The sequence below is a fragment of the Rana temporaria genome, chromosome 5, assembly GCF_905171775.1.
Source record: "Rana temporaria chromosome 5, aRanTem1.1, whole genome shotgun sequence".
In the NCBI taxonomy this organism is placed as follows: Eukaryota; Metazoa; Chordata; class Amphibia; order Anura; family Ranidae; genus Rana; species Rana temporaria.
This window is the reverse complement of record NC_053493.1, coordinates 26,271,671-26,415,849: the sequence shown is the minus strand read 5'-3', so window position 1 is coordinate 26,415,849 and position 144,179 is coordinate 26,271,671. Positions and strand designations below refer to the sequence as shown.

General features: G+C 45.7%; 2 protein-coding genes and 1 non-coding gene across 5 annotated transcripts in view; 1 reads left to right on the top strand and 2 right to left on the bottom strand.

Annotated features, from left to right (window-relative positions):
- The window catches only part of GLCCI1 (glucocorticoid induced 1), a 123,145-nt gene extending 118,379 nt beyond the window's left edge, over positions 1–4,766 (top strand). Inside the window, exons 7-8 of the mRNA XM_040352277.1 lie at positions 93–213; positions 3,856–4,766. Coding sequence (XP_040208211.1) covers positions 93–213; positions 3,856–4,210 — 476 coding nt within the window. The 3' untranslated portion in view covers positions 4,211–4,766. The remainder of the gene's footprint in view (positions 1–92; positions 214–3,855) is intronic.
- Positions 4,767–27,440: 22,674 nt separating this feature from the next.
- ICA1 (islet cell autoantigen 1) lies at positions 27,441–142,577 on the bottom strand. 3 transcript variants are annotated; one of them, XM_040352275.1, is made up of 15 exons: positions 142,463–142,577; positions 108,704–108,742; positions 108,378–108,549; positions 104,904–104,976; positions 93,492–93,615; positions 88,950–89,148; positions 65,386–65,511; positions 55,957–56,055; positions 49,013–49,104; positions 46,635–46,699; positions 43,858–43,899; positions 43,703–43,762; positions 40,591–40,863; positions 29,893–29,997; positions 27,441–28,317 (listed from the first exon to the last, which is right to left on the bottom strand). In XM_040352275.1, the coding sequence occupies exons 2-15, from the start codon at positions 108,718–108,720 to the stop codon at positions 28,196–28,198; spliced, it is 1,569 nt and encodes a 522-aa protein (XP_040208209.1). In that variant the 5' UTR covers positions 108,721–108,742; positions 142,463–142,577; the 3' UTR covers positions 27,441–28,195. The 3 variants fall into 3 exon arrangements, with proteins under 3 accessions (XP_040208209.1, XP_040208208.1, XP_040208210.1); XM_040352274.1 differs by lacking the exon at positions 142,463–142,577 and adding an exon at positions 138,423–138,652; XM_040352276.1 differs by lacking the exons at positions 43,858–43,899; positions 142,463–142,577 and adding an exon at positions 138,423–138,652.
- Positions 68,459–68,589, bottom strand: LOC120942120. Its single transcript, XR_005749914.1, has one exon. It is a non-coding gene; the product is annotated as a small nucleolar RNA SNORA54 (small nucleolar RNA).
- Positions 142,578–144,179: the final 1,602 nt, after the last annotated feature.

Sequence of the window (144,179 nt, the reverse complement as noted above, 5' to 3'; positions counted from 1 at the left end):
CAAAACCAAATGCCTAACACTGAATCTCTAAGCGTTAGATGACGAGGAAGCGTGCTCTCAATCACTAGTAATATCACTGTTTAAATTTTCAGACAGTGGGAGTAGCTCACCGCTGCCCAAGTACGCCTCCTCTCCCAAACCAAACAACAGCTACATGTTCAAACGGGAGCCCCCAGAGGGATGCGAGCGCGTGAAGGTCTTTGAGGAGATGTCGTAAGTAGTAACCTCTTTGTCTGCTGGTGGCTTCTGAGTGGTAAGGCAGGCTTTGGCCACACCGTACGCCCTCTGTCTGCGACGGAACTGCTGCTCTGTAGTTCTGCTGCAGACAAAGCGCCTGCGGGGTGACGTTTATTTTGTTTTTTGCTGCAAACTTGTCTTCTGTGCTTACAGGTATACTCCAGTCATAGAGGGGGAAAAAAATGCATTGATGCTAAGCAGACACAACTGCCATCTGAGTTGCTATAACTTTTTCATTGGCGTTCATCATCTGCGTCAATTTAAACTTTTTGCGAAATATGTTTGCCATTGTTTTTATTGTCTGAGCCTGCACAAGTGCAGGTCGTTGGGATCCCTGGCTCCAGCTTCTCTTTTTCTGAGTAAATTATAATATCAATCACATAGCAGCATTACACAAACATTTGACAGGGGGCTGCAATCGCACACCCACAAGTCTCTCTGAAATCTGATAGTTGGCTGCGTAGTATTTTTATAAAGCTTAGGCTACTTTCACACTGGGGAGTTGCGCCGCCTGCGGCAAAGTGCTGCTATTTTTAGTGGAGCTTTACCGTCATTTTTGCGGCGCTATTCAGCCCCTGGCAGGCGCTTTTAACCCCTGGTAGCGGCCGAAAAAGGGATAAAACCGCCGGCAAAGCGCCACTTTGCCAGTGGTTCACGGCGGCGATGCCCATTGATTTCAACGGGCAGGGGCGCTTTCGGAGCAGTGTATACACCGCTCCTACAGCGCTTCAAAGATGCGGCTGGCAGGACTTTTTTTTTCGTTTTTCAACAAGCTAGGCGGATACATGTTAGAACCAGTCACAATAATAACATCTTATTCTGTTAACACATACATCAGTCCCCTAGATCAGTGTTCCAACTCCAGTCCTCAAGGCACACCAACAGGTCATGTTTTCAGGCTTTCTATTATTTTGCACAGGTGATTTGATCAGTTTCACTGTCCTAGTAATTACCACAGCCGTTTCATCTGAGGGAAATCCTGAAAACATGACCTGTTGGTGTGCCTCGAGGACCGGAGTTGGGAAACACTGCCCTAGATTAACCCAAAAAAATAACCACGAAGAGACCCATAATATTTTCTTATTACTTTAACTTATCAAGGGTTTTCTCCCCCTCTTATTATCTTACAATCCGGGGTTACCTTATACTGGCTACCCCTCAACACGAAACGCCTGCCTAATGTCTTAACCCCCTTATCCCCTCCTCCAAAAAAAAAAATAACACCCCACCCCTCCTCCCCCAATCCAAAAAAATAAAAATACATTTTAAATAAGAAAAAAATAAAAAAATTTGAGCATCCTGCCAGCGCATCGCTCCAGTGTGAAAGCCCTCTGGCTTTTTCACTGGAGTGAAAGGTGCGGCTCTTTCAGGGAGCTTTGCAGGCGCCTTTTTTTTAGGGCTACAATGCCTGCAAAGCTCCTCAGTGTGAAAGTAGCCTTAGGAACTGGGCAGCAGTCCACTGATTTTAAAGGACAAGTTCACTTTTTCTAACATGTTACATCTGTATTCAGGATGTAACATGCTACTGATGCAGCACCCCCATGAGTCCCCATTATGACAGTGGGCCAGGGATCTTCTCTCTGCACCTGCTGTCACAATTTTTTTCTGAAATGTGGCCATGCATGGCTCCGCCCACCCAGCCACATCATTCATTCAAAGTTTGGTGAATGAGAAACTACAACTACCAACAGCCATTGTCTGGCGGCTTGTAGTCCTCCAGGTGGCTGTTCCTTCAGTGATGTCACCGGCTGCACGTACAGTAACTAAACGGTGCACGTTTAGGAGATATTTGGATTACGTATAGGCAAGACTCATTATAGGCTTACCTAGAGGTAAAAGTCAGAGATGGGAGTTTACTTCCACCTTAAACCATATTTAAAGGGATACTAAAGCTTTTTTTTTTTTTTAAACAAACATGTCATACTTGCCTCCACTGTGCAGTTCATTTGCACAGAGTGGCCCCGAACGTCCTCTTCTGGGGTCCCAAGGCGACTCTAGTGGCTCCTCCCCACAAGAGCTAACCCCCTCTGGGAAGCTCTCTCCCGAGCAGGTTACCTTGCAGGCACGCTCCCTTGTGATACACTTGGCAGCCATAGCCGCCAAGTGTATGACTCGGCCCCGGCGTGCCGCGTCATTGATTTGATTGATAGCAGCGGGAGCCAATGGCTGTGCTGCTTTCAATCTAATGAAGCGCTGACTAGAGCTCAGGGAAAGCATCGCAGGATCGCGCCCAAGGAGATTCAGGGCACAGGTAAGTGAAATGGGGGGGGGGGGGGGGTGACTGCAAAGTGTTTTTTCACCTTCATGCATAGGATGCATCTTAAGGTGAAAATAACACAAAGCTTTGCAACCCCTTTAAATTGATTTGTAAATAAAAAATAAACATTTCCTATACTGACCTGAACCAAACCTCATTTTCTTTGCTCCCCTGCCGGAACTCCTGGCTCTTCTGTTTAGTACCCCTGCGGGAAGCCGCTTCCCATGAGGACACTTGTGCACGCTTGCTCGCACTCGAGCCCTGTTGCTGCATCCATTGAAACAGACAGCTGGACTCTGACACTGTCACTGGAGTTGATTGACAGGAGTGGTAGCCAATGGCTCCCATTGCTTTCAGTCTGCCTGATGAGTACGTCGCTGGATCTGCCGCTGCTCTTGTGCATGTTGCTGGATTGGGCTCATGTAAGTATAAGGGGGGGGGTTTATCGGCTCACACAATTCCTGGCAGGATCAGTAGTGGTTTTTATTTTATTTTTTTGTTTTTTACCTCTCAAACAGAACACATTTTCAATATATATTTTTTTTAAATGGCACATGACCAAATAAAATAATATACTTTTAAAGGATAAGTTCACCTTTTGGAACACATTCCACCCATTTTTAGGGTGTAACATGTTCCAACATCTGCAGCCTCTCCCCCACTTCCCTCCTTGTTACAGCGAGCAGGGGATCCTCTCCCCGCACCCGCTGTCAAAATTTGAAACCAGTGTGGGCGTGCAGGGCTCTGCCCACACAGCCATGTCATTCATTCAGCTTCCTGTGAATGAATAGACTACAAGTACTGTCAGCCATTGCAGCTGATGGCTTGTAGTCCTCAGTGAACTACAAGGGCGATGGTGAGCGCTCTCATAGTCCTTTGAGCTCTCGGTAAACTACCTGACCATACGAGGTCTGGGCAGAAAGCTACCCCGAGACTGCAGGAGCCTGACATTGCACCCACGATCTGCTGATCGCAGGGGTGATGCTCTGCAGGCTCCATAGAAAAATAAATGCACAATTTTTTTACCTACAAAAAATGTGCTTTTATTTTTTTCAAAAGATGAATTTATCCTCAACTTTTACAGTTGACTCCAATTGGGCCGATTGTGCAGGGAGGCTCTGGAGCAGTGGGACTGTTGACTGTGTTCCACACATTGTCTTGTGGGGATATCGTTACATTTGGAGTCTACATTTAATAAATACAGAATATATGGAAGATGTTTTAACATCAGAATTGACTTCACCATCGACATTACAGCAACATTTATAAAGATTCTCCTTCATCTCAGTGTGCTTGTGACTTTTCTCATGGCGATATCCCATCCAGATTGATGCAATGGTTTTGTCTATTCCTCTCTTCAGGTCTCGTCAGCCAGTCCCTACCGCTCTCTTTTCATGTCCTGACAAAAACAAGGTTAACTTCAACCCCACGGGATCGGCGTTCTGTCCTGTAAAGCTCCTGACCTCCTTGCTCATTACTTCGGACCTGACCATCAAGAACCTTCAGACCCCTGTCCCGAGCTCTCCTGTGACCATTGAGCACCTAACATCTCAGGTCTCCAATTCCTCCTTGACCGATAATGCCACCAGCACCGTAGACAACACTGAAGCCAATGGCCAAGACTCCTCTCAAGAACAGCAACATGGTGGGGAGAGACCGGCCGATGATCAGTTATCACGGTCTCCTCCTTCTCCCCACAACCATGTTGTCATGTAAGCTGGGCAGAGCTGGCCTCTGCCGTTCCTGAGCTGTCTAGAAGCCAGACCAACAACTTCTGCATGCGGATTGGTTAACGCTGTCTGATCCTTATTGTAACAGAAAAGTACTGCTTAGCGTCAATTAATCACATCTGCCAATGTCTGTCTGGGGCTGGGACCAAATCCCCCCCCCCCCAATCAAAAAAAAAAAAAAAAAATTCTGGTTTCCTCTTTCTAGATGAAGGTAAATTTGTGCAGAAATTTTCACCAGTATCTCTGAATGATTTCATTGTGGACTATGCATTTTGCAGTTTGTCTGAACAGGTACATTTTTGCATTCTGTTATCAAAGCATAAAATAACCTCTTTATAACCACAATCCAAAAACATCTAAAGCTAGTGTCACACAGGTGCTTTGCATGTGGCAGAGGGGACCAAGTCCTGGTTTCCAGTGGTGAACCCAATAGTAAAATGCAGACAAATCTCTGGGATTGACGAAAAGAACCCTTTCCACTTTTCTCAATGGCATCTTGTTCCAGACTTGCATCCCTCGGCTCATTAAAGCGGAGGTCCACAAAAAAACAAAAACAAAAAAAAAAAAATTCTCCTTAAATTATATGTAGTAAACTTAAAAAAAAAAAAAAAATACTTACCAGAAAACCCTGTTGCTAGGCAGTCTTTCTAATCTGCCACTTCCTTCTCCACGGAGCTCCTCGTTTTCTTCCTCCCTCACGTTGCCTCCTGGGAAATGGGGCGCGCTGACTTCTGCGACCTGTGTCCCAGAAGACAGCCAGCCATTCACAAAGCGCAGTAGGAAACGGGCAGTGAAGCCGCAAGGCTCCACTGCCTGTTTCCCTTAGTTAGGATGGCGGTGCCGCCACACGATCTGAAGGACAGATCGGCCTTGGGGGGGGGGGCAGACATTGCGGGCTCCCTTGACAGGTAATTGTGTGGTTACAAGTCAGCAGCTACAGTGTTTGTAGCTGCTGACTTAAAAAAATAAAAAATTGCCGCTGGAACATCGCTTTAACTTTAATTGAAGAGCTTTGATCTAGGTAAAGCCTGGACCTTTATATGAAATGGTCTTAAGGCAGTCTAGGTAAGAGAGGCACTGTTATCAATACTGATGTGTTTAGGTATCTGTAGCAGCATGTCCTTTCTGTCTTCTGTGCATCGGATATCAGGTAAGCACTTGGGTTTAATGCAGCCCTTACTCTCCTGCAAATGTTAATGAGCGAAGAGGCATTTGACTAAGGAGAGAGAGAGAGAATATCTCCACTTATGTCTTAGATTTTTTGGCTTCAGCTCTTTAATTCTATAGGAGTCCATTGCTGGCCTGTGTGAAGCCTGTAATATCTGATTCCGTGTGTTGAGACAGACTGGTTGTCGGAGGGAGGTGCTGCAACATATAGCAGTTTAGTTCTGCAAGATATCTGTGGCAATAATTCATTTAACAGCCAGTGCCTGTAAGCTTTCCCATAAGGCTAGGTTCACACCTGTCCGGCTGCGGTTTGCAGTCCGGAGTTCGGTGCGGTTTTGTTCACCAGTTCAGGTGCAAATCTTTACTTGAATTTGCACCTAAACCTTTTTAAAAACAGACCGCGGATGCCACAGATGTGTGAACTGGCTCCACTGAAAGCTGGTGTTCTGACGAGAAACGACCCCCGTCGAATAATGCCCGCATTGCGCAGACGCAGCGCTTGCGCACTATGGAGCTGTCGAAAGTCTCCGAACATGATCAAGCTGTACACAGCGCCTGCGCACAGCAGACGAGTTTGTGCCGCACGCTCCCGATGCTCGTGCAACTCTGCAAGGGGCGGAAATATTATTTATTGAAGTGTGTGAGGGGCGGATGCCTACAGAAGAGGCCGTATTTTATAATGATGGGCAGAGCTGATAAGATGGGGGTGTATTTCTCAATAAACTACACGTGTTTGCGGGGCGTGTTTACACAACTGAAGGGCGGGTTTGCAGGGCCTATTTAACTAACTACATAACACAAACAATTTCAATGCTTTCCGGAGTACATTTTTATTATGCTTAAATCTTAACCCCGCCCATCAACATTGAGAAACCCGCCCTTCAGTTGTGTAAACACGGCATCGTCTGTAGGCATCCGCCCCTCAGGCGCTTCAATCAGATGTCCGCTCCTTGTAGAGTTGCACGAGCATAGGGATCGTGTGGCACAGATACTTTTGGCGGCTCTGTATTGTGCAAGTGCTGCATCTGCGCAGTACAGGGCGGGCATTATTTGACGGGGGTCTTTTCTCGTCGCAACACCGGACCTGTTATGGATGTGGTAAAAACGCATCCGATTTGCATTAATGTAAACCAAGACTTGATGGGTTATAAACCTTAAGGGTTTTTTTTTTTTTTGTTTTTTAAACATTCCTATACTTGCCTGCTGTGTGCTATAGTTTTGCATAGAACAGCAAGCGGCACCGATCCTCCTCTTTTGCGGTTCCCCGCCAGAACTCCAGGCCCCTCCTTTTCTACAGGTTCCCCCACGAAAGCCACCTTCTCGGTGGGCTCCTAAGTCCCACTGCTGTGTCCATTGACACAGAAAGCAGGACTCTGCCCTACTTCCTGCGTCACAGGATTTGATTTATAAGCAGCGGAAGCCAATTGCTCTTTCTGCTAGCAATCTGTCCAATGAGGCGAGATAGCGCGACTGTGCTCATGCACATCACTGGATTGGCTCGGGTAAGAAAAAGGGAGGGGGGGGGGGTAGCTGCAGCACAGGTTTTTCACCTTAATGCATAAAGGTGAAAAACCTTAAGGCTTTAGAACCACTTTAATGAGTTGAGGGTTGAAAATCACTGAAAGTTGTCGTCTCCCTTCAGTAAGTGTAAAGATAAAAGGTCTCTTTGGTAGTTCTGTACTTGGCCGCCTGAGCTATCCTGCACTTTGCAGTCCTGAATGTAGAATGTGAGCTCATCCTACAGTCGTATAGTGTATGGATAAGGGATGTTGAGCAGTAAAAGCCGGTTCACACTGGGGCGACTCGTCAGCCGCCTGACGAGTCGCGTCCCATTCTATGCAATGGAACCGTTCTAATAGGAGCGACGCAAGTACAACTTTGGGGGCGGATCGGAGCGATTTGCATTGACTTCTATACAAAAGTCATTTTGCTAATCGCCTCTGAAGTCGTCTTCAGGACGATTTGCAGAGTCGTGCCGCCGCAGTGTGAACTGGCTCTTACAGTTTTGATTGTCATGCATCTATCTGCGTGACACAGGGTCAGTCATTCTAGCAAGAATGCATCTGGGAAAGGAGGTTCAGCTTGGAAAGTTTCAAATATTCATGGAAAAGGGTCTTTGGCACTATTGGCATTGCTGATTAGTTAAAGGTAAGATTATTCTTTTTGTTCTTGTGTATTTAAATGTAGAAATTAATGAATTGGTATGCTGTTTCTTCAAATTGGCTACATTGAGGCAATCTGAGTGAATATGACCTTGATTAGGAAATAAGTGCAATTTGCAGTTTGTAAGTCAATTGTGCAAGTTTGGTTAAATGGTGAAATTTGGAACCTCCCCGGCTAGTGGTGAACCGTTGATTGGTTCACTTATTCCAAATGGATAAGTGATTATGAATGAGTTATGAGAGCTAGAGGGGGTATCTGTTAATACTCACAAGTACAAGCTCTTTTTACTGCATTATTGGGCATGGAAAAAACAATGGCGACCAGCATAAAGGGGAATGCATTGGGAAATATTTTTCCAAATAGTCACTGAACACGTTGCAAAACGTGACATTTTCTAGAACTTCAGGATCTGGCCAAGGTTTGGGTTCTTTTCTGTATTTCCCCGAAATTACCACTTTTTTTTTCTGTGGGCAATTTAATTTAAAAAGCATGAAGGAAAGGACTCGGGATGTACAAGTCCTTTCTCTGCTACATGCAGGAATACACAGGGTAATGTTAGGCCTAGGCCAAGCAAGCTGGAGCACAAGCAGTCTGTGTGACACTAGCTTAAAGAAGGGCCCCTCCTGTATGGAAGCATATGATAAAAACAACTGTACCCATGGTCCTCATTCTCCCTTTCATTTTCTAACCCATATTGGAAATGGGGAAAGGAAGAATCTGATTGGCTGCTATGAGGAACACACGATACTCTGGCCCTTTTATTTTTCGTGTTGTCCCATGGAGACTACTGTACTACAGGATTGGCTTTTCACTTTAAATAAGTCCAGGTGTATGACAGATCGGCATGGTAATGAAAAATACGGGGGGGTCATTGTGCGACAGAACCGTTATGTGGTGGCAGTTCAGACGTACGAATGCAGAACTAAATCCATGGGCCAAGGCTAATTGCACAGTGCCCTCCCACGGCCTAACCTTCAGGTACTTCAGCCGAAGTCTAAATCTCAGGTAACTTGGAATGTAAACTACATTGGAAATTCCGACTTGCAAGCAGCTCAGAAAAAAAAATGGGCACAAGTTTTATTTTTATATATTTTTTTTTTGTTTCCTTCTCTTGCAACATTCCACTTTTTGGGAACCAAGCTAGGTGGAATGTCCTGGACACGGGTCACCACTCAAAACCAGCAAACCTTGACAGATTTGTTTTGGCAGTCTAATCATTCCTCCCCTTCTCCAGGTTTCTGTAAAGGTCCTTAAAGTTGACCTGTCATCGATGAATGCAGCTATTTTGTGGGCTGGAACAATTCTCAGCTGGTTAGCGCCACTGCGTTCCTCATGAATGGATCATCTTGGCAAGTTACAAGCCATGCCCTCGAAGTAGCTGACTCAGTTTAACCTAGGTCAGTGATGGTGACCCTTGGCACCCCAGATGTTTTGGACCTACATTTCCCATGATGCTCCTACACTCTGCAGTGTAGATGAGCATCATGAGAAATGTAGTTCAAAACGGCTTTGGTGCCAAGTGTCACCATCACCAACCTAGGTGATCAGAACACTTTAAAGACTGTTCAAGGTTGTGCCCCTCAACCAGCAGTTTTTTTTTACCAGTCATGTCAAAGGTTTGTCTATCAAAATTATCTTTGCTGGTCCATGTTTACCTAAATCCTGTTGCCCTTCTGACTTTCTGAAGGAAATGGACTTGCCTCTGAAGAGGGACGGCCATCTTTGCGGGACGAATATTTACTAAGAGCAACTTAAAGGGGTTGTAAAGGTTCGTTTTTTATTTTCTAAACGGGTTCCTTTAAGCTAGTGCATTGTTGGTTCACTTACCTTTTCCTTCGATTTCCCTTCTAAAATTTTTTTTCTTTGTCTGAATTTCTCACTTTCTGTTCCTCCTCGGGAAGCTTGCCCTCATCATCTGAGCCGTTCTGGCTGGGGGTTAGTCAGCATGCTCGCCCCCTCCCTTGGGACTACATCCCTGCGGGGAGACGCTGTGAATGTTCCCAGGCACAGAGGCAGGGATGTAGTCCCAAGGGAGGGGGCGAGCATGCTGACTCACCCCCAGCCAGAACGGCTCAGATGATGGGGGAAAGCTTCCCGAGGAGGAACAGGAAGTGAGAAATTCAGACAAAGAAAAAAAAACATTTAGAAGGTAAATGGAAGGGAAAGGTAAGGGAACCAACAATGCACTAGCTTAAAGCGGGGGTTCACCCGAACATACAACTTTTTACCCTTAGATTCCTGCTCATTTTGTCTAGGGGAATCGGCAATTTTTTTTTTAAATCAAAGCTGTACTTCCCTTTTTAGAGAGCGATCTTCTCCACCGGTTCCGGGTATGGGCTGCAGGACTGGGCGTTCCTATTTTGATTGACAGTCTTCCGACGGTCGCATCCATCGCGTCACGATTTTCCGAAAGTAGCCGAACGTCGGTGCGCAGGCGCAGTATAGCGCCGCACCGTCCGGCTACTCGTGAGGCGATGGATGCGACCGTCGGAAACCTGTCGATCAAAATAGGAACGCCCAGTCCCGAAGACCCATACCCGGAAGCGGCGGAGAAGATCGCTCTCTAAAACGGTAAGTGCGGCTTCGATTTTAAAAATCCTACCCGATTCCCCTAGACAAAATGAGCCTCAATCTAATGTTAAAAGTTATTTTTAGGGTGAACTCCCTCTTTAAAGGAACCTATTTAGAAAATAAACAAATATTTTTAAGAGGCACAGTCCCGCAAAATGTCTGTCACCCGCTGCATGATGGAAGCCTGTTTTATTTCAATCAATAATGCTTTTTTTTTTTCCTTTTGAACCCTTGAAAGCCATTTTTATTTAGTTAATGAAATATAACGCTTAGTTTGAGTTGTAAAACTTTAGTTTGCTGTCTTTCTCAAAAAGAAAAAAAAAATTAAAATGGGAAAAAAAGCTTTAAAAAAAAAATTTAGGCATTTTAAAGGGTAGCACAAGCAATACTTTGAACTCTTGTTTATCAAAGCCCACTAGGAAGGTGGGGTCTATTTTTGTAGTTGGAGCGCTCACCTGTGAACTTTCCTACAATTTGATAAAAACCGTCTGTACTTTTCCCTATTCTGTACATTGCCAACATGTGGCTCTGCGCCATGGCCCATACCAAATTCCTTTGTTTTTTCTTTCACAACTCAATATACACCGAATTTATTCCTTTCACACAACTCTTGACATTCTCCAATATTCTTGTGTTGGAAAAAAAAGAAGTTGCCTTGTCTATTCCCCTCTTGCCGTTGTTTGAATGATTGTAAAAACAAAATGACCTTAGGTGGAGAATAAAGATATTTAATTTTTTTTTTTTTTTCTATTTATATTTTTGTACTTGTTTAAGCCTAAGTAGCATTTTTTTTTTGTCTTTTCTCTTTACTGAAGCCAGTTCCTACAGTACACTGCAGAAAAAATGGCACTTATTGTAACAAATCTCAGGTCTTGAATGAGAAGAAAATAAAAATGTAAAAACACATGAACCTGATTGTGGATAGATGAATTTATAGATCGACGTACAACTCTTTTTTTTTTCTTCCTGTTAATGTTCATTACAGTATTTTCAATGTTCAAGTCAAAAAGACATTAAAATGTTGTCTGTCATTCAGTCACATTGATCAGTTGTCTTCTGCGCACCTTTTGAAATATCAATTTTTTTCCCCCCATAAGCTTTTGTTTGATCTTCTTGACATACTCCAGGTGTTTAATCAAGTTTGTTGAGCCGATTGTTGAGAAATCCTTTCATCTTTCAGCGATGGAAGTACTACAAATCCCATCATTACCAGGAAGGCGTGTTGGGACATGCTGTTTTTTCCTGTTGCTGAAGGATGGGGGTTTGCTCTTGCCTGTTATAGAGAAGTCTATTCCAATTCCCTGTACTAGCAATTCTCATATTCTCGGACGCTGTAGACCTTTTTCGTTTGAAATAACGATGAAAGATTTGTACATAGTTGTCCTGTTTATTTTTAGCCGACGTGCTTTACAGTATTCCAGTTACCACACGATATTGCTTTGGAGAGAAAAAAAATAAAGATGTGTGGCTTTTGTTTTGTATTTTTTCAGTATAGAAATTCTTGTGTCTTTATTTAAATAAAGTTATTAATAAAAAAAAACGTTTTCTCGTTTTTACTTGTGTTGTGCAGAAACTGAAAAATCTGTGGTGAGGGTTTGTTTTTTTAACAATACAGGTTATACATTTGTACATACATTTTATCCAGATACATATAGCCAGATTCAGGTAGGGCAGCGTAACTTTGTGCGGGCGTAGCGTATGGTATTTACGATGCGCCGCTGCAACTTAGAGAGGCAAGTGCTGTATTCACAAAGCACTTGTGTCCTAAGTTACGGCGGCGTAGCGTAAATGGGCCGGCGTAAGCGCGCCTAATTCAAATGAGGAAGAGGTGGGCGTGTTTTAGGGAAATTAAGCATGACCCCACGTAAATGACGTTATCAACGAACGGCGCATGCGTATCCCAGTGCGCATGCGTCGGATAGAATGCCTAAGGCCTCGTACACACGACCGGACATGTCCGCTGAAACTGGTCCGCCGACAGATCCGATCGTGTGTACAGGCTAGCGGACAGATTTCTAGCGGACAAATGTTTCTTAGCTGTCCGGCGGACATGTCCGCTGGTTAGTACGTCTAACCAGCGGACACAAATCCTGCGCATGCGTCGAATTGATTCGTCGCATGCGTGGAAGCATTGAACTCGCGCGATAGAGAACGTCGGTGTCGTCTACGTCACCGCGTTCTCTGTCCGCGTGGATTTTGGTTTGATGGTGTGTACAGCCATCAGACCGAAATCTCCCAGCGGACATGTCCGATGAAAACGGTCCGGCGGACCGTTTTCATCGGACTGTCCCCTCGTGTGTACAAGGCCTAAGATACGTCGAACACTGCCTACGACGTGAACGTAACTTACGCACAGCCCTATTCGCGTACGACTTGCGCAAATGACGTAAAAAGATACGCTTGTTCCGACGTCCATACCTTGCATGGGCTGCGCCACCTAGGGAGCAGCTTTATCTTTACGCCGGCGTACCTCTTACGTAAATCGCCGTATCTTGCTCATTTCCATATTCGACACGGAAAACGGAAGCGCCAAATAGCGGCCAGCGAAATATGCACCCTAAGATACGATGGCTTAGGAGACTTACGCCGCTCGTATATTAGCCTAATTTAAGCGTATCTGGTTTCCAGAATACGCTTAAAGTTACGACGGCGTATCTACTGACACACCGCCGTAACTCTCTCTGAATCTAGCTAATAATCTTCTAGCATTCAACCACCCAAAAAAAAAAAAGGGTTAATGCCGCCCGCGTTGCGGCCGCGGTATTACCGCTCTTTCCCATTGATTTCAATGGGAAGGCGCGGTATAGGAGCGGTGAACACACCGCTCCTATACCGCGGTAAAGATGCGGCTAGCAGGACTTTTGGAGCGCTCCTGCTAGCGCACCGCTTCAATGTGAAAGCCTTCGGGCTTTCACATTGAACACTACAGGGCATGATTTCTCTTTCGTTCATAGACGGACACAGCCTTCATTGACCTTAGGGTTATGCTTCTTCCTACCAGGAGATTTAGGCAGAATTCTACAGCACTTAAGGTGTTAAAAACTTTCCTTCATGCCGCTCCTCCCAGGGGGCGTGGCTCCCCCAGGCATAACCCACACCCTGCTTTAGCAGCCTCAGTTTGTTTTCTGCCTAACGACAGGAGGTCAAGGCTCTCTCTGGAGTTCCTGGACTCTGGAGTTTTTTTCTGGCGATTTTTCTCGCTTTTTTATTGTTTTGTTCCTGCATTTTGAATCCTGCGATTCTTCTATCAACAGCCGACTGGGTGACAGGCTGGGTCCTCGACCCTTGTAGTCCCCCCATGTTCGGCCTTCGAGCGTGTGCCGGCCCTCAGCTCAGCTTTGGGACGTCCACGACAGGCCCCATTGCTCCAGGGGCGGCCGGGGAACTTCGGTTCTAGGGCACACATATGACCGGTCTCTATGGCTTTGTCACAGTGTGTCTGGCCGACAGCCATGCCGTTTACGGACGTTGGTTCTGTCTGGGATACCTCCAGCCGGGTAGTCGCAGGACAGGTAAGTAGTGGCCCCTTACTCAGGTAAGTGGTCTGGCTGGTGGTTTCCCTGGGGAGGTCGACTGAGGGTCCGCCCTGCTTTCCTCTCTCCCCTTCCTCTCCCTCCTTCCCCTGACTGGGTAGTGGCTGTGAAGGGGGGCCTCCTGGGTTTTCTTTGTTACCACCGGAGCCCGTGTGTTGTTAGGGGGACTGTGTTGTTACTCTGGGGGGTGCTGCTGTGTGCTGCTGTGTTCTATGAGGTAATTTTTACCTCAGACAGCGGCCATCTTGGAAATCTCCTTGGTAATGCTGTGATTCTTTTCTGAGGTGACAAAGCACAGCCAGTGCTGCTGTGTTCTATGAGGTAATTTTTACCAGACAAAGCACAGCCAGTGCTGCTGTGTTCTATGAGGTAATTTTTACCTCAGACAGCGGCCGTCTTGGAAATCTCCTTGGCAGAGCTTTTTTTCTCAGAAAATAGGTGCAGGAACTCAACCACGACCCGTTCAGATTTCACAAACTGTAGAAGGGTCTTAAAGGGTCATTAAATACCAGAGTTGCTTTACATACAGAGTGCAGAGTTCAGGGGAGTTACAAAGCTGTCACTTGTAAACACAGAAACCAGACTTCTGTGTTTACAAGTGATTGTGGTGAGCCGGCACCAAAGGGTCTGAGCCAGAGGTGGTGGAACTGAGTTCCCCCAAGTTCCCCCTGAAAAAAAGCCCTGCTCCTTGGTAACGCTGTGATACTTTTCTAAATGTGACAGACAAAGCACAGCCAGTGCTGCTGTGTTCTATGAGGTAATTTTTACCTCAGATGGTGGCCATCTTGGAAATCTCCTTGGTAACGATGTGATTCTTCCCTGAGATGACTCATCACAGCCTCTGGTCTCTTTTACCAGTTTTTAGTGCTGTGAAACGCTGTGAATCTTCCATGAGGTGAAGACACATTATAACAAGCACATCAGAGCACACCTGAGGGTTTTTTCAGCTCCCTCTGCAGCTGGGTGGGGTGGTGAATACCGGGGGCCCCCATGCTCTGCAATAGCAGCAAGGAGGTGACCAGTGGGGTTTTTTCTGGCGATTTTTCTCGCTTTTTTATTGTTTTGTTCCTGCATTTTGAATCCTGCGATTCTTCTATCAACAGCCGACTGGGTGACAGGCTGGGTCCTCGACCCTTGTAGTCCCCCCATGTTCGGCCTTCGAGCGTGTGCCGGCCCTCAGCTCAGCTTTGGGACGTCCACGACAGGCCCCATTGCTCCAGGGGCGGCCGGGGAACTTCGGTTCTAGGGCACACATATGACCGGTCTCTATGGCTTTGTCGCAGTGTGTCTGGCCGACAGCCATGCCGTTTACGGACGTTGGTTCTGTCTGGGATACCTCCAGCCGGGTAGTCGCAGGACAGGTAAGTAGTGGCCCCTTACTCAGGTAAGTGGTCTGGCTGGTGGTTTCCCTGGGGAGGTCGACTGAGGGTCCGCCCTGCTTTCCTCTCTCCCCTTCCTCTCCCTCCTTCCCCTGACTGGGTAGTGGCTGTGAAGGGGGGCCTCCTGGGTTTTCTTTGTTACCACCGGAGCCCGTGTGTTGTTAGGGGGACTGTGTTGTTACTCTGGGGGGTGCTGCTGTGTGCTGCTGTGTTCTATGAGGTAATTTTTACCTCAGACAGCGGCCATCTTGGAAATCTCCTTGGTAATGCTGTGATTCTTTTCTGAGGTGACAAAGCACAGCCAGTGCTGCTGTGTTCTATGAGGTAATTTTTACCAGACAAAGCACAGCCAGTGCTGCTGTGTTCTATGAGGTAATTTTTACCTCAGACAGCGGCCGTCTTGGAAATCTCCTTGGCAGAGCTTTTTTTCTCAGAAAATAGGTGCAGGAACTCAACCACGACCCGTTCAGATTTCACAAACTGTAGAAGGGTCTTAAAGGGTCATTAAATACCAGAGTTGCTTTACATACAGAGTGCAGAGTTCAGGGGAGTTACAAAGCTGTCACTTGTAAACACAGAAACCAGACTTCTGTGTTTACAAGTGATTGTGGTGAGCCGGCACCAAAGGGTCTGAGCCAGAGGTGGTGGAACTGAGTTCCCCCAAGTTCCCCCTGAAAAAAAGCCCTGCTCCTTGGTAACGCTGTGATACTTTTCTAAATGTGACAGACAAAGCACAGCCAGTGCTGCTGTGTTCTATGAGGTAATTTTTACCTCAGATGGTGGCCATCTTGGAAATCTCCTTGGTAACGATGTGATTCTTCCCTGAGATGACTCATCACAGCCTCTGGTCTCTTTTACCAGTTTTTAGTGCTGTGAAACGCTGTGAATCTTCCATGAGGTGAAGACACATTATAACAAGCACATCAGAGCACACCTGAGGGTTTTTTCAGCTCCCTCTGCAGCTGGGTGGGGTGGTGAATACCGGGGGCCCCCATGCTCTGCAATAGCAGCAAGGAGGTGACCAGTGGGGTTTTTTTTTGTCCTGCCTTGCAGGGTGGGTGACTCAGCGCTGACACTATGGAACTCAAGCTATGCCTGAGTTAACCCTTAATGCCCCATTCCCCTGCCACATCTGTTATGTTGGCTGTACTGGGTTTCTTGCCAGTTTTGAAGCAGCTGGTGCCCGGATGGGGGGTAAAAAAGCGCCCCCTCCCTGAGCCTGCTTCTGGGGATGACACAGAATCGCTGTTTTTTTCTGGTTCTGTTATGTCAGAGGCTGCGGGTTTAACCCTTATGGATAGTGAGGATGACTCTGCTGCAGTCAGTTGCTGGCAAGAATTTGTTGGAGCTCTTGTTTCTGCGGTGCGGGAGACTCTAAAAATTGAGGATGTGGCGGAGACACCTCCGTGTCAGTACCAGCACACTACCACGCACCGCTGAAGTGTTTCCTTGTGTTCCTTATTTGGACAATATGTTATACAAGGAATGGGATGCACCGCAAAAAGTTTGTCAAAAAACTTTGCAACCTGTTACCCCCTTGAGGGGGGCTTTAAAAAAAAAAAAAAAAAAGTAGGTCTCTCCTCCGCCAGTGGACCCAGACTGCGCATGGCCACCACGTTGCCTGTGGAAGGGGCTCCTGCATTTCAGGATCCCGCTGATAGGAGAGTGGAGGCCGTGGCCCGCTCCCTATTCACGGTGGTGGGTTCGGCGGTGAGGCCGGCTCTGGCCGGGGCCCTGGTCAGGCCCCGACTTAAAGGGCGAAGCTCTTGCTGCAGGAGCTGGAAGAAGGACCTCTAAGGTGGCCTTGGTGATGGCCGTTAAGGGTGAACGGTCCTTTTGGGTCTTCCCTGACTGGCATCATTGAGGATGCCACGGGTGGTAAGCGCATGCTGTTCCCACAGTCTGGGAAGGGCTAGGGACCTCGCCCTGTACAAGGACCCTCCTTGCCTACCTCCGAGCGTTTTTTCGCTCGCCCTGTGCGGTGGGGGTAGGTCTACATGGTGCTTGAATCCCCGCTGCGGGGTAGCAGCGCACCTGATACCGCATACCTAACAAGTCTGCGGACATACCTGCTTCCGCCTGAAGGTCTGCTCCCGCCCGTGTCTCGGGTGGGAGACTGGCTTCGCATTGCGAAGTGTTTTCCTTGGGGTACAAGATTGAGTTTCTCTCTTGTCTGCCAAACAGGTTTTTTCCCCTCCGGCTTCTGGCCTCCTCCGGTTCGCCGGTTGACTCCGTCGGGGGCTGTCCAGGATCTTCTGGTCAGGGGAGTGATTGTGCCAGTTCCCTCGTTGGAACGGTCTCGGGGTTTTACTCCATTCTGTTTGTGTCCCCACGGAGGATGGGGCCCGGTCGATCCTGGGCCTCAAGTCCCTCGTTTTGTTTTGTCAAGGTGGTGTCGATTCGCTTGGTAATAGCGGCACTTCATCAGGGGGATTTTCTGGCATCCTTGGATGTAATGAACGTGTACCTGCATATCCTCAAACTACCGGAGATTCTGTGCTTTGCGGTCGGGGGGGGGGCCATTTTCAATGGTGTCCTTCCCATTCGGCGGGTTTTCGCCAAGGTGCTTGTCCCGATACTGGCCCGGCTGTGACAGCGGGGGTTTGTTATCATGGGATGTCTGGACGACATTCTCCTACGAGCTTCTTCGAGCTCTGCATTGGTAGAGCCGTGCCGATCACGTGTCAGGCTCTCCGAGTGTTCGGCTGGTTTCTGGATTGTCCTGAAATCAGGGTTGATTCCGTCTCAGGGATACCTGGGACTGGTCCTGGATTCCTCCGGGGCGGGAGTGTTTTTCTCCTAGCGGAAAAACTTCAGACTCTGCTATCTGCTGTGCAGCAGTTGCCGACCCAGAAGCGGTCATCTCTGCGATTCTGCAGGAAGGTTCTGGGTCAGTTGGTAGCCTCTTTCGAGGCGGTTCCGTATGCCCAATTCCACGCCAGGGTACTACGGAGGGAACTGCTGTCATGATGGGACTAGCTTCCGTCATCTCTGGATTACCAGATTCAGTTTAGTCATCTGATCATGTCTCCCCTGGTGTGGTGGCTGGCGTTTCCGGTGCTTCGGGCCGGAAAGTCTTTTTTCTGCAGGCCACTGGACAGTGGTCACGACGGATGCCAGCCTCTCCGGTTGGGGAGGGGCGCCCAGTCAGCCCAGGGGCACTGGACTCAGGTGGAGTCCTGCTTACTGATCAACGTTCTGGAGCTCTGAGCAAGGTGGTCCCTGGATCTACAGGCCTGACCGGTCAGGATCCTGTCCGATAACACCACGTCCGTGGCGTAGGTTGATCATCAGGGAGGCACACGGAGTTCTGTTGCAGCGACGGGGGTCGCGCGCATCCTTTCGGTGGGCCAAAGGGTCCGTTCCGGCTCTATCGGCTGGGTACATTCCGGGAATACGGAATTGGCTAGCCGACTACCTAAGTCGCACTGCACTGGGCCAAGGAGAGTGGTCTCTCCACCTGCAGGTGTTTCGGGGTCTGTGCCGAAAGTGGGGCACTCTGGACGTGGACCTTCTAGCGTCCCGTCTCGATCGGTAGGTGCCACGGTTCGTGGCCAGGTTTAAGGACCCGTGGGCGGACGCGTCAGGCTGCTCCTTGGGGTCGCTGTCGCCTACTTTACACCTTCCCTCCTCGGAAGCTTCTTCCTCGCCTGCTGCGCAGAGTAGAAGCTGTAGGGATTCTATCGGTCCTGATTGCCCCAGATTGGCAGCGTCGCTTCTGGTACGCGGACCAGGTGCGTCTGCTGGCAGACGCCCCCTAGCGTCTTCCCCTGGGAATTGATTTTCTGTTACAGGGTCCGATCTTCCACCCTGTTTCACAGCCACCGGCCTTAGGGGCGTGGCTGTTGAGAGCCAGGGGCTTAAGGACCGAGGCCTATTGGGCTTGGTGGTCTCTACCGTGCTGCCTGCACGGAAGTCTACCTCACGTAGGTTTTTTCCCTCATACATGGAAGGCCTACTTCTCTGTGTGTGGGGAGATGAACTGGCACTCTAGTACATGCGTTGTGTTCAGGATTCTGCTGTCTTTGCAGCAGGGAGTGGTTCAGGCTCTCGCCTTACGTACGGTTAGGAGCCAGATTTCTGCTCTGGCTGTTTTTACTTGCAGCGACCCTTGGCATCGCACTCCTCGGTGCGTGCGTTGGGTCAGGGGGTCTGGCAGGTGGCCCCTCCGGTGCGCCCTCCATTACCCCCATGGGACTTGAATTTAGTCCTTTCAGTGCTTCAGGATGCTCCCTTTGAGGACATTCGGGAGGTTTTTTGTTTATTGTCACAAAAGGTGATTTTATTTCTGGTAGCAATTACCTCGATTAGACGGGTGTCTGTCTGTTCTGGCGGCCTTGTCTTGCAAGGCTCCCTGCTTGGTCATCCGTAAGGATGAGGTGGTGCTGCGGCCGCAGCTGTTTTTTCTCCCTAAGGTCGTTTCGGCTTTTCACTTGGATGTGGACATTGTTCTTCCATCCTTATGTCCTCAGCCGAAGAACCCGAAGGAGGCCTCTTTACATTCTCTGGATGTGGTTCGGGCCCTTCGAGTTTACTTGTCGGCGACAGCTCTGTTCCGGAAGTCGGACTCGCTGTTCGTGTCTGTGTCCGGTCCCAGTAAGGGCTTGGCAGTCTCGTCGGCCACCATTTCCAGGTGGATCCGACAGGTTGTGCTTCAGGCCTATGCCCTGAAGGGCGGGCGCCCCCCTTTCGGGTCATGGCGCATTCGACCAGGGCCTCTTGGGCTTTCCGACACAAAGCCTCTGTGTTACAGGTGTGTAAGGCTGCGACCTGGTCGTCGGTCCACGCTTTTTCAAAGTTTTATATGGTGGATGTGAGTGCATCTTCTGATGCCTCCTTCGGCCGCAGGGTGTTACAGGCGGCAGTTTAAGGTTGGAGTTCCTCCGTTGAGTAACTCTGGTTTTTGTTTGGTGTGTAACCTGTTTTTGCTGTGTTATTTTCCCACCCCTCTAATTTTTTGACACTGCTTGGGGACGTCCCTAAGGTCAATGAAGGCTGTGTCTGTCTATGAACAAAAGAGAAAAAAGGATTTTTGTACTCACCGTAAAATCCATTTCTCTGAGTTCATAGACGGATACAGCACCCACCCCTCCTTTGTTTGTACTGCTTGTTACGAACTGAGGCTGCTAAAGCAGGGTGTGGGTTATGCCTGGGGGAGCCACGCCCCCTGGGAGGAGCCGCATGAAGGAAAGTTTTTAACACCTTAAGTGCTGTAGAATTCTGCCTAAATCTCCTGGTAGGAAGAAGCATAACCCTAAGGTCAATGAAGGCTGTGTCCGTCTATGAACTCAGAGAAATGGATTTTACGGTGAGTACAAAAATCCTTTTTTTTTTCATGCGGTATAGCAGCGCTATTTTTAGCGCTGTACCGCATGAAAAACGCCTCAATGTGAAAGGGGCCTTACCCTTGACTGCTTTACAAGATAAAAGAACAGACGCGCTATATTGGCACAGGGGAATTTGGTATACAGACTCTTGAGCCTTGGCCTCTTCCAAACAGGCCAGACCTGCTATCACAGGGCCCTCAGTTCCACCCTGCTTCTCAGTCACTGGCTTTAATAGCCAAGCTGTTGAAACCTAGGTCCTAAAAGATGGGGGCATTGCTGACTGTCGTTCCCACCCTGCTCAAGGAGAGAAAATCCACCATCGCACCTGGAGGGCTTCTGTGGCTGGTTGGAGAGCAGGCATCTGAATCCCTGGGAATATTCTATTCCTGACCACATGGCCTTCCTCCAGTTTTAGTCTGGACCAGAATGTGGCTTAATACTTTAAAGCAGGGATATGCAATTAGCGGACCACCAGCTGTTGCAAAACGAAGTCCCATCATGCCTCTGCCTCTGGGTATCATGCTTGTGGCTGTCAAGGTCTTGGTATGCCTCATGGAACCTGTAGTTGTGCAACAGCTGGAGGTCCGCTAATTGCATATCCCTCCTAAAGTGACGAGCTTCTGCATTAGCCATTCTGTTTAAGAACCTGTTGGCTTTGCACTCTTGTCGACCTTTATACAAGGAATTACTCATGTTGCGCTCCATTTAGGTCATTTAGAGCATCCGCGGGTTTCCACGGCGACCCGGTAAGTATACACACTCGGGTTTCTCGGCAGGAAAACTGCAGAGAATCTCACGACGAGAAAATAGAAAGGATTTAGAAAGGCACACACCTGGCAAGGTTTGTATGGGCTGGAAAACCTTCTAGAATTCGTAGAGACATTATGATCCTACCAAAAGAAAAGGGTGGTGTAGGGCTGCCGGACCCGGAGGGGTATTATGAGGCAATACATTTAGCAAGAGTGCTGTATTGGTGTGCACATGGAACAAGTAATAGTGGAGGTACCCCTGGAAGGGATAATTTGGCTAAAAAACACGACTATACCGCAAGCAGTAAAGCAACATCCGACAGTGGGCGCGACACTTAGTGTAGTTAAAAGGATACTCAAAAAAGTTAAGTTATCGACCCTGCTGAACCCGATGACTCCTACCCTGGGCAATCCAGAGTTTGAAATTGATCTAAGGTCTGGTTCACATTGGGTACGATTTGACATGACAAATCGCATCTCAAATTGTCGGCAATGACACCGTCCTAATTGGTGCGACGCCGCACCGATTTCAAAAAGTAGTTCCTGTACTACTTTTTGTGATTGTGGGCCGTGATTTACATTGACATCTGTGCAGAAACCTGCACAGATGTCTCTGAAATCGGGACTGCCAGCGGGAGTGAAATCGTGTGAGTTCAGCTGAACTCGCACAGCTTCACTCCCGCACCCCAGTGTGAACCTGGGCTAAAGGACAAAAAAATGTTGATGCTAAAATGACAGAAAACAAAGGAGTGGCTACAGGACAACTCTGTGGATGTCCTTGAGTGGCCCAGCTAGAGCCCAGACTTGAACACAATTGAAGAGATCTGAAAATGGCTGTGCGCCGACACTCCCCATCCAACCTGATGGAGCTTGTGGGGGGTGGGGGGGGGGGGTCCTGCAAAGAAGAATGGGAGAAAACTGAACAAAAAATAGGTGTGCCAAGCTTGTAGCATCATACTCAAAAAGACTTGAGACTGTAATTGGTGCCAAAGGGGCTTCACCAAAGTATTCAGCAAAGGCTGTGAATACTTATGTACATGGGATTGTTTTTATTTTTATTACATTTGCAAAAGATTTCAAACAAACTTCTTTCATGCTGTCATTATAGGGCAGTGATGGCGAACCTGTGGCACGCGTGCCGCTGCTGGCACTCCGAGCCCTTTCTGTGGGCACGCCATCAAATGAGGAAATCACACAGTGAAGCACCGAATCGTCCACACCGCACCGCAAACTACATCTCCCATAGTTCTGTGGGCTAGCGGTGACGTGCCCGAGTGGGAGTCACAAACAATAAGCGCCCGGGGTGACGAGCGCAATCATAGAATAGTTTCGTCCACACTTCTAATAACTGCTCTGCCCACCACCGCCTCTCAGCCAATCAGTATCGCTGTAACCCGCCCTCCTCCTGCAGCCCGCCACATTTGACAAGAAGATGCAGGCAGAGATGAATGCGTGGCTGAACTGTATTGAGGCGGGCGGGAGTGTGCTCTGCTCGGCTGTTCCCTGCACTTACCATGTTCCAACTTCCAGAGCCTTCTTCTCTGTCAGGACCGGAGCTGCTGTGAGGCAGAGCAGGCTTTCTGTGATGTCCCCCCCCAGGCCCCCCTTCCCTTCTCCGGTCAGCAGCACGAGCAGGGAGATCAAAGACACAGACATGGCTGTGTGCATTCTTCCTCACCCTTCTGCCAGCAGCGGGGGTGGTGATTTATAAAGCAACGGCAGGACTGAGCAGTTTGCAGAAGGGGACTGAATTGCAGGTAATCATTGACAGTAACCTCTAGCAACTGAATGATGGGCAGTAATGTATGGTAACCGATAGCAACTGAATGGTGGGCAGTAATGTATAGCAACCGAATAATGGGCAGTAATGCATGGTAACCGATAGCAACTGAATGGTGGGCAGTAATGTATAGCAACTGAATGGTGGGCAGTAATGTATAGCAACCGAATGGTGAGCAGTAATGTATAGCAACCGAATGGTGGGCAGTAATGTATGGTAACCGATAGCAACTGAATGGTGGACAGTAATGTATAGTAACCAAAAGCATAATTTACAGTTTTAATTCTGTGTTGGCACTTTGAAAGAAATACAGTAAGTTGGTTTTGCGTCGCGGTTTGGGCACTCGGGCTCAAAAAGGTTCGCCATCACTGTTATAGGGTATTGTTTGTAGAATTTTGAAGAAAATAATGAATTTAATCCATTTTGGAATAAGGTTGCAACAAAATGCAGAAAAAGAAGTGCTGTGAATACTTTCCGGTTGCACTGTACCTGCAGTGTTTGTTCTGCACTGTAGTGTGTTGCCATGTGCTGTAACACAGGTGTTGGAGTACCATTCAAAATTAATTACACTGCAGCACATCTTCACATAGAATGTACTCCTGCATAGTGTTGAGCGGAATACGCCATATTCGATTTCGCGATATATCACGAATATATAGACGAATATTCGTGAAATATTCGCTAAAATCGAATATTCGTGATATTTTATAAAAAAAAAAAATTGCGAAATTTCGCTAATGCGAAATTGATTGCGAAATTTTGACAACTGTGGTAGGAGAACTCTGATTGGCTCTGATGCAAAAGAAGGGCGGAGAAAGTATTCGCGAATATTCGGAAATCGAATATTCGCGATTGCGAATATTCGGCAACATAAAAGGATCGCCTCAGCTTAGCTACTCGGCCCAGGGTCTCTAATCATACCAGCAATGCTTTTAGACGTCGATAGGATGTGATCTGTTTTAAAAATACATTTGAAAAAATACGAATATTCGGAATAGCGAATTTTGGCCGCGAAATTCGAGTTATTCGCGAATATTCGAATATGCCATATTCGTAACGAATATTCGAAATGCGAATATTCGTGAGCAACACTACTCCTGCAATGTAAAAAAGTGTGAATGGGCTCTTATGCCCCATACACACCATTAGATTTTCTTCAGATTTACCAACACCATGTAGTACAAGGGCCTGCCTGATTGCATACAAATTGAAACTCTTCAGATTTACCAAAACCATATAATATGAGGTGAAGAAACAAGAAGAAAAGCGCCTCGGAGTATTCTGTTTTAATATTTAAAGTATAAAAAGTATCCAGGACTTGCATCATGATAAAGATGGTGAAGTCCGGGAAGCTGGTGTAGACTTTGCTGAGAGTCAGTGGAGCCAGGATTGAGAGATGTTAACATCTGGACCAGACATCTGCAGCCGCTCGGAGCCGGGGGGAGCTGACTATACGTGATAATGAAAAGCTGCTGGGCTGGAGTCTCGTGTGCTGGCGTGTGACGTCAGCTGGACGGGAGCCGAGGGGGACCACAACGCGTTTCAGAGCATGCGCGAGTCAGGGAACAGACAAGCGCGCTCTTTTCTCAAATTTGTATGCAATCAGGCAGGCCCTTGTACTACATGGTTTCGGTAAATCTAAAGCCGCATTCAAACGATCGGACTTCCAGCGGACTTTTCCGTGGATTTTGGTCCAAAGGGCGTTGGCCGTGAACTTGTTCTGCATACGGCACAACATTTTCAACCAAACGTTCACCAAACCACTTGGTTTTTCAGCTTTTTACCGTCACCCTTTGGGCAACTTCTGGTCCGGGATGTGGTTGTGAAATCCTGACTGGACGTCTATTGACGTCCTGAAGGATTTTGTGGGGGCGATTGGTGATGCGGGGTGTCAGTCTGACACCCTGTATCTCCGATTACGGTAAAGAGCCTCCAGCGGAGGCTCTTTACATCGTGATCAGCCGTGGTTGGACACGGCTGATCACGATGTAAACAGGAAGAGCCGTTGATTGTCTCTTCCTCACTCGTCAGACGTGAGGAGAGCCGATCGGCGGCTTTCCTGACAGGGAGGGGGGGGGTTCGCGCTGATTATTTATCAGCGCAACCCCCCTCGGATGCCAACACTGGACCACCAGGGAAGTGCTCCCCAGTGCTAAAAAAAAAAGTGCCCCCCAGTGAAAAAAAAAAAACACCAATTAAAAAAAAAAAAAAACACAATCGATGCCAATTAGTGCCCACAATTGGGCACTGACTGGCAACATGGGCTATGGCTAAAATGATGCCCAGCAATGCCATCTGTGCCACCTATGAGTGCCCATCAGTGCCGCCTATGAGTGCCCATCAGTGCAGCATACCAACGTGCCTATCGGTGCCCATCAGTGCCGCCTCATCGGTGCCCATCAGTGCCCATAATTGAAGAAAACTTACTTATTTACAAAAAAAATTTACAGAAAAAAATAAAAACTTAATTTTTTTCAAAAATGTCGGTATTTTTTTTAGTTGTTGCGCAAGAAATAAAAATCGCAGAGGTGATCAAATACCACCAAAAGAAAGCTCTATTTGTGAGAACAAAATGATAACATTTTTATTTGGGTACAGTGTAGCATGACCGCGCAATTGTCATTTCAATTGCGACAGCGCTGAAAGCTGAAAAATGGCTTGGGCAGGAACGTGCGTAAGTGCCCAGGATGGAAGTGGTTAAGAAAAGTCAGTGGGGAAGGATTTGAGCTCAGTTCTATCTCTGGCCTCATTGTACTTTACTAGATTCAGCCAACATACAGCGAAACCCATCCAATCACCAGCAAGAAACGTGAACAGAACGATCAGCACTCTGGCTAAAAAGAATATTTACTTGGTGCATTTTAAAAGCGCACACAAAAAACGGCTTAATCAGCTCAGGTTAAATATTTAATGTTCATGTTCCACTGATCACCACGCCAATAAACTTTCATAGGATATAGATTATCTGCCTGCTGGCATCATTCTTTTATGGCACATTAATGGAAAATGTTTTTCCACGCTTCCTAAAATTAACTCTTTCCAGTAGGACACACCTGGCAAGATATAAAAGACGCCAAGAACAAATTCACCCCCCCCCCCCCCCCCCACCGCTACCTCTTCCTTAGACCAGTGTTTCTCAATTCCAGTCCTCAAGGCAAACCAACAGGTCATGTTTTCAAGCTTTCCATTATTTTGCACAGGTGATTTGATCAGTTTTACTGCCTTAGTAATCACCACAGCCTTTTAATCTGCAGGAAAGCCTGAAAACACGACCTGTTAACCACTTAAGGACCGCCTCTTGCACATTTACGTCGGCAGAATGGCACGGCTGGGCACATGCACGTACAGGTACGTCCTGTGCTAGTACCCAGCCATGGGTCGCGGGCGAGACCCGGTCCGAAGCTGTGGGACCCAATCGCCGCTGGAGTCCCGCGATCGGTCCCCGGAGCCGAAGAACGGGGAGAGCTGTGTGTAAACACAGCTTCCCCGTTCTTCACTGTGGCGCCGTCATCAATCGTGTGTTCCCTTTTATAGGGAAACACAATAGATGACGTCACACCTACAGCCACACCCCCCTACAGTTAGAAACATATTAGGTCATACATAACCCCTTCAGCGCCCCCTTGTGGTTAACTCCCAAACTGCAATTGTCATTTTCACAATAAACAATGCATTTTAAATGCATTTTTTTGCTGTGAAAATGACAATGGTCCCAAAAATGTGTCAAAATTGTCCGAAGTGTCCGCCATAATGTCGCAGTCACGAAAAAAAATCGCTGATCGCCGCCATTAGTAGTAAAAAAAAAAATAATAATAAAAATGCAATAAAACTATCCCCTATTTTGTAAACGCTATAAATTTTGCGCAAACCAACCAATAAACGCTTATTGCGATTTTTTTTACCAAAAACATGTAGACGAATACGTATCGACCTAAACTGAGGAAAAAACATTTTTTTTATATATATATATTTTTGGGGGATATTTATTATAGCAAAAAGTAAAAAATATTGAATTTTTTTCAAAATTGTCGCTCTATTTTTGTTTATAGCGCAAAAACTAAAAACCGCAGAGGTGATCAAATACCACCAAAAGAAAGCTCTATTTGTGGGGAAAAAAGGACGCCAATTTTGTTTCAGCCACTAGGGGCTCGTTCCTGGTGCCGACGCGCGTGCCTGGCGGGCGCGACCACCGCCGGGCACCCGCGATCGCTCGTTACAGAGCGAGAACCGGGAGCTAGAACCGTTTGCTATTTCTCTGTTTGTGCAGTGTTTTTTTTACTGGATTAAAGGCTTTTATTGTTTTTTACATTTATCGGAGTGCGGCTGTCCATACCTTTTTGCTTCCATTTATGCCTAGTGCATTGCCTGCACCCATTGGATCTCTCCGAGTTCAGACTCACCACCGAAGTGCACTCATCTGGAGCAGCGGTCTCTTTCCCCTACTAGATCAAAGGTGTGTGCGACAGCAAAATCTGCATGGTAATGGCCATGTAAAATAAAGCCCTGTAAAAATATGGCGACGTGAATAAGATCCCAGTAGAACTGGATTGCACTTTATGAGTCAAAGTATTTTTTTTTATTGATTCCTTTAATGACATTGCAAGCATGCTCTTTGTGAGAACTGCTGGGATTAATACTTCATCTTGTGGGCGAGTGCCGAGTATTTTAGTGCAGTAGTAAGTACATAGGATGTCCGAAATAAAAGCCAATCTATTAGAGGCACTTTGTCATATTGGTAAAATGTCAAATGGTTTCTTCAAAAAAAAAAAAATTAGCAATGTTATATCTTCTTTTTTTTTTATAATTTTATTTCCGGGGAAGAAATTTGCCTTTGTACTCTGCACTTGCTATTCGGCTGTGAAACAAGAAAGTGAATCATCGCAGTTCATGCCGAGTATCTTAGCAACAATAAAGAATTTTGCTCCCACCCAAATAAATTATTCTTAACAGAAAGACCTCTATAGAGCTTACACAAAAATAAAGAAGAAACAAAAAAAAAAAAAAAAAAGATATTTGACATCTACATCCTCTGACCGTTACATTGGCATATATAAAAATAGGTTCCTAGCATTTCCCTTAAAATAGTTCTTTAGCGAGTCCAGTGTAGATTTTGGCGTAGCCGAGGAATTTCTCACATCTCCCGTTGTACGAAGAAATAATTCATCTTTATTTCTGCAGGAAAACAAAAAAAGAAGAAGAAAAGTGGCACGAGTGTCAGGGCGGGGTCTGTCCCCTGTGAGGCGATCGCTGGGGACGGGGGTGCTTGTTGCGGAAGGGTTGTCTGCAGCAACGTAGGAAATTGTTATGCATTCATTAGTTCGTGTTCTTTGTCCGTTTTTCCAACGGCATCGGGATTCGATAGGGGATCGAGATCTGCAAAGAGGTTGTACCAAGTGGACAAGTCTTTTGTGCTTTTAGATGTATCTGCAAAACAAATGGATATGTTGGTTAAAGTGGAACTACGGGCACTTTGGGCTTGTGTCTTTTTTCATCCAGAATAACCAGGGTTTTTTTTCCCTCAGAGTATAGGTGCAGGAACTCCCTACTTCCAAGTCACCTGTTGTGTCCACCCTCTACCCACCTCCGAGCACCATTCCTTGGTTCCACTCCCTACCCACTTCTGAGCACCATTCATTGGTTCAACCTCCTACCCACCTCCGAGCACCAGTCCTTGGTTCCACTCCCTACCCACCTCCAAGCACCATTCCTTGATTCCACTCCCTACCCACCTCCAAGCACCATTCCTTGGTTCCACTCCCTATCCACCTCCAAGCACTATTCCTTGGTTCCACTCCCTACCCACCTCTAAGCACCATTCCTTGGTTCCACTCCCTACCAACCTCCGATCACCATTTCTTGGTTCCACTCCCTACCCACCTCCAAGCACCATTCCTTGGTTCCACTCCCTACCCACCTCCGAGCACCATTCCTTGGTTCTACCCCTACCCACTTCTGAGCACCATTCGTTGGTTCAACCTCCTACCCACCTCTGAGCACCATTCCTTGGTTCCACTCCCTACCAACCTCCGAGCACCATTTCTTGGTTCCACTCCCTACCCACCTCCAAGCACCATTCCTTGGTTCCACTCCCTACCCACCTTCGAGCACCATTCCTTGGTTCTACTCCCTACCCACCTCCGAGCACCATTCCTTGGTTCCACTCCCTACCCACCTCCAAGAACCATTCCTTGGTTCCACTCCCTACCCACCGCCAAGCACGCTTTCTTGGTTCCACTCCCTACCCACCTCCAAGCACCATTCCTTGGTTCCACTCCTACCCACCTCTCAGTAATGGATACAAAACCAAGTATCAATTTGTGGTGCTAAGTAATTTCTATATAATAGGAAGTAAAATAGATCCCCTGTAACAATAGACTCTGAACAGCTAACAACAATAGACCCCTCCCTCAACAGTTCATGTCTCCCAGCAACGATTATCTCCCAGTAGCATAAGATCCCGCCTCCCCCAGCAACAATAGATCCCCTACCAGCAACAACTGACCTCCCCAGCAACAATAGACCCCGCCCCTGTAAAAATAGATCCCCTCCAACAACAATAGACCCTCCAGTACACCCCAACACCCCTTGCCATTACATACATTCAGAGCTGGAGGTGCCGGAACTGCTTTTCCCTGCGTTCCTGCTGAAAAAAAGCCCTGAGACTAACTATGTAACTATGTGAAGACCAATGGGTCAGTTTATGTCTATAAGGGTGGGGGCCTAGTATCTCCCTTAAATAGAGAGTGCTGCAGAACGAACATGGGTTACTGGGCTGAAGGTGCCTTCTAAAATACCATTGTGGTCTCCTGAGATACAAGGATTCCCTGCTCACTTCAGATACGGCCCATTGGTCCTGACACAGTGGAGTGCCCCCCAACGCTAAGGAGGCCTAATATGCTCATTGCTTTTGAAAATACTCCATTGAAAGACAACCGTACGGCGGACTGCTGGAATTGCAGCCTATAGAACAATACAGACCAGATGCTTCTCAGTTCTCACCTTTCTGTGGGGTTGCGCTGCTATTTTGATTGAGGTTTGTGGATGTAGAGGTTGAGGATAATGATAATGGTGCTGAAGATGAGGCCCCACCGAAAGCTGTCCAGTCTGAAATAAAGAAATATAGAAAGTGACTGTGCTGCCCCTTAAAGTGGATGTAAACCCACTCTCTTCCTTTCTAAACCACTGCCATAGTGCTGATCTATAAGGATATAGACGCCTCCTGCATGTATCCTTACCTGTCAAATGTCTCCCCTCTGTCTGTTATAAGAACTGAAAAACTGCAGATTCTGTGGGTGGATCTGTTGTCTGGAGCTCTGTGGGTGGAGTCGTGATGTCAGTAGACTCCCCGCCCTCCTTTACACTCCCCTTGTCAACATGCATTTTTTCCTGTGTATTCCTTACACTAAATTCTGCTATGATCACTAACATCCAGTCAAAATCCAGAAAAGTAACCACATGACTTCAGAAAAGGAGTGGGGGTGGGAATTAAAAAATAATGCCCATATCTAGGCTAGTGCATGAGATATGTAAATAACCTGTCACTCACAGCAAGGGGGCGGAATGGACTAAGGTTTTTCTCTGTAAGTCTGTTTTATTTCACTGAACAATTAAAGAGGATTGCTCAGAGATGGATTAACGCTGTGTGGCAAGACTGGGCACAGATGATAGGAAATCTTATACTGTACATTGTGACATCCAAAAAAATAAATAAAACAATTTGGGTTTACATCAACTTTAAAGTAAACTTGCCCTGCCCACAGAAAGTACCAAGAAAAGGATTTAATAGATGGGAGCATAATGTGCCTTGACATCTTACCTCTGCTACCACCACCCAAAACTACAAAATACTGGTATTAGGAGAATGCTTGTGGGCGGAAGGGATGTGCACATTTATTCCAAAGCAACCTCTTTCTTGTTCCCTCCTCTCTTCTTCTCCACCTTTCCACTCTTCTCTCTTGCCAACCCCTCCATTTCTTAAAGTAGAGATTTCCTAACAGTTCACCTTACTTGAGGTGTATAGTAAAGAATGAATTTGTTGGCTTTGATAAATACATTTGTACAACGCTTACAATAAAAGCTATTTTTTGTTTCGCTTTTGTGTGCTGAAATTTCTGGTGGCGTAAACCAAAAAACATCCCTCCCGAGAAACAAAAAAATATCCCTCCCGAGAACCAAAAAAAATCCCTCCCGAGAACCAAAAAACATCCCTTTCCGAGAACCAAAAAAACATCTCACCCGAGAACCAAAAAAACATCTCACCCGAGAACCAAAAAAACATTCCTCCCGAGAACCATAAAACATCCCTCCTGATACCCAAAAAAACATCCCTCCTGAGACCTAAAAAAACATCCCTTCTAATAACTAAAAACATCCCTCCCGAGAACCAAAAAAACATCCCACCCGAGAACCAAAAAAAAATCCCTCCTGAGACCTAAAAAAACATCCCTCCTGAGAACCAAAAAAACATCCCACCCGAGAACCAAAAAAACATCCCACCCGAGAACCAAAAAACATCCCTCCTGAGAACCAAAAAACATCCTTCCTGAGAACCAAAACACATCCCTCCTGAGAACCAAAACACATCCCTCCTGAGAACCAAAAAACATCCCTCCAGAGAACCAAAACACATCCCTCCTGAGAACCAAAACACATCCCTCCTGAGAACCAAAACACATCCCTCCAGAGACCCAAAAAACATCCCTCCAGAGACCCAAAAAACATCCCTCCAGAGAACCAAAACACATCCCTCCAGAGACCCAAAACACATCCCTCCAGAGACCCAAAAAACATCCCTCCAGAGACCCAAAAAACATCCCTCCAGAGACCCAAAACACATCCCTCCAGAGAACCAAAACACATCCCTCCAGAGAACCAAAACACATCCCTCCAGAGAACCAAAACACATCCCTCCAGAGAACCAAAACACATCCCTCCAGAGAACCAAAACACATCCCTCCTGAGAACCAAAAAACATCCCTCCAGAGAACCAAAAAACATCCCTCCAGAGAACCAAAAAACATCCCTCCCGAGAACCAAAAAGCATCCCTTCAGATAACCAAAAAGCGTCCCTCCAGAGAACCAAAAAACATCCCTCCAGGGAACCAAAAAACATCCCTCCAGGGAACCAAAAAACATCCCTCCAGAGAACCAAAAACATCCCTCCAGGGAACCAAAAAACATCCCTCCAGGGAACCAAAAAACATCCCTCCTGAGAACCAAAAAAACATCCCTCCTGAGAACCAAAAAACATCCCTCCTGAGAACCAAAAAACATCCCTCCTGAGAACCAAAAAAACATCCCTCCTGATACCCAAAAAAACATCCCTCCTGATACCCAAAAAACATCCCTCCTGAGACCTAAAAAAACATCCCTCCTGAGAACCAAAAAACATCCCTCCTGAGACCCAAAAAACATCCCTCCTGAGACCCAAAAAACATCCCTCCAGAGAACCAAAAAACATCCCTCCAGAGAACCAAAAAACATCCCTCCAGAGAACCAAAAAACATCCCTCCTGAGAACCAAAAAACATCCCTCCTGAGAACCAAAAAACATCCCTCCAGAGACCCAAAAAACATCCCTCCAGAGAACCAAAACACATCCCTCCAGAGAACCAAAACACATCCCTCCAGAGAACCAAAACACATCCCTCCAGAGAACCAAAACACATCCCCCTGAGAACCAAAAAACATCCCTCCAGAGACCTAAAAAAACATCCCTCCAGAGAACCAAAAAACATCCCTCCTGAGACCTAAAAAAACATCCCTCCTGAGACCCAAAAAACATCCCTCCTGAGACCCAAAAAACATCCCTCCTGAGACCCAAAAAACATCCCTCCAGAGAACCAAAAAACATCCCTCCAGAGAACCAAAAAACATCCCTCCAGAGAACCAAAAAACATCCCTCCAGAGAACCAAAAAACATCCCTCCAGAGAACCAAAAAACATCCCTCCAGAGACCCAAAACACATCCCTCCTGAGAACCAAAAAACATCCCTCCAGAGACCCAAAAAACATCCCTCCAGAGAACCAAAACACATCCCTCCAGAGAACCAAAACACATCCCTCCAGAGAACCAAAACACATCCCTCCAGAGAACCAAAACACATCCCTCCAGAGAACCAAAACACATCCCTCCTGAGAACCAAAAAACATCCCTCCAGAGAACCAAAAAACATCCCTCCAGAGAACCAAAAAACATCCCTCCAGAGAACCAAAAAACATCCCTCCCGAGAACCAAAAAGCATCCCTCCAGATAACCAAAAAGCGTCCCTCCAGAGAACCAAAAAACATCCCTCCTGAGAACCAAAACACATCCCTCCAGGGAACCAAAAAACATCCCTCCAGAGAACCAAAAACATCCCTCCTGAGAACCAAAAAACATCCCTCCAGGGAACCAAAAAACATCCCTCCTGAGAACCAAAAAACATCCCTCCTGAGAACCAAAAAACATCCCTCCTGAGAACCAAAAAACATCCCTCCTGAGAACCAAAAAAACATCCCTCCTGAGACCTAAAAAAACATCCCTCCTGAGAACCAAAAAACATCCCTCCTGAGAACCAAAAAAACATCCCTCCTGATACCCCAAAAAAACATCCCTCCTGATACCCAAAAAAACATCCCTCCTGATACCCAAAAAACATCCCTCCTGAGACCTAAAAAAACATCCCTCCTGAGAACCAAAAAACATCCCTCCTGAGACCTAAAAAAACATCCCTCCTGAGACCCAAAAAACATCCCTCCTGAGACCCAAAAAACATCCCTCCAGAGACCCAAAAAACATCCCTCCAGAGACCCAAAAAACATCCCTCCAGAGAACCAAAAAACATCCCTCCAGAGAACCAAAAAACATCCCTCCAGAGAACCAAAAAACATCCCTCCAGAGAACCAAAAAACATCCCTCCTGAGAACCAAAAAACATCCCTCCTGAGAACCAAAAAACATCCCTCCTGAGAACCAAAAAACATCCCTCCCAATAACCAAAAAACACCCCTCCCAATAACCAAAAAAGATCTCTTGCACTATCCACACCTCACTTCAGGATGACTACCTGGACACTCCCCTGAATACTGACCCACACCCACAGTATAGCTAGCTGCCAGCCTACCAGGAATACCACATAACACCTCACCCAGAAAACACTCTAACCAAGCACGAACAAGCAAGTCGAACCCAATAGAATAATCAATCATCCATATCAGCGTCCTCCATTTTAAGATTATGACCTCTTCCCTAGACTGAGGGCCCCTCTGCCCACTGATAGTTCACAAACCCCAATCCTTCCAAGGACAGACTAATCTTGTAGGTGTAGCAGTGGGCTCTAAAGGTAGTATGCCATGCTGCGTGTTCTTACACTGTGATATTCTGAAACGGACAGACGAGGGTACGTACATGATGGTGTTCCAACAATGCCATGCTGCTTTCTCATGTAGGCACTCAATGATCTCCTGTATCCTTACATTTTCTCCACTTCAACTCTTTAATGGATGGACACAATTTTACTAGTTTATGTTACATGATTAAAAATATAGTAGATGTATTAAGATCCTCTCTGTAGCTCTATATTGGCTGTCAGCGGGCAAAACAGGGCATTGTGCCGAGAGGAAGATCTTGCCAATAAAGCATTTGAAAAATATATTAAACTAGGGCTGTACTTTTATTTAATTAACCACTTCCTTACTGGGCACATATACCCCTTCCTGACCAGGTGAAATTTCAGCTTGTGGCACTGCGTCACTTTAACTGACAATTGCGCGGTCGTGCGACGTGGCTCCCAAACAAAATTGGCGTCCTTTTTTCCCCACAAATAGAGCTTTCTTTTGGTGGTATTTCATCGCCTCTGTGGTTTTTATTTTTTGCGCTATAAACAAAAATAGAGCGACAATTTTGAAAAAAAAAATATTTTTTACTTGTTGCTATAATAAATAGCCCAATTTTTTTTAAAAAACATTTTTTTTCTCAGTCTAGGCGATACGTATTCTTCTACATATTTTTGGGGAAAAAAAAAAAATCGCAATAAGCGGCTGGTTTGCGCAAAAGTTATTGCGCTTACAAAATAGGGGACAGAATTATTATTTTTTATTTTTTACTACTAATGGCGGCGATCAGCATTTTTTACGTGATTGCGACATTATGGCGGACACATCGGACACTTTTGACACATTTTTGGCGCCATTCACATTTATACAGCGATCAGTGCTATAAATATGCACTAATTACTGTATAAATGTGACTGGCGTTGAAGGGGTTAACACTAGGGGGTGAGGAAGGGGTTAAATGTGTACCCTAAATTGTGTTCTAACTGTAGGTGGAGGGGGGGTGACTGGGGGAGGTGACCGATCTATGTCCCTACAAGGGACACAGATTGGTCTCCTCTCTCCCTGACAGGACATGGATCTCTGTGTTTACACATAGAGCTCCACGTCTTGTCCCTGTAGCCGCCGATCGCGAGTCCCTGGCGGACATCACGGCCGCCAGGCACTCACATCGGCATCTCAGTGATGCGGGGGGGGGGGGGGCACGCGCGCGCCGATGCGCGCGCAGGCTGTAAAAACACGGACTGTTAGAGATTCAGAACCACCCCGCGGCCGTATAAAGTCGTACGGCCGTCGGGTAGTGGTTAACTTACGTAGATTGCTTAAATTTCACGTTGGTAGAGTAACGTACCTCTTTCTCTACAGTAACTCTTTTTCATCGCAGGTAAATAATGGATTCCAAGAAGAAGCAATGTGCCGCCATTGAAGGAGGGGTACAGGCTGTGCCACATCCACTGAAGGCTACAGAGCGTTTATGGAGATGACATCATTGACGAGAAATGTCTTGTGATAGGCAACTCTTGTCAAAGGTGTCATCTCCGTAAACATTCTGTGACCTTCTGTGGATGAAAAAGCAAGGCAAGATTTCTCAACAAGGGTTCCATAGAACTCTGAGGTTCCTCCAGAGGATGCTAGGGGTTCCTTGAGCAATGAGCACTTTCTTCCTCTCAGATAAAGTCCCACTGACACCATTGATCTTTTTAGATGGGTTATTCTTCAAAATGACCACAAGTGTAAGGAACATTCATCTCACTGACCATCACACTAATAATGTATTATGAGTTGTAGATAAAGTACTTTTTAGCAGGATTCCATGAGACCAGAATGTTATTTTAAGGGTTTCTCTGTGCTGAAAAGGTTGAGAAAGGCTGGTATAGAGGAAGAGTTACTCTATTAACCACATAGCGACCGCCGCACACACATATACGTCTACACAATGGCACGGGCAGGCAAATGGGCGTACCTGTATGTCCCTTTAAATTTCCCGCTCAGCGGGTGCGCACACGCCCACCACGCGCCTCGTGAGTACGCTCACGGGTCCCCGGGAACACGATGTTCCCAGGCGCCCCGTGATTGCGCTCGGCAAAGGCAGAATAGGGGGAAGCCTTTGTAAACAAGGCATTCCCCTGTTCTGCCTAGTGACATGTCACTGATCTACTGTTATCGGTTAACAGTGATCAGTGACGTGTCACTGGAAGCCCCTCCCCCTAACAGTTAGACTCACTCTCTAGGACACACTTAACTCCTTCAGCGCCATCTAGTGGTTAACCCCATTCACTGCCAGTGTCATTTTTCACAGTAATCAGTGCATTTTTATAGCACTGATCGCTGTGAAAATGACAATGGCCCCAAAAATGTGTCAGAAGTGTCCAATGTGTCCGCCATAAGGTCGCAGTCACGATAAAAAAAAAAAAACGCAGATCGCCGCCATTATTAGTATAATAAATAAATAATAAAAATGCAATAAAACTATCCCCTATTTTGTAGACGCTATAACTTTTGCGCAAACCAATCAATATGCGCTTATTGTACCAAAAATATGTAGAAGAATACGTATCAGTCAAAACTGAGAAAAGATTTGCTTTTTTTTAAAAAAATTGGGGATATTTATTATAGCAAAATGTACAAAATATTGCTTTTTTTCCCCCAAATTGTCGCTCTATTTTTGCTTATAGCACAAAAAAATAAAAATTGCAGAGGTGATCAAATACCACCAAAAGAAAGCTCTATTTGTGTGGGGGAAAAAAGGACGTAAATTTTGTTTGGGAGCCACGTCGCACGTCTGCGCAATTGTCAGTTAAAGGGACGCAGTGCCGAATCGCAAAAAGTGGCCTGGTCTTTGGCCAGCCAAATGGTCCGGGGCTAAAGTGGTTAAAATGACATTTGAATGACTTATGCAAGTTAAAAAAGTTATGCCCACTTTTGCATAACTATTGGTATAGCAATTGTGTATGTATATATTATATATCTCAATAATTCATATTGAAATATTGGCTATGTGGACTGACTACTTAAAGTGCGCCTATAGTCTTAAAAATACAATACGCTGAACAGCGTAAGGAAGATGACCATTTTTTTTTACGTTTTGTATAGAGTGTAGAAGGGTTGGTTGGAAACACTTGTCAGGTTTTTATTGCTGTCTGCTTCATCGCTTTCCCCACACTTCCTGTTCCCACAGTAATTAAAGCGTTCACTCAAGTGGGGACAGCTATAAAAATAAGTGTCCCACCCTTCCTCATTGCTAAAAATGATTGCAACAAAAACACCTTCTCATTTTGGAATGATTAGATTCCCTGTCCTATATTCATAGCTAATCACTATAGCGCACTGCCTTCCCCTACAAAAGGAGTGGCTGTGAATATAGTATTATTTGGACTTTGCTAAAGCATTTGATACAACGCACTGTTATTGGGAAACGGATGTGGCAAATGAGGTTTAATATTGATAAATGTAGAGTTATACACTTGGGGCCAGATCCACAGCCAGGCGGCGCAACTTAACTTTTCCCATTTAAGTTACACCGCCGCAAATTTCCCAAGTTAGTGCCCGATCCACAAAGCACTTACCTGGAAATTTGCAGCGGTGTAACTTAAATCCGTCCGGCGCAAGGCGGGCCCAATCGAATGGGGCGAGTCCCATTTAAATTAGGCGCGCTTCCGCACCGGACGTACTGCGCATGCTCCGTCAGGTAAATTACCCGACGTGCATTGCGCTAACTGACGTCGCACCAACGTCATTTGCTTAGACGTTAACGTAAATGGCGTCCAGCACCATTCACGGACGTCTTACGCAAACGACGTGGAGGTTTAAATTTCGACGCGGGAACGACGGCCATACTTACCATGGCTTAGTCAAATAGGACTCAGCCCTAGTTTTACGCGACGTAACTCGACGGAAACGACGTAGATTTAGATCGACGGGCCGTTCGGGGATCGCCGTAAGTCTTCATTTGCATATTCTACGCCGGCCGCAATGGCCTCGCCACCTAGCGGGCCGGCCTAGAATTGCATCCTTAAGATCTGACAGTGTAATTCAATTACACCTGTCGGATCTTAGGGCTAGCTATGCGTAACTGATTCTATGAATCAGCCGCATAGTTAGAAACAGAGATACGACGGCGTATCAGTAGATACGCCGTCGTATCTCGTTTGAGGATCTGGCCCTTGGGGTCTAAAACATGCACGCATCATACTGTACATTCTAGGAAGAGAACAGCTGGGGGAGTCAATGGCTGAGAAGGATCTGGATCATCTGGGTGCTCTATTAGATCACAGAATTAAAAAAAAAAGTTTGTGACTCATAAAAAAAAAAAAGTACCTAAGTGGATGCAGCATCAATCTGATGCTACATCTGTCTCCCACCAGCTTCAGAGAGCTGTTGACTATCAGTCTCTGGCTCTCTGCTCCACCCCTCCAGTGCTCACTGGAGCACTGGGCTGTAGAGGGGGCAGGAGGGGCTGGGTCAGGCTCTCAGCAGCTTGATGAGAGGCTGTGCTAGCTTCTGGTCTAGGCCTGGACCGGCTCTGCCACGTCAGCAGACCGATGTTAGGTGAAAATGGGTGACAGCCGTGCAGAACAAACTGCACTCCTGTAAACCATAAGAGAAGTATGGCCAAAATAGCGTTGGCTATACTTCTACTTTAAAGTGGTTGTAAAGGTAGAATGGTTTTTATGTTAATGCTTTCTCTGCATTAGGGGTAAAAAACCTTCTGTGTGCAGCCCAACCTACCCCTCCCCCCTTTTCCTTCGTCATATGACGTCATATTCTGAGCCCATTCTCGATCCAGCACTGTGCCGGAGAGCAGCGGCTCTCTCCCTCCTCACTGGACTCAGTGAGAACAGGATCTATTGGCTCCTGCTGTGGTTAATCAAATCCTGTAATGAGGGAGTGGGTCGGGGGTCGAGCCGAACTGTCTGTGTCAGTGGATGCAAACAGCGCAGTTCGGAATCGAGCTTGTTGCAGTGCCGCAATAGGAAGTGTAGCCAATTTGTCATTCCAAAGGTGACAGTCCTGAAAACATAAAAGTGGCTTGGGCAGGAAGGAGGTGAAAGCGTCAGGTATTGAGGTCGTGAAAACCTGAAAAAGTCTGTAACCCTTTCAACTCTCTTCTTTACCAATCAGGAACATTTTTGCAGAGCTTAGGCTATTTTAAGCTGTACCCAACTACTAAAAAAGCCCATGTGGTTTGTATACCAGTGGTCATAAGAGCATTGGATTGGGAGGGCAGCTGAACCGGTCACATCTGATGCCCAACATGGCCAAAGGCAAACAATATTGAGGAGCACATAGACAACGTAGGTAACAAAACATAGGGCCAGATTCACATAGAGATACAACGGTGTATCTCCTGATACACCGTCGGATCTCAGAGTTGCGTCGGTCGTATCTATGCGACTGATTCATAGAATCAGTTACGCATAGATATGCCTAAGATTCGACAGGTGTAACTGTGTTACACCGTCGGATCTTAACTGCATTTTTAAAATGGCCGCTGGGGGCGTTCGATGATTTACGGCGAGAATATGTAAATCAGCGAGATACGCCAATTCACAAACGTATGCGGGCCCGACGCAGTCACTTTACGCCGTTTACGTAAGGGCTTTCCCGGCGTATAGTTACCCCTGCTTCTATGAGGCGCAGCCAATGTTAAGTATGACCGTCGTTCCCGCGACGAAATTTGAATTTTTTACGTCGTTTGCGTAAGTCGATGGCCAATACGGATGGACGTAATTTACGTAAACGTCGAAACCAATGACGTCCTTGCGAGCGCTATTGGATCGGCGCGGGGACGCGCCTGATTTGAATAGTACACTCCCCCTAGCCGCGGAATTTGAATTCCGCCGGGGGATTTACGATACGCCGCCGCAAGTTGAGGTAAGTGTTTTGTGAATTACCCACTTGCCTCAAAAACTTGCGCCGGCGGATCTTAAATCACATAGGTTACGCGGATCTAAAGATCCGCTAACCTATGTGAATCTGGTCCATAATGTCCAAAGCATATATAGCCGGCCACTCGGGAGTACTCTTCACAATAAATCTTTATTGGCTACATGCAAAATTACAGTGTACAACATGCTAACTTGTTTCGGCTAATGCAGCCTTCCTCATAGCAATTAGACGAAACTTGTTAGCACCTTGAACACTGTCATTTTACATGTAACCAAGATTTATTGTGAAGAATACACCAAGTGGCTCATCAGTTTGGAGATAGCAGCTGAGCCAGCGTAAAATTGATTTACAACAGATCATCACACTTTAAAAAAAAAAAAAAAAAACTTTTCATCAGTAGAGCAGCTCTCAGATCCTCCACCACACTGCATTTTGTTAACAATCTTCCATTAAGCACCAACATAAAAAATAAGATGGATCCCATGTAAAAAACCAACCGTATAATGAAGACTGGAGACCACTCAAGTTCTGGTCTAATAGTTGAGAAGGTAGGAATCCGGATGGTGGTTCAGCTCCAGGCTCCAATTCCTGGCTGGTCGGACTCAAGGGCTGACTGGGATACAGCGGCTCCCCAAATACTGCTGTCCACTCTTTGGAGAGGTCTCCACCATCCAGAGATGAGGCGCTCATGATCTCATTCAGCAACTGCATCTCGTCCTTCTCCAGGGAGTCCACATCTGCCGGGTCCGATAGAGGGACATTGGACATGGCTATAAGAGGACAAAGGAACAATTTCGACTTATGTCAGATACAATGCATAGATTGGAGAGGGAAGAAACTATTTTATATAGAAGGAAATGTGAAAATTTCAACAGGTGAAAAGGCAAATGTGAAAATCTGCAAAAGTTTATTAGGGAAAGAAAAAATGTGAAGCAAATAAAACCTAATTGGAAAGTGTAACAGAATGGCCCGTGACACCCAGAGACTTTTGAAGGATGGGGGGTACTCCTGTGCCAACGTCACTAATGACTCTTGGGTCTAGGGTCATCCTGTGCCCCTTTTGGGCATAGGATGGCTGAGAAATGATAATTCATGTTTTGCAGGATATCTTGGAATATTACAAGTTGTTAAAGTCTGACTCCAAATGGAGTGTTTTCATTCAATGGGGGGGGGGGGGACACATGCTTTTGAGGTGTTAATTGCGCCTGCTCCTAGACATTCCATTGTGTGATGCGAATACGGTTTTGTGTCCATTGTGCTAATTAGGTCTGCTCCTTTCAATATGTATGCTAATAACACTGTTTTGTGTGAAAAGTATAAGATGTGGAATGTGACTTTTCAAGCTGTATGCGGAGACAGGCTGTCTGGATAATGACTAATAATTAACTCAACTGAATGTCATTGTCTAAGAGAAGGTGTATTGAAGCCCCCCATTGTGTGATGTGTGGGTGGAGTGTGTCTTTGTCCCTGTGATTAACTGTAACATGCTTGTACTGTATATAAGAAAGCTAAAATACCATTAAAAGCATTCATACATTTTGGAACCAGTAACAGAACTGTGTGGAAGTCTCGTTATTCTGGGAAATGGGATGGATCGTGTCTGATGTCTGTTGGATTGTTGGATAAGCTGTCGTGGGGCGATGGAATGGAAGATCGTAAACGCTGGTGACCGTTACAGAAAGTACGGTGTATGTAGGAAGTGCATAATAAGTTATTATTGCAATTAGGTTCTGCGAAACTCGAGTTATTTGAAGATAGCAAGTCAACAAATGAGGATCTTGGATGTAATGTCAGCAGCCCTGACAGACTCAGGTGTCACTCAAGTGGCACCATGTAGTATTCACCTTTGATCCTCCCCCAGCAGCTACATAATGATTTTATAGATTAAAAAAACTCTGCAAGTAAGCATTAAAAATACTTGAGTTTTTTTGAATTTTTTTTTTAAGGTGGTAATAGGGTCTCTTTAATCTTCCCCTACTTAAACCCCCTCAGCATAACCCTTAATGTGTCCTGCACCATTTAGCCTAACACCTAAAGGGGACCTGCAACACCCATCCCAGCACCAGATGAAACTACTAGGACCTGGAGTGCCTGCATGTACCTATACTCACAATTACAACCAGTGGCAGCCCGCGGGTGGTCCAGCTGGTGGTCAGTGCCGCGTGTGGTCCGGCATGTTTGCCGCCCCCTCAAAAGGAAAACCCACCAGCTGCCACCGATTACAACCCCCATTCCCAAAAGAATTGAGACGCTGTGTAAAATCTATATAAGCATCCAAAAATGCAATGTAAAGCTCTATCATGCAAAGAAAGAAGCCATATCTGAACATGATCCAGAAACGCTGCCGTCTTCTCTGGGCCAAAGATCATTTAAAATGGTCTGCTGCAAAGTGGAAAACTGTTCTGTGGTCAGAGGAATCAAAATTTCAGCAACTATGGGCACCGTGTCCTCCAGATAAAAGAGAAGGACCTTAAGGCCGTGTACACACGATCAGTCCATCCGATGAGAACGGTCCGAAGGACCGTTGTCATAGGTTAAGCGATGAAGCTGACTGATGGTCTGATAGGTTAATAACCGATCGGGTCAGAACGCGGTGACGTAAAACACAACGACGTGCTGAAAAAAACGAAGTTCAATGCTTCCAAGCATGCGTCGACTTGATTCTGAGCATGCGTGGATTTTTAACTGATGCTTTTGCATACTAACCGGTTAGGCGTCCATCGATTCAATTTTAAAGCAAGTTCTAAATTTTTGGACCGAAGGTTAACTGACCGATGGGGCCCACACACGATCGGTTTGGACCGATGAAAAGGTCCTACAGTCCATTTTCATCGGTTTTGACCGACCGTGTGTACGCGGCCTTAGGCTTGTTATCAGTGATCAGTTCAAAAGAATGCATCTCTGATGGTATTGGGGTGCATTAGTGTGTAGGGAACGGGCAGCTTTACATCTGGAAAGGCACATCAATGATGAAACATATACACTATATACACTATTATTATCAAAAGTATTGTGACACCTGCCTTTACATGCACATGAACTTTAATGGCATCCCAGTCTTAGTCCGTAGGGTTCAATATTGAGTTGGCCCGCCCTTTGCAGCTATAACAGCTTCAACTCTTCTGGGAAGGCCGTCCACAAGGTTTAAGTGTGTATCTATGGGAATGTTTGACTGTTCTTTGACTTCACAAATGTGCTTCTGAGTCACTGAAGTTGGACGAGAAGGCCTGGCTCACAGTCTCCACTCTAATTAATCTCAAAGGTGTTCTATGAGGTTGAGGTCAGGACTCTGTGCAGGCCAATCAAGTACAGAGAGTTGGTAAAAGAGGGGGTACTAAACATGGCCCTGTCCCCAAATTTTTTTTGAAAGTGTTGCTGACATCAATTTCAAAATGACCTTATTTTTTACTTAAAATAGTATATTTTCTCAGTTTAAACATTAGATATAAGCATAACTTATGTCCCTGGTTCTTGGGGCGTGTAATTGTAAGCTCCTCCGGTTGCCTGCTCTCGAGTCCGGCCATCAGTTTACTAACTGTAACCCATACTTGCTGTGTGCAGTCTGTACCCAGATCCAACACATGATCCTCCTCGGGGTATAGAACTCACCACTGTCTTCAAATAGGAACCTTTCATCCGCTTTCAGGTCTAACAAGTCATCCAAGCTGCCTAAAAGAATGGAATACCACATTAACAATACAAATACAATGGTACATAAAAGAACCCTAGAATATAAAAATACCCATCAAACGCCTCTGTATTACCATCAAATGTAGGCATGCTCCCTTTGTTGAAATCAGTCTTCTCTGTGATATATATATAAAAAAATAAAAAAAAACATGCAAAAGTAAAAAAAAAAATGAAAATGGTAATGAATAATGATATAAAACCAAAGAAAAACATTGATGGAGACTGAAGTGGAGTAAGTTAAATGAATTCAAAGGCTGAAGGTTTAGAATGCAGGAAGGTAAAAAACTATGTGCAGCCCCCCCCCCCTCAAATACTTACCTCTGCCTGATCTCCATCCAGCGTCTTGCACGAGAGCACCAGCTCTCCAGGCTCTCTCGTTCCTCATTGGCTCAGAGACAGCAGCGGGAGCCTTTGACTCCCACTGTTGTCAATCAAAGCCAGTAACGAGGGAGCGACAGGCTCCTCCCACTACAGGCTGCTTGCAGAAAACTACAGGAGGGGGCGGAGACAAGACAAGTCACCCTGCACAAGGGGAGAGAGCAGCAGGGAGCGGTCTTTATTACAGTAAAATTCCTGCACAGTTTAAAACGTATCCCTGGATTACTGCACAGATCTGGAAGAAATACACAAAACACACCAAGAATTCAAGTACTCGCATGCCTCACGATATTTCTGTAGCGCCCTGCTCCTGTTGAGTAAGCGCTATTCGTAAATTTAGTTATCCGAGCTGTAGTTTAGCTCAGAATTTTATGGCAAATTATGGGTTTCTGTTCCAGTTCAGCTGCGTTGCACATCCTCCACCTGACTGTGGGTGTCGCTGTCACCGGGAGTCAAGGTTGGAAGTGCAATGGGTACCTCTTGCCCAGAAACCTCTTGCCTTTTTTCTGAAGAAAGAAAGGGGAGAATTTTGCAAATCACTTCGTAGCCGTGTAGGCTGTGGGCGAAGCCAAGAAAGTAAGAAAAATCCTGCGAGCTACGTGTCTGAAGGAACAAGGGGGAGCAGTTCCCACCTACTTGCCGCGTGAGACGCCGCGTGTGTCCAACACTCAGAGAGAATCGGAACACCACCATGTCTTCAGTTCTGTCGATGCAGTCTACTATGGGGCCCAGGATGTTTCCTGTGAGTACCGCTACAAAATGTCATGCTGCCGGGGGACTGTGCTGACGAACACTGACATTCGCTTGAAGCCACATGGGCGGTTTGTACTGTACACTGGATTGGAGATGTGGAAGCATTGGGTATGCTGTGCAACAGGTGCGAAGGACTGGCTATTCACCCCCGTCCATTTGTTCGGTATCTATGGTGCGGGGAGTACCTGTTTGCTGTGGAGCAACCCACCATGCCGCCTCGTGCCTACAGAGTGGACTGGGCCAGGGGCAACGTAACAGAGGAAGTTGCTACCTTTAGTCCAATGGTTAGGCCTATGCCCGCCGCATCTGCTGTCGTGAGTGTTCCCGAGGAGGATGTCGCTGTTACGGCTATGGAAGAGTCATCAGCGGACATCGCCACTGGTGTTACCTCAACTGTATCTACCTCCGCTACACCTGCTCCCACTGCACCTGTCCAAAAGGAAGGTGGGATACGTGAAGGCCTCCCGCGGCAGTGGTCGAGGCCTACCCCAAGGACTACCCGAACCGGACCCAAAGAGAAGTCCACGACAGGAACAGGTGAGAGATCCAAGAGGAATATGTTTGGGACTGTGTGTAACTATCTGCCGGCGGAGGAGCTGGGGGATTCGGAGATAGAGTCCCTGTCATATGTCTCTGGGAATGAGGATTTATTTGAGACTATGAGCCGTTATGGGCAAACAGCGATGATGTTGCCTCTGCCTTTACTTTCTCTGATTTTACAGCTATGGACTCTGGGAAGACATCACCCAGTGTGGAACTCCCAATTGCTACTGATTAAATCCTGGCCGGCGGTACCAGTTTGCTGGGTTTAGGGCAGCTGTCTGTAAATACTATGGTGTACAAGTCTACAAATCCTTGTGTACCTCCTGGACTTGGAAGTATCAGGTCCCTGCCAAGGCTTGCCCGATCACAAAGGTTACTTAATAAGCGGGTAGCCACAGATCATGCAAGAAATTGAGTCTCGCAGAGAGCAATGGTACAGCGAGGCTGTTTGGGACTATTTATCCATGCCAAAACCATTCCAGAAGACATGGATGAACGTATGAACGCTTCAAGGGGTGCCTGTTACACTGGAGCTATGGTAGGCATATCCACGCTGACAAAGTGGTCATTTGCCGACCAGGGAAGGACAATGTTGTCTACTTCATTACTACTCTACTACTAACCAGCAGCTCCTACAGGGGTAGTGCTACATTTCAATATTAACTTATCCTGGAGATCAGTTCCAAAAATAACAAGATAGAAGTAGAGAAACTGGTAAATCGAGGTCATTCAGCAAATTTATTTGGAATCACTTTTTTAATCACTTAAATAAAAGGAATGCAGATTTGTCCGATCCCCCCCAAAAAAACCCCAAAAAAACAAACACAAGAAACAAACAAAAAATAAAAAAAAAAAGCATCCCATGAACCCCAATTGACTTGGTACGTGAGTCAACCAGTTCTCCGTAGATAGGAAATTTGCACAATATTCTAGCAAACTCCGAACTTCACAATTCACTGAGCAAGGTCAAACTCATAACATTTTCCAGATTCTCACAGAGTGATTCACTTATTCTTGTGGGGGTGTCAAAGTATTTATGGACCTGTATTTTTGTGCCAGCCTTTCCTCCAATAAGTACGTACTACAATGTTCAAGACAACGGTCACAAATCTATCTGATGACTGATGTCCCTTCCTCACCATGGAGCTCAAACCAAGTAACTGGAACTCTTATTTACCTGGAGACATGGCCAAAGAATCCTGATCCTCGTTATCCTGCTGCTGGTCATCCAGTGAGATCAGTCTGTGCAAAGGATTAAAAGAAAAAGTTTTAGTTGTTATAGTGGCATAAGGCGTAGCGTTGCAATATCTCTCTCACATAGCCATGAATTGCCCAGAATCCTCTGGGACCCCATGGCCCCCATAGGGTTTCCCCCATCTTTTTCCCAATCTTTGACTTACTAGATCCTTTTTTAAATGTAGGGCCCCCTCCTTAAGCTGGAGTGTAGCTAAAGTTAGTGTTGTCTTTAGCTAAACTGTAGCCAGCCTGAACTTTTACATTCTCTGTGATCGTTGGCTTTCCCCTAAGCTTGGGATATTGATTATTTGTGCCTGCTGCTGTTGATTTTTTTTTCCAGTAGTTAGTGTGAGAAGTAACAATGTTTGAGAGATGAATACTTATCCACCCCGGCCAAACATGGAAGGTTTTAGTACAGTGATGTGAGCTGCGGAGAGAAGATAAATATTTGGCACATATAAATGTAGAAGTCGTGCTGCGCTGTGCATAAATAGGTGATGAAGTGCAAATGTGCTCACGTGACAGGTACACTTGAAAGGCAATAAATGAATGGTCAGACAGGCATATCAAAAACGAGTCGCGAACTCATCCAATATCACTTCCGGTGCCCTGCGTTCCCAAAAAACGCAGGGCACCGGAAGTGATATTGGACGAGTTTGCGACTCGTTTTTGATATGCCTGTCTGATACTTCACATTGTGAGTACCTGTTTTTATTATTGCTGCTGATTCCAATAAATGTTTTAAATACTACACTATCAGGCATCCCTCTTTACATCCCCCCATGCCCCAATGTGAGGCTATCAGATACACCAGGGACACTTAACCACTTAAGGACCAAGCCTGTTTTTCAGATTTGGCGTTTACAAGATTAAAACCTTTTGTTTTTTGCTAGAAAATTACTTAAAACCCCCAGACATTATATATTTTTTTTCCAACACCCTAGGGAATACAATGGCGGTCATTGCAATACTTTTTGTCACACCGTATTTGCGCAGCGGTCTTACAAGCGCACTTTTTTGGGAAAAAATTCACTTTTTTGTATTAAAAAATAAGACAACAGTAAATTTAGGGCTCTTTCACACGGAGCGGATCCGTAATTGATCCGCCCCGTGTGTGTCCGTCGGCTCAGCGGGGATCCAAAGTAAATCCCCGCTGAGCTGTCGGCGGACAGGGCGGTCCCCGCACACTGTGCAGAGACCGCCCTGTCTTTCCTCCGCTCTCCCTTATGGGGAATCGGATGAATACGGACCGTGTGTCCGTATTCATCCGATCCGTTCCGCCAGACGGAAGAAAAATAGGGGTTTCTTCCGTCTGAAAAAGCGGAACTTTGCGGACGCGGATCGTTGCGGACGTTAGCGGATGCATCACCCGCTAACGTCTGCAATCCCATAGGGATACATTACAAGTCCGTAAACAGACTTGTAATAAACGGTCCATTCGTCCGCACGTGTGAAAGGACCCTTAGTCCAATTTTTTAATATATTGTAAAAAATAATGTTACGCCGAGTAAAATGATACCCAACATGTCATGCATCAAAATTGCGCCCGCTCGTGGAATGGCGTTAAACTTTTACCCTTAAAAATCTCCATAGGCGACGTTTAAAGGTCGTCTATAGGTTGCATCTTTTGAGCTACAGTGGAGGTCTAAGGCTAGAATTATTGCTCTCGCTCTAAAAAAAAAAAAAAAAATGGATCACTTTTATTCCTATTACAAGGAATGTAAACATCCCTTGTAATATAAAAAAGCATGACAGGTCCTCTTAAATATGAGATCTGGGGCCAAAAAGACCTCAGATCTCATATTTAGACTAAAATGCAAAAAACAAACAAAAAAAATATTGCTTTAAGAAGCGTTTTGACGTCACTTCCGCCCTGCTATGCTATGGGGACGGGTGGGGGCCATCTTGCCCTCACTCGTGTCCCAGCCGAGCAGGGGAGAGGACCCAATCGCCTCCGCCTCTACCGACGGTTTCGGTAAGCGGCGGAGGGCGCAGTGGAGCGGCGGGAGGGGTGATCTGTAAAAGGCACTGAAGGTTCTAGTTACGCCTCTGCTAAAGATCATTATAAAAGAATCAGGACCTCCATCCTCCTGCTGGTGATCCCTCTAGTGATAATTAAAGCCCTATATAAAGGAATCGAGACCTCCTGGTGCTGGTGGTTTCGGTTTCTCTAGTGATTAATAAAGATTTCTCTAGAACCTCCTTCTGAGGGGATGTTTGACGTTGGAGGGAAACTCTGCTAGTAGAAGCGACTTTCTTTGCATGTGTCTCATACAGCTTTCTAAATCCCTATTCTGTGCTCAGCATTCAGATACTTACTGACTGTCGTCCTGTTTATCGGGAGGATTTTCCTTGGCTTTCGACTTTTTCTTACTTTGGTAACATGGCTTGTTAAAGGGATCCTGTAAACTCTGGAAGAGATAGACTTTTTATAATTACACAGCTAATAAAAAAAAAAAAAAAAGAAGACATAAGCTCATTGAGTTCAACCACATTTGAAAAGGCAATCTATCGCTTTTAAGGATGAGCCGAACACCCCCCGGTTCGGTTCGCACCAGAACTTGCAAACAGGCAAAAAATTCGGACGAACACCATTAATGTCTATGGGACACGAACATGAAACAATTTTAAGGGCTTATATGCAAGTTATTGCCATAAAAAGGTGTTTGGGGACCCGGGTCCTGGCCCAGGGGACATGTATCAATGCAACAAAAAGTTCAAACGTTTTTTTCGGGAGCAGCGATTTTATAATGCCTAAAGTAAAAAAAAAATATTAACTATTGCTTTAAATATCGTGCCTGGGGGTGTCTATAGTATGCCTGTAAAGTGGCGCAGTTTTCCTATGTTTAAAACAATACCACAGCAAAATTACATTTCTAAAGAAAAAAAAAAAAGTACTTTAAAACTGATCGTGGCTGCAATGAATTGACGGGTCTCGGGAATATGGATAAAACTCATTGAAAAAAACGGCATGGGTCCATTACTAGGCCCTTTGGGTCTGGTATGAATATTAAGGGGAACCCGAAACAAAAAACAAAATAAAAACAATTGCGTAGGGCCCCCCCCCCCAAAATCCATACCAGAGTGTCCCCCCTCCTGAACCGTATCAGGCCACATGCCCTCAACATGGGGGGGGGGGGGGAGTGCTTTGGAGATGCCTAAATTGCAAGGGCCTCAGACAAGGGCCTGATCCCCACAACCCTTGCCCGGTGGTTGTGGGGGTCTGTGGGTGGGGGGCTTATTGGAATCTGGAAGCCCCTTTTAACAAGGGTACCCCCAGATTCCGCCCCCCCTATGTGAAATGGTAAGGGGTACATTGTACCCCTACCAATTCACAAAAAAAAAAAGTGTCAAAAATAGTAAAAAAGACAGGAGACACTTTGGGAGAAGTTCTGTATTAAAAAATAAAAAAAATTAAATGTCTCGCGATGTAGATCCATCTCACGTCGCCCAACGAGACAAAGAAAGAAAGAAAAACAAAAACAAAACAGCTCCGCCTCTATGGGAGGCTTCCGCCAAGTGACAGTTCTTCTCGCTTTGACAGATGTTATATAGCTGAGGGCGGGGCCACCCGGTAACGTGAACGGGTGACCCCACCCCCTCTGACACCACGTGACGTCAGAGAAAGGCGGGGCCACACGTTAACGTCACAAGGTGGCCCCGCCCTCAGCTATAGAACAGCTTTTATTGGGAAGAAGCGTCAATCAGTGGGAGCCTCCCATGGAGGCGGGCTGTTGCTGTTTTTTTTTTAAAAGAAAGGACAATACTGAACTACAGTATGGAATTGTGTTTGGGTTGTTGGTCAGGCAGCCAAATGTGTTGGCCTTATATGACCTCTTGTTGTGGGAAACAAAAATTTACTAAACATATACTGGTGCTCTCCACATTCCTTAGATATTTTGGCAACCATGAAAGAGGTTGTGGAGTATTAGGTGGTTAGGTGATAGGCTTAAAACAGACTCTGTCACCATGTCCCAGATGGGCAAGATGAAAGGTTTTTCAATCGGACAACTTGAGCAAAGCGTGAACTGATAGATACATAAATTGCGCACAAAGACTTCCAAAAGAGATACAACTGAAGATACAATCAACAACGTGTTGCACTTTTGCCGCGTACACACGATCGGAAATTCCGACAAGAAAAGTGCGATGTGAGCTATTTTTCGGAAATTCCAACCGTGTGTAGGCTCCATCTGACTTTTTCTGTCGGAATTTCCACCAACAAAAGATTGAGAGCAGGTTCTCTATTTTTCAGACGGAAAAAGTTTTGGAAAAATTGGAAAATCCGCTCGTCTGTACGCAAAAAACAAGCATGCTCAGAATCAAGCAGAAGAGCTGAACTGCCTATTGAACTTCATTGATTTCGGCTCATCGTACGTTTTCTGCGTTTTTGATGGTCGGAATTTCCATCAAGATTTGTGTGACCGTGTGTATGTAACACAAGTTTGAGCCAACATTCCGTCAAAAAAAATCCACGGTTTTCTTGTCGGAATTTCCGATCGTGTGTACGCGGCATTTGTGTGTCATCTTCACTGTTTTCAGTTCTCAGAACAATTTGAAGATGTAGAGAAGGAGCTCCAGTTTCCGGGCTTGGCTGGGAAAAAAAAAAAAAAACCTGTTTATCAGTCAGCTTTCAGTCGTGACTACAAAAATAACCTGAAACCAAACAAGAGATGGCTCCTGGAAACGGTTTTAATAGTAAACAATATTTCTTTCCCTCGTGCTTTTAGATGAACGCCCACACGGGCTGGTAATTAATGGAGCTGGAAACTGCCAATACCTCCTCGCGTAGGTTTTTTGTCACACATTTTATTAATGAACATATTTTAACAACTGAACAAATAGTCTCAAAATATAACTCATCGCCCGAAAGTACTCCGATGGGAAAATAACTTATGACTCGCTTTTCTTTAATAAAATATATCTTTATTAAAGTGTGACTTCAGCCAAAACCTGTTTTTTTCCCCATTGTCAATAGAATGGGAGTCAGAACTTCTGTTGAGTTTTTATTGCTGTCCCCGTTGAAGAAATGTACCCTTGCCCCTTGCCTCCTATCTGGATGGTACAGGACAATAAACTGGGGAACAGGTGTCACCGGAATAGAAGACTTCTTTCCTATTTCTTCTAAATATCTGTAATTTTTTCTGGCTCTGTCTCCATTGGAGAGATATTCTACCACTTCCTTTCCTGGCGACACCTTGTCACTAGGAGAGAAAGTGAAAGTCACTCAAATGAAAACGAAAACAGCAATAATATCCTAAATATAGGATAAGAGATAAAAGCCATGTATACAAGTCCAGAATTATATTTTACGTAAAGGCCAAATCTGGGAATTTTGAAAACTCTCCCTTGCAGTGGGGCTTCACTCTTGCTGCAAGGGTTGACTGCGCCCATGCTGCAACCACGATGCAAGGGCTGACAGAAACCACAATGCAAGGGTTGACTGCGCCCATGCTGCAAGGGCTGGCCTCAACCACGATGCAAGGGCTGGCCTCAACCACGATGCAAGGGCTGGCCTCAACCACGATGCAAGGGCTGGCCTCAACCACGATGCAAGGGCTGGCCTCAACCACGATGCAAGGGCTGGCCTCAACCACGATGCAAGGGCTGGCCTCAACCACGATGCAAGGGCTGGCCTCAACCACGATGCAAGGGCTGGCCTCAACCACGATGCAAGGGCTGGCCTCAACCACGATGCAAGGGCTGGCCTCAACCACGATGCAAGGGCTGGCCGCAACCACGATGCAAGGGCTGGCCGCAACCACGATGCAAGGGCTGGCCGCAACCACGATGCAAGGGCTGGCCGCAACCACGATGCAAGGGCTGGCCGCAACCACGATGCAAGGGCTGGCCGCAACCACGATGCAAGGGCTGGCCGCAACCACGATGCAAGGGCTGGCCGCAACCACGATGCAAGGGCTGGCCGCAACCACGATGCAAGGGCTGGCCGCAACCACGATGCAAGGGCTGGCCGCAACCACGATGCAAGGGCTGGCCGCAACCACGATGCAAGGGCTGGCCTCAACCACGATGCAAGGGCTGGCCTCAACCACGATGCAAGGGCTGGCCTCAACCACGATGCAAGGGCTGGCCGCAACCACCCACGATGCAAGGGCTGGCCGCAACCACCCACGATGCAAGGGCTGACCGCAACCACCCACGATGCAAGGAGAGGAGAAGCACCTTTACTTACCCGATTTTCCGCTCTCCTGACAGATGGTGTTCCCCCATGCTTTGGCGATGCACTGTGCTTCAGTGTCCTCATGCCTAATGCAGAGCAATGGATCAGGCAATGGTCTTGATGACATCAAGACCGTAGACTGTTGGAGCATAGGGGGGGAAATACAGTGGAGTCTGGTCTCGCAGTGTAGAGGAGCGGAGGTTCAAGCAAGTAAATTTTTTCTAAGTCATCTAAACCTAAATATGCAATTATCGGGCGCAACCCCCAATGCAAAGGATAATTTTCACATTTTTTTACAGTTGGGCTTTAAAATCACCAAGGAAAATCCAACACGCTTTAGGGGTCGTGTCCCTCTTCTTGAGGACTTGGGTTCAAAAGAATAACATTTAGAAAAAACAAACAAAGGCTTCCAATAGGATGGTCAACAATACAATGCCGGTCCTTCTGATATTATTGCCCGGTCCAGATTTAATTCTTAAAAGCCCATTCAGCCATGATGAAGTGGGAATTTTACAACCCTTGAATAGCATTGGATTTTTCTTTGCAACCTTAAATAAAACATCATGCTGGACCTTTATACTTGGAGTAATGCCTCTATCCTTTATGGTCTTATCTTTTATGGTATTCCATCATCAGAAGTCCTATAACCAAAAGGGTTTGCAGTCAACTCCAATATAAAAACGCAAAGCCTTTTAAATACACAGATTAATCCAGGGCTCCTCATTGCCTGAAGAATTATTGAGCAATAAAACCATGACAGATGATCTTAACTGTTCTCTCCCCATCCAAATGAAAAAAAGTCACAGGAAAACTTTTCGGCGGGGATAAAGACCAAAGCACATCTTAGCCGAGTGAGAAAGGGTTAAAAAACTTCTGGCAATGTTTTTTTATTGCTGCTCTTGCTTTCCTTTATGGACAACCTTTCTCTCCATTTCTTATATGGGTGTCATAGGGACAGGAAGTTTAGAAAAATCTCCCTGATAGGGACACCGACCAAAATAAAAAACCTGAAAAAATATACATTTAGGCCCCTTTCAGACGTCCGTTCCACCAGTCCGTTCATTACAAGTCCGTTAACGGACTTATAATGAATCCCTATGGGATCGCGTCCGTTAGCAGATGGAGCATCCGCTAGCGTCCGTGTCCGTCGGGATCCGGTTTTCGGACGGAAGAAAACCCTATTTTTCTTCCGTCCGGCAGAACGGAACTGATGCAGACGGACAGGCGGTCCGTCTGCATCCGGTTCCCCATAGGGGACAGCGGAGCTGAGACAGGGCGGTCCCTGCACTGTGTGCGGGGACCGCCCTATCCGCCGACAGCTCAGCGGGGATCCCCGCTGAGCCGACGGAGCGGACAAAGGAAACTGAAGGGACGTGTGAAAGAGCCCTTTCCCCACTCGACCCAAAAAAGCAAAAACATTTTGTTTAAAAAAAAAATATATATATAATAATAATATTATTATTATTATTATTATTATTAATAATAATAATAATAATAATAATAATAATAATAATAAAAAGGCTGAGTATTTCCTTTCTAGAGAAGAGTTTTTCAACCTTTTTGTGGTAAAGGCATCCTTTATGCCGCGTACACACAATCGATTTTCGGCATTAAAAAAAACGACGTTTTAAAAATGTCATTTAAAATCATTGTTTTTCGGCTTCTGACGTTTTTCGGGTTGTAAAAAATGATCGTGTGTGGGCTAAAACGACATTTTAAACCCGCGCATGCCTAGAAGCGAGTTATGAGACGGGAGCGCTCGTTCAGGTAAAACTACAATTCATAATGGAGTAAGCACATTCATCACGCTGTAACAGACAAAAAAGCACAAATCGTCTTTTACTAACAGCTAAAAGCAGCCCAAAGGCAAATATAACTTCCCCTTCAGAGTGCCGTTGTACGTGTTGTACGTCACCGCGCTTTGTTCATCATTTTTTAAAAACGATGGTGTGTAGGCAACATCGTTTTTAATGATGAAGTTGGAAAAACATCGTTTTTTGGACATGCTGAAAAATTTAGTTTTTTTTCCATGCCGAAAAACGACCGTGTGTACGCCACATCAGAATTGTACACAATACTGGGGCACACCAGTCTGAGGGCTCGTTCACACAAGGCGGTGCGTCCGAACCTAAACGCTTTTTTGCGTGTTCTGTTTTTTTAGAAAGCTGCTCTATGCCCCTTTAATATGCAAACAAGGTGCTGCCATGATTTTTAAACTGAGCCCCACCAAAATGCATGGTACTACGGTACCATGCATTTAAGTGGGTCCAAGCAAACATGCAATTGGTGGATGTACGGGGGTGCCATTAAGAATTAATGGGACCCATGTGCAACTGCAAAAGGCAACGCATTTTGATGTGGTGTGGGAAAACGCGCAATTTCACACATTTTACCGCACCTAGTGTGAAAAAGCCCTAAATGTATTTTTATAAAGGCAGAGATAAGTGGTCGGTAGGTTGTAAATCCACTCCTCCTGCTAGCATGACAACCCCCCCCCCAAAAAAATCCCGCTGTCTAGCACCAATCCACCCTCTTAGCACAAACCGCCCCTCCTGACACAAAGCCCCCCCCCCATTCATAAATCCCCCCTTTGCCCTTGCTGTAGCAAAATGACACAAAGCCCAAAATAGTCCGACTATAAAAGAGTTATGGTGTTAAGTTTTGTGTACAGAGAGAGCATATCCTGTTTCTCCTCCGGGCTCTTTCTAGGTTATCTGTACTTTTGCCGGCAAAACTGAAAGCTGCACCTGACCTGCCCCTAGCAACCGATGACGTCACCTGTTGGTAGGACGCCGGCGGGTGGCTTAGACAGCTTTCACTATTGCTGGCAAAATACAGATAACAGAGGAGGAGACAGCCTAGAGGAGGAACGGATATATTCTACCTCCTCTCTGTACACAGAACTTAACACAGTAACCCTTTCATGGTCAGGGAATGTTCAGGCCTTTTTGTCATTTTGCGGCGGCACCCCTGTGGACCCTGTGGCTCCCCAGGGTGCCGCGACACCCCGCTTAAAAAAACCTGTTTTAAAGCACAGATGTCCCAACAGAAATTAAGCATTGGAAGAGAATGCTTAGCTTACCTTTATTGTAGTGAATTCGTATGGCTGATAGCCCTTGAAGCTTTCATGAATTGCTGCCATTGTGTGAGATGTTTTCTCCCAAAAATGAAGCAAAGTTGTCTAATGGAAAAAAAAAAAAAAAAAAAAAGGGAAATAAAATATGGGTCGTTAAAATATGGGTCGTTAAGTATTGTCAAGAACAGCTCAATTCACTAAGCTTCAATGCATGCGTTCTTTGCCATAGTGGCCATTACTTTTTGTTCTCATTAAGAGCAATTCCCGTAGCTAACACACAAGGAAAAGTTTCCTGTTGCTCTTAGCTCCTATATGTAGTACTACCCCATAGGGGCCGCTGGTAATGACTGCTTCTTCCCTAAAAGTAAAGAGGCTGCCCACAGGGCCGGATTCCAGACAAGGCCAACAAGGCCAGGTCTCGGGGTGGCAGTGGGTGCAGGGGCGGCACTGCAGCTGAGAGGAGAGGACACTTTCATTTCCGGAGTCCCCCCCGTCATGTCACGGATGGTGAGAGGAGAGAAAACAGAGGGAAGAGGAGGCCATCTCAATGTAATTTTCGGCAGCAGCACCCCCCAATGATCAATGTCATTTTTGGCAGCAACATCCCCCCCGGTTCTCAATGTCATATTCGGCAGCAGCACCCCCCAATGATCAATGTCATTTTTGGCAGCAACATCCCCCCCGGTTCTCAATGTCATATTCGGCAGCAGCACCCCCCCTGCTTCCCAGTGTCCTGCCAAAAAAGTCCCCCGTGTACTGCGCAGGCGGGGGCGGCATTGAAGGAGGGAGTAAATCGGGGCCTGGCTGCCCACCATGGCAAGCACCGGTCCAGTAACACAGTCCAGGGGATGACTTTTTAGTTTTTTATTGCTTGAAGAAACTTTAACAGGAGAGGGAGGACACTCCAAAATCGATCAATAGAAATAATGGGAGGACAAACTTCTCACTAATCTTGAAAAATTGGATGAGGGGATCGGGTAACAAACCCTGGGACTTTAAACGGTGTCAAAGTATAAATGGATCAAAGAGTAATAATGTAGATAAAAATATAATTTATTGGAGAATACAATATATCAAAAAATTGAAACATAACAATGATGATCCTTGTAGTCATATAGCGGCTTGGATGGAACAAGCAACGCCCAGACCTGTTAGAAAGTGCCCGACATGTTTCGCTACAAGCTTCATCAGGAGCATATAAACAGGGAAGGCTACAAGGGGTAAACAAAAAACAGCATAAATATTTATACATTTGAATCATTGGCGTGTCAGCAATATTACAGTGACAAGCAATAAGAAAGTTTGAACAATAGATAGTGATGATCAATCATAAAGGTTAAGGGGGAAGAACAGTTGGATAATGTCAAATATTCATGAATAATACATAGATCACAAAAAACATATATGAATAAAGGTGATCAAGAACAGACTTACCACGCAAGATCAAAGATCATCAAATAGTAAAAGAATATTAAAACTACGCATACAGAGCCATAGTTCATAGCCACATTTTGCCTGTAGACATAGAGCCACACTGGAACCAGTCCATACAGGGATTGTCAAAAAATTGCTGCAGTACAAAAGAGAGGATATATAGAATTAGATATATGTAAGGTATATAGGGTGTAAACAGCATGTATATCCATAAACTTACAGACACACATATGCATACACACACGGAAAAATCTATGCAAGGACCCTGTGCTTGCAGGGTCCTGCGTGAAAATAGTAATGATGTATAAAAATATATATATATGTATTTAAAAAGGATTTTTCCCAAAAATACCTATTGAGGTTGATAGGTTGATAGGGTCCGGTAATGAAACTGGCAACAATATATAGATGAATCCAGCACAAAAATGGTTAAACAACCATTGGTCATTAGCAGGAAGAGATCCCCAATGTAGACTGGTAATATAAAGAAAAAATATATATACATAGAGGCAAGTTTTAGAAAAAAGGATCAATCAATAGTAATCATCAAAATATATAATTTAAATGGTATTCTAATAAAAAGGGTCCACAGGTATGTGTTGCACATCTCTTGCTGCTTTCCATCTTATGGACCCTTTTTATTAGATTACTATTGATTGATCCTTTTTTATAAAACTTACCTCTATGTATATATATTTTTTCTTTATATTACCAGTCTTCTACATTGGGGATCTCTTCCTGCTAATGACCAATGGTTGTTTAACCATTTTTGTGCTGGATTCATCTATATATTGTTGCCAGTTTCATTACCGGACCCTATCAACCTATCAACCTCAATAGGTATTTTTGGGAAAAATCCTTTTTAAATACATATATATATATTTTTATACATCATTACTATTTTCACGCAGGACCCTGCAAGCACAGGGTCCTTGCATAGATTTTTCCGTGTGTGTATGCATATGTGTGTCTAAGTTTATGGATATACATGCTGTTTACACCCTATATACCTTACATATATCTAATTCTATATATCCTCTCTTTTGTACTGCAGCAATTTTTTGACAATCCCTGTATGGACTGGTTCCAGTGTGGCTCTATGTCTACAGGCAAAATGTGGCTATGAACTATGGCTCTGTATGCGTAGTTTTAATATTCTTTAACTATTTGATGATCTTTGATCTTGCGTGGTAAGTCTGTTCTTGATCACCTTTATTCATATATGTTTTTTGTGATCTATGTATTATTCATGAATATTTGACATTATCCAACTGTTCTTCCCCCTTAACCTTTATGATTGATCATCACTATCTATTGTTCAAACTTTCTTATTGCTTGTCACTGTAATATTGCTGACACGCCAATGATTCAAATGTATAAATATTTATGCTGTTTTTTGTTTACCCCTTGTAGCCTTCCCTGTTTATATGCTCCTGATGAAGCTTGTAGCGAAACATGTCGGGCACTTTCTAACAGGTCTGGGCGTTGCTTGTTCCATCCAAGCCGCTATATGACTACAAGGATCATCATTGTTATGTTTCAATTTTTTGATATATTGTATTCTCCAATAAATTATATTTTTATCTACATTATTACTCTTTGATCCATTTATACTTTGACACCGTTTAAAGTTCCAGGGTTTGTTACCCGATCCCCTCATCCAATTTTTCTTTATTTGTTACGGGATGTGGTGTCTCCTGATTTGACTCTCTATGCCTCATTCATTTATTTGTTCTCACTAATCTTCTTACAGCAGCCTTTCCTGGAGGTGACAGGGAAAGTATATTAAGGACTATGAGAGCAGTCCCAGTCCACGTAATAACCTCTGGCACTTAGATCTCTTCTAGCACAAGTCCACAGCAAGGTCTTTAGTCAAAATGTCTTTTGGGCGGTCTGCCACCCAGTCTCCACTGGTAGATCCATTAGCAGTCTTCCCTGGGCCCTCAGCCCAGAGACCCAGACCCCAATTCTTATTTCAGAAACTCTCTCCTATGGGAATTAGCCCCCCAAGGGGACTTAACATTTCAATAAGGATGAGGAGGAGGAGGAGGAGGAGGAGGAGGAGGAGGAGGAGGAGAAGGAGGATGAGGAGGATGAGGAGGATGAGGAGGATGAGGAGGATTTCATCTGATATTCTCATCATGTGTACTAGGCTTAGCTCCAATCATGTGTACTAGGCTTAGCTCCAAACTGGTAAACTGCAGTAATGTTTACAGCGTCGCCCATGGAGATTTTTAAGTGCCGTAGCTTGGCACCATTCCACGAGTGTGTGCAATTTTAAGGTATGACATGTTAGATATTTATTTACTTGGCATAATGTCATCTTTTTACCACTTCATTACTGGGCACTTAAACCCCCTTCCTGCCCAGACCAATTTTCAGTGCTGACACATTTTGAATGACAATTGCGCAGTCATACAACACTGTACCCAAATTATATTTTTATCATTTTTTCCCCACAAATAGAGCTTTCTTTTGGTGGTATTTGATCATCTCTGGGATTTTTATTTTTTGCGCTATAAACATAAAAATTGAAAAAAAAAAAATTGAAAAAAAAAAAAAAAAACACAATATTTTTTACTTTTTGTTATAATAATATCCCATTTTACCTCAGATTAGGCCAATACGTATTTTAATTTTTTTTTTTTTAACAAAAATATCGCAATAAGCGTTTATTGATTGGTTTGTGCAAAAGTTATAGTGCCTACAAAATAGGTGATAGATTTATGATTTTTTTTTTATTTTTAATTTTTTTACTAGTAATGGCGGCGATCTGTGTTTTTTTTGTCAGGCCTGCGATATTGCGGCAGACATATCGGACACTTTTGACACTATTTTGGGACCATTCACATTTATACAGCGATCAGTGCTAAAAAAATGCATTGATTACTGTGTTAATGTGACTGGCAGGGAAGGGGTTAACACTAGGGGGTGAGGAAGGGGTTAAATGTATTCCCTGGGTGTGTTCTAACTGTGTGTGGAGGGGGACTGACTGGGGGACGTGACCGATGCTGTGTGCCTATGTACAAGGGACACAGATCGGTCTCCTCTCCCTGACAGGACATGGAGCTCTGTGTTTACACACAGAGCTCCACGTCCCTGCTGATCGCAGGTACCTGGCGGACATCGGGGCCGCCAGGCACACGCATCGGCATCTCAGCAATGCGCCGAGCACAGTTTTTCCCCGATGCGCGCCCCCAGCGGCGCGCGCGGGGAATGCAAATAAAAGGACGTCCAGGGACGCCCACCCGGCAGTCGAGAGCCGCGCTGTGGACATTTTTCGTCTACAGCGTGGGTTTTTTAAGTGGTTAAATAAAAAAAAAATAAAAAAAATCGGAGGAAGGTATTATTTTATTTCTTTTTTTATTCATTAAAGTTTATTTTTTACCCAAAAAATTGCGTTTGAAGAACAACCGCTCAAAAACCGTGCAACATAAAAAAAAAAAAATTCCAACGACCGTCAATTTTATTCACTAAGGAGATTGCTAAAATTATAATATATAATAATATGTTTGGGGGTTCCAAGTCATTTTCTAGCAACAAATACTGATTTTTTTTACAAAGAGTGCCAGAAAAAGACCTGGGCCCGGATTCAGATAGATTCGTCTATCTATCTGCGGGCGTAACGAATCGCAGATACATTACGCCGCCGTAATTTAGGGCGCAAGTTCCGTATTCAGAAAGGACTTGCGCCCTTCGTTACGGCGGCGTAAGATATGTTGTGCGGCGTAAGCCCGCCTAATTCAAATGGGGATGATGTGGGCGTGTTTTATTTAAATCAATGGTGACCCCGCGTATTTGACGTATTTTACGAACGGCGCATGCGCCGTTCGTGAAAAAAACCCATTGCGCATGCTCAAAATTACGCCGCAAGTCGTCATTGCTTTAGACGTGAGCGTAACTTACGTACAGCCATATTCGCGAACGACTTACGCAAACGACGTAACATTTTCAAAACTCGACGCGGGAACGACGTCCATACTTAACATTAGCTACGCCTCATATAGCAGGGGTAACTTTACGCCGAAAAAAGCCTAACGTAAACGACGTAAAAAAATGCGCCGGCCGGATGTACGTTTCGGAATCGACGTAAGTACCTAATTAGCATATTCCTCACGTAACTATACGGAAGCGCCACCTAGCGGCCAGCGTAAATATGCAGCCTAAGATACGATGATGTAAGACACTTACGCCGGTCGGATCTTAGGGAAATCTATGCGTAACTGATTCTCTGAATCAGGCGCATAGATACGACGGCCCGCACTCGGAGATACGCCTTCGTATCTCGTATATGAATCTGGCCCAATGTCTTCAAGTGGTTATTTCAGGTACCTATATTGCGCCACAATTTACACAGCACTTTACGTATACACAATGGCCCAGATTCTCGTAGGGCGGCGTAAATATAAGCGGGCGTAGAGTATCGTAGTTACGCTACGCCGCCGCAACTTAGAGAGGCAAGTGCTGTATTCACAAAGCACTTGCGTCTAAAGTTACGGCGGCGTAGCGTAAATGTGCCGGCGTAAGCTCGCCTAAATCAAATGAGGAACAGGGGGGCGTGTTTTATGTAAACTAATCATGACCCCACGTAAATGACGCTTTTTTTTTTAACGGCGCATGCGCGCGCATGCTCAGTATCACGTCAAATTTTCAAATTAAATTACGCCAGCTCAATGCCTAGTCGACGTGAACGTAACTTACGTCCAGCCCCATTCACGGACGACTTACGCAAACGACGTAAAACACGACGCTGTTCGTACGTTTTCAACGTCCATACCCAACATGACTTACCCCTGCTTTATGAGGGGTAACTTTACGCCGGCGTATGTCTTACGTAAACGACGTATCTTGCTATGCCGGGCGCACGTACGTTCGTAAATCGGCGTGTCTAGCTAATTTGCATATTTGACACGGAAATCTACGGAAGCGCCACCTAGCGGCCAGCGTAAATATGCAACTAAGATACGACGGCGTAAGAGACTTACGCCGCTCGTATCTTAGCCGACTTTATGCGTAACTGATTCTAAGAATCAGCCGCATAGATACAACGACTCCCATTCGGACTTACGACGGCGTACATGGCGCTACGCCGTCGTAAGTCGTTTGAGAATCTGGGCCTATATCTTTAAAAGTATTGGGACGCCTGCATTTACACGCACATGAACTTTAATGGCACAACACAAAACAGATTATAGCGCACACATGCAAAAATTACATTTATCCTGCAAGGCTAGTTAAAAACACCTGAACATATTCAAAAATACGGGGGTTTGGTCACACTATATGGTAATATAGTGCTAAGCCCACTTACTGCGACAAAGTACCCCGAATTAGTGGGTCCTAACCTGTTAATAGAATGAAAGAACCTGGGTCTCAACCATGGGAGATAAACTCCTCTATATGATCGGTTTTGTACTGTCTTTGGTTTTATAGCAGCACCATCTTAGATGTATAGCATTCTTAGGGTGTCCCCCCGTCCCCCCCCCCCCAAGTATGTTTTTGAACTTTAATGGCATCCCAGTCTTAGTCCGTAGGGTTCAATATTGAGTTGGCCCACCCTTTGCAGCTATAACAGCTTCAACTCTTCTGGGAAGGCTGTCCACAAGGTTTAGGAGTGTGTCTATGGGAATGTTTGACCATTCTTCCAGAAGCGCATTTGTGAGGTCAGGCACTGATGTTGGACAAGAAGGCCTGGCTCACAGTCTCCGCTCTAATTTATCCCAAAGATGTTCCATCGGTTTGAGGTCAGGACTCTGTGCAGACCAGTCAAGTTCCCCCACCCCAAACTCGCTCATCCATGTCTTTATGGACCTTGCTTTGTGCACTGGTGTGCAGTCATGTTGGAGCAGGAAGGGGCAGGGCTGGACTGGGACAAAAATGTGGCCCTGGACTTCACCCAGACCGGCCCAAGGCACAACATATCAGGGCACGGTACAGAGCTCAGCACACCAGGGCACAACACGTTTAGGGCACATCACATCAGGGCCCATCATAGCACATCAGGGCACACCACATTGAGGCACAGCACATCAGGGCACATTATGGTGCACATCGTTTACCAGCCAGCATGCAGAGTAGCGCAGGAAGTGTGTGTAATATGTTCTCTCTCCTGTCACGGCACTCACTCGGGCTCCCCGGCGGCCCCTCCTCTCTTCTCGTCCATCCCAGATGATGTCACAAGCAAATGGGGTTGGACGAGAAGAGAGGAGGGGCCGCCGGGGAGCAGCGTGTGTGCCGTGACAGGAGAGAGAACATATTACACACACTTCCTGCGCTACTCTGCAGGCTCGCTAAATCTCGATCTACTCGTCAGGCACCAGCTGTCGGCGATTGACGGGTAGATCGCCGCGGACCTGCGACCGGCCCACTGAGCCATAGGCCCACCGGGAATCTCCCAGTAGTCCCGATGGCCAGTCCATGCCTGGGAAGGGGTTATCCCCAAACTGTTCCCACAAAGTTGGGAGCATGAAATTGTCCAAAATGTCTTGGTATGCTGACGCCTTAAGAGTTCCCTTCACTGGAACTAAGGGGCCAAGCTCAACCCCTGAAAAACAACCCCACACCATAATCCCCCCTCCACCAAATGATTTGGACCACTGCACAAAGCAAGGTCCATAAAGACATGGATGAGTGAGTTTGGGGTGGAGGAACTTGACTGGCCTGCACAGAGTCCCGACCTCAACCCCTGTCCAACATCACTGCCTGACTTCACAAATGCTCTTCTGGAAGAATGGTCAAACATTCCCATAGACACTCCTAAACCTTGTGGACGGCCTTCCCAGAAGAGTTGAAGCTGTTATAGCTGCAAAGGGTGGGCCAACTCAATATTGAGCCCTACGGACTAAGACTGGGATGCCAACTCAAAGTTCATGTGCGTGTAAAGGCAGGTGTCCCAATACTTTTGCCAATACAGTGTATATTATACATTCCCATCAGTCCCTGCCCTCAAGGAGCTTACAATCTAAGGTCCCTGACTCCCATTCATACATACACTGTGGTGGATTAGGGAAAAAATTCCTATTTGATAAGTTGAGCTTATTCTTTTATTAGAACCATTAAATGTTTCTCGGTTTATATTCTTTTAATTTCTTTTTATATTTTCATATTTCTTTTTATATATGCATATGTATGTATGAGAATGATCAATACTGCTTATTTTCCTTGATAAGTTTTGTCAGACATGTTTTTAAAGTATATTTCAACTTGGATGGACATACAGAGGGAGCTATTAAAATCAAAAAGCAGCTCCATCCCCCTCACTCACTCCGTGTCCCCCCCACTCCTGCCATTCCTCCTTGTGATGTACTCCAAAAGAGCAGAAATTAACTTTTAAGAGGAAGTTAACCCATCCCCCATTGCATTCCTAAATGAACTGTGAGCCTGTGTGACTTTTTGGAAGAAAACTGTTTGTAGAGCTGAAATGAACTTGTGAGGAGAAACCACCCTTCTATATGAACTGACCAATGACAGACACACAGGGGGCGTGTAATAAGAGACTGAATGGGAGTAATCCGTGGGTGTTTCTGTTTAATGTGAACTAATCAAATGCATTTTTGTGATGTATTTTTTTTAAATAAAACTGAAGTGAGGAGGGCTTGCTCTTCCTGTTTGGGATTGAAGCCGAGAGAGGTGAGATGTGGAATTTATTTTGTCTGTAAATTGCACTGTTTCACCATAGTAATTTGAATCAAACGGTAGAATGGGTAACCCTGAGATTGTCAGGAAATTAATTAATGAGTCTCTATCAACACATATTAGGGCCAATTTAGACAGGAGACAATTTACCTTTCCAGTATATGAAATGATATTTATTTTACTTATAAACAGAAAGGTATTTAAACTAATTTACTAATGACTTGAGAATCTTCACCGGATGGCAGTAAAAGCCCAACAGGGGCTCGAATCCCTCACCACTAAACTAATAAAAGTTCTGTCACGACATTACACAATGGTTTGGTTCGGGTTGATTTTACAAAACACATGGAAATAGAAGGTCTGTACCTGGTATGAAGCCAAGACATGGGATAGCAGGTTACATCTGCTGGCACGTAGGAGGTCCACCTTCTCGCACACATCTGTTTTCAGTCTATCGAAAGTAGATTTGGTGTGACGGACCTGAGCCTGGACCTGAGGGAGGAAGAAGAAATCCTTGTAAGTCTTGGAATGTCCCGTCATGCAGCTCTAGATCTGCACGGTAATGCTGGATTTTGCACCAAAACATTGCGTTCCCTTTTTTAAAATGGACCGCCGGCCTTCCCATCAGTCTTGCACAAATTGCACCGATTCCTCTCCCGTACTGAAATGGCTTACTCTGATTTCACCGCACACTGTGAGCTTCTCACAATGTGCATTAAAAGTTGCAGCAAGTCACACAGAGCTCCGCCTCATTTCCAGCATCCTCTAGCCTTTCCTCCCCATTAATTGTCCCGCCCCTTTCAATCATTGGATTTTTGTTCTTTCACCCATAGAGGCTCCGCATCTCATGATAGTATCACCCAGACCAATGTGTATGCAAATAAAGCCTACGTCGGAAAGCCCACTCCTCCAGATTGACATCACCCTTAACCACTTCCCGCCCGTCCTATAGCAGATTGAAGGCCAGGAAGTGGTTCTGTTAGCCTGACTGGGTGTCATATGACGTCCAGCAGAACAACATGCCGGCGCACGCACAGCACGGCGATCTCAAGTTTGGCGTGTCAATCTGACACGCCGCATCGTCAGAGGCTTCTTACCACGTGATCAGCTGTGACCAATCATAGCTGATTATCGCGTGAACCAGGAAGTGTCGGTAAACGGCATTTCTCGGTTCGCACTGACAGGGAGAGCCGATCGGCGGGTCTCCCTGTCAGAGGGGGGGGGGGGGGGGGTCCTGTGCACATTGATTATCATGACAGCCCCCATAAGATGTGCCAATCAGCTGCTAAAAAGTGCCCATAAGCTGCCAGTCAGTGCCCCATAAAAAAACATCTGACAGTGCTAATTAGTGCCCACCACAGTGCCAGTCAGTGCTCATCACAGTGCCAGTGCCCAGCAGTAGAACCTGTTAGTAACTCATCAGTGCTGCCCATCAGTACCACCTGTCAGCGCTTAGTGCCACCTGTCAGCGCCCATCACAGCCGCTTGTCAGCGACCATCAGTGCCGCCTGTCAGCGACCATCAGTGCCGCCTGTCAGCGACCATCAGTGCCGCCTGTCAGCGACCATCAGTGCCGCCTGTCAGCGACCATCAGTGCTGCATATCAGTGCCGCCCATCAGTGCCCATCAATTCTACATATCAGTGCATCCTCCTCAGTGCCCATTAGTGCCACCTTATCAGTGCCAACTCATCAGTTCTCATCAGTGAAGGAGAGAACTAAATTTTATAACCGAAAATGAAGAAAAATATTTCTTTTTTAGTTTGTTCAGCAAAAAATAAAAACCGCAGAGGTGATCAAATACCACCAAAAGAATGCTCTATTTGTAGGAACAAAATGATAAAAATTTAGTTTGGGTGCAGTGTTGCATGACTGCGCAATTGTCATTCAAAGTGCGACAGCGCTGAAAATTGTCCTGGCCTGATATTGAAGTGGTTAAAAGGCATTCTAGTATTTGCATAACTCCTCCTAAAAAGCCAGCCCACTGCTTACATCAGGGTAAAGGGTCACTAAACCCAGGACTCTGCACTCACTATATCTCGTCTCCTACAGTACACAGAACATGGAAATGCAGTTATTTTAGTAAATATAAACTGCTAAATACATTTTCTCATCAGCAGTATATAGCAGTCTTGTGACTTCTATCAGTGTCTGGTTAAAGCTTGTAGGAGCCGTTTTCATTCTCCTCTGACTGTCCTATGAGGCTGCAGGTCCCCTGACCCTCTGTCTGGACAGTGCTGACTGGCCCTGTTATGATCACATGCACCCTCCCAAGAAAAAAAAACAAAAAACCTTAGGTTCCACAGTGAGAATAACAAACATGCTTTACTGCATATACAGACTGATTTTACGGTTATGGGTTTAGTAACACTAATGCCCTGTACACACGATTGGTTTGCCTGATGGACTATTTTCATTGGACAAACCGATCGTGTGTGGGCCCCATCGGTTTGTTTTTCCCCAAAAATAACAAAAAACGATCGTCTGTGTGGAAGTCCATCGGTCAAAAATCCACGCATGCTCCGAATCAAGTCGACGCATGCTCGGAAGCACTGAACTTCATTTTTCTCAGCACGTCGTAGTGTTTTACATCACCGCGTTTTGGCGCGGTCAGATTTTTGACAGATGGTGTGTAGGCAAGACTGATGAAAGTCAGCTTAGTCGGATATCCGGCCAAAAAATCCATAGGATTAGATTCCATCAGATATCCGATCGTGTGTACAGGGCTTAAGACTATTGGGCCAGATTCACGTAGGTGAGCGGCGGCGTAACGTATCGTAGATACGTTACACCGCCGCAAGTTTTCATCGCAAGTGCCTGATTCACCAAGCACTTGCGATGAAAACCTACGCCGGCGGCCTCCGGCGCAAGGCGGGCCAATTCAAATGGGCGTGACATTTAAATTAGGCGCACTCACGCGCCAGGCCTACTGCGCATTCTCAGTGTCGCAATTCCCGTCGTGCTTTGCGCGCCGTGACGTAAATTTTTCGAACGGTGACGCGCGTAGCGTAATTCCGTATTCCCGGACGGCTTACGCAAACGACGTTCATTTTTAAATTTCGACGCGGGAACGACTGCCATACTTTATACAGCAATACGATTGCTGTGTAAAGTTAGGGCAGGTAAAATAACGACTAACTTTGCGACGGGAAACTAGACTAGCGCCGACGTAGCAAACGCGAAAATCCGTCGTGGATCGCCGTAACTACCAATTTGCATACCCGACGCTGGTTTACGACGCAAACTCCCCCCAGCGGCGGCCGCGGTATTGCATCCTAAGATCCGACAGTGTAAAACAATTACACCTGTCGGATGTTAGGGATATCTATGCGTAACTGATTCTATGAATCAGTCGCATAGATACTCTGAGAGATACGACGGTGTATCTGAGATACTCCGTCGTATCTCAGCTGTGAATCTGGCCCATTGTTTCAAACAAAGCATGTCCCTGGCCTCTAGGGGAAATGACAGGACAGTACCTGCCACATGCACCCCCCAACCAGGTATAATCTAGCACTGGAATGGAACCCACAGCCAGGAGAGAGCTGGAAGCAAGTTACGTACAGTGCAGAGTTAGAACACCCAGGCCAAAAAAGCAACATAAAAAAAATAAAAAATATAAAGTGAGGTCAGTTCCAGAAAAAGAAATAAAAAAAAATAAAAATAAAAAAAGGTAGTGGAAGAAGCTGCATTTTTCTGGACCGCAATAAAACGTATCAAAAATGCAACGGAATGCACTGGAACGCATCAGACTAGAGCTGCACGATTCTGGTCAAAATGAGAATCACGATTCTTTTGCTTAGACTAAAGATCACGATTCTCAAAAACTGAATGCCAGAACACCCCCCCCCCCCCAAATAAATAAATAAATAAACCCGTGATTTATCTGAAAATATGAATATATAAAAAACAGACCAGTGATATGTCTATAATATTAACGACCATATAACTCTTATGAAAAAAGCAGAATCAAAACTTTGAATCTGCTTTTTTCATAGGAGTTATATGGTCTTTAACATTATAGACATATCACTGTTCTCTTTTCTTATACATCAGAAGCAGTACCGCCAGCAACCATTGGGTGGCGCATGGATACACACAGTTGTACAGAACTGGTAGAAAGATTAATACATCAGAAGCAGTACCGCGAGCAACCATTGGGTGGCGCATGGATACACACAGTTGTACAGAACTGCGAGAAAGATTAATACATCAGAAGCAGTACCGCCGGCAACCACTGGGTGGTGCATGGATAAACGCTACAGTTGTACAGATCTGCAAGAGAAGCCCAGGCATCCATCCAGCGGCGCAGGCTGCTGACGGCGGTTTCCGATATCGAGGTAAGAGAGCTGCCGCTCCAGGTGAGCTCACTAGGGTAATTGATGTCCACTCAGAAGCAGATGGGTGCTGGCAATGCACAGGATGTGCAAAAACAATAAGGATATGGACAGCCGCACTCCAGTAACTTGAAAAAGACGTGCCCTTTATTGGGTACAGGAAAAAATGCACTACAGGTATCAGCACACAGTGGCATAAACAGCTGACGCGTTTCGCATTGAGTATCAATGCTTAATCATAGCTATAGATGAAATAAAAAATAACAGGTATACATATACACACAGAAATCTATGCTTAATTGGACCCACCCAACATGTGACCCGCCGGGCACCCGCGCCGGGTCACATGCTGGGTGGGTCCAATTAAGCATAGATTTCTGTGTGTATATGTATACCTGTTATTTTTTATTTCATCTATAGCTATGATTAAGCATTGATACTCAATGCGAAACGCGTCAGCCGTTTATCCCACTGTGTGCTGATACCTGTAGTGCATTTTTTCCTGTACCCAATAAAGGGCACGTCTTTTTCAAGTTACTGGAGTGCGGCTGTCCATATCCTTATTGTTTTTGGTTTCCGATATCGGCGCCATTTGCGTTCCACGCTGGTTACGTGGAACCGACCGTGAAACAGGAGAATCGTGTGTCATCCCGTGGGGAGATCGCGGGAGGGGGGGAAACGAGATCGCGATTCTCTCTGCGATTAATCGTGCAGCTCTACATCAGACCCCAATACAGTTAAAAAAAAAAACAAACACACACACACACACACGCACACACACACACACAGGGGAAGACAAAAACACCTATAGTGGCATCAAAAACACAATGAAAACGCACACACAGAAATACATCCGGAACAAATCTGAAGTGCGTTTTTGTGGTACGAACCTCAAAAAAAATACAATGTCACCAAAAGAAAGCTCTATTTGTGGGGAAAAAAAGACATACATTTTATTTTAACCACTTGAGATCCGCGCTATAGACAAAATACGTCCGCAGCGCGGCTCTCAAGTGCCAAGTGGCCGTTTAAACACGGCCTTTTATGTGCATTACCCGCGCGCGCCACTGGGTGGCGCGCGGCGGGTAAAAACTGTCCCGGCGCATCGCCGAAGACCCGATGCGTGTACCTGGCGGCCGCGATGTCCGCCGGGTACACGCGATCGTCGGTGACACGGCAGGTGACAGCAGGGACGTGGAGCTCTGTGTGTAAACACAGAGCTCCACGTGCTGTCAGAGGAGAGGAGACCGATCTGTGTCTCTTGTACATAGAGACACAGCATCGGTCCCCTCCCCCAGTCACCCCCCTCCCCCCACACAGTTATAACACACCCAGGCTACACAGTTAACCCCTTCCTCACCCCCTAGTGTTAACCCCTTCACTGCCAGTCACATTTATACAGTAATTCGTGCATTTTTATAGCACTGATCGCTGTATAAATGTGAATGGCGCCAAATTTGTGTCAAAAGTGTCTGATACGTCCACCGCAATATCCCAGTCCCAATAAAAATCGCAGATCGCCGCCATTACTAGTAAAAAAAAAAATAATAAAAAAAATCATAATTCTGTTACCCATTTTGTAGGCGCTATAACTTTTGCGCAAACCAGTCGCTTATTGCGATTTTTTTTTTTTTTTTTACAAAAATACGTCGAAAAATACGTATCGGCCTTAACTGAGAAAAAAAAGAGTTTTTTAAAAAAAAATTGGGATATTTATTATAGCAACAAGTAAAAAAAAAATATATATTTTTTAAATTGTCGCTCTTTTTTGTTTATAGCGCAAAAAATAAAAACCGCAGAGGTGATCAAATACCACCAAAAGAAAGCTCTATTTGTGGGGAAAAAAGGACGCCAATTTTGTTTGGGAGCCACGTCGCACGACCGCGCAATTGTCAGTTAAAGCGACGCAGTGCCGGACGCTGAGATTTCGCCTGGGAACGAAGGGGGTTTATGTGCCCAGTAAGCAAGTGGTTAATACAGTGTTGCACGACCCTGCAATTGTCAGTTAAAGTAACGCAGTGCCGTATTGCAAAAAATGGCCTGGTCATGAAGCGGGGGAGGGGGGGGGGGCTAAATGTTTCAGAGGTCAAGTGGTTAAATAACTTAAAATTCCTTTACTGTAGAATTATCTGTTATCCGCTCTTCCCAAAGTAAAAGGATAATTTGATAGAAATAACTGGATGACAATGTAGTAGCTTCTCAGAGGTCGTTGTGTTGATCGGGTCGGAGAAGTCATTCCAGGTCCTGGTGGGCTCTCGGCTCCGTACGTCTGTTCAATCTGGAAAAGGTTTGCCAGTCGCTGTGCTACCAAATGCTGCTGCCGAGAGGAGCGGATACCGAACCCCGGGGGGGTGCAGAGCCGTTCCCCCCGATCATCACAAAGAACTGCAACACAATCTCGGGATTGGGATGTACTGCAGACAGAATACAACCTTAAGGCTTCCTAACGAGATGCCAAGATCTCCAACTATTTCCGCACATGAACAATTCAGCTGATCAACCCAATGCTAGATACTCAGGGCCAGATTCACAGAAGAAGTACGCCGGCGTATCTACTGATACACCGGCGTACTTTCAAATTTCCTGCGTCGTACCTTTAGTTTGAATCCTCAAACCAAGATACGACGGCTTTTGGCTTCGATCCGACAGGCTTCATACACTTTCGGATCGTAGGTGCAATACTTCGGCGCCCGCTGGGTGGAGGTCGCGTCGTTTTCCGCGTCGGGTATGCTAATTAGCTTTTTCCGGAGATTCACGAAGGTACGCGCCGCTGTCGCATTCTCTTACGTCGTCGCTAGTCGGCTTTTCCCGGCGTATAATTAAAGCTGCTATTTCGTGGCGTATAGATAGACCTGCCATGTTAAAGTAAAGCCGCGTCAAATTTAGAATTTTTTTTTTTTGGCGTAAGTCGTCTGTGAATAGGAAAGGACGTAACTCACGTCTATGTTCAAAAAATGACGTCGGTGCGACGTCATCTCGCGCAAAGCACGGCGGGAAATTTCAAAACGGAGCATGCGCAGTACGTTCGCCGCGGGAATGCGCCTAATTTAAATGATCCACGCCACCTACCCAGATCATTTGAATTAGGCGGGCTTGCACCGGAGGGATTTACGCTACGCCGCCGCAACTTTACAGGCAAGTGCTTTGTGAATCAAGCACTTGCCCGTAAAACTTGCGGCGGCGTAACGTAAATGCGATACGTTACGCCGCCGCAGATGTACCTGAATCTGGCCCTCAGTCAACAAAAACCCAGCTGGGGCCCATACACACGGGCACAAAATACTCTGTTCAGATCCAATATGCCCCAAAAAAATGACAGATCGGAGGGCAGCTGTATATTATCCTTTGGGCCCATACACAGCTTCATTATCTGCCCCCAGGTCCTGTGTATGGACCGTATTTAACACAACAAAGATAATGCCGCTCCAGGTAAGTAATTGAGATTTGATTGAGGGTCCTACACAGCTTGGCTTCTGAGACCAAGTGACCGGAATTTTGCTGCACTCCTCCAAATCTTTATTGACTTATTAAAATGACATCACATGTATGGCAGGAACACAAAAAGGTAACGCGTTTCACACTAAATACAGACCTTACTCAAACCTCTCAAAGTTTCAGTAAGTGCTGGACCATATTTAACGCTGTGCTAAAATTCACAAGCATTTAGGGAAATGTCTACCATCAACCCTGAATAGTAAGGATGCTAGGCCGCTTCTGTCTAGCAACCTAGGACACCAGGCATCAGGAGCTGACTGCATCATAGCAACCTAGGACACCAGGCATCAGGAGCTGACTGCATCCTAGCAACCTAGGACACCAGGCATCAGGAGCTGACTGCATCCTAGCAACCTAGGACACCAGGAGGTGACTGCACCCTAGTAACCTAGGACACTAGGCATCAGGAGCTGACTGCACCCTAGTAACCTAGGACACTAGGCATCAGGAGCTGACTGCACCCTAGTAACCTAGGACACTAGGCATCAGAAGCTGACTGCACCCTAGTAACCTAGGACACTAGGCATCAGAAGCTGACTGCACCCTAGTAACCTAGGACACTAGGCATCAGGAGCTGACTGCACCCTAGTAACCTAGGACACTAGGCATCAGAAGCTGACTGCACCCTAGTAACCTAGGACATTAGGCATCAGGAGCTGACTGCACCCTAGTAACCTAGGACACTAGGCATCAGGAGCTGACTGCATCCTAGTAACCTAGGACACCAGGCATCAGGAGCTGACTGCACCCTAGTAACCTAGGACACCAGGCATCAGGAGCTGACTGCACCCTAGCAACCTAGGACACCAGGCGTCAGGAGCTGACTGCAACCTAGGACACCAGGCATCAGGAGCTGACTGCACCCTATCAACCTAGGACACCAGGCGTCAGGATCTGACTGCATCCTAGCAACCTAGGACACCAGGCATCAGGATCTGACTGCATCATATCAACCTAGGACACCAGGCGTCAGGAGCTGACTGCACCCTAGTAACCTAGGACACCAGGAGCTGACTGCACCCTAGTAACCTAGGACACCAGGAGCTGACTGCACCCTAGTAACCTAGGACACCAGGCGTCAGGAGCTGACTGCATCTTAGGACACCAGGCATCAGGAGCTGACTGCATCATAGCAACCTAGGACACCAGGCGTCAGGAGCTGACTGCACCCTAGTAACCTAGGACACCAGGCGTCAGGAGCTGACTGCACCCTAGTAACCTAGGACACCAGGCATCAGGAGCTGAATGCATCATAGGATCCCAGGTATCAGGAGCCGACTGCATCCTAGGACACCAGGCATCAGGAGCTGACTGTTAGAAAAAAAAGCCAAGGAGAGGAAAACTCCAAGCTCACTCACCGACCAGACCACGGACAACCAAATTAACCGGTCTAACAGCATGCAGTAAAAACAATACATGTGTGAGCTACAGAGCCCCACCAAGGCACCCTGGTATCTGTAGGCCTATCACTAGCTTATGAGTGACTCCACAATGGAAGCACATGGATGTCAGAATGATGAAAGGATTGGAGATTTGTGACATGGTGCATTATCCTGCTGGAAGGAGCCATCAGAAAATGGGGACACTGTAGTCATAAAGGGATGGACATGGTCACCAACAATACTCAGGTAGGCCGTGGTGTTTAACCGATGCTCAATTGGTACCAAGGGGCCCTAGAAAATATCCCCCACACCATTCCAGCACCACCGCCAGCCTGAACCGTTGATACAACACAGGATGGACCCATGCTTTCGTGCTCGCCCTCTCCCTTGGACAACAGGAGAGTCAGGATGCCCACTAACACACAGCTCCTTTCTCTATCTGCAACGTAGAGAGTGTCCTGACTCTCCTGTTGTCCAAGGGAGGGGGCGAGCACGACACTCCACACCAGGGAGAAAGCCTCGCATTACTGTGTGGAGTTACAGACAGAAGAACAGGAAGTGAGGATTTCTCAGAAGATATAAGGACATTTAAAAACAAAATGGAAGGATGAGGTAAGTGAAGGAGGACTGCATTAAGGTAAAGGAAGCCATTTAGGATTTCTTTTTTTTACCTTTACAATCCCTTTAAGGTCCCTTTCACACTGGGGCGGGAGGTGCGTCAGCGGTAAAGCGGCGCCATTTTTACTGCCAATTTCGCAGCTATTTGGCCACTAACGGGGCAGTTTTACCCCCGCTAGCATCCGAGAATGGGTTAAAAACCACCGCAAAATGCCTCAGCAGAGGCACATTGCCGGCGGTATAGCAGCGGTGTCCCATTGATTTCAATGGGCAGGAGCGGTGGAGGAGCGGTATACACACCGCTCCAAAAATGTCTTATTTTGCCGTCCTGCTAGCGCACCTGCAGCGGCTGTTTAGGGTCGGTTTGCAGGCGCTATTTTTAGTGCAGTAGCGCCTGCAAACCGCTCCAGTGTGAAAGGGGAACAACTGTAATGTGCCTATGCACACAGGTGTGTAAAGTGCTGTACATTCATCAGTAAAAAAAAAATCTTTTGGCCTCTTGCACACAAAACTCCTGTTTGAGCATCTATTTTTTTCAGCCATTTTTGGTATGTATTTGCGCGCATTTTCGTGCAATTATGTTCACGCAAAAAGTATGCATGCGTAAAAACTTATTCTAGCGTTATTGTTCTGCACAATATGTGAATGGACATTTGCGCACATTTATGCGCAATCGCGTGCATGAGGCGTAAATTACTGATCGAAAATGCAGATTTTTCCATTTCTATTTTTTACTGAAAAGTGCACCAGCGCTCGTTTTACGCGCCTGTGTGTGTAGGCACATCACAATTAAAAGGGCTGTATTTTAGCTCAGAAAAAAAAAAAGCTGTACTGAACTTTTTCAAGCTGCAGTGTGCAAGAGGCTAATTTTACGCCTCATGCGCATATACGCGAAAGTGTGCGTAAAGACACACAAATACATACAAAAAAAAAATGCGTCTGAAAAAGTAAATTCTCAAATCAGAGTATCATGTGCAAGAGGCCTAAAAAGCGAAACTTCAACTGGGCTTTAAAGATTTCAGAGTTCTTTAAAAAGTGACCTGGTCCTTGGAAGGAGACATGAAACCTACAGCTCGAGTGTCTCCTTTCTAGATCCATCGATTGCTGATCATCTAGTGAGCAATTTCCCCTCTGAAGTCTCCAGACATGGGACTCGGGTTGTGTCTGCAAGTAATGGAAACCCTCTTCTGTGACCTCTCCTGCATAATTGAAGAGCGGAGGAGGAATCTCCAGAATGCTCATAGCTCTGTGCTGGTTGACGTAATCCCTTCCAATGTGTTATATTTATAGTCGCCATCAATACACCGCACATAGACCAACCCCAGGGAACTCCGCTCTCACCCAGCCCATGGTGTACAGAATTATTATTGCCTTTATTTTTCCAGAAACGTTCAAGCTGAAGTTTATTATGTTTGAACCCGTGTTTTGTCAGACTTATTTTAGCTGTGGCCAGTGCGGAGAAGGGCTAAAACTCCTGAAGGGTTTCGATCGCAGGGGACATTTCTCTTCACTTCCCATCCCCTTTGCTAGCTTTTATCCGACCCTTGGGGCACACTTCCATCCACTGATACCAACAATGGGGCGTAATTCCCCTCACTGACACCAATGAAGGGGCACAATTCCTCCCAATGACACCAATGAAGGGGCACAATTCCTCCCAATGACACCAATGAAGGGGCACAATTCCTCCCAATGACACCAATGAAGGGGCACAATTCCTCCCAATGACACCAATGAAGGGGCACAATTCCTCCCAATGACACCAATGAAGGGGCACAATTCCTCCCAATGACACAAATAAGGCACAATTCCTCCCAATGACACCAATACGGCACAATTCCTCCCAATGACACCAATGAAGGGGCACAATTCCTCCCAATGACACCAATGAAGGGGCACAATTCCTCCCAATGACACCAATACGGCACAATTCCTCCCAAATGACACCAATGAAGGGGCACAATTCCTCCCAATGACACCAATGAAAGGGGCACAATTCCTCTCAATGACATCAATGAAGGGACACAATTCCTCTCAATGACACCAATGAAGGGGTACAATTCCTCCCAATGACACCAATGAAGGGGCACAATTCCTCCCAATGACACCAATGAAGGGGCACAATTCCTCCCAAAGACACCAATGAAGGGGCACAATTCCTCCCAATGACATCAATGAAGGTGCACAATTCCTCCCAATGACACCAATGAAAGGGGCACAATTCCTCTCAATGACATCAATGAAGGGACACAATTCCTCTCAATGACACCAATGAAGGGGCACAATTCCTCTCAATGACACCAATACAGCACAATTCCTCCCAATGACACCAATGAAGGGGCACAATTCCTCCCAATGACACCAATGAAGGGGCACAATTCCTCCCAATGACACAAATAAGGCACAATTCCTCCCAATGACACCAATGAAGGGGCACAATTCCTCCCAATGACACCAATGAAGGGGCACAATTCCTCTCAATGACATCAATGAAGGGGCACAATTCCTCTCAATGACACCAATGAAGGGGTACAATTCCTCTCAATGACATCAATGAAGGGACACAATTCCTCCCAATGACACCAATGAAGGGGCACAATTCCTCCCAATGACACCAATGAAGGGGCACAATTCCTCTCAATGACATCAATGAAGGGCCACAATTCCTCTCAATGACACCAATGAAGGGGCACAATTCCTCTCAATGACATCAATAAAGGGGCACAATTCCTCCCAATGACATCAATGAAGGGGCACAATTCCTCTCAATGATACCTACTTGTTGTAAGGCTCCATGCACACTGAAGCTGATAAACTGCAGTTTATTGGCGTTTAAAAAAAAAAAAAAGCCCATAAACTGAACTCTATGTTAGCCTATGTGTCCATGCACACCTGGGCGTTTTTTATAGTTCATGAGCTTTGGCGTTTATTGGCTTTTTTTCGGAACGCCCGAAATTTGCGTTCAAAGTGCCGTTTTTCGGCGAAAAAAACACAAAAAAAACGCAAAAACGCTGGCGCCAGAGTTTTTTTATCCGTTTAAAAAAAAAAAAAAAAAAAGATAAAAAACGCTACACTGAAAAACGCTGTTGCAAAAACGCTAAAAAATTGTTGAAAGGCTCCCTGCAAAGCTACTGGCGTTTTTTTTTAGCTTCAGTGTACATGGAGCCTAAACATAGAATATGATTGGCAACTGTAGGGTTTTAGTTGTTCCTCTCCTCTCTCAGACTTTATATGGTATATCTCAGATTCTGGATTTCTATTTGTCCATGACAAATGTTTTATATACGAGTTGTGACAATGGTAAAAGGAATTATATTAGAATATTGTGGATAGAATTTGTTTGATGGGTTTTCGAGAGTTGAACCAGTAAGGCTCCATGCACACTGAAGCTAAAAAAATCTATTAAAAAAAAAACGCCAGTAGCTTTGCAGGGAGCCTTTCAAAGTTTTTTAGCGTTTTTGCAATAGCGTTTTTCAGTGTATAGTTTTTTAGCTTTTTTTTTTTTTTTTTTTTTCAGGCTCCATGCACACTGGGCTTAAAAAAATGCCTGTTCTTTGTGGAGTAAAAAACGTCCATATAGAGCATTTTTTGTACAAAGTTTAGGAGAGTTTTACGTTTTTTCTGCCAGTGAGCTCCAATCAGAAACGCGAATGAGAAGGTTTTTTTTTCCTGCCTCTAAACGTTGTTCTCAAAAATATGCCTTTAAACGTCCTAATGTGTATGGACACAAAGGGACAGATTGTCAAAGAGTTACGCCGGCGTATGAGTAGATACGCCGTCGTAACTCCGAATCTAAGCCCGTCGTATGTTTAAGTGTATTCTCAAACCGAGATACACTTAAACATGCCTAAGATATGACGGCCTGCGCCGTCGTATCTTAGGGTGCAATATTTACGCTAGCCGCTAGGTGGCGCTTCCATTGCGGTCGGCGTAGAATATGCAAATGAGTCGTTACACCGATTCACGAATGTACGCTTGCCCGTCGCAGTAAATTTACGCTGTTTCCGTAAGAGATACGCGGCGTAAAGATAAACATGCCCCCTAGGTGGCGTATCCAAAGTTAAGTATGGCCGTCGTTCCCGCGTCAAAATTTGAAAATTTTACGTTGTTTGCGTAACTCGTCCGTGAATGGGGCTGGACGGCATTTACGTTCACGTCGAAACCAATGAAGTCCTTGCGACGTCATTTAGCGCAATGCACGTCGGGAAAATTTAGGGACGGCGCATGCGCAGTACGTTCGGCGCGCGGGAACGCGCCTAATTTAAATGATCCACGCCCCCTACCCGGATCATTTGAATTAGGCGGGCTTGCACCGGGGGATTTACGCTACGCCGCCGCAACTTTACAGGCAAGTGCTTTGTGAATCAAGCACTTGCCCGTAAAACTTGCGGCGGCGTAACGTAAATGCGATACGTTACGCCGCCGCAGATCTACGTGAATCTGGCCCAAAGGGTTACATTGGGTTGCTTCTACAGGCAGAACACAAAACAACGTTTTCTTAATGGATAAAAAAACGCTAAAAACGCGTTTTTGAGCGTTTTGCGTTTTTTCCCGCCGAAAAACAAGAGTTTGAACGCAAAAATAAACTCCAAAGCTCATTAACACTATAAAACGCCCATGTGTGCATGGGCACATAGGCCAACATAGAGTTCAGTTTATGGGCTTTTTTAAAAAAAAAAAAAGCCCAAAACGCCAATAAACTGCAGTTTATCAGCTTCAGTGTGCATGGAGCCTTAAAGATCAGGATAGGTAATTAACCGCCCCCCCTTTTTATTTCTCTTCTTTTTTTTCATATATAATATAATTTTATATATTATCTTATGGATTGACATATTGATACTGGAGGTACAATCATAGTATATAGATGCTTGATTCTCTCTTTTTAATTTGGAATAGATTTGTCTGTTTTAAAAAGGAAACATTTTAGAAAAATCAATAAAATAGAGCAGGGGTCTTGAATTAAATTTCAAGGAGGTCCGGTCACTAAAATTTTCTTTGGGCCGAGGTCCGAATCTCAAGTCCCCATTTTTCCCCATCACAGTGCCCCTTTACATCAGGTGTCCCCATCACAGTGCCCCTTTACATCAGGGGTCCCCATCACAGCATCCCTTTACATCAGGTGTCCCCATCACAGCACCCCTTTACATCAGGTGTCCCTATCACAGCATCCCTTTACATCAGGGGTCCCCATCACAGTGCCCCTTTACATCAGGTGTCCCCATCACAGTGCCCCTTTACATCAGGGGTCCCCATCACAGCATCCCTTTACATCAGGGGTCCCCATCACAGCGCCCCTTTACATTAGGTGTCCCCATCACAGCATCCCTTTACATCAGGGGTCCCCATCACAGCATCCCTTTACATTAGGTGTCCCCATCACAGCATCCCTTTACATTAGGTGTCCCCATCACAGCATCCCTTTACATCAGGTGTCCCCATCACAGAATCCCTTTACATCAGTTGTCCCCATCACAGCATTCCTTTACATCAGGTGTCCCTATCACAGTGCCCCTTTACATCAGGGGTCCCCATCAAAGCACCCCTTTACATCAGGGGTCCCCATCACAGCGCTCATTTACATCAGGCATTCCCATCAGAGTGCTTCCTTACATCAGATGTCCCCATCAGAGTCCCCCTTAACATAAAATGTGCCTATTAGCGTGCCCCTTAACATAAAATAAGGGTCACGCCGATGGGCACATTTTATGTTAAGGGACACTCTAATGGACAAGTTTTATGTTAAGGGACATCCTGATGGGCACATTTTATATTAACATAAAATCTGCCCATCAGCGCGCCCCTTAACATAAAATAAGGGTCACGCCGATGGGCACATTTTATGTTAAGGGACACTCAAATGGACAAGTTTTATGTTAAGGGACATCCTGATGGGCACATTTCATATTAACATAAAATCTGCCCATCAGAGTGCTCCTTAATACAAAATGTGCCCATCAGTGTTGCTCTTAAAATAAAATATGCCCATCAGAGTGCCCCTTAACAAAAAATGTTCCCATCAGCATGGCCCTTAACATAAAATAAGGGTCACGCTGATGTGCACCTTTTATGTTAAGGGGCACTCTGATGGGCACATTTTATTTTAAGGGGTACGCTGATGGGTATATTTTTAATGGGTACACTAATGGGCATATTTTATGTTAAGGGGCACTCTGATGGGCACAACAAAATGTGTCCATCAGTGTGCCCCTTAACAAAATATGCTCATCAGTGTGCACATTAAAAATATACCCATCAGAGTGCCCCTTAAAATAAAATTCGTCCATCAGAGTGCCCCTTAACATAAAAAAAAAGGTGCCCATCATCGTGACCATTAATGAAATATGCCCAGCAGTGTACACAATAATAAATATGTCCATTAGTGACAACTAATTAACTTGTCACATACCTTGCATACAAGATGGGCGAAAGCTGTGCGATATGGCGAGCCCGGGACCGCGAGTAGTAGGGGGGCGGGGCGCGCACGGGACGTCACGCCCCAATCTCACAAAGAGAGCCAGGAGTGGACCCGCAAGCTGCAGGGGGCGGGGCACGCACGTGACGTCACGTCCCATCGTGAGTGCAAGCCTGTCTTCTCCGCTCTCAGCGTCACTGGTTGCTGGGGAAACCCGCGGCCCCAGCAAACCAACGCTGACATTTAAAATTATACTGGCGGCATGGCGGTCCGGGCAGAAGCGCCACCCGGGCCGGACTCGGACCGCGGGCCGCCATTTAGTGACGGCTGAAATAGAGTAAAAAAAACCCACACATCTAGAATTAGACTTTACAGTAAATTAGCAGAAGAAAAAAAATAAGTCTCTATTTGATGGGGGAACTTTATAAACCCTCAAAATGAATGCATCAGCCATAAAAGTGAAATCTTGGAAAATAGCACCACCTTCTGTTCATAATCTAGAATGCAGCCACAATAAAGAAATTCAGTCTCAGACACTTAAAATGTGCGTACAGTTAAAACTTTTCTTTTAAATTATGGTTTTATATATATATATATATATATATATATATATATATATATATATATATATATATATATATATATATATATATATATATATATATATATACACACACACACATACATATACACACACACACACTTTATGTATAATATACAGGGCTGTTTTTCCAGGGGGAACTTGGCTCAGACCCGTTGGTGCCTGCTCACCACAATCACTTGTAAACACAGAAGTCTGGTTTCTGTGTTTACAAGTGACAGCTCTGCACTCTGTGTGTAACCCCCCTGAACTCTGCACTCTGTATGTAATGCAATCCTGGTATTTAATGCCCCTTTACACCAGGGTTTGACAAATTTGCTTGGAATCTAGGAGCCAGATAAAAAAGTTAGGAGCCAGAAAACGCGCCCCGTCCCGACGAGCTTGCGCGCAGAAAGCGAACACATACGTGAGCAGCGCCCGCATATGTAAACGGTGTTCAAACCACACATGTGAGGTATCGCCGCGATTGGTAGAGCGAGAGCAATATATCTAGCTCTAGACCTCCTCTGTAACTCAAAACATGCAACCTGTAGATTTTTTTTAAACGTCGCCTATGAAGATTTTGAAGGGTAAAAGTTTGTCGGCATTCCACGAGCGGACGCAATTTTGAAGCGTGACAAGTTGGGTATCAATTTACTCGGCGTAACATTATCTTTCATAATATTAAAAAAATGGGGATAACTTTACTGTTGTCTTATTTTTTAATTAAAAAAAAAAGGGTAATTTTTTCCCAAAAACGTGCACTTGTAAGACCGCTGCGCAAATACAGCATGACAGAAAGTATTGCAACGATCACCATTTTATTCTCTAGGGTGTTAGGATAAAAAATATATATAATGTTTGGGGGTTCTAATTAGAGGGAAGAAGATGGCAGTGAAAATAGTGAAAAACTACATTAGAATTGCTGTTTAACTTGTAATACCAACGGCCACCACCAGCTCACACAAGGAAGAGCTGGGGACTTCCAAGCCAAGTCGCCAGGATGCCATTTCTAGTCGCCATGGAGACCGGGATTTGTCGAGCCCTGCTTTAGACCCTTCTACTGTTTGTGAAATCTGAACAGGGTCGTGGTTGAGTTCCTGCACCTATTTTCGGAGAAAAAAAGCTCTGTACACACACACACACACACACACACACACACACACACACACACACACACACACACACACACACACACACACACACACTCCCTCTCTCTATATCCATCATTCTATTGGAAAGATTCTTCCTAGCAGATGAATTGATGGGAAATCCACAATTTTTAAGTTGTCACCAGAACAAGGAGGTGTAGATACATTTTCCAATGGGGGCGCCTGATACAGTGACAACCCCCCCCCAATATTGGAGAGACGTCCTCTAACATCATATGACATCTTACAGACAGGAAGTGAAGGAAAATCTCATAAGACAGACAGCGCACACTGATGGGAAATATAAGCCTCTGTCTGAAACTAAAAATAAAAAAAATAAAAATAAAATGTATATATCACACACAGACGCACTCTACTGTATCTATAGAGGGATCCCTGGTTGTCACCGGGGTGGACTCTAAAGCTGACGTTTAGGTATAGACAGGGCTTCCCCCCCCCCCCCCTCGGAGAATAGGTGCAGGTACCCCTTGTCCCCGCCCTATACCCACCTCCGAGCACCATCCCTTGGCTCTACCCCCAACCCACCTCCCAATACCACCCATTTTAAAGAAAACAGAAACAAGCAGACTTTTGTGGTGCTAAGTAATTTGTATGGAATTTGTTAAGAATAATATAGGAAGCAGTAAAATAGATCCCCTGCAGCTAGTACAATAGACCACCCCCCCCAAGCAATAATAGATCCCTCCAGCAGCCAGCAAGAATAGACCCATCCCTTAACACTAGATCCCTCCCAGCAACATAAGACCCCCCAGCAACAATAGACCCCTCCCTCAACAATTGATCCCCCAAGCAGTAAAAGATCCTTTAGCAACCAGCATCAATGGACCCTCCAGAACACCCCAGCCCCCCTTGCCATTAGAAATATTTAATGTTGGAGGTTCCGGAACTGCGTTCCCCCTTGAAAAAAAGCCCTGGTATAGATATTTTTACATGGTTACGTTGATCCAGCTTGAACCTATGTACCGTATTTATTGGGGTATAGCGTGCACCCCTAAAGTTGGCCAGAAATTCCTGTGGAAAAAAGGATTTTGTACTTACAGTTTTGGTGTCTTGCGCGGCGGCCTCGTCGGGTCCGGCGTCCGTCTGCGGCTTCGGGTGTCCTCTTCGTCGGGTGCGGCGTCCTCCTCGCTCGTTTCCCGCGCCGAGTTTGAATACTGCGCCGGCATATACCGAGCGCAGTACACTCGGGCAGGCTCGGCTACTGTCGCGCTCACGTCCTGTACGTTCAGGACGTGAGCGCGAGAGGAGCCGAGACTGCCCGACTATACACGAGTGTACTGCGCTCGGTATATGCCGGCGCAGTATTCAAACTCGGCACGGGAAAGCGGGTATCGGCGTATATCGCGCACCCACGATTTTGCCCTGATTTTCAGGGCAAAAAAGTGCGCGGTATACGCCGATAAATACGGTAAGTATGTATATAACATACCTGCAGGAAGTTAGAAATCACTCAAGTAGTCACGGATACTTCAGTAATCTCCACTAGCTTCCAGGGCCCATGGCGAGAGGCTGGCCTGCGTCATTGTGCACGCAGAAGGTTGGCCGCTTGGCACAGACACCATTTGGAGAACACTTTTGCAGTTTTTCAATGAACGCAAAACTGTTTGGTGATTGGATGAGGTGGAGCTTGCGACATCACCTTCTATCCTCTCAACTGCACCCATTTAGAGATCAAAGTGTTCCCGGAATGGCGCCTGTGCCAAGCAGCCGACCTCCTGTGTCCAGTAAGCAGCAGGGCAGCCGCTCAGCACAGGAGCCGGAAGCTAGTGAAGATCAACGGTGTAGCCGTGCCCACTACAGTGATTTCCCGCTTGCACAGGGATCCTGCAGGTATGATGGTATATACATACTTAAAGTGTCTTGAAAAAGTATTCACACCCCTTGAACTTTTCCACACTTTGTCACGTTGCAACCAACATTTTTAATTTTATTGGGATTTTATGTGATAGACCAGGGGTCTCCAAACTGTGGCCCGGGGGCCAGATGCGGCCCTTTGCTTGCATTTATCCGGCCCCTTGGGGCACTATTCATTCCACTTGTATGAGACACTAACTCCAGAAATGGAGCATAATTCCTGCCACTGACATCACCAATGGGACACTATTCCTCCCCAATACCAAAGATGGGACACGGTTTAGGGCTCTTTCACACGGAGCGGATCCATATTGATTCGCCACGTGTGTGTCCGTCTGCTCAGTGGGGATCATCCGTAAATCCCCGCTGATCTGTCGGCGGACAGGGCGGTCCCCGCACACTGTGCAGAGACCGCCCTGTCTCTCCTCCGCTCTCCCCTATGGGGAATCGGATGAATACGGACCGTGTGTCCGTATTCATCCGATCCGTTCCGTCAGACGGAAGAAAAATAGGGTTTTCAGGAGATGTCCATTACCATTTACCACCAAACAAGCACAAAGTAGATGTGATGACATGTACGGTTTTACGCATTATAACACACAAAATGACAAAATTGTGCTTAGGCATTAACATTTGTTTTACCCTTAGGCGTGAAGGGGTTAAAAACAAATGTGAACCTTTACAATCACTTGAATCTGCCTACACAGCAATATTTTGCATAGATCTGATCTTCAATACACAGGCCGGCACTGCAGAGAACTGAATCTCTTTTGAGATTGGATGAATTTGATGATGTTGGGTTCACGTTTCCTCTTGACATTTACAGAGGAATAAAAGCATTTCAAAATCAGCAGAACAGGATATGCTTTGTTCAAAAAAATAATAATAATACAGCACAATACAAGGTAAAAGCAATGAAACACGCAATCCAATCTCCGCATTCCAGAACCTCTAAAAAGGCTTCATAAACACGCCATGAGCAAAAAACACCCACATCCATAGACACCGGATATTAGGATGTTGTGGGGCACAAATAAGGTTTAAAAGGCGAATTCCAGACACAAATTAAAGCCGGATTAACGTGGTTGAAACCCCCCCCCCCCCCCAAAAAAAAAAAAAACTCCAAGACAAAAAGGTATAATGAGCTAGTACAGGGTTTGACAAATTTGCTTGGAATCTAGGAGCCAGCTAAAAAAGTTAGGAGCCAGAAAATGCGCCCCGTCCCGACGAGCTCGCGCGCAGAAGCGAACACATACCTGAGCAGCGCCCGCATATGTAAACGGTATTCAAACCACACATGTGAGGTATCGCCGCGATCGTTAGAGCGAGAGCAATTATTCTATCCTAAGACCTCCTCTGTAACTCAAAACATGCACTTCCATACAGGGCACTTATACACCTTCCTGCCCAGACCAATTTTCAGCTTTCAGCGCTGTTGCACTTTGAATGACAATTGCGCGGTCATGCTGCACTGTACCCAAACTAAATTTGTATCATTTTGTTCCCACTGCACTGACGGGCACTGATGGGCACAGATGAGGTGGCACTGATGGGCACAGATAGGCGGCACGGATGTACTGTATTATATTGTACTTATGGATGCCAATTAGTGCCAAACAATGCCTGCCAATCAGTGGGCACCGATTGGCATCCATTGTGGGCACTGATTGGCATCCATTGTGGGCACTGATTGGCATCCATTGTGGTCTAGGGTGGCATACCTGGTGATGAGCATCCCTGGTGGTCTGGTGTGGGCATCCTCGGGGGGGGGGGCTGTGCTGATAATCGATCAGCACAAACCCCCCCCTGTCAGAGGAGCAGCCGATCGGCTTTTCCTTACTCGCGTCTGACCACCAGGGATGCTCATCACCAAGGAATATGACCCTCCCTAGACCACCAGGGATGCCAATCAGTGCCCACAATGGATAACCGTCTCCGTCAGAAACTCTTTACCTAGATCGGTGTTGTGGGGTGTCAGACTGACACCCTGCAACAACGATCGCCGCGATGCGCGCCCCTGGGGGCGCGCAGCTGCTCAATATCCTGAGGACGTCATATGACGTCCAGTCAGGATATTGAAACCCCTTTGCCGACGTCTTTTTGCAATAGGGCGGGCAGCAAGTGTTTAATTAAAAAAAGTGTATTTTTTCCCCAAACAAATGCATTTGTAAGACCGCTCCGCAAATACGGTATGACAGAGAGTATTGCAACGACCCCCATTTTATTCTCTAGGGTGTTAGAATAAAATATATATATATAATGTTTGGGGGCTCTAATTAGAGGGAAGGAGATGGCGGTGAAAAAACACATTAGAACTGTTGTTTTTTGCTATTTGTAATGTAATCTAATGTAATATAACCTGTAATGCCAACGGCCACCACAAGATGGCCACTCCTATATTCCTTCTGCAGGCCTCAGCTTCCTTCTGTGAAGGCCGCAAAGCCGCGGCCTCAATAACCGGCGGGCGCAGGCCCATCGCGATCGCGCCCCACACCGGCCGGTAATTGAGGCCCCCGGCTTTGCGGTCTTCTGCAGCCCTAAGCTTCCCCAGGTGCCAGGTGACAATGTATGGTTGCAATTGCAACCTGGCGCCCAGATTTTGTCAAGGCCTGAGCTAGTATGCATATCACAGGGACTGCAAGAGTCTTGTAGCACCCTCTACTGTAGGTAGGTGCTAGAATAGGATTTTTGAAGGTAGTGCAGTAGTCCACAAAGCTACACGTGCTACTAAATTACTAGGCCGCTGGGGAGAGGTACTGCAGACCTCTGGCCTAGCAACAGCATCTATTACTGCCAGCATTCAGAGCGGCCCCTTCTGCTCATAGAGGAGGATGTGACAGGAAAGATGATGATCTAGAGTAAAGTTTGCGCAGGAGGATAGAAGGAGGATAAAAGTCCGAAATGGGGGATAGATTTATGGCATCATTATTTATTTTTTTACTAGTAATGGCGGTGATCCTTTTATTGGGACTGCCATTGCAGCTGACAGAACGGACACTTTTGAATTTCTTTTGGGACCATTGACAATTTATACAGCGATCAGTGCTATAAAAATGCACTGATTACTGTATAAATATCATTGGCAGGGAAGGGGTTAACACTAGGGGGCGATCAAGGGGTTAAGTGTTCCCTAGGGGGGTGTTTCTAACAGTGGGGGGGGGGGAACTGACAGGAGGAGGAGAGAGATCGCTGTTTCTAATCACCAGGAACAGACATCTCCCTCTACTCCTCTGTTAAAACAGGGATCGGTCTGTTTACATTGGTAGATCCCCGTTCTGGATCTCTGTAAAGAGATTGCGGGTGGCGGCCGGATATAGCTCCGGCGTTGCGCACACCCCCCATTGCTCTTAAAGCGGCCGACGTACACCAGGAGAGCCAACCTGCTGCAGTATAATGACGGCGGCCGGTCTTAAAGAGTTTGATGATGTATTATTGAATACAGGACTGTATTAAATTGTGTCTTTTACACATGCATAGGAGTTTAGCTTTAAAGTGTTACTAATCCCAGGACTCTGCATTCACTATACCTGAACTCCCACAGTACACAGAACATGGAAATGCAATTATTTTAGTAAATATAAACTGCTAAATACATTTTCTCATCAGCAGTGTTTAGCAGTATTCTAGCAGTGTCCAGCCAAGCACTTGCTAAAGCTTGTAGGAGGAGTTTACATACTGCACTGAGCTGTCCTATCAGGATCCCTGACCCTCTGCCTGGTCAGTGCTGCCGATTGGCCCTGTGCTGATCACATGCACTCTCCCAAGAAAAATAAAACCTCTCTAGAAATACACACCAAACTGAGCATGTGCAGCCTGACTCCACAGGCTCGGTCTTATCCAGACTTGCCCAGGGGGGACAGTGCAGGGAGGGGAGGATCAGAGAAGACAGGATCAAACAGCCTTTATACACAATGCAGAGGATTAACCCCTTGGGTTCCACAGTGAGTATAACAAGCATGTTTTACTGCCTATACAGACTGATTTTACTGTTGTGGGTTTAGTAACACTTTAGTAACAACATAGAAAAAAATACATACAAAACAAATATAGTACATAAAAAATGTTGTAAGTTTGCAAGCACCTTTCGGAATTTCTCCATCTGTTTGTAGAGATCTGGGTCGAGTTCTTGAGACACATCCTTCATCCAAAGTAATACACCTCTGTACTCGGTCCTGGCTTGTTCCATTCGGTTGACGGTCAGCCAGGAGTCGGATATTGCTCGATAACGGAAGGTTTCCACCTCCTGATGAAGTCGGGATAATGGGGCTCGTAGGGCCAGCCTAGGAAAAAAAAAACAGGAAAGAGATTAGTCTGGAATTGGTAATAGTATCTGTTGCCAAGTGGTTAGTACTTCTAGTCAACACTAGGGGTCACCGGTTCAAGTCCCAGCCATTACATTACCGTCATGGAGGTTGCATGTTCTCCCTGTGCAGTGTGAGCCTGAAATAAGGCCCTGGTGACAACCTCTTTAACCGCTCAGCGGCCGCCCCACCTACATATACTGCGGCAGGGCAGCCTCTCTCAGCCAAATCACGTACCTAGTATGTGATATGACACTTCCGGATCTGGGGCATGCACAGGCCCGGACTGGCCATAGGGCATACCAGCATATGCCCGGTGGGCCACGACGGCCCGTTCCATAAGGCTCCACTGCCTGTTTCCCTTAGTCAGGATGGAGGCGCCAGCACCGAACAATCGCCGTCGGGGGCCCATCATCGTGGGTGCCTAGGACAGGTAAGTGTCCTTATTAAATCCCGCTTTAACCCCTTCCCTACCAGTGTCATTAGAACATTAACCATGTATGGGCTAGATTCAGAAAGAATTTACGTCGGCGTATCTATTGATACGCCGCGTAAATTCTAAGCTGCGCCAGCGTATCTTCTTTCTGTATTCAGAAAGCAAGATACGTTGAAATTTGGCTAAGATCCGACTGGCGTAAGTCTCTTACGCCGTCGTATCTTAGTTGCATATTTACGCTGGCCGCTAGGTGGCGCTTCCGTCGATTTACGCGAGGAATATGCAAATTAGGTAGATACGCCGATTCAGAAACGTACGTCCGCCTGGCGCATTTGTTTACGTTAGGCTTTTTCAGGCGTAAAGTTACCCCTGCTATTTGAGGCGTATCCTATGTTAAGTATGGACGTCGGGCCAGCGTCGAATTTTCCGTCGATTGCGTAAGTCGTTCGCGAATAGGGCTGTACGTAAGTTACGTTCACGTCTAAAGCATTGACGATTTGCGCCGTAATTTCATGCGCACTCAAGCATGCGCACTGGGATTCTTTCACGGACGGCGCATGCGCCGTTCGGAAAAAACGTCAAATACGTGGGGTCACAAGTAATTTAAATAAAACACGCCCACATCATCCACATTTGAATTAGGCGGGCTTACGCCGGACCACATACGCTACGCCGCCGTAACTAAGGGCGCAAGTTCTTTATGAATACGGAACTTGCGCCCTAAGTTACGGCGGCGTAACGCATCTGAGATACGTTACGCCCGCAGAAATTTACGCTGGGCTATTTGAATCTACCCCTATATCTTTAGCACTGTATTCGTGTCACTGGTCCCCAAAAAAATTTTTTTCAAAAATGTCAGTTAGGTGTCCAATTTGTCCGCCACAATAGCCCAGTCCTGCTAAAAATCGCTGATCGCCGCCATAACTAGTAATAAAATGAAAAAAATATATAACTATCCCATAGTTTGTAGACGCTATAACTTTTGGGAAAACCAATCAATATACACTTATTGGGATTTTTTTTTTACCAAAAATATGTAGCAGAATACATATTGGCCTACACTGATGAAGAATTCGATTTTTTGCTTTTTTATTTTTTATTTTTATTGTGAATGTTTTATAGCAGAAAGTAAAATATATATTTTTTTTTTTTTTTACAAAATTGTTGCTCTTTCTTTGTTTATAGCGAAAAAAAAAAAAAAAAACAACTGCAGAGGTGATCAAATACCACCAAAAAAATATTTGTGGGAAAGAAAAAAAGGAAATATATTTTTATTTGGATACAGCATCGCACACCCATGCAATTGTCAGTTAAAATAACGCAGTGCTGTATCACAAAAAATGGTCTGGTCAATAAAAGGGGGGTTGTTAAATCTTCTGGAGCTGAAGTAGTTAACGAAAGTGTCAAATCACCGGATCCAAAATACCAAGGATACAAGATGAAGGATCCAGAGATCAATTCAATTGGAAAGCCTGATTGATTGTATGAAATAGGACGGTGTTCCAGTATCTATGGAGCTTGGGGCAGCACCATACAATATGAAGCAGAGAAAAAGACTGGGACCTCAGCCCCTTTATCTCAAAGGGGATATGTCAAAGGCCTGTTTAGACCCCTGATATCTCACCAAAGCCCACCAACAGGGCCTAAAAAAAACGAAAACGAAAAAAAGTAAAAAAAAAAAAAAAATTATATATATATATATATATATATATATATATATATATATATATATATATATATATATATATATATATATATATATATATATATATATATATATATATATATATATATATATATATATATAGATATTTAACTTTTTTTTTTTCGTCTCGTTTTTTTTTTTTAGGCCCTGTTGGTGGGCTTTGGTGATATATATATTTTTCTCAGATAATAGGTGCAGGAACTCAACCACGACCCGTTCAGATTTTATTGCTGGTCAAAGACCAGAGCACTTTTTGCAATTCGGCACTGTGTCGCTTTAACTGACAATTGCGCGGTCGTGCGACGTGGCTCCCAAACAAAATTGGTGTCCTTTTTTCCCCACAAATAGAGCTTTCTTTTGGTGGTATTTGATCACCTCTTCTGTTTTTAGTTTTTGCGCTATAAACAAAAATAGAGCGACAATTTTGGAAAAAAAATAATATTTTTTTACTTTTTACCATAATAAATATCCCCCAAAAATATATATAAAAAAAAATAGTTTTTTCCCTCAGTTTAGGCCGATACGTATTCTTCTACATATTTTTCATAAAAAAATATCGCAATAAGCGTTTATTGATTGGTTTGCGCAAAAGTAATAGCATTTACAAAATAGGGGATAGTTTTAAGGCATTTTTATTAATATTTTTTTTTACTAGTAGTGGCGGCGATCAGCAATTTTTTTTCGGTACTGCGACCTTATGGCGGACACTTCAGACACTTTTGACACATTTTTGGGACCATTGACATTTTTATAGCGATCAGTGCAATAAAAATGCATGGATTACTATAAAAATGCCACTGGCAGGGAAGGGGTTAACACTAGGGGGCGGCGAAGGGGTTAAGTATGTTCCCTGGGTGTGTTCTAACTGTAGGGGGGGTGGCCTCACTAGGGGAAATGACAGATCGCTGTTCATACATTGTATGAACAGACGGTCAGGCATTTCTCCCCTGACAGGACCGGGAGCTGTGTGCTTACACACACAGCTCCCGGTTCTCGCTCTGCAACGAGCAAACGCGGGTGCCCCGGCGGTGATCGCACGTGCGTCGGGATCAGGGACGAGCGGGGGGCGCGCGCTCCTAGTGGCCGCTTTGCGAGGTGACGTAGAGCTACGGACTCTCGCGCAGGGGAGCAGCCCTGCCACCGTAGAACTGCGGCGGCTGGTCGGCAAGTAGTTAAAGATGCATTAAATACCAGAATTGCGTTACATACAGAGTGCAGAGTTCAGGGGGTTACACACAGAGTGCAGAGCTGTCACTTGTAAACACAGAAACCAGACCTCTGTGTTTACAAGAGATTGTGGTGAGCAGGCACCAAAGGGTCTGAGCCAGAGGTGGTGGAACTGAGTTCCCCCTGAAAAAAAGCCCTGTAAATATATATTATATATATAAAAAAAATCTAATATTTCCTATATAATGCACTTAGTTGGTACCCTCTTAAAAAAAAAAAAAAAATAAGTACCGTATTTAATCGGCGTATACCGCGCACTTTTTTCCCCATAAAATCAGGGGAAAATCGTGGGTGTGCGTTATACGCCGATAGCATACCTAGGAGGGGAAGGAGTGGGACGAGCGCCCGCCGGAAATCACTGAGCCGTCATCTCCTCTCGGCTCTCACTCGGCTGTCACGTCACACACGCACAGTCCCTCCTCCGCCACCAGCATTGGACCAGTGTTCTGTCTATCACAAGAGATGGTCCAATGCCGATGGCGGGACTGTGCATGTGTGACGTGACAGCCGAGTGGAGAGGAGATGACGGCTCAGTGATTTTTCCGGTGGGCGCTCGTCCCCCTTCTTCCCCTCCGAGGTATGTGTGTGAGACCCTTAGATTGCTTCAAAGCTGTTTGTTTAAAAAATTTGTTTTTTCCAGAAACTTCTTTTTTTAAATTGGGGTGCACGTTCTACGCCGATAAATAGGGTATTTGTTTTTCCAATCATTAGTGAGTCAAAGCGACGTTAGTTTTTGACTGCAGTGATGAGAAAATTCCATGGAGCAGGTTGGAAAAAAATTCTTGAACCAACGCATTTCTAACAGTATATGTAATTTTCATTCGCTAAAGTCTATTTATTCCAAAATTAGATGTTAAAAGCAGTGTTTTCGTACAAATTTTTCTAAGAATTTTCCTTTGAAATTCCATCCATCTATGGCCAGCTTTAGGTCTTCATTGCAAAGACATTACATACCTCTGCTGGGAGGAGAAGCAGAGAGCCTTCCCTGTGGCCTGCATGATTTTCCCGGCTCGGGATTTATCCTGAGAGCCCTGCGCACGGAGGAATTTCCCCAACTCATTCTCTTCCTGGGACAAAACTGCACAGAGACAGAGGACAACGTCAGCTATTTAATAATAAAAAATCAAAATAAAAAAAGAGAAAGAAAGAAAGAAAAAAGAAAGAAAGAAAAAAGAAAGAAAGAAAATAATGAAAGAAAAAAAAGGAGAAAAGAGAAAAGAGAAAAAGAGAAAAGAGAAAAGAAAAAAAGAGAAAAGAAAAAAAAAAAAGAGTAAAAAGAGAAAAGAAAAAAAAGAGAAAATAAAAAAATAAAAGAGAAGGTGAACATTTGTGATGTATTAAATAGAATATGATTCCTCATCTATAACAGGGGTGATTTCAAAGCAGAAATAAATGAAATCTGGGGTCTGGAGAAACCCTCAATTACAACAAATCACGATTGAGCCAATGCAACATTCTGCACATTTAGGCCTCATACACACACTGCAGCCGTCGATTATTTGACAGGCGTTTGAGGTTTTTTTTTCCTGCCCCTAAACGCTCCTCTATGTTAACCTATGCCAGGCACACATAGGCTTTTAGAGGCGGGGGTGTTTAGGGGCAGAAATCTGAACACACCAAAATCACGTTCAGGAGAGGAACGTTTGAGCAAAAAAAAAAAAAAAAAAAAAAATAGGATTTTTATAACAGCTTACCTGTAAAATCCTTTTCTTGAAGTACATCACGGGACACAGAGAAGCATAGTAATTACTATGTGGGTTATAGAGAGTACCTTCAGGTGTGGACACTGGCACGCCCTTAAGGCAAGAAGTTCCCTCCCCTATATAACCCCTCCCATACCGGGAGTGCCTCAGTTTTGTAGCAAGCAATAAGTGTCCCAAATACCCCAAAAGAGGGGCGGGTGCTCTGTGTCCCGTGATGTACTTCAAGAAAAGGATTTTACAGGTAAGCTGTTATAAAAATCCTATTTTCTTTATCGTACATCACGGGACACAGAGAAGCATAGTAATTACTATGTGGGACGTCCTAAAGCAATGCTATGAGGGGAGGGAGACCCCAAGAAATAAGCCGGGGGCGCCATCAGACATGAGGAATCAAACTGCAGCCTGCAGCACACTGCGCCCAAAGGCGCTCTCCTCATTCTTTCTTATGTCCAATTGATAAAACTTAGTGAAAGTATGGACAGACGACCATGTCGCGGCCTTGCAGACTTGAGCCATGGAGGCTTGATGATGCACTGCCCAGGAAGTACCCACCGCTCTAGTGGAATGTGCTTTAACCTTAAACGGGGGAACCTTTCCCCTCAAGCCATAGGCTTGAGTAATGACCTGCCGAATCCATTTGGAGATAGTGGACTTCGACGCTGCCTGCCCACATCTGGGACCTTCTGGCAGGATAAACAATGTATCAGTTTTCCGGACCTGAGCAGTAGCCTTAAGATAGATCTTAACTGCTCTTAATACGTCTAGCGTATGTAAAGACTTCTCCCTTGCAGAACTAGGTTCTGAGAAAAAAGACGGGAGAACAAGATCCTGATTCAAATGAAATTTTGAAACAACTTTAGGTAGGAAAGCCGGGTGGGGCCGTAGGACCACTCTATCCTTATGGAATATAAGGTACGGTTCCTTACAAGACAAGGCCGCCAACTCCGAAACCCTCCTGGCGGAGGTTATGGCTACCAAAAATATCACCTTCCTGGTCAGAAGGACCAAAGGAATATGAGCCAAGGGCTCAAATGGTTGTTTCTGTAAGACAGAAAGGACCAGATTCAGATCCCATGGACATAAGGGAATCTTGACTGGTGGACTAAGCCGGATCACACCTTGCAAAAAGGTTTTGATCAGGGAATGTGTAGCTAGTGGCCTTTGGAAAAAAATCGATAAGGCCGAGATCTGGCCCTTAATGGTGCTTAGGGCCAACTTCATGTCTGCCCCTAACTGCAGAAACTCCAGAATTCTGCCAATGAGATACCTCCGGGGATGCCAACCCCTGGTCTCGCACCAGGCCACATAAGATTTCCAAACTCGGTAATAGATAAGTCTGGATGCCGGTTTTCTGGCATTAATCAAAGTAGATGCCACCGCATTAGAGAGACCCCTTTTCTTTAAGATATGGGACTCAATAGCCAAACCGTCAAATTGAGAGACGGTAAGGAAGGATGGAATATTGGCCCCTGGGACAATAGGTCTGGCCGAAGCGGAAGGGACCACGGTTGCCCCACGGACATCCTTACAATGTCCGCGAACCAGGCCCTTCTGGGCCACGCTGGAGCCACCAGAATCACTGGTCTTCCTTCCGACTTTACCCTGCAAAGAAGACGGGGTAATAATTGCAGCGGAGGAAATGCATACATTAGGGAGAACTGGTCCCATGGGAACACCAGTGCATCCGTGCCGTAAGCAAGTGGATCCCTTGTCCGGGACAGAAAGTTGCCCACCCTTGCATTGAACCTTGATGCAAAGAGATCGACATCTGGTGTTCCCCACCTCTGACAAATGCTCTGGAAGATGTCGGGGTGAAGAGTCCATTCCCCTGGAAGCACCCGTTGGCGGCTTAGGTAGTCTGCTCGCCAATTGTCTATTCCCGGAATGAACACTGCAGAAATGCATGGGACATATTTCTCTGCCCAGGTCAGGATTCGATTCACCTCTCTTTGGGCTGCACGACTTCTTGTGCCCCCCTGGTGATTTATGTATGCCACGGCAGTGACATTGTCTGATTGAATCCTGACCGGAAGACCCTTCAACCTGTCTGACCAAGCTGACAGGGCTAGATAGACTGCTCGAATTTCCAGCAGATTTATGGGTAGAGACCTCTCGGAGGCTGACCATTTCCCCTGGAGAGACAAACCTCCCAGGACTGCACCCCAGCCTAGCAGACTGGCGTCCGTGGTCACAATCTGCCATGTCACGGGAACAAAGGACTTCCCCTTTAGCAGGTTCCGGGGAACCAGCCACCAACAAAGGCTCTGCCGGACTGACCGGGAGAGAGACATAGGGAGATCCAAGGCTTGAACCTTTTTGTTCCAAGCGGACAGAATGGCATGTTGAAGCTCCCTTGAGTGGAACTGCGCAAATGGGACGGCCTCGAACGAGGCTACCATCTTTCCCAGTAACCTCATACAGAGGCGAATGGGAGGCTGACGCTTTGCTTTGACTAGTTGAACTAGTTCTCTTAAAGCCTCGAACTTCCTTTGGGGCAGGAGGACCCTTTTTAGCTTTGTGTCTACGAGTAGACCCAAATATTCGAGCCTTTGCACAGGCATTAAGGCTGACTTGTCCAGGTTGAGAACCCAACCCATGGATTCCAGAAATTTTACGGTTCTGTGTACCGCTGAGTTTAGATCGGCCACTGACCGGTCTACTACCAATAGGTCGTCTAGATAGGCTACTATGGATATGCCTTGAGACCTTAGATAGGCTAACAGTGGAGCCAATACTTTCGTGAAAACACGAGGAGCGGTGGCCAGACCAAAAGGTAAGGCCACGAACTGGAAGTGGCGCTGATTTACCGCGAAGCGAAGCAGCTTCTGATGGTCGAGAAAGATAGGAACGTGCAAGTATGCGTCCTTTATATCGATGGACGCTAGTAGTTCCCCTCCTTGCAGGGAGGCCACCACTGACCTGATCGATTCCATCCGGAATGATTGGACCCTTAGGAACTTGTTTAAGGCCTTGAGGTCCAGGATGGGTCTTACATCCCCGTTTGGTTTGGGGACGGTGAAGAGATTGGAATAAAACCCCAAACCTTGTTCTTCCACTGGCAGCTCTCTGATTACCCCTTGGGATAACAGATGATCTAAGGCCAATGCTAAGGACCTTCTTTTGCCGAGGTCCTTTGGGACGTTCGAGGTTAAGAAGCGCGGCGGAGGAAATTCGCTCAACTCCAGCTTGTAGCCCCCGGAGACCGTAGAGAGGACCCACCTGTCTTGGATCCTGTCTAGCCAAGCCTCCGCAAACAGCTGAAGCCTTCCCCCCACCCGGCTGAGTGGGGGAGAACCTTCATAATGCTGACTTAGTTGCTGGCTTGGCCTGTGGCTTACGGTTCCAAGGCTTTTTGGAAGCCTGAGGCTGGCCCTGTGGCTTCCCACCTGCATTGAATCGTCCAGGAGGCCGTCGGAACTGCCTGGTACCGGAAGTACTAGGGATAGGAGAGGAGGATCGCTTAAAGGAGGGGGGACCCCTAAACCTTTTCTTTACTGGCAACAGTGTACTTTTGCCACTGGAAATTTTCTGAATGTAAGCATCCAGATCTTCCCCAAACAAACGCTCTCCATGAAAGGGAAACCCCGCCAGTAATTTTTTACACGGGGCTTCAGCAGACCAGTTCTTCAGCCAGAGTAACCTGCGCATATGAACTAGCGAGAGAGTGAGACGTGAGGACTGCTGAATGGAGTCCTTAATAGCATCTATGGCAAAACATAATGCTCTGGGAAACTCAGCCAAATTCTGGGCCTGTTGTGCCGGCAATTCCTTTAAGACCCCTTTAAACTGGTCCTTCAAGGCCTGGCAAATCCCAATAGCCGCAATTGCAGGCTGGGTTATTCCTCTCGCCGAAGCAAAAGAGGTTTTTAATAAAGTCTCTAATCTCTTGTCTGTCGGATCTTTGAATACCAGAACATTGTCTACTGGACAGGTCAAAGATTTGTTTACGCAGGACACAGCTGCGTCAACCTCGGGGATGCCCCATTTTTTTGTGAATTGTTCCTCCATGGGGTATAAAACCGAAAACTTCTTAGGAGGAAGAAAATATCTATCTGGATGTTCCCAATCCTTGTAGATAAGCCCTTCCAGCAGGGGGTGAACCGGGAAGGAATAATTAGCTTGAGGAGCTTTTAAGGAGCCTAAAGATGAGACTGCACTTGAAGCTGGCTCTGAAAGTGGCAACTTGAAGGCCGAACGGACCATGTCAGTGAGGGACTGGACCAATAATTTTTCGGATTGCGACGCCGAAAAGGGTTCTCCCAAAGTGGAATCCTCAGAGTCCACTACTTCCAGCTGACCTTCTGCCAGATCTCCAGAGGGTAAATCAACCTCTTCTGAGGATGCATGCCCCAAATCGAGGGACTCCTCAGAGGGAGAGGGGGACCTTGTGCGTTTTTCCCTTGAGAGAGAGGATGCAATCAAGGTCGCTAATCTCTGCTCCAGACCCCCCATAGCTGAGGCCAGAGCCTCCTGTGTCACAAAAACTGGAGCAAGTGGGACAAGGGCAGAACAGGCATCTGACAGCCCTGATGGTTCACCCTGGGCCTCCTTCAATTTTTCAGGAGAGGAAGCAGCCGTAGGAGCATGCCCGAGATCTCTGAGCCAGATGGCGATTCCTTTGCTTTTTTGCTTCTAGTCCCTGAGCCTTTAGCCATGATAAAGCTGAGGTACTCACAATAGTTGCAACTACTTGCGAACCTATAGACCAGCACTGACGCTGCTATTTGATGGTTGGCAAGGTGCAGAGCCCACTATGCGCCTTAAGCAAATGTCACTGTCCACCACCAGTACTAAATACTGAAGTATGTGCACAAGATCTCTGTGTCCACCGTCAGCCAGAACCAGTTAGGTGGACTGGAGCATATAAGGACTAGGTGTATCACCTGACCTGCTCTGTCCTGTAATCTCAAGTCTCATAGAGAACAGCTGAGATAGACCCCCTGCGCGCATGCGCACGCGCGCGCCGCTGTTAGGCGTGCACCACGAGGCTACGTGCGCACACATGTCGTCACACGCATCTCACGGAGCACGCCGCGCACACTCGTGCGCATCGAAGCAGCGTACAAAAAATTCATTTGTGCGCGCGCGTGCGCCTAAGACACATCAATGTCGCGCGCGCATGACGCTACGCGCTCATGCATGAGGATGGAACACCACAGCTCCATGTGAGAACCAGGTAAGCCAAGTGAAGCCAAACATTTTGGACAACTTTTTTCTGCTTTTAACCTGCACAGGAGGGGCTAACTACCTGACTAGAGATACCCCTCCTCCCCACAACACACAGGACCATATAGGAGAAGCACAGACAGTTAGCCTTAGGCAAACATAATGGCTCAAATAAAGGAAGGTTACTCCTAGGACCAAGTCCTGAAGCACCTTCACTTACCTGATCCAACGCTGCAGGACTCTGCATAACAGACAGTCCAATCTTCACCCATCACGGAGAGCAGCGTCTATAGACCTTCAGGGACCGGGGTCCATGGACAGGAACACCACACCCCTGGACCCATATCGCACCCTGTCAGTAAACTTTTGGTATTAGGAAATTGACCAAAGTACTGAATAACCAGGATCCAGCTCTCAAAGAGAAGCATTACAGGCCAAACCCCGTTCTTCTTAACCGGGGCCCGGGTACCGTCCACTTTGGCTCAGAAGCACTTTGGACGGATCCGGATTTCATGGAGGCTTTTTACATCCAATATGGATCCCTCCAGTGGAGCTCCTTGGAGCACATGTTCACTCGTGACCAACACCTTAGACACTGGCAAAAAACTGAGGCACTCCCGGTATGGGAGGGGTTATATAGGGGAGGGAACTTCTTGCCTTAAGGGCGTGCCAGTGTCCACACCTGAAGGTACTCTCTATAACCCACATAGTAATTACTATGCTTCTCTGTGTCCCGTGATGTACGATAAAGAAAAAACACCTGACGTTTAGAGCTTGAGCATTTATTAGTTTCAATGGCCAGGACAGATTAATATTCTGGCCAATGAAACGAATAAACACCCAAACGCTTGACGCTCCAGAATAAGTCTAAACTCACCGAAACGTGTTTGAAAAAAGCGGCTTTAGGTGCGTTTTTAATTCTTCTTTTCTCCTATCTCAGAAGAGCCTGGTGGGCATGAGGACTAGACCTTAAAGCGGAGTTCTGCGCAAAAGTGGAACTTCTGCTCATTTGTCTCCATTCCCCCTCCGGTGCTACAATTGGCACCTTCCAAAGGGGGGGGGGCACAGAATACCTGTCTTTCACTGGTATCTTGTTCCCACTTCCGGGAGTCCGCGCCGCGGCCCATGACGTCACTGCGGGGCTCCCTCCTCCCCCTGTCACCGGGCCCTGTAGGAGAGGGGAACAGGGCCTCGCGCATGCCCGTGTGAAGCCATAAGGATTCCCTACCCGCAATGGCTGCGGCAGCACCCAACAGCGGAAGGAAACATCAGCTGCGGGGACTCCAGGACAGATAAGTGTCCATTTATTAAAAGCCAGCAGCTACAGGCTACAGTATGTGTTGTTTTTTTTTGGGCAGATCTTCGCTTTAAAGTCAACTAGGAGGATATATGGCTGGTAGTGGTGCCTGGGGTAGTGATTTAGTGAAGCAGCTGCCAATTTAAAAAATATAATAAAAACATTTATATATAATTTTTTTTTTATTAATCTTTTTAAATGATTCCTACTTATTGATTTCTGTGTTGAATCCTCCAATTTGACTTACAGCGCCAATACCTTTTTACCTTTGTTTCTTTATATATATATAAGAAACAAAGGTAAAAAGGTGTTGGCGCTGTAAGTCAAATTGGAGGATTCAACACAGAAATCAATAAAAAAAAAAGAAAAAAAACCCCAAACATAGGAAAAGTCCAAAATGTGGCAATCCCAACACCATAGGAATAAATGGATTCTTCCGATTAGAAAATTCTCCAATCACACGCACATTGACAGTCGGATATATCCATCTGAACATGCTGTAGACACCTTGGTGCCAAGCTTAGCACAGTCACATGTGAGTGCAACATTTTTATACCTTTTTGAACCCTTTAATAAAAACGTACTACACCATAAGCGATCTCTCTTGTGTTCTTGGTGGAACACATTCCCTTATCCTCAGTTGTTGACGGAGGGGGTCCCACAGTGAAGAGACGTCTTATTCAGGATCTTTCTGGTTTATCTAACAAAGTGCATTTTGACCTACCTTAAAAGGTGATCAAACACCTCTGGTGAGTTGCCACCTACCTTTTGTGCACTTGTGAAGTTTTTGGAGAATGTTCTAATCAGAAGAATACATTTATTCCTATGGTGTTGGGATGGCCACATTTGGACTTTTCATAAGTTTTTCGATTTTTTCACAATTCCTAATCATTCATTTTTATGTTGAATGCACCAATTTGATTTATGCTCCATGCACACTGACGTAAAAAACTTTGCTTCTACAGGAGTTTTGTGTTCTGCCGGTAGAAGCAACTCAATGTTATCCTATGTGTCCATGTACATTAGGACGTTTACAGGCATAGTTTGATATCAACATTAACCACTTAACCCCCGGACCATATTGCTGGTCAAAGACCAGAGCACTTTTTGCGATTCGGCACTGCGTCGCTTTAACTGACAATTGCGCGGTCGTGCGACGTGGCTCCCAAACAAAATGTGCGTCCTTTTTTTCCCACAAATAGAGCTTTCTTTTGGTGGTATTTGATCACCTCTGCGGTTTTTAGTTTTTGCGCTATAAACAAAAATAGAGCGACAATTTTGAAAAAAAATTATATTTTTTACTTTTTGCTATAAATAAATATCCCCCGAAAGTATATATAAAAAAAAACATTTTTTTCCTCAGTTTAGGCCGATACGTATTCTTCTCCATATTGTTTGTTAAAAAAAAAAAAAAAGAAGTTATAGCATTTACAAAATAGGGGGTATTTTTATGGCATTTTTATTAATATTTTTTTTACTAGTAATGGCGGCGATCAGCGATTTTTTTTTCGGTCCTGTGACATTATGGCGGACACTTCGGACACATTTTTGGGACCATTGGCATTTTTATAGCGATCAGTGCTATAAAAATGCATTGGATTACTATAAAAATGCCACTGGCAGTGAAGGGGTTAACACTAGGGGGCAGGGAAGGGGTTAAGTATGTTCCTGGGTGTGTTCTAACTGTAGGGGGGGTGGACTTGCATGGGGAAATGACTGATCGCTGTTCATACATTGTATGAACAGAAGATCAGCATTTCTCTCCCTGACAGGACCCGGGAGCTGTGTGTTGACACACACAGCTCCCGGTCCCCGCTCTGTAACGAACGATCGCGTGTGCCCGGCGGCGATAACGACCGCCGGGCACGCGCACGGAAGTCAGGGGGCGAGCGCGCGCCCCTAGTGGCCTGCGCGAGAGTCGACATATAGCTACGTGCTCTTTCACGCAGGGGAGCCGTAAAGCGACGGCGGCTGGTCGGCAACCAGTTAAGAGGCAGAAAAAAAAAAACCTTCTCATTTGTGTTTTTGACTGGAGCTTGCAGGCAGAAAAAAAATTTAAAACTCTCCTAGACTCGTCTTAATGGACTCGTCTTAATCAGACCAAACCGATCGTGTGTGGGGCCCATCGGTTATTTATCCATCGGTTAAAAAAAATTGGAACTTGTTTTAAAATTATCTGATGGATACCTAACCGATAGAAAAAAACAATCGTCTGTAGGCATCGTTCCATCGGTTAAAAATCCACGCATGCTCAGAATCAAGTCGACGCATGCTTGGAAGCATTGAACCTAATTTTTCTCAGCACGTCGTTGTGTTTTACGTCACCGCGTTCTGACACGATCGTTTTTTTAACTGATGGTGTGTAGGCAAGACTGATCATCAGTCAGCTTCATAGGATAACTGATGGAAAAATCCATCAGATCGTTTACATCGGATTGACTGATTATGCCCTGTACACGCAAACAAACCTTTCCACAAGCTTCCTAGTGTGGCTGACACTGATCGTCTGTTTCCTGTCATAGGGAACGACGATCAGTGACATCACACGCACAGCCACGCCCCCCCCCCACAGTAAGAACACTCCCTTAGATCACACTTAACCCCTACAGCGCCCCCTCCTGGTTAACCCATTCACTGCCAGTGTCATTTTTACAGTATACAGTGCATTTTTATAGCACTGTTCGCTGTAAAAATTACAATGGTCCCAAAATAGTGTCAAAATTGTCCGATGTGTCCGCCATAATGTCACAGTCACGATAAAAATCACTGATCGCCGCCATTACTAGAAAAAAAATGCAATAAAACTATCCCCTATTTGGTAGACGCTATAAATTTTGCGCAAACCAATCAATAAACGCTTATTTCGATTAAAAAAAAAAATAGGTAGAAGAATACGTATCGGCCTAAACTGAGGGGAAAACATTTTTTATATCTTTTTTGGGGATATTATAGCAAAAAGTAAAAAATATTGCATTTTGTTCAAAATTGACGCTCTATTTTTGTTTATAGCGCAAAAAATAAAAACTGCAGAGGTGATCAAATACCACCAAAAGAAAGCTCTATTTGTGGGAAATAAAGGACGCCAATTTTGTTTGGGAGCCACGTCGCAAGACCGCATCGCAAAAAGGGGCCAGGTCCTTTAAGTGGTTAAGGTCAACTAGACCAAGTTTAAATCAGCTAAACACATTTCAGAACGTCAAGACAAAAAAACATGTTCAATGTCTTATGGTGCATTTACATTTTTATGGTACAGTAAGGTGGTAGTGCTTTTTTTTTTAGACTTTACCTATATGCAAGCCTATAATAAAGCTTACCTTTAGGTACTGTAAAAATATCACCGGCGCATGCGCTCTGAAGGAATGGCATAACCGCGCCCTTCCTTCAGAGTCCTGTGCTGTAAACAGTAAATACACTTTAAGGAAACACACAATGGGGCAGATCCACAAAGATCTGCCCCGGCGCAATGTATCTGAGATACTCTACGCCGCCGTAACTTACTTTTTTAGTTTTGAATCCTGGAAGAATTCGCAAGGATTCTTTAATTCGCAAGTTACGGCGGCGTAGTGCATCTCTCGCGGCGTCTAATTCAAATTGGCGAGTAGGGGGGCGTGTTTCATTTAAATGAAGCGCGTCCCCGCGCCGAACGAACTGTCCCTAAATTTCCCGACATGCATTGCGCTAAATGACGTTGCAAGGACGTCATTTTTTTGGACGTGGACGTAAATTACGTCCATCCCGATTCACGGACGACTTACGCAAACAAAATTTATTTTTTTCAAATTAAACGCGGGAACGGCGGCCATACTTAACATGGCAGGTGTAACTATACGCCACAAACAGCATCTTTAACTATACGCCGGAAAAAGCCGACTAGAGACGACGTAACAGAATGCGACGGCCGCTCGTACGTTCATGGATCGTCGGAAATAGCTAATTTGCATACTCGATGCGGAAAACTACGGGAACTCCACCCAGCGGACGCCGACGTATTGCATCTAAGATCCGAAGGCGTACGAAGCCATACGCCTGTCGGATCTAACCCAGATGCCGTCGTATGTTGGTTTGAGGATTAAAACTAAAGATACGACGCGGGAAATTTGAAAGTATGCCGGCGTATCAGTAGATTCGCTGGCGTACTCTCTTTGTGGATCTGCCCCAATATCAGCACTGGATTACAAGACTAAAACAAACACAACTTACAGCAAATCCGCTTCTGATACTGTTCTATGACCTTCACGAGCTCCATACACGTCCTCTGGATTGAATGAAAGAGCTGAAAATACAAAACCACAATACAGAACATTTAGATACAACAACTTCTCTAGGGCAGCTGGTCTTTACAAAGTGAGCCCTGGTATGTGACAGCTCTTCCCACAAAGATGTAATGGGGGAGCGCCCCGGTACAGGACGTCTTGACGTCTAAAGACATAGGGGTAGATTCAGAGAGAAGATACGACGGCGTATCTCCAGATACGCCGTCGTATCTCTGAGTCCGGCCGGTCGTATCTATGCGCCCGATTCATAGAATCAGTTACGCATAGATTTCCCTAAGATCCGACCGGCGTAAGTGTTTTACACCGTCATATCCTAGGCTGCATATTGACGCTGGCTGCTAGGTGGCACTTCCATAGATTTACATCGAGGAATATGCAAATGAGCTAGATACGCTGATTCAGAAACGTACGTCAGGCCGGCGCATTTTTTTACGTCGTTTACGTTAGGCTTTTTTCGGCATATAGTTACCCCTGCTATATGAGGCGTATCCTATGTTAAGTATGGCCGTCGTTCCCGCGTTGAGTTTTGAAAACTTTACGTCATTTGCGTAAGTCGTTCGCAAATAGGGCTGGACGTAATTTACGTTCACGTCGAAAGCAATGACGATTTGCGGCGTTCGTAAAAAACGTCAAATACGCGGGGTCACAGTTAATATACATAAAACACGCCCACATCATCCACATTTGAATTAGGCGGGCTTACGCCGACACAGATACGGGGTGGGGCACCCTGGCACTTACAGCTTTTCCCACAAAGATTTAATGGAGGAATGCCCTGGTACTGACAGCTCTTCCTACAAAGATGTAACGGGGGGGGGCACCCCGGTACTGACAGCTCTTCCTACAAAAATGTAGCGGGGGAGCACCCTGGTACTGACAGCTCTTCCTACAAAGATGTAACGGGGGAGCAGCCTGGTACTGAAAGCTCTTCTTACAAAGATGTAACCGTGGAGCACCCTGGTACTGACAGTTCTTCCTACAAAGATGTAACGGGGGAGCACCCTGGTACTGACAGCTCTTCTTACAAAGATGTAACCGTGGAGCACCCTGGTACTGACAGTTCTTCCTACAAAGATGTAACGGGGGAGCACCCTGGTACTGACAGCTCTTCCTACAAAGAGGAAACGGGGGAGCACCCTGGTACTGACAGCTCTTCCTACAAAGATGTAATGGGGGAGCACCCTGGTACTGACAGCTCTTCCTACAAAGATGTAACGGGGGAGCACCCTGGTACTGATAGCTCTTCCTACAAGGTGTAACAGGTAAGCACCCTGATACTGGCAGCTCTTCCCACAAGGTGTAACAGGTAAGCACCCTGATACTGGCAGCTCTTCCCACAAGGTGTAACAGGTAAGCACCCTGGTACTGACAGCTCTTCCCACAAGGTGTAACAGGTAAGCACCCTGATACTGGCAGCTCTTCCCACAAGGTGTAACAGGTAAGCACCCTGATACTGGCAGCTCTTCCCACAAGGTGTAACGGGTAAGCACCCTGATACTGGCAGCTCTTCCCACAAGGTGTAACGGGTAAGCACCCTGATACTGGCAGCTCTTCCCACAAGGTGTAACGGGTAAGCACCCTGATACTGACAGCTCTTCCCACAAAGGTGTAACGGGGGAGCAGCCTGGTACTGAAAGCTCTTCCTACAAAGATGTAACGGGGGAGCACCCTGGTACTGACAGCTCTTCCCACAAAGGTTTAACGGGTAAGCACCCCGCTACTGACAGTAGCGGGGGAGCACCCTGGTACTTACAGCTCTTCCTACAAAGATGTAATGGAGACACCGTGGTACTGACCGCTCTTTCCCCAGAGGTGTAATAGAGACACCCTAGTACAGGACGCCTAGATGTCTAAAGATATAAAGGGAAGTGCCTGGGTACAGACAGCTCCTCTTTAAAATATTTGATGGGGGAGCACCCTGGTAATGAGAACCCTTCCCCCCCAAATATGTAATGGGGAGCACCCTGGTAATGACAGCTCTTCCCCCAAAGATGCAAGGTGTGAGCACCCTGGTGCAGGACAGCTTGTTGTCTAAATATGTAATCGGGGTAGTGCCTGTGTACAGACAGATCTTCAAAAGATTTATTGGGGGGTACCCAGGTATAGGACAGCTCTTTCTACAAAAATGTATCGAGGGGGGGGGGGGCTGGAGCACCCTGGTACTGACCGCTCTTCCCACAAATATGTAAAGGGGGAAGCACCCTGGTACTGACAGCGCTTCTCACAAAGATGCAAATCCGCTGAATCGTCTGAAAACAGACGTATGGGCGATACGTTTGCCATCCGTCCAGCGGCCGACCCATAGTGGAGGGCAGGCAGTGTCTGTTCTGCATAGCAGAGTGGGCATGGACCCGTCATCCACCTGCTCAGGGATAGGGAAGAGATCCCCCGCTGAGCAGGCGGATTCCGCTTGGCAGCTGGGGGAAGGAGAAGGAGGGAGCCCCTGCCTTGACGTCAATATCCATGGCTGAGGCTCCCGAAAGTAGCCAATTGTCAAGGTGCCACCGGAGGGGGGGAGGAATCAGATGAGTGGAAGTTCCACTTTAGGGTGGAACTCCGCTTTAAGGAAGCCGCTAGGCACAGAGAGATTGACATTTATTCCCTGTCCAGTGCAGCTGAGACTGCAGAGAAAGAGACTGAGGAATCTATGTCCCTCAGTCCCTTTCTCTGTCTCAAATGTGAGACATCAGGGGTCCATTTAAACCCCTGACATTTCAACAAAGCCCCTCCAACAGGGTAGTTAAAAAAAAAAAAAATGTATTCTAAAAGATAAATTTGAAAAAAAATGAAGGGCTTATTCAAGCAGCATTTGTCAGGCAGTGAGGAGGCATATTGGTTTTGTTCTAGGAGGGTATAATTTCTGTCATGGCTGCATAGCATACATGCCATTATAGCAAAAGTATAATTTGATATTTTTGGAGGAAGGAAGACTGGATGGGGCCCCATGATTTATAACAGAAGCCCTGTTCACAAATAGGGGAAGGGAGTCACCGCTCCAGGTGGGACCAACAAGTAATCAGGAACCTCTCAGGAAACCAAGGGTGCTGGCAATGCACTAGGCAAATGTAGAAATTTCAAAAGGGATGGATAGCCGCACTCCAAAGGAACTTCTAAAGTTGTCTTTATTGGTAAAATAAACAGGATACAGCCAAAGAATCTTAGTCATGGCTCATGTGTGAAACGCGTCAGCTGCTTTTTTTCCCGATTCTTTGGCTGTATCCTGTGATGCATCTCTGTTTATTTTACCAATAAAGACAACTTTAGAAGTTCCTTTGGAATGCGGCTATCCATCCCTTTTGAAATTTCTAAATTTTCCCTGTTCGCAAATAAGCGAAGCCAATAAATATCTTTTCCCCCCCCATTTCCTCTTACAATTTATTTTTTGCTGATGAACACAAACCTCCAGTTTGGCGTCTAAATCGGAGTCTGAGGCCACCACGTGTTCATCTTCCTTCTTGCCGGTCACCTTGATGAGGGTCTGTTTGGTCTTCCAGTATTTCTGCTGCATCTTATTGACCACGGACTTTTCCTGACCCTGTGCATATCGGTCATAGAACTCTCTGGAGTACTGGCTGGGGGGGGAATTCAACAAGGAATATAGATCAATACATAATATAAGAGGGGACAAACGTGCAAGCAAGAGATAGAGAGCGCATGCTCCAGAGGGATGTTAATTAAAAATGATCATATACACAATACACACAGGAATGCTCTACATTGACTTACTAATTATGGCCGTCCATCTTTCACCTTCTCTTCAGTGACCTATCAAGGGAAATGGAGAATTGTCAGTTTCTACAGCATGTTGCCCCCGTGTCCCTTTTCCATGGACTTTTGAGGCCACTTCTCCTCCCCACCTCTAGAAGTCCTCTCGTTGTGCCCATATACAGCCTAACCCTGGTCTGATGCGCAGACTTGCATTGGGCTTAGGGTTGCCACCTTTTCTTCAAGTCAAACTTGAACACTTTAGCAGCACACAGCAATTTTTTTTTTATAGTATAAACTATACATATATTTTGCTATTAAAACAACATTTCTAATCATATGGAGTTAATAACTACATCTGGATCCACATAGTCCCCCTTTTATTATAGGACTCTGCAGACTCTAATGCAAGGGAGATGTCTGGGGCCTCTTAACATAATGGATGCTCTGGGAACCCTGATGTAAGGGGGGGGGGGAGGTGGGAGCAAATACCTGTCTTTTACAGGTACCTTGTCCCCACTTTCGGGAGACTGGGCCAGCAGTGAATTAAGTCAGCAGCTCTGTTCCCTCATCCTCCCTCCCCTTCTGCTGGGCCAGTGAGAGAGCGCAGCGCGCTTCCCGCATGCGCCGTAGGGACCTGCGTGAAGCCAAAAGTCTACACTGCCGGGTTTCCTTACCCGCAATGGCGGTGGCAGCACACGACCAGCCAATGGAAACATCAGCTGCGGTGCCAACATCGCTGGACTCCAGGACAGGCAAGTGCCCTAATGTTAAACGTCAGCAGCTACAGTATGGGGCGGGGCGGGAACTCCTCTTTAAGATTAGCCATTTGACCCCCCCCCCCCCAGCCCCATATTCTAGAAACTTCTTCCAGGAGCAGGGGAAAGCAGTCAAACTCCCAGCCTGTGAAACCCTGAACAGACCAAAGCAAACAATCACTTCCCCCTTGACTACAAAAAGGAGCTAAAAATTTGCTTAGCATCCGACACTAGGAGGTGCTACACGTACATCAAATGTTTACTATGTAAACCTTAAAGGGTCACTAAAGGAATTTTTTTTTTTTTTGCTGAAATGACTGTTTACAGGGTATAGAGACATAAAAGTTAACCGATTCCTTTTAAAAATGATTAAAAATAGATTAAATTCAATCATATAATGTGCCTCTAGTTTCACTTTCGGTTTTAAACTGGTTTCATGTTTCTGTGAAGTAAAGAGACCCACAGAACAAAAACAAACAAATCCAGGGCAGTGTTTTGTTTTTAAAATTAATCTGGTTCTGAGGAGTTTTAGACACACAGTAATGACAGCTTACCAGTGGTCTCCAAACTGCGGCCCGAGGGCTGGATGCGGCCCTTTGCTTGCCTTTATCTGGCCCTTGGGGCAGTATCCCTCCCACTGATACGAGACACTATTCTGACATCTGACACCGAAACTGGAGCACCATTTCTCCCACTGACACCACTAATAGAGCACTATTCCTCCCTATGATACAAACGATGGGGCACTATTCCTCCCCCTAATACCATATGTTAATTCTCACTGATGCCAGGAAAATTTCCTCCCCCCCCGCTTGCCAAAGTCCGGCCCTCCAAGAGTCTGAAGGACAATAAACCGGCCCTTTGTTTATAATGTTTGGAGACCCCTGGCTTAGACCACCGTGAAAATCTCCCAGTACCATGGTTATAAGGAAACAAGCAACCAGGAAGTGTGGAGATCAGAGCAGAATTACAGCTACTTCAAAGCAAAAACGAACAATGAGGACATGAAACCAGTACTGCAGTAAGGTAAAGGAAGCTATTTAGCTAAAAAAAAAAAATTTCCTTTAGTGATCCTTTAACATTTACATTCTCTTTTTGCTACTTTTATTATCTTCAATATACCAGTGAAAGCATGTTAGATCTGTTCAATAAGAGCTATCCTCTGCAGTTTTATCAGCCCTCCCAAGTTCCCCTGTGAACTGCAGAACCCCCCCCCCCCCCCCCATCCTCACCTTACAAAAAGAGAAGGGAATGGTGTTCTGCAGTCCTAACACACTTCTTGTCCTAGGGTGACAATGCTGTTGCTCCACCAAGTACAGTGATTGAGCGTTGTCATCCTAGAACAGGAAGTGTTATTCACTAGGTCAAAAGAAAGAAAAACAAAAACACACACAACACACAACTAAATCAGTGTGCGTATCACATCCAAGGACTTGTTAGCTGCAATATGTTATATTTTAGTTCTTGGATTTAGATTTATAAAAAAAAAAAAAATTATATTATATATATATAAAATGATATATTAACTGTATATAATATATTTGAGCCCAAAAAAAAAAGTTATAGCTGTCCTTTAACTGGTTGCCGACCAGCCGCCGTCGTTTTACGGCGGCAGGTCGGCTCCCCTGCGCGAGAGCCCGTAGCTATACGTCTGCTCTCGCGCAGGCCACTAGGGGTGCGCTCGCCCCCGACTCCCGTGCCTGCCGGGCGCGATCGCCGCCGGGCACACGCTCCAATATGGTCCGGGGGTTAAGTGGTTAAACCTGCCTAAACCATTTTCAGACCCAACCATCTCTTCTTACCTTACCCCAGCAGAATTCTAAAAGCAAAGTCCTGAAGCCGCACAACAGGGTAAAATGAACGTTATTTTTCGGCATATGCACAGACACAAGATGCTCCCACTAACATGTTACGTCCCCTACTGAGGCTTATTCATAGAGCAAAAAAATAGTACCAAGTTACATATTTTCTTGGAGAGCCAAACTGTTTAATAATGCCCATGTGGCACATTTTCTGAAATATATTTTTTGTTTTATGCCATCTTGATAAATATTGCACCCTGGTCTAGGTGGCAAAGACACGGGATTCGTAATGATGAATAAATCAAGGACATATATAAAACATCCCTACTGTATGTGTATTGTTTGTCTTTTGGACAGCTGAGTCATCACACTAAAGTAGTGGCAAATACCTGTGGCATACTTAAAGAATCGGGCTTGTTCACAACTTGAAAAACTGGTTTTCTAATCAAAGGGAAAAAAAAAAAAAAAAATCAGAGCTGGTGTAAAATGATGCTCTGAAGGTTCCCAAACACTGTTTTGATGTCTACAATACATGACAAGTCAGCCAAAATGAATCTTTCTGTGTCTCTAGCCTTCATGGACATATCGGGTAACTAATTTTCTTAAACTGGTGCAGCTGTCCATAGTAACCAATCAGCTTTGAGGTTTCATTGCCAAAACCAGGGCTGGTGCAAGGATTTTTGACCAGTGATGGCCAGTGATGGAGAACCTTGGAACCCCAGATGCTTCGGAATTATCTTGATCCCCGGTGGATTGTCGAGATCCTATTGGATCGCCAGCCTCTCTTGGCTCTCCTCAGGTGGACTCCCCACCGAACAGCTTCCTCTCAAAGGAACAATGCTTGGGATCTTCTCAGGATTGGGGACCCAGTCGATCACTGGGGCCCAGCCACAGCTCAAGTGTTTCGGACCAACGTGGTCCCGGAACAGGAACACTACGTGGCACATGCACCCCGGGGTAGGCCATTTCGCAGTGGCGCCGTGATGTGGTCACCCTAAAGGTGGGTGCCATGCTGGAAGAAGACCCAGACCAATGGCGTCTGTCTCATAAATACCCTCCCCCAGCATGCACAGCGAGGAAAACCCTCCTGATAGGCTGCTGGGGAAAAGCACCCAAACCTCGACTCCACTGCTGCCACCTGTTGTCCTGGGGTGGCATCAGCACCCCAGAAACGACAGAATGAGCCCACAGCACAGCCAAACTGAGATAGAGACCCAAATTCAAACAAATCAGCCTGGTCAGAGCTAACAAACACTCTGACCCCCTCTAAATTTAAATTAGCACCGGTTCTTAGAAGTAACCAGGCGCTACATCCCCATGTTGATGGGGACAAGGGCCTCATCACCACAACCCTTGCCCGGTGGTTGTGGGGGTCTGCGGGCGGGGGGGGGGGGGCTTATCAGAATCTGGAAGACCCCTTTAATAAAGGGGACCCCCAGATCCCGCCCCCCCTATGTGAATTGGTAATGGGGTACATTGTACCCCTACCATTTCACAAAAAAAGTGTAAAAAATAAAAAATGCTGGAATTTTTTTTTTTTTTTTTTTTTTTTTAATAAAGTACTTTCCCAACTGGGTCTGTTTTTTTTGTTTTGTTTTTTACACTTTCTCTGTGAAATGGTAGGGGTACAATGTACCCCATTACCAATTTACATGGGGGGGGGCAGGATCTGGGGGTCCCCTTTGTTAAAGGGGTCTTCCAGATTCTGATAAGCCCCCCGCCCGCAGACCCCCACAACCACTGGGCAAGGGCCCTTGTCCCCATCAACAGGGGGACATGGTGCTTTGAGGGGTCACAGACCCCCAAAGCATCTCCCAATGTTGAGGGCATGTGGCCTGGTATGGTTCAGGGGGGGGGCGCTCTCTTGTCCCCCCTCTTTTCCTGCGGCCTGCCAGGTTGCGTGCTCGCATAAAGGGTCTGGTGTGGATTTTTGGGGGGGGGAACTCCCCAAATAAAAAAAATAAAAAAAATGGTGTGGTGGAGTTCCCCTTAAAATCCATACCAGATCTAAAGGGCCTGGTATGGATATTTGGGGGGAACCCCACGTCTTTTTTTAAATTTGACGCAGGGTTCCCCTTAATATCCATACCAGACCTGAAGGGCCTGGTATTTCAATTAGGGGGCCACCCTACGCATTTTTTTTCCCTCAATGACTTTCAATGCCTTTTCTCGGTATTGCCGCGAGCCGACAATTCATTATAGCCGTGAGTGGTTTTAAATGACTTTTTCTTCCTTCAGAAAAACACTTTGTGCAGAGACAGTTCTAAGCACGGGAAACAAGCGCTACTTTACAGGCATACTATACACACCCCCCCCCCCCCAGGTACGAAATTTAAAGTAATATTTAATTTTTATTGTTTCACTTTAAGAATTATTAAAATCACTGCTCCCGAAAAAATGATGTTCGGCTCATCCCTAGTCTTTAGGCTAAAAATATTTTATTAAACCTTTTCCAAAAAAAAAAAAAAAAAAAAAAAAAAAAAAAAAAAGGGAAACCCGCAATTTGCTAGTCTTTGGGTCACATCAGCAGGAGATATGAAGACAAACTACCGCAGGGAGAGACGGAGATTCTGATAACTCGTATTTAATTGGACGGATTCCAAGATTTCATGTTAATTTAATGTAAGAAGTTTACTATAGATATCAAGTGACTGCCGCACCTTGAATCCAAGCATGGCTGGTTCAATAAAAGAAAAACAAAGTTTGCCATCTGTAATCTCTTAATGCCGAGACAGATATTTATTCCCTACAGATGGACAATCCAAATTGTCATTTTACATCTGAGCTCTCCTGGCCATTAGCTGATGTGTAATGCGATGGTGCTGAGGGGTTTAATGCCATAATCCAGAGTATTTAGTAGCCTTGTGTGCAAAACGTTTTTTGGTTTGGAAGAGGTTAATATTTTTAAAGTAAAAACACCAGCTAAAAACAAGATAAAGCTGAACTGCATTATTCAACCCACTTCCTCTGAGCCCAGTTCATCCCAGACCCACCCCCTCAACCTGTAAATTGGGCAGTGAAAATTGGAAGCAGCATCGTCAGGAACTTTTTGCTCTGCCACTCTGCTCTTTCCTCATATCAGCATTCTTGTCAGCACACAAACAGATTGGCTCCTGGCACCTCTCACACGCCATTCTAGTCAAGTCCTCTGCCATTAACACATGCAGATGAATGCAGAAGGACTCAAGGTGTCCATGGTTTCAAAAATCTGAATGGGCAGTGCATTGTCAAATATGACCCTCTAGAAAGGTCCAGGGAGGGGATTTAGGGTCTTCAAATTTATGTACAAAGACCCTTAAAAAAAAGTTTGTTTCCCGATTTTTCTGTCAGTTGGTACCAAATGCTTTGCAGCAACATAGTCACAAGTGTAGCAAAGGTTGCAGGTGCTTCAGGGCCCTATGCTCCCGGAAGGCTCATAGTGCTTGTAGGGTCCATGCTCCTGGGAAGCCCGTAATGCTTATAGGGTCCACCATGCTCCTGGGAAGCCTGTAGTGCTTGTAGGGTCCATGCTTCTGGGAAGCCCGTAGTGCTTGTAGGGTCCATGCTTCTGGGAAGCCCGTAGTGCTTGTAGGGTCCATGCTTCTGGGAAGCCCGTAGTGCTTGTAGGGTCCATGCTACTGGGAAGCCCGTAGTGCTTGTAGGGTCCATGCTTCTGGGAAGCCCGTAGTGCTTGTAGGGTCCATGCTTCTGGGAAGCCCGTAGTGCTTGTAGGGTCCATGCTTCTGGGAAGCCCGTAGTGCTTGTAGGGTCCATGCTTCTGGGAAGCCCGTAGTGCTTGTAGGGTCCATGCTACTGGGAAGCCTGTAGTGCTTGTAGGGTCCATGCTTCTGGGAAGCCCGTAGTGCTTGTAGGGTCCATGCTTCTGGGAAGCCCGTAGTGCTCGTAGGGTCCATGCTCCTGGGAAGCCCGTAGTGCTCGTAGGGTCCATGCTTCTGGGAAGCCCGTAGTGCTTGTAGGGTCCATGCTTCTGGGAAGCCCGTAGTGCTCGTAGGGTCCATGCTCCTGGGAAGCCCGTAGTGCTCGTAGGGTCCATGCTTCTGGGAAGCCCGTAGTGCTTGTAGGGTCCATGCTTCTGGGAAGCCCGTAGTGCTTGTAGGGTCCATGCTCCTGGGAAGCCTCTAGTGCTTGTAGGGTCCATGCTCCTGGGAAGCCCGTAGTGCTTGTAGGGTCCACCATGCTCCTGGGAAGCCCGTAGTGCTTGTAGGGTCCATGCTTCTGGGAAGCCTGTAGTGCGTGTAGGGTCCATGCTCCTGGTAAGCCTATAGTGCTTGTAGGGTCCATGCTTCTGGGAAGCCCGTAGTGCTTGTAGGGTCCATGCTTCTGGGAAGCCCGTAGTGCTTGTAGGGTCCATGCTTCTGGGAAGCCTGTAGTGCGTGTAGGGTCCATGCTCCTGGTAAGCCTATAGTGCTTGTAGGTTCCATGCTTCTGGGAAGCCCGTAGTGCTTGTAGGGTCCATGCTCCTGGCAAGCCTGTAGCGCTTGTAGGGTCCATGCTCCTGGCAAGCCCGTAGTGCTTGTAGGGTCCATGCTCCTGGCAGGCCCATAGTGCTTGTAGGGTCCATGATCCTGGCAAGCCCATAGTGCTTGTAGGGTCCATGCTCCTGGCAAGCCCGTAGTGCTTGTAGGGTCCATGCTCCTGGCAAGCCTGTAGTGCTTGTAGGGTCCACCATGCTCCTGGGAAGCCCGTAGTGCTTGTAGGGTCCATGCTTCTGGGAAGCCCGTAGTGCTTGTAGGGTCCATGCTCCTGGGAAGCCCGTAGTGCTTGTAGGGTCCATGCTTCTGGGAAGCCCGTAGTGCTTGTAGGGTCCATGCTTCTGGGAGGCCCGTAGTGCTTGTAGGGTCCATGCTTCTGGGAAGCCCGTAGTGCTTGTAGGGTCCATGCTTCTGGGAGGCCCGTAGTGCTTGTTGGGTCCATGCTCCTGGGAGGCCCGTAGTGCTTGTAGGGTCCATGCTACTGGGAAGCCTGTAGTGCTTGTAGGGTCCATGCTACTGGGAAGCCTGTAGTGCTTGTAGGGTCCATGCTCCTGGGAAGCCCGTAGTGCTTGTAGGGTCCATGCTTCTGGGAGGCCCGTAGTGCTTGTAGGGTCCATGCTCCTGGGAAGCCCGTAGTGCTTGTAGGGTCCATGCTTCTGGGAAGCCTGTAGTGCTTGTAGGGTCCATGCTACTGGGAAGCCTGTAGTGCTTGTAGGGTCCATGCTCCTGGGAGGCTTGTAGTGCTTGTAGGGTCCATGCTCCTGGGAGGCTTGTAGTGCTTGTAGTCATAGCTCCCAACTGTGCTGATTTGGAAAAAAGTCCCTCTGTGCCTCTGCCCCTCATTTTGGTTTGATCTATATAGTTGTATACAAAATGCATTTTTTCCTTTTTCCTAGTGCTAAACCTTTCACTCAGTTTCTAAATTGCTGCATTTGCAAATTTCAAAAGCAACTGAATAGTACTGGTGAATAATAAAACATTTTTAAAAAAGAAGCACTTGTGGGTTTAACTAATCATTTTTTTTTATATAATTCTCACTAAAGTGGGACATGGCAGGGTGTGTGTCCTATGCCTACATACTTTTGCTAATAGGTGTCCCTTTTTTCCTATCTCAAAAAGTTGGGGGGTATGCTTGCAGGGCCCATTCTCCTAGGAAGCCAGTAGTGCTTGCAGGGCCCATGCTCCTGGGAGGCCTGTAGTGCTTGTAGGGTCCATGCTCCTGGGAGGCCCGTAGTGCTTGTAGGGTCCATGCTCCTGGGAGGCCCGTAGTGCTTGTAGGGTCCATGCTCCTGGGAGGCCCGTAGTGCTTGTAGGGTCCATGCTCCTGGGAGGCCCGTAGTGCTTGTAGGGTCCATGATCCTGGGAGGCCCGTAGTGCTTGTAGGGTCCATGCTCCTGGGAGGCCCGTAGTGCTTGTAGGGTCCATGCTCCTAGGAGGCCCATAGTACTTGCAGGGCCCATGCTCCCAAGAGGCCCGCAGCACTTAATTCCATTACCATGTCCTTTAAGCAACCCAGTTGTGAAAAATCTTTGCTGAAAACCCATTGCATGTTTAGGAAGAAAGTGAAATGTCAGTGCCACAAATCAATCGACTGCTTTAATGCATGGCAATCTTCATTAAAAAATAATTATTTTCCTGCAAAAAAATAGCAGTTGCCTTTCTGAATTTCACCGGAGGTTACAGCTTGTGGCCAGTTTAGGTCAAATACTGATTTTACATCTGAATTCTGGGATAAGGAAATATGGTCTATAAAATCCATTCATCATCTGTATTCTTCCGGTGTGCTTTGTGCATTTCCTCCAGATCTGTGCAGTAATCCAGCGTGAGACTTTCCCTCCTGTGCAGGAGCTTCCTGTAATAAAGACCGCTCACTGCTGCTCTCTCGCCCTGTGTAGGGTGACTGGTCTCGTCTCCACCCCCTCCTGTAGTTTTCTGCAGGCAGCCTGTAGTGAGTGGAGCTTGCTGGGTTCCTCCCACCTGTCACCGCTGCTCTCTCTCCCTGTGCAGGGTGACTGGTCTCGTCTCCGCCCCCTCCTGTAGTTTTCTGCAGGCAGCCTGTAGTGGGTGGAGCTTGCTGGGTTCCTCCCACCTGTCACCGCTGCTCTCTCTCCCTGTGCAGGGTGACTGGTCTCGTCTCCGCCCCCTCCTGTAGTTTCCTGCAGGCAGTCTGTAGTGGGTGGAGCTTGCTGGGTTCCTCCCACACCTATGCACAGGCCATGTACAGCACAGGGATGATGCCATTGCCACTTTTTCAAGGTAATATCTGGGCTGGCAAAAGCTTTTGTGCCCCTGGTTGCCCCCTAACAATTCTTAAGAGCCCCCTACATAAAAGGTGTCAGAAAATTGAACACACAAGCCCCTCCCCTTGATGAAGACAATTTATAACTTTGATATTAAACTTACAGGTGGACTTTGTAACTCACATAAGCTGTTCAGCGACTTTACTGCAATCACTCTTTGGGTCGTTAACCAACCTCGGCTCAGGAAATGTTACTCAAAAATAAAGCCACAGAGATTGCGGCTCCAGGCAGGTCTTGTTGGGTGCAATCTTCTTCTCAGGAACTGAGGGTGCTGGCAATGCACATGGCAAATAAGAGCAAAAGATGATCAGGACAGCCGCACTCCAATCCAACGTAACTTTAACCACTTCCCCACGGCCGTACGACTATATACGGCCGCAGGGTGGTTCTACTTCTCTGGGGCGCCGTCATTTGACGTCCGCCCCTTTCCGCGTTCCCCGCGCGCGCAGCGGCGAACTGCTGTGCTGGCCGTGTCCCTTGGACACAGCCAATCACAGATCGCTGTGAACGGCCAATCGGAGTGGCTGTTTGCTAGGCGATCTGTGCGGCCAATGAGAGATGATCTCATATGTAAACATATGAGATAATTTCTCATTCCCGGCTCTCACAGACATCGGTGCTGTCAGGGGAGAGAGGAGACCGATCTGTGTCTCTTGTACATAGGGACACAGATCGGTCACCCCCCCAGTCACCCCCCTTCCCCCACAGTTAGAACAATATATAGGAAACACATTTAACCCCTTCCTCACCCCCTAGTGTTAACCCCCTCAATACCAGTCACATTTATACAGTAATTAGTGCATATTTATAGCACCGATTGCAGTATAAATGTGAATGGTGCCAAAAATGTGTCAAAAGTGTCCGATGTGTCCGCCATAATGTCGCAGTCGCAATAAAAATTGCAGATCGTCGCCATTACTAGTAAAAAAAAAATAATAATTCTGTCCCTTATTTTGTAGGCGCTATAACTTTTGCGCAAACCAGTCGCTTATTGCGATTTTTTTTTTTTTACTAAAAATATGTAGAATACGTTTCGGCCTAGACGGAGGATAAAAAATGTTTTTTTTAAAAAAAAATTGCTATTTATTACAGCAACAATTAAAAATGTATTTAATTTTTTTCAAAATTGTCGCTCTATTTTTGTTTATAGCGCAAAAAATAAAAACCGCAGAGGTGATCAAATACCCCCAAAAGAAAGCTCTATTTGTGGGGAAAAAAAAGGACGTCAACTTTGTTTGGGAGCCACGTCGCACGACCGCGCAATTGTCAGTTAAAGCGACGCAGTGCCGAATCGCAAAAAGTCCTCTGGGCAGGAAGGGGGTTTAAGTGCCCAGTAAGGAAGTGGTTAATGTAAAAAACTGGAAACCGGCACTACAAGTCACAGCAACAAAACCTAGGACAGCTGACGCGTTAGATGAGTAATCACAGAAGTTAGTGTGAAACGCGTCAGCTGTCCTAGGTTCCGTTGCTGTGACTTGTACTGACAGTTTTTTACATTAAAGTTATGTTGGATTGGAGTGCGGCTGTCCTGATCATGTTTTGATCTAAAAAAATAAAGCCAAGATGTTTCACCATAAAGGAAAAACACCGCCCACCGGTCTGACCCCAAACAGACGAACGCCACGCCAAGACAAACAGCATGATTTTTTTTAATAAAAAATAAATAAAAAATAGCTTGCAGCTGGATTGTGGTCCTATCTACTCTGATGGACGCTGGCTGCAGTGTACTTACTGGAAAGCTTTGCAGCGATTAATAATGAAAAGGAACATTTGTCTGGTGTACACAGCACAGGCCGGGCCCTGATAAGACTGCGGGCTACAGGAGCACTAAATCAACACCCGTCTATGGAACATACAACCAAATACACAGCTGCTGCTCTGTACATCGCCATGGCCCAGGTGTGCGCTACTAGCCCTACTTCAGAGGAAGCATGTCACCGGGGTAATTTACACTGTGCATACAATGGAAAAATATTATACACCACAAAAAATTGCACACCAAAAATCAACAGATCTAGAAATACAAACGGCAGAAAGATTGGCGGCGACTGCGACATTGTAGCTTTGTATCAGGTCACATGGTGAAAGGCTGTAGCAGTGGCTGATCTGTGTCAAGCATTTTTAAACCGGATCTTCACTGCATCTGAGCACCACGAACCAATAAAGACCAATTTTTATCCCTGGTTCACACCAGTGCGGTTTTGAAGTCGCACTACTTCAAAAAGCAGCGCGATTTCATGTGCAGCTTGCCGATATCTGTGTGACTTCATAACCACTTAAAGCAGAACTTCAGTACTTTTACCCCCCCATCTTTCCATTCATTAACCACTTAAGCCCCGGACCATTTTGTTGCTAAATGGCCAGGCCAGTTTTTGCGATTCGGCACTGCGTCGCTTTAACTGACAATTGCGCGGTCATGCGACGTGGCTCCCAAACAAAAGTGACGTCCTTTTTTCCCCCACAAATAGAGCTTTCTTTTGGTGGTATTTGATCACCTCTGCGTTTTTTATTTTTTTGTGCTATAAACAAAAATAGAGCGACAATTTTGAAAAAAAAAAAACAATATTTTTTACTTTTTGCTATAATAAATATCCCCCAAAAATATATAAAAAAAATTTTTTTTCTCAGTTTAGGCTGATATTCTTCTACCCATTTTTGGTATAAAAAAAACAAAAAAAACCGCAATAAGTGTTTATCGATTGGTTTGCGCAAAATTTATAGCGTTTACAAAATAGGGCATAGTTTTATTGCATTTTTATTAATATTTTTTTTTTTTACTACTAATGGCGGCGATCAGCAATTTTTTTCATGACCACGACATTATGGCGGACACATCGGACAATTTTGACACATTTTTGGGACCATTGTCATTTTCACAGCAAAAAATGCTATTAAAATGCATTGTTTACTGTGAAAATGACAATTGCAGTTTGGGAGTTAAACACTAGGGGGCTCTGAAGGGGTTAAGTGTGACCTCATATGTGTTTCTAACTGTAGGGGGCAGGGCTGGACGTGTGACGTCAGTGATCGTCTTTCCCTATATCAGGGAACACACAATCAATGACACTGCCAATGTGAAGAACGGGGAAGGTGTGTTTACACACAGCTCTCCCTGTTCCTCAGCTCCGGAGGACCGATCGCGGGGCACCGGTGGCCATCGGGTCCGCGGGTCCCGCAGGCGCGATCACGGAGCTTCGGACCGCACCGCGTGCACGCGATCCCACGGCTGGGCTTAAATGGCCACATACAGGTACGTGGATGTGCCCAGCCGTGCCATTCTGCCGACGTATATTGACGTGAAGGGGTCCTTAAGTGGTTAAAGGGGCCTGGAAGATGGTGGTAGAAAGAGGTAAAAAAAATAAACAAAATATTACAGATTAAAAAGCAAAGATATTTTTTAATATTATTTAACTACAATATGACTTGTTTTGGAAGAGATAGAGAAAGATATAGATATATATCACACACACAGGAACCTTGGATTGCGAGCATAATCCATTCCAAGAGAATGCTTGTAATCCAAAACACTTGCATATCAAAGCGAGTTTCCCCATAGAAGTCAATGGAAACAAAGATAATTTGTTCTGCATTGACTTCTATGGCATGCAATACCGCATGTGGCCAGAGGTGGGGGGCGCCTCGGAAATACTCGGCTGAGCTGAAACGCTCGGAAAGGCTTGGAAACACCCGGGAACGGAGTGTTCCCGAGTATTTTCAAGCGGCTTTGAACCGTTCCGAGTGTCACCGGCACCCCCCGCACCTCTGGCCAAATGCAGAACTGCACACCCCATTAGCTTGAATTCTGCTTGTATTGCGAGACAACACTCGCAGAAAGAGTTAGGATTTAAAAAAAAAAAAAAAAGTTGCTTGTCTTTTAAAACGCGCACGCGTGTGTGTATTATATATTCATATATTCATATATATTCATAAGAATCAGTTCCGCATAGATCTCCCTTAGATCCGACTGGTGTAAGTGACTTACACTGTTGGATCTTAGGCTGCAATCTCCCGCCGGTCGCTAGGTGTCGTCGCTGTTTTTTACGCGTCGGATATGCAAATGAGGAGAACCGCCGATTCAAGACCGAACGCCCGCCCATCGCTTTTTTTTACATCGTTTGCGTTCGGCTTTTTCCGGCGGATAGTTACCCCAGCTATATGAGGGGTAGCTAATGTTTATTTTTTTTTTATTTTTTTGGGATATATATTATAGCAGAAAATAAAAAATATTGTTTTTCTTTCAAAATTGTCGCTCTTTTTTTGTTTATAGCACAAAAAATAAAAACTGCAGTGGTGATCAAATACCACCAAAAGAAAACTATTTGTGGGAAAAAAAAAAAAAAAAAAAAGAAGGACATCAATTTTATTTGGGTACAGCATCTACGCAATTGTCAGTTAAAGCGACGCAGTGCCGTACCGCAAAAAAATGTCCTGGTCGGGAAAGGGAGTAAAACCTTCCAAAGCTGAAGTGGTAAAAAATAAATAAAAAAAATGTGCATTTTTTTTTGCAACGTGCACTTACAATTTTTTTTTTTTTTTTTTTTAAGGAGCCTGGAAAGCATCGCACCAGTGATCAGCAGATTCCGGGTGCCATGCAGGACTCCTGCAGACTGTCAGTGTGAAGTGTCAGCCCATACATTGACAGGAAGAAACAATGAAACACCACAACGCTCAACAGCGCTGCGGTAGCTCATTGAGGACTACATACTGACAGCCCTAAAGGACGTTGGTAGTTGTAGTTCCTTCATTCACAGCCGCACTCTTTTAAAAAAAGTGAAAGCTGGTACAGGGAACTTCTCCCCATACTGCTGTCACACCAGATGCTTGGATTCCCGAGAGGCTGCAGGAGCTGGAACACGTTACACCCTATAAACAGGTGGGACATGTTCCCAAAAGGTGAACTCATCCTTTAAATCAATGGGCTTAGTTCCGCTTTAACTTCCATTTCAAATCAGCTGCATACATTCCAGGAGCATTATGTGCAAAATGTTAATGATCCCTTGTCCTGAGAGGTTTATTCGAGACCATGTCGTCGCTATGGGGGGTGCGGACCGCACCCGGGGGAGACACCCACCAGAGGGGGGGCACCCAGGGTCGGCTTGGCTCTACTCACTAAAAACACAGCAGAGGCAGAACGGGAGAGAGACATAGCAGTGCTGAACAGACAGCGGGAGCTGCTGGAGTTCACTTTCTAAGTTAACCTGCACGTGATTGGTTGCTAGGTTGTCATAGCAACCAATCACAGCTCGTTAATATGAAAAATTAACTCCATCAGCTTTCGCTGTCTGTTTAGCGTTGGTGTGCTTCCCGCTCTGCATGCCCAAGTAAGGTAGAAAGGTGCAGAGCTACGGAGGGGGGGGGGCGTGTAATGTAAAAGGGTTGAGAGATGCGGGGGCCGTGTAATGTAAAGAGGCCCAGAGGTGAGGGTGCTGTGTAATGTAAAGGGTTAGAGAGGTGCAGGGGCCGTGTAATGTAAAGGGGTCCAGAGGTGAGGGGGGCCATGTAATGTAAAGGGGTCCAGAGGTGAGGGGGCCATGTAATGTAAAGGGGTCCAGAGGTGAGGGGGCCATGTAATGTAAAGGGGTCCAGAGGTAAGGGGGCCATGTAATGTAAAGGGGTCCAGAGGTGAGGGGGCCATGTAATGTAAAGGGGTCCAGAGGTAAGGGGGCCATGTAATGTAAAGGGGTCCAGAGGTGAGGGGGCCATGTAATGTAAAGGGGTCCAGAGACCATTTTTCAGAAATAAAAAACTGATAATTGGCATGTGCGTATGTATTCACCCCCTTTGTTTAGAAATGTGTAAACATAAAAAGCTCTGGTGCAACCAATTACCTTCAGAAGTCACATAATTAGTGAAATGATGTCCACCTGTGTGCAATCTAAGTGTCACATGATCTGTCATTACATAGACACACCTTTTTGAAAAACCCCAAAGGCTGCAACACCTAAGCAAGAGGCACCACTAACCAAACACTGCCATGGAGACCAAGGAACTCTCCAAACAAGTAAGGGACAATGTTGTTGAGAAGTACAAGTCAGGGTTGGGTTATAAAAAAATATCCAAATCTTTGATGATCCCTAGGAGCGCCATCAAATCTATCATAACCAAATGGAAAGAACATGGCACAACAGAAAACCTGCCAAGAGGCGGCCGCACACCAAAACTCACGGACCGGGCAAGGAGGGCATTAATCAGAGAGGCAGCACAGAGACCTAAGGTAACCCTGGAGGAGCTGCAGAGTTCCACAGCAGAGACTGGAGTATCTGTCCATAGGACGACAATAAGCCGTACACTCCATAGAGTTGGACTTTATGGCAGAGTGTCCAGAAGAAAGTCATCAATTTCAGCAAAAAACTAAATGGCACGTTTGGAGTTTGCGAAAAGGCATGTGGGAGACTCACAAAATGTATGGAGGAAGGTGCTCTGGTCTGATGAGACTAAAATTTAACTTTTTGGCCATCAAAGGTAACACTACAGTATGTCTGGCGCAAACCCAACACATTACATCACCCAAAGAACACCATCCCCACTGTGAAACATGGTGGTGGCAGCATCATGCTGTAAGGGATGTTTTTCAGCAGTCGGGACTGGGAAACTGGTCAGAGTTGAGAGAAAATTGGATGGTGCTAAATACAGGGATATTCTTGAGAAAAACCTGTAGCACTCTGTGTGTGATTTGAGGCTAGGATGGAGGTTCACCTTCCAGCAGGACAATGACCCCAAACACACTGCTAAAGCAACGCTTGAGTGGTTAAAGGGGAAACATGTAAATGTGTTGGAAGGGCCTAGTCAAAGTCCAGACCTCAATTCAATAGAAAATCTGTGGTCAGACATAGATTGCTGTTCACAAGCGCAAACCATCCAACTTGAAGGAGCTGGAGCAGTTTGGCAAGGAGGAATGGGCAAAAATCCCAGTGATATGATGTGGCAATCTCATAGAGACTTATCCAAAGTGACTGGGAGCTGTGATAGCCACAAAAGGTGGCTCTACAAAGTATCGACTTTAGGGGGGTGAATAGTTATGCACATTGACCTTTTCTGTTATTTTGTCCCATTTGTTGTTTGCTTCACAATTAACCACTTAAGACCTGGACCTTTATACAGGTAAAGGACCTGGCCAGTTTTTGCGATTCGGCACTGCGTGGCTTCAACCGACAATTGCGCGGTCGTGCGACGTGGCTCCCAAACCAAATTGGCGTCCTTTTCCCCCCACAAACAGAGCTTTCTTTTGGTGGTATTTGAACACCTCTGCGGTTTTTATTTTTTGTGCTATAAACAAAAATAGAGCGACAATTTTGAAAAAAATGCAATATTTTTAACTTTTTGCTATAATATCCCCCAAAAATATTAAAAAAAAAAATAATAATTTTCCTCAGTTTAGGCCGTTACGTATTCTTCTGCGCAAAATTTATAGCGTTTACAAAAAATAGGGGATAGTTTTATTGCATTTTTATTAATATTTTTTTTTTTACTACTAATGGCGGCGATCAGCGTTTTTTTTTTTCATGACCGCGACATTATGGCGGACACATCGGACAATTTTGACACATTTTTTGGGTAATTTTCACAGCAAAAAGTGCTATAAAAATGCATTGTTTACTGTGAAAATGCCAATTGCAGTTTGGGAGTTAACCACTAGGGGGCGCTGTAGGGGTTAAGTGTGACCCTTTTTTTTTTTTTTCTCTCTTCCTCTTTTCTCTTTTTTTTATTTGATGTATTGTTTTGGGTGGTGTCGTTGTCTCTCCCGGATAACCAGGAGGAGGGGTGGGAAGTAAGGCTGTGATGACCAAGGTTAAAAGGGGAGGCTCGATAGTATGTACTGTATTATTGTATATTGTATGCTCAGTTGTACCATTTGTACATGTATTATTATTTTGTTTTAAATAAAAAAAAGCTTAAATCTAAAAAAAAAATAAGTGTGACCTCATATGTGTTACCAACTGTAGGGGGGCGGGACTGGACGTGTGACATCATTGATCGTGTTTCCCTATATCAAGGAACAGACAATCAGTGACACTGCCACTGTGAAGAACGGGGAAGGTGCGTTTACACACACCTCTCCCCGTTCTTCAGCTCCGGAGGACCGATCGCGGGACACCCGCGGCGATCGGGTCCCACGGGCGCGGTCACGGAGCTTCGGACCGAGTCGCGTGCGCGACCCCATGGCTGGGCTTAACGCGCCACGTACAGGTACGTGGATGTGCCCAGCCGTGCCATTCTGCCGACGTATATCGGCGTGAAGGGGTCCTTAAGTGGTTAATAAAAAAAATACTACTACTTTTGGTGACTTCAATAGACATCTGTACATGAACCCGCACAGATGTCCTACAAGTCCCGTCCCCCCCCCCGAAGTCGCACTAACATGTGGCTTTAAAATCGTGCGAGTTCAGATGAAGTCAAGCGATTTCAAAGTCGAGTTCAATGTGAATGAGGGCTAAAGGCAGGCTTTACAGGTGTGTAACAAGCACATCACGAATGTCGGGAACCTGAAGTCTGCCCTCAGGCTGGCCATTCACATAAGCAAGCAGTTGGACTGCGCATGCACAATCTGTTAAGCAAGTTTTCCCCTCTGGGCTCTAAAGAGCTGAACAAACAGGATTGTTCAACTGCTGAAAAACTGACAAAGATGTACAAAGTCGTTGTCACCCAGAGCAAGCAAAGTGCAGTCTACCCACATCAGTCCAGCTAAGATGGAATATACATAATAATTTATATTATATAGCTCAGTTGCCGACGGCAATAGGTATATACAGTGCCTTGAAAAAGTATTCATACCCCTTGACATTTTCCACATTTTGTCATGTTACAACCAAAAACATAAATGTATTTTAAGGGGATTTTGTGTGATCGACCAACACAAAGTGGCACATAATTGTGAAGTGGAAGTAAAATTATTTATAAAATTATTATGTAAAAAAAAAAAAAAAAAAAAAAAAAAATTATATATATATATATTTTTTTTACAAAAATATGTGAAAAGTGTGAGGAGGATACCCCCTAACTAACTAAAATCTAATGGAACCAATTGCCTTCAGAAGTCACCTAATTAGTAAATAGAGTCCACCTGTGTGTAATTTAATCTCAGTATAAATACAGCTGTTCTGTGAAGCCCTCATAGGTTTGTTAGAGAACCTTAGTGAACAAACCGCATCATGAAGGCCAAAGAACACACCAGACAGGTCAGGTATAAAGTTGCGGAGAAGTTTAAAGCAGGGTTAGGTTATACAAAAAATATCCCAAGCTTTGAGCATCTCACGGAGAACTGTTCAATCCATCATCCGAAAATGGAAAGAGTATGGCACAACTGCAAACCTACCAAGACATGGCCGTCCACCTAAACTGACAGGCTGGGCAAGGAGAGCATTCATCAGAGAAGCAGCCAAGAGGCCCATGGTAACTCTGGAGGAGCTGCAGAGATCCACAGCTCAGGTGGGAGAATCTGTCCACAGGACAACTATTAGTCGTGATCTCCACAAATCTGACCTTTATGGAAGAGTGACAAGAAGAAAGACATTGGTGAAAGAAAGACATAAGAAGTCCAGTTTGCAGTTTGTGAGAAGCCATGTGGGGGACACAGCAAACGTGGATGAAGGTGCTCTGGTCAGATGAGACCAATATTGAAGTTTTTGGCCTAAAAGCAAAATGCTATGTGTGGTGGAAAACTAACACTGCACATCACCCTGAACACACCATCCCCACTGTGAAACATGGTGGTGGCAGCATCATGTTGTGGGAATGCTTTTCTTCAGCAGGGACAGGGAATAGGGTTGCCACCTCATCCCTTTAAAAAGGAACACATATTAATTACACAGGTTCTGTGGCTAATTAAGGTGGTAATTAGACTCATTTGGTGCCTTACCTGCATTAAATTAACCTCAGAACCTGTGTAATTCATATGTGTTCCTTTTTAAAGGGATGAGGTGGCAACTCTAACAGGGAAGCTGGTCAGAGTTGATGGGAAGATGGATGGAGCCAAATACAGGACAATCTTAGAAGAAAACCTGTTGGAATCTGCAAAAGACTTGAGACTGGGGTGGAGGTTCACCTTCCAGCAGGACAACGACCCAAAACATACAGCCAGAGCTACAATGGAATAGTTTAGATCAGGCATGTCCAAAGTCTGGCACGCGGACCAATCGCAGCCAATCCTGGTCATTTTGACATGTATATCTTTAGTGGCCCCCAACGAATCCCCGAGCTCCGGGGGCCACAAAAGAAATACATGCTGGCTGCCGGGGAGGAGGCGGGACGAGCGCCGTGCATACAGGAGTATTTCCTGTTTGCACGGCGACCTCTGTAAAAGAAAGTCCCTTCTCTTGTGCAGCCATTGGACAACTGTTCTGTCCATCATAGGAGGCGGGACTTTCTATTAAAGAGGCCACCGTGTAAACAGGAGTTTTACCTGTATGTCTGTCGGGGCTCATCCCGTCCCCTCCCTGTCTCCTCCAATGCTGCAGATGGGCATGAATCAGGCTGCATTGGCGAGTCTGCATTCATGGCAATGGGGGTGCTGCATTCAGGGTGCACCGATGAAATTGTACTACTTCAGCACGATTTCAAAGCCGCACATCACTGCGATTTACATAGCCGATTTCATTATGGCTTGGAACTTCATACAACAGTCTATACAAGTCGCAATGAAAATCGGCAAAACCAAGCTCCCCCCTGATGTCTGCCTTGTAATGTGCTGCATATCATATGCACTGTTTTTGCTAATGTTCTGAAGTTTTCTTTTTGTATCGTCTCCTCTGTGACTCGGGGGTTACCCTGTGTCTAATAAAATTGTTATTTGGTTTATTTGCGTTGATGTAACCCTGCTTTGTTCTCTCAATAAAACATCTCTGTTAAAAAAAAAAAAAATTGTTATTTGGAAAAAAATAAAAAATAAAAAGAAAACAAATCGGCAAAAGGGAACCTTCGCTGCGACATGAGTTGCAGGTATTTGAACGACAATGAACTTGTCGTTCGATTTGGAACTGTCAAATCGCACCGGTGTGAGTTTTTTAAAAAAATTGTGTCTTACAAAAATAAATAAAAAAATCCTGAAAAGCTTAAGCAAAATTCTTCCCTTAAAAAAAACAAATAATAATAATAAAAAAAAATATGAATGGGCTCACACTGGCGCCATGCGCTTCCATTGCGGTAAAAAAAAAAATATCCTGCTTCCATTGCTTTGGACTTTGCAGCATCTCTGGAGGATGTTTGAGGAGCAAAAAATAAAATAAAAACCAAAACAAAAAAAAAAAAAAAAACGCGCCAAAAAATAAAAATCACACCTTCACATTGAAAGCAATGGAAAAAACGCACCCATGATGCATTTTTGCAATTTTTGAGTCACGTGTCCTTTGAGGCTGCATTCACACATGGGCGTTTTTGAATTACAGGCAAAATAGCAGCAATTTGCTCGTGCCCCTTTGGCCGGCTTCTGTTGGACCCGCTGCTGTACACACAGGCTCAATGTTGGCTGGCCACCCCGCCCGATATTTGACCCACATGTACACACACACACACACACACACACACACACACAAGGTGGCCCTCCTGGGCAAAATGACGTCACCATAGCGTTTTTGTGGATGCGCGCTGATGGTGACCCGCTGTGATTGGACTGGGCAGGAGCCAATCAGTAGATCTAGCAGACGCGATGTCTGCTGGGACCCGCCAAAATCATTCGGGGTCACAGGCAGAACGGCAGTCTGTGATCCTGTGTTTCTACAAAGCAGGAACACGGATCTCTGCCTTCTTATAGTACAGGCACCCCAACCACACACAATTAGAAAGAGTTAGAAACAGTGTTAATTTAGTCGTCTAAATGAATACAATTTTAGTCAACTAAAATACGACTAAAACGAAAAAAATTTAGATGACTAAAATGGCATTTTAGTCAAAAGAGTAAGATTAAAACTAAAAATTAACACGGGTCTGTAGTGCATGTTCATACCTCAATACCATAAATAATAACATATGAGATTTTTCACTCCAGCAGTATATAATGAGTTTGGAAATTGTAGAGAAATGTTCACTAATGCATTATAATTTAACTACACCCATTAGATTTTAGATGACTAAAATGAGTTTTAGTCAACTAAAATGTCCTGGAGATTAAGTTGACTAAATACGACTAAAACTAAAACAATTGCAGAAGACTAAAATGAGACTAAAATGCTATTTTAGTCCTTATGCCGCGTACACACGATCATTTTTCGGCATGAAAAAAATAAGTTTTTCGGCATGTAGAAAAAACGTTATGTTTTCCAACTTCATCATTAAAACGACGTTGCACGGTGACATACAACACGTACGACGGCACTATAAAAGGGGAAGTTCCATTCGGATGACGCCACCCTTTGGGCTGCTTTAGCTGATTTCCTGTTAGTAAAAGACGATTCGCGCTTTTCTGTCTGTTACAGCGTGATGAATGTGCTTACTCCATTATGAACGGTAGTTTTACCGGAACGAGCGCTCCCGTCTTATAACTTGCTTCTGAGCATGCGCGGGTTTTTAACGTCGTTTTAGCCCACACACGATCATTTTTTACAACCCGAAAAACAACATAATTTAAAACATTGTTAAAAAATGCAGCATGTTCAAAAACAATTGTATTTTTTCAGAACCCGAAAAATGATGTGAAGCCCGCACACCATCATTTTAAATGAAATTTTTTAAAAACTTATTTTTTTTCATAATATAAAAATATCAGATATAATCCTAAAATTACTCCAATCCCAGCGCTCAATGGTATAATCAAAAATGTCACGATATTTATAAGGTATATAGCGGCTATTATAAAATCAACAATTACTAAAAAAATATGTGTTATCAGAGGAAAAAACTTAATAAAACATTAACAGCGCTTTCAAGTCACTAGCGTGACTTATGAGTTCAAAAGAATCTCATAACCTTAAATGAGATGATAAAAAAGCTCTCAGGGTCAAAACATTTGTTTGGCGGCTCCTATCAGTCTCTTTATATAGATAGTCAAAAAACCAAACTATATGTGTGATGAAGTGTCCATTCACATATTGCTGCCAAAGCAGGAATTGTAGATAAAAACTTCTCCAAGCACTACAGGACTGTATGCTTCACACTGATATCTTCCCCCTATAGGTAATGTACTCACCACATATTATGCCAAAAAATTATCGTGTGTACGTGGTATAAGACTCAAACTTAAAGGGTCACTAAAGGAATTTTTTTTTTTTTAAGCTAAATAGCTTCCTTTACCTTACTGCAGTGCTGGTTTCATGTCCTCATTGTTCGTTTTTGCTTTAACCACTTAAGGACCGGACCAATATGCAGCTAAATGACCCAAGGGGTTTTTACAATTCGGCACTGCGTCGCTTTAACAGACAATTGCGCGGTCGTGCGACGTGGGTCCCAAACAAAATTGGCGTCCTTTTTTTCCCCCAAATAGAGCTTTCTTTTGGTGGTATTTGATCACCTCTGCGGTTTTTATTTTTTGCGCTATAAACAAAAATAGAGCGACAATTTTAAAAAAAATTCAATATTTTTTACTTTTTGCTATAATAAATATCCCCCAAAAACAGATCTAAAAATTTTTTTTTCCTCAGTTTAGGCCGATACGTATTCGTCTACCTATTTTTGGTAAAAAAAAAAAAATCGCAATAAGCGTTTATCGGTTGGTTTGCGCAAAATTTATAGCGTTTACAAAATAGGGGATAGTTTTATTGCATTTTTATTTTTTATTTTTTTTTTACTACTAATGGCGGCGATCAGCGATTTTTTTCGTGACTGTGACATTATGGCGGACACTTCGGACAATTTTGACACATTTAAATTGCATTCTTTATTGTGAAAATTACAGTTGCAGTTTGGGAGTTAACCACAGGGGGCGCTGTAGGAGTTAGGCTTCACCTAGTGTGTGTTTACAACTGTAGGGGGTTGTGGCTGTAGGACTGACATCATCGATCGAGTCTCCCCTATAAAGGGGATGACACGATCAATGCGCCGCCACAGTGAAGCACGGGGAAGCCATGTTTACATACGGCTCTCCCCGTTCTTCAGCTCTGGGGAGCGATCGCGACGGAGCGGCTAGAAACGAATAGCCGCGCCGTCGTCCCGGATCGCTCCCCGAGGGGATCCGACCTCCGCATGTAGCCCCCGACCCACGTCTAGGCAGGGACGTACAGGTACGTTGATGTGCCTGTCCGTGCCATTCTGCCGACGTATATCTACATGCGGCGGTCGGGAAGTGGTTAATCCTTCTCTGTTCTGAACACTTCCTGGTTGTCCGTTTCCTGATGACCACAGTGCTGGGAGCTTTCTCTCTGTGGTCACTAATCAAGGAGGTGTGATTACTGTGTGTCTAAAACTCCTCAACACCAATCAGTTTCGTTTTACAAACCATCACTGCCCTGTATTGGCTCTGTGGCTCTGTACATCACAGAAGCAGGAAACAGCATGCAAAAACTGAAACTGCAGGTACATTATATGATTGATTATCTATGTTTAATCATTTTTAAAAGGAATCAGTTAACTATTATGTCTCTATACCCTGTAAACAATCATTTCAGCAACAAACATTTTTTTCCCATTACAACTCCTTTAAGCCTCGTACACATGCTCGGTTTTCTCGGCAAGAACCAGCGAGAAAAACTGCTGGCAGAGCTTTCTTGCCGAGTATACCGAGCGTGTGCACGAGGCTTTCAGGTTTCTCGTCTGGAAATCTGGCCAGAATCTTGACGAGAAAAATAGAGATCCTGCTCTCTATTTTCTCGTTGAGATTCTTGTCAGCCTGTTTCCCGACGAGAAACCCGAGCGTGTGTATACTTACCTGTCGCCGTGGAAACCCGCGCATGCTCGAAATGACTGTGGTATCTTCCATGACATAGGTAGGGTGTAGCAAAATGGGGGCGACGGCATCGAATGTGACGAGCGCATGTTCGTCGTACACCATGATGTCACTGCGTTTTTGCCTTTCAAGAGAACCGCGGTTCTTTTGAAAGGAGTGTCTGTACACTCGGGCGGCAAGAGATTCTTGTCAAGAATCTCATCAGGAAAACAAAGTTTTTTTCCTGACGAGATTCTGGCCCGTGTGTACGAGGCTTAAAACTAAATCAAAATGTAGCGCCTGGTTACTTCCAAGCACCGGTGCTATTGAAATTTAGAGGGTGATCAGAGTGCTAATGGCTCTGATTCTAATTACAATGTTCGAGTAGGGTCTCTGTTTCAGCTTGACTGTACTGTGGGCTCATTCTGTTGTTGCTGGGGTGTTATCCCACCCCGGGGCGACAGGTGGCAGCAGTGGAGTTAAGGCTTGGGTGTCCTTTACCAGCAGCCAATCAGGAGGGAGTGTCCTCGCTGGGCATGCTGAGAGAGGGTATATATGGAACAGATGCCATGGAGTCTGGGTCTTCTTCCGGAGTGGCACCCACCTTTAGGGTGACCACATCACGGCGCCCCAGCGTTATGAGTGAGTGAGAAACTTATATAGCGCAACACCAGGCCTACCAGGCCGGGGCGTGCATGCCACACGGTGTTCCTGGTTCCGGGGACCATGTTGGTCTGGAACATTTGAACAGCGACAGGGACCCAGTGATCGACTGGGTTCCCAGTATTGATGATCCCAAGCGGTATAGCTGTGGGGAGTCCATCTGAGGAGCACCAATGAGAGGCTGGTGATCCAAAAGCAGAGCTTTTTTTCTCAGAAAATAGGTGCAGGAACTCAACCACGACCCCGTTCAGATTTCACAAACAGTAGAAGGGTCTTAAAGGGGCATTAAATACCAGGATTAGACTACATACAGGATGCAGAGTTCAGGGGGGTTACACACAGAGTGCAGAGCTGTCACTTATAAACACAGAGACCAGACTTCTGTGTTTACAAGTGATTGTGGTGAGCAGGCACCAAAGGGTCTGAGCCAGAGGTGGTGGAACTGAGTTCCCCCAAGTTCCCCCTGGAAAAAAAGCCCTGTCCAAAAGGATGTCGACAAACCACTGGGGATCAAGGTAGCCGGACACTGAAGGATTGATCAGCTATCAGTAGGGTGACCACATTTCCAAACTACCATTCAGGGACACCCCCTTCCCAAAAATCTGATTATGGTGTAACAAATCACAAAATAGTGATTGGACACAAGAGGCGGGATTTATGATTTCTCCAATCACAAGCAGGGGGCGGGAATTGTGCTCCTCCTTGTTAGTGAGTAAAGCGGTGATATGGTGGTCTTTTTTATAAAGATTGGCCCGGGACACGTGGTCACCCTATCAGTCGGTACCTGGGTGACATTAAGAAGGAGATCCAGGCGTAATTCACCCAAGGAGGATTACCTCCGTAGTTGCAATCAGAGAAGGCCTGTGGCCGAGGTGTCTCCCCGACGTTCACCAAGGAGGGTCTGTGGCAGAGACTTTTCCCTAAGTTCCGGGTGATACTCCGGCTGCCAGGTCAGTAAGAGAGGCCTGTCCGGGTACACTATACCCACTCTGGCTGGAGTGGTACGAAAAGTGTTACATATGGGAACAGGACTGTTCCAAATACTACACCTGAATCTGCTGTTCTCCTTCTTCTTTCAAACTCTATCCCTTTCATCACCAGTTCATTGTTTTTACCCGGCTGGGTAATAAAGAGCACAGAAAAGACACTTGTTGCAGACATTCCTTTACTATTGCTATACGCACCATTCACCCCTAGGAATCCGGAAGAGCCACGAGGTAAATGTGCCACCCAAACCAACCAGCAGCTCCTCCGGGGGTAGTGCTACAGAAATTTGCTGCCAAAATTAACACTGGTTAGAAAGCGCTCCTTAGGAGCACAATTAACCCTTTGATCGCCCCTAATGTTAACCCCTTCCCTGCCAGTGTCATTAGTACAGTGACAGTGCATATTATTTGTACTGATCACTTTATTAATGTCACTGGTCACCAAAAATTGTCAGTTAGTGTCCGATTTGTCCACCGCAATATTGCAGTCCCACTATAAGTCGCCATTACTAGTAAAAAAATAAAAAATACATAAATCTAGTTGTAGACACTATAACTTTTACGCAAACCAATCAATATACACTTTTTTTTTATCAAACACATGTAGCAGAATACAGATTGGCCTAAACTGACAAAGACATTTGATTTTTTCCATTGCATATGTATTATAGCAGAAAGTAAAACATCATTTTTTTTTTCAAAATTAACGCTCTTTTTTTTTTATTTATAGCGCAAAAATAAAAACCGCAGAGGTCATAAAATACCACCTAAAGAAATCTCTGTTTGTGGGGAAAAAATAACTATTTTATTTGAGTACAGCATCGCACGGCCGCACAATTGTCAAAGTAACACAGTGCCGTATCGGAAAAAAAGGCCTGGTCATGAAGTAGGTAAATCCTTCCGGGGCTGAAGTGGTTTAAGTAACCCAGTGTAGTATCACAAAAGATGGCCTGGTCAGGAAGGGGAGTAAATCTTACAGAGATCAAGTGGTTAATGTAGATCTAAGCTTCTCAAGTCTCAATGTTGTTTGTATATAGAAATTAAAAAAGATTTAATTTAACCACTTCCCGCCCGGTCAATAGCATATTGACATCCGGGAAGTGGTTCTGTTATTCTGACTGGACTGGACAGCGATCCGTGGTGCGGGGTGTCAGTCTGACACACCGCTACACCGATCTCGGTAAAGAGAGGCTCCAACAGAGGCTCTTTACCATGTGATCAGCCGTGTCCAATCATGGCTGATCACGATGCAAACAGGAAGAGCCGTTGATCGGCTTTTCCTCACTCGCGTCTGACAGACGCAAGTAGAGGAGTGCCGATTGGCGGCTCTCCTGAGAGGGGGGGTATACGCTGATTGTTCATCAGCAGCCCCCCTTGGATGCCCACACTTGACCACCAGGGAAGCCTTCAACATGTGGATGGCCAGGTACATCCCCCATGGTCATCCACATGCTCCAAAACATGCCATACATATGCCAATCAGTGCCCACAAATGGGCACTGACTGGCACCATAATAGTACAGTAGTAAAAACAGTGATGCCCAGCAATGCCACCCACCAGTAATCAGTGCCACTCATCGGTGTTCCTCAGTGCCACTTATCAGTGCCCACATATCAGTGACCATCAGTGCCACCCATAAGTACCCATCAGTGCAGCCTATGAGTGCCCATCAGTGCCACCTTATCCGTGCCAGTCAGTGCAGCGATATCAGTGCCGTCATTGGAGAAGAAAACTTATTTACAAAAAAAAAATTAACAGAAACAAATAAAAACGTTTTTTTCTCAAAATTTACAGTCTTTTTTATTCGTTGCGCAAAAAATAAAACCGCAGAGGTGATCAAATACTACCAAAAGAAAGCTCTATTTGTGGGAAAAAAATGATAAAAAATTATATTTGGGTACAGTGTAGCATGACCGTGCAATTGTCATTCAAATTGCGACAGCGCTGAAAGCTGAAAATTGGCTTGGGCAGGAAGGTGGGTAAGTGCCCTGTATTGAAGTGGTTAGAAAACAAAAAAAAAAAAAAACTTCTCAAGTCATTTCAAAATCCATTTTCTATAATCTGGGTGATCCTGCCATGGGGGTCCTGGCATAACACTTCCTGTTATGGGATGGGGTCTCCCAATTGTGCTTTTATGTTGTCACCCTGTCACAAGGACTTTAGATGGAGACATTACACAGCCATGCTCCACCCCTGAAGTTCATGCAAAGAGGCTGCAGGAGATCAGCAGTATGAAGGTGCAATAAAACGGTTAAACGATCATTATTAAAACAAACCGGCAACCGTTTATAATACGCAGTGCAGTTATGGGGCTCACATCTATTTTAGTCCTCATTCACATCTGCACTTTTTTTTTGTGCGTTTTCGCATAATGGGCTGCCCTACGCGCAACAAACACGCCAACAGAAACTCCCGCGCTTTTTTTTTTTTTACTGCAAGACATAACACACATTTACCAGTCGCATTTCGAAGTGCCATCAACACTTTGCCCTCATTTACACACCGGTGTGACTTATAATGCGACTTGACAGGTCCAAATCGCATGACAAGTCGCACCCTATTGTTGGCAATGGAACTGTACAAATTGGTGATTTTGCGGTGCAGTGCCGATGGTAAAAAAAAAAAAAAGGAGGAAGAAAGTTCCTGCACTATTTTTTTGGGGATTTCATTTGCGACGTGCATAGGACATCTGTACATGAAGACGCACAGATGTCTGCCAAGTCGCACCTGAAGTCGCAGTGACCCGCGGCTTTGAAAGTCTTCAAATTCAACTGAAGTCTCACGATTTCATAGTCGGATTCCGTGAAAAAAAAAAAAAAAAAAAAGTTCCTGCACTATTTTTTTGCGATTTCAGTTGCACCGTGCGTGTGATAGCTGTGCATGAAGTCGCACCGATGTCTGCCAAGTCGCACCTGAAGTCGCAGTGACCCGCGGCTTTGAAAATCTTCAAATTCAACTGAAGTCGCACGATTTTCAAAGTCGCATTCCGTGTGAACAGCATGCTTAATGGCACCAGGTGCGTTTTTCATAATGTTTTATTAGGCAATAAGGATGAGCTCTGGCGTGTTCACATAGAACACGTGCAGAGCCTGCCAGGAAGTGTGCACGGCGCTGCGCTAATCACAGCCAGGGAGACATTTCACGATCCCTGCAGCCGAGCATCGGGACTAAGGATGAGCTCTGGCGTGTTCACATAGAACACGTGCAGAGCTCGCCAGGAAGTGTGCACGGCGCTGCGCTAATAACAGCCAGGGAGACATTTCACGATCCCTGCAGCCGAGCATCGGACAATGTCTGCCTGGCTGTGATTAGCGCAGCGCGGGTGCCGACTTCCTGGCGGGCTCTGCACGTGTTCTATGCGAACACGCCGGAGCTCATCCTTAATCGGGACAATGTCTCCCTGGCTGTGATTAGCGCAGCGCCGTGCACACTTCCTGGCGGGCTCTGCACGTGTTCTATGCGAACACGCCGGAGCTCATCCTTAATCGGGACAATGTCTCCCTGGCTGTGATTAGCGCAGCGCCGTGCACACTTCCTGGCGAGCTCTGCACGTGTACCATACGAACACGCCAGAGCTCATCCTTATTAGGCAACAGGGTGCGACATGTCATGCGATTTGGACTTGTCAAGTCGCATGATAAGTCACACCGGTGTGCGCATTCCCCGGAACGCGCAGCTGTGAACGGGGTGATAATGCGCAGCAATCAGCAAAAAGGGCAATAAAAAGGGAATAATAGAATCAGATCAAACGCAATCATTTAATGCGAATGCTACACAAATACAGCGCCTAGCTTTCTGAGGCTGTTGCGCGCCGCCATTGCCTCAAGTGCTTATTGAATAATCCGGATACGATAACAAGACATCATATGATAAAATATGAGCAGGTTGAATATTAGAACCCATAGCTCAGCCCATGCAATCATTCCCCTCCCCCCTCTGTTTTTTTGCAGAGGAAATCCCCCCCGGTTACCTGGATAAGCTTGAAATAAAGGGAAGCCACAGATGCACCGGCTGGGTATATGACAGCATTGGGGGGGACGTCACAGGCGATGGGATAAGACAGCCATTCGAATGGTTCCTGATCGCAGGGAGGAAGCACAGCTGTGTATCCTGTGCAACGTCAGCTGTGCCTGGGATCTCTCCTCCTCTCCACCCCTCCTCTCAGCTAAAGCACACACAGGAACCTGCTGCCCCAGTGCTACAGGATTCCCAGCAACCACACCAAACAAGCACAGCTGGGTGGAGTTGTCCTTTAACAATGGCTGGAGGCAAGGGGGGGGGGGTACTGCGCTCCCTGGGCCAGATTCAGGTAGGAGATACGACGGCGTATCTCCAGATACGCCGTCGTATCTCTGAGTGTGCGGCGTCGTATCTATGCGCCTGATTCTTAGATTCAGTTACGCATAGATTTGACTAAGATCTGACCGGCGTAAGTCTCTTACGCCGTCGTATCTCTGAGTGTGCGGCGTCGTATCTATGCGCCTGATTCTTAGAATCAGTTACGCAAAGATTTGACTAAGATCCGACCGGCGTAAGTCTCTTACGCCGTCGTATCTTAGTTGCATATTTACGCTGGCCGCTAGGCGGCGTTTCCGTCGATTTACGCAAGGAATATGCAAATTAGATAGATACGCCGATTCAGAAACGTACGTCCGCCCGGCGCATTTTTTTTTACGTTGTTTACGTTAGGCTTTTTCTGGCGTAAAGTTACCCCTGCTATATGAGGCGTATCCTATGTTAACCACTTGCTTACTGGGCACATAAACCCCCTTCGTGCCCAGGCGAAATTTCAGCTTCCGGCACTGCGTTGCTTTAACTGACAATTGCGCGGTCGTGCGACGTGGCTCCCAAACAAAATTGACGTCCTTTTTTCCCCACAAATAGAGCTTTATTTTGGTGGTATTTGATCACCTCTGCGGTTTTTATATTTTGCGCTATAAACAAAAAAAGAGCGACAATTTAAAAAAAATATATATATTTTTTACTTGTTGCTATAATAAATATCCCATTTTTAAAAAAAAAAAAAAAAAAATTTTCTCAGTTAAGGCCGATACGTATTTTTCGACGTATTTTTGTAAAAAAAAAAAAAAAAATCGCAATAAGCGACTGGTTTGCGCAAAAGTTATAGCGCCTACAAAATGGGGAACAGAATTATGATTTTTTTTATTATTTTTTTTTTTACTAGTAATGGCGGCGGTCTGCGATTTTTATTGGGACTGCGATATTGCGGCGGACGTATCGGACACTTTTGACACAAATTTGGGACCATTCACATTTATACAGCAATCAGTGCTATAAAAATGCACGAATTGCTGTATAAATGTGACTGGCAGGGAAGGGGTTAACACTAGGGGGTGAGGAAGGGGTTAAATGTGTATCCTAGGTGTGTTCTAACTGTGTGGGGGGAGGGGGGTGACTGGGGGAGGTGACCGATGCTGTGTCCCTATGTACAAGGGACACAGATCGGTCTCCTCTCCTCTGACAGCACGTGGAGCTCTGTGTTTACACACAGAGCTCCACGTCCCTGCTCAGTTACCGACGATCACGTGTACCCGGCGGACATCGCGGCCGCCAGGTACACGCATCGGCTTCCCAGCAATGCGCCGGGACAGTGTTTACCCGCTGCGCGCCCCCCAGAGGCGCGTGCGGGTAATGCACTTTAAAAGACGTCCAAAGACGTCCACTTGGCACCTGAGAGCCGCGCTGTTGACGTCTTTTGTCAATAGCGCGGGTCTCAAGTGGTTAAGTATGGACGTCGTTCCCGCATCGAATTTTGAAAATTTTATGTCGTTTGCGTAAGTCGTCTGTGAATGGGGCTGTGCGTAATTTACGTTCACGTCGAAAGCATTGGCTTTTTGCGGGTTAATTTGGAGCATGCGCACTGGGTTACTTTCACGGATGGCGCATGCGCCGTTAGTCAAAAACGTCATTTACGCGGGGTCATGTTTTATTTGCATAAAACACGCCCACCTCTTCACAATTTGAATTAGGCGCGGCTTACGCCGGCAGATTTACGCTACACCGCCGTAACTTAGGGCGCAGGTTCTTGGTGAATACAGAACCTGCCTCACTAAGTTACGGCGGCGTAGCGTATCTGAGATACGATACGCCCGCAGAAAAATAAGCCAATCTACCTGAAACTACCCCCCTGTGTCTACTACTACTACAGTACTACAGACATAAAAACAGCAGCTCCGTCCTCCAGCCATAAAGTCATTTATCAACCTCTGATAAGCTACTGGTAATCCACCACCCCACAACACACACACAAAAAAAAAGCATGGCGTGCAATGGATGAGGGATGTAGACCGTTCCTGGTGAGGAACCGTTGAAATAATTTTTGGATTTTGGGGAACCCCTGCTAAAACCCCCAAAAAATTGGAGATCAATGGGACAAATGGCCCTTACATAGGTGACCGGTAAGAAGATTGCCCCTTAGGTAGGTGACCAGTGGGAAGTATGCTCCTTACATAGGTGGCCAGTGGGAAGAATGCTCCTTAGGTGGCCAGTGGAAAGAATGTGTCTTGGATAGGTGGCCAGTTCGAAGAATAGGTTATAGGTAGGTGGCCAGTAGGAAGATTGCCCCTTAGTTAGGTGGTCAGTGTGAAGAATGCTCCTTACATAGGTGGCCAGTAGGATGATGGCCCCTTAGGTGCCCAGTGGGAAGAATTCCTTTTACATAGGTTCCGGTAAGAAGATTGCCCCTTAGTTAGGTGGCCAGTGGAAAGAATGTCTCTTAGATAAGTGGTCATTAGGAAGATTGCCCCTTACATAGGTGGCCAGTAGGATGATTTCTCTTAATTCAGGTGGCCAGTGAGAAGATTGTCCCTTACATAAGTGGTCAATAGGATTATTGCTCCCTTACATAGGTGGCCAGTGAGAAGAATGCCCCTTACACAGGTGGCCAGCAAGAAGAATGCCTCTTAGTTAGGTGGCCATTAGGAAGAATATCTCTTAGTTAGGTGGTCAGTGGGGATAATTCCCCTTACATAAGTGGCCAGTAGGAAGATTGCCCCTTAGTTAGGTGACCAGTGGGAAGAATGTCTCTTAGATAAGTGGCCATTAAGAAAGATTGCCCCTTACATAGGTGGCCAGTAGGATGATTTCTCTTTATTCAGGTGGCCAGTGAGAAGATTGCCCCTTACATAAGTGGCCAGTAGGAAGATTGCCCCTTACATAAGTGGCCGGTAGGATTATTGCCCCTTGCATAGGTGGTCAGTGGGAAGAATGCCCCTTACATAGGTGACCAGCGAGAAGAATGCCTCCTACTCAAGTGTAGGAAGAATATCTCTTAGTTGGGTGGTCAGTGGGAATAATTCACCTTACATAGGTGGCCAGTGGGAAGATTGCCCCTTACATAGGTTGCTAGTAGGAAGAATGCCCCTTAGTTAGGTGATCAGTGTGAAGAATGCCCCTTACATAGGTGGCCAGTGGGAATATTGCCACTTACATAGGTGGTTAGAAGGAAAAGTGCCCCTTAGTTAGGTGATCAGTGTGAAGAATGCCCCTTACATAGGTGGCCAGTGGGAAGATTGCCCCTTACATAGGTGGCTAGTAGGAAGAATGCCCCTTAGTTAGGTGGCCAGTGGGAAGAATGCCCCTTACATAGGTGGCCAGTGGAAAATTGCCCCTTACATAGGTAACCAGTGGTGGTCAGAATGCCACTCTTACAGACGACCGCAAAAGATCCTCGGTGTCATGCCGCTGGCTCTGCCAAGTGGCGTTGGTCCTAGAATTATGCTGCCACCATCAGGTGGGAGGTCAATCAGCCACAGCTCATGAAACACCCGTCAACCTCTGGAGGAACCCCCCCCATCCACAGAACTCTGGTCTACATCGTCCTATACAGGTTTATCGAGATCACGTAGGTTTCTTTCTCCTGCGTTGAAGACCCATCAAACCCCCAAACTCTGTCCCTTTAACTCATGACGGAATGTTGGCATCCCTTTAAAGAATACAATGTATCACTTGTTACAGCAAAGAGAATGATAAGAGATTTCTTCTTCCTACCCTGGCGGGGGGTCAGTGGTTCTCCTCCTCAGCAGGTGCAGGGATGTCTTCCTCCCCACCTGTGCAAACTGGTGTCAGGTAACCAGAAGTGGCCAGGTGTCACCGGTGATGTCACGGAGACTACAGCTCCCTCCCCCCCTCCGCCAGGCTCCTGTGAAGTCACATGGCCCTGAATGGCAGAGACGTCACTGACTGCACAGAAAGGGATGGCTTGGCTTTCATGTGCTCAGTGCAGGCGTATTGTTAGCCTACAGGGAGGGAATGGCCATTCAGATGTATTCATGATATCTCCCGGCTGCTTAACCCCTTAAAGTGGCTCTAAACTCCAACTGGATGACATTTAGTTTGCTGAAGCACTGCGTACCATCAACAACGCGCATTGTTTTCCATTGTTCAATTCAAATACTGGAGTCTTCCTTTATTCCTTTGTTTTGCATCTCAGTGATGCTGATCTCCCGATGCTGCTAATCTCCTCCGGCTTCTTTCATGGTCCATTCAGACTTGTGCACGGAAGGAAAATGTACTAAAATTCACTCATAAACCCCTTAAAGGGGTTGTAAAGTTATATACCGTATTTATCGGCGTATAACACGCACAGGCGTATAACACGCACCCTAACTTTAAAGGGGTTGTAAAGGTACAATTTCTCCCCCCCCCTAAATAGCTTCCTTTACCTTAGTGCAGTCCTCCTTCACTTACCTCATCCTTCCATTTTGCTTTTAAATGTCCTTATTTCTTCTGAGAAATCCTCACTTCCTGTTCTTCTGTCTGTAACTCCACACAGTAATGCAAGGCTTTCTCCCTGGTGTGGAGAAAGCCTCTAGAGGGGGCAAGCAGGAGTGTCAGGACGCCCACTAACACACAGCTCCTTTCTCTATCTGCAAAGTAGAGAGTGTCCTGACTTGCCTGCTCGCCCTCTCCCCCCTCAAGAGGCTTTCTCCACACCAGGGAGAAAGCCTCACATTACTGTGTGGAGTTACAGACAGAAGAACAGGAAGTGAGGATTTCTCAGAAGAAATAAGGACATTTAAAAGCAAAATGGAAGGATGAGGTAAGTGAAGGAGGACTGCACTAAGGTAAAGGAAGCTATTTAGGAAAATAAATGTTTCCTTTACAACCCCTTTAAGAGGGACGTTTAAGGAAAAAAACTTTACACAGCCCCCTGCGTATAACACGCAGGCACAGTTTACCCTCCATTTTCAGGGTAAAAAAGTGAGTGTTATACGCCAATAAATACAGTATATATATTTTTTAACCCCTTAACTATACACCGGAAAAAGCCGAACGCAAACAACGTAAAAAAATGTGCCGGCCGGTCGTACGTTCGTGGATCGCCGTAACTAGCTAATTTGCATACTTGAAGCGGAATTCGACGGAAACGCCACCTAGCGGCCGCCGAAAAATTACAGCTTAGATCCGACGGCGTATTAAGACGTACGCCTGTCGGATCTAGCTGAGATGCCGTCGTATCTTGTTTTGAGGATACAAAACAAAGATACGACGCGCAAAATTTGAAATTACGCGGCGTATCAAGAGATACGCTGGTGTAATACCTTTGTGGATCTGCCCCAATATTTTTCTATTTTTAGCTTTAATAAATATCCATTTTTTTTTTTTAAAACTCAGTTTAGGCCGATGCGTATTCTTCTACATATTTTTGGTAGAAAAAAACCCCGCAATAAGCGTATATTGATTGGTTTGCGTAAAAGTTATAGCG

Coding starts and splice junctions, on each gene's coding strand:
- ICA1 (XM_040352275.1), bottom strand. Junction 65,512..88,949: donor AGATGGAGAAATTCCGAAAG/GTGCTTGCAAAC, acceptor TTCCTCCCTCAG/GTCCAGGCTCAGGTCCGTCA. Junction 40,864..43,702: donor GTTCCTATTTGAAGACAGTG/GTGAGTTCTATA, acceptor GTCCTCTTATAG/CCATGTCCAATGTCCCTCTA.